At 46.8% G+C, this 144,179-nt stretch overlaps 1 protein-coding gene across 2 annotated transcripts; it reads left to right on the top strand.

Annotated features, from left to right (window-relative positions):
* The first annotated feature begins 34,212 nt into the window (after nucleotides 1-34,212).
* Nucleotides 34,213-125,028, top strand: LOC115075844 (carcinoembryonic antigen-related cell adhesion molecule 1-like). Of its 2 annotated transcripts, XM_029576691.1 has the most exons (9): nucleotides 34,213-34,402; nucleotides 41,341-41,456; nucleotides 61,122-61,475; nucleotides 71,659-71,937; nucleotides 80,426-80,704; nucleotides 97,235-97,366; nucleotides 97,468-97,562; nucleotides 124,401-124,442; nucleotides 124,705-125,028. In XM_029576691.1, the coding sequence occupies exons 2-9, from the start codon at nucleotides 41,402-41,404 to the stop codon at nucleotides 124,750-124,752; spliced, it is 1,284 nt and encodes a 427-aa protein (XP_029432551.1). In that variant the 5' UTR covers nucleotides 34,213-34,402; nucleotides 41,341-41,401; the 3' UTR covers nucleotides 124,753-125,028. The 2 variants fall into 2 exon arrangements, with proteins under 2 accessions (XP_029432551.1, XP_029432552.1); XM_029576692.1 differs by lacking the exon at nucleotides 71,659-71,937.
* Nucleotides 125,029-144,179: the final 19,151 nt, after the last annotated feature.

Below are 144,179 nucleotides of genomic sequence, written 5' to 3'. Positions count from 1 at the left end.
GTCACTCCCTGCAGAAGAGGCAGGGAGGCTCCTGTCAAGGCTCCTCAGTCTGAGGGTTGTGGTTCCAGTGCACACGTCTCAAGAAAATACGGGCCGATATTCCATTTATTTCATTGTGCCCAAAAAGGAGGGCTCTTTTCGTCCCATCCTCGATCTAAAAGGGGTCAATCATCATTTGCAGGTGACTCATTTTTGCATGGAAACCTTGTGCTCTGTGATAATGGCCATTCAGTCGGGGAAGTTTCTGACATCCTTGGATCTGTCCGAGGCATACCTGCATATTCTCAGCCAGCTAGAGAATCAATGTTTTCTGTGATTCGCGATTTAGGGACGTCATCAATTTCAAGCGCTGCCTTTTGGTCTGGCCACTGTGCCCAGAACCTTTTCAAGGTTATGGTGATGGTGGCAGCACAGTTGAGAAAGGATGTGATTCTGGTCCACCTGTACTTGGGCAACTGGCTGATTCAGGCCAAGACTCTGGAAGAGAGCTTTGTGGTGTCGCACAAGGTGATCTCCTTGTTGCAGGCGCTCAGTTGGATGGTAAACTTCGCCAAGAGCAGTCTTTAGCCATTTCAGTCGCTAGAGTACCTCAGTGTTTGGTTTGACATGAAGCAGGGCAGGGTGTTCCTGCCAGAGGGTCGTATTTAGAAGTTGATGGCGCAGGTGTGTCTATTGATGAACACAATACGCCTTACAGTGTGGTCTTATCTACAGGTGCTCGGATTGATGGTGGCGACCCTGGAAGTGATGCCATTGGCGAGGGTGCAAATGCATCCTCTTCAGTGCACCCTGCTGTCTCATTGGAGCCCACAGTGTCAGGACTATTTGATTTGGCTTCACCTGCCAATGGAGGTCTGCACTCACCTGCAGTGGTGGCTAAAGGCGGATCATCTCAGAAAGGGGATTTCCCTAAGCTCACCAGTCTGGTTGGTGTTCACAACAGATATGAGCCTCCAGGGTTTGGGGGGGCTCACTGTCAGAAGCTGACAGCACAAGGATGCTGGAGTCCAGAAGAGTCTTTTTGGAGTATCAATCGACTGGAAGTACATGCGGTCCGGTTGGCATGCTTGCAGTTTGGCGACCAATTGCAGGGTCGAGCAGTCCAAATAATGTCGGACAATGCAATGACAGTGGCTTACATCAATCGGCAGGGAGGAACCAAGAGCCAGTGAGTATCACAGGAAATAGCCCAGCTTATGGAATGGACGGAATTGCATCTTCAGGAGATCTCAGCCTCACACATTTCAGGAAAAGACAATGTAAGAGAAGGCTTTCTCAGCAGAGTTTGGATCCAGGAGAATGGGAATTGTCAAATCAGGCATTTCAGCTGATAGTGGATCGCTGGGGCCTTCCATTTCTGGACCTACTAGCGACTTTTCGCACTGCGAAGGTTCCTTGTTTCTTCAGTCACAAGAGAAATCCAAAGTCCTTGGGAATTGATGCCCTTGTGCAGGAGTGGCCAGAGGGCAAGCTGCTGTATGCCTTCCCCCTGTGGCCCATGTTGGGCAGAGTGATCCGAAAGATTGGGGGTCACAGGGGGATGGTGCTCCTGCTGGCACCAGATTGGACCAGGAGACATGGTATGCAGATCTACGACGGCTCCTGGTAGACTCCATCCTCCGGCTTCCGGCGCACAGGGATCTGGTGCGGCAGGGGCCTGTTCTTCACAAAGATGCAACTCAATTTTGTCTTACAGTATGGCCCTTGAGAAGGCTCCCTTGCTAAAGCTTGGATATTCTACTGTGGTGATTGCCACCTTGCTGTAAGCGAGAAAGTTTTTCACTTCCTTTGCTTATATGCGGGTTTAGTGAATGTTTGAGAGTTGGTATGAGATCAAGAGGTTGTTCCTCATTCGTGTAAGATCCCACTCATTTTGGAATTTTTGCAGGATGGATTGAGTAAAGGTTAGCCTTTAATTCCTTAAAGGTAGAGTTAGCAGCTCTTGCCTGTTTAAAGGGTCAAGTGAATGATGGACCCTTGTCGGCTCATCCAGATGTGGTCCATTTCTTGAAAGGAGTGAAACATCTTCATCCTCCTTTGCAGTTACCAGTGCCCTTGTAGAATCTTAATCTGGTTTTGGATTTTTTGGTGAGCCCCACTTTTTGATCGATGTGTAACATCTCCCTGCAGTTACTGATCTTGAAAACGTTTTTTCTTGTGGCAATTTGTTCGCCACATGGTGTATCGGAACTGTAGGCTTTGTGTTGCTGGGAGCCATTCCTTTGAGTAACTCTGAGGGCAATACAGCTGCATACTGTTCCTTCCTTTTTGCCAAAAGTGGGTTCAGATTTTCACTTGAATCAGTCCATTTTCCTGCTGTCTCAGAACAGGGAAAGAGAAACGGAGGAATATCGTCTGTTGCGGTCCTTGGATGTTAAGAGACATAGCGTGAGGTACCTGGAGGTTTCTAAGCCTCTCAGGAAGACGGATCGCCTGTTTGTTCTCCATAGTGGAAATAAACAGGGTGATCCGGCGTTGCGGGCTTCAATAGCTCGCTGGATTAAGGAGGTAGTCCCGGCTGCGTATGTGAATGCTGAGTAGCCATTGCCTAATCAGGTTAGGGCTCGTTCCACTAGGGCTCAGGCAGTGTCATAGGCGGAGGTTAGATTGTTGTCTCCCATTGACATTTGCCGAGCTGTGATGCGATCCTCCTTACACACCTTTTCCAGGTATTATCGTCTGGATGTGCAGGCTCAGGAGGTCACAGCCTTCGCACATGTGGTTTTGACTGGTCCATGGGCAGCCTCTCTCCCCGTTCGGAAGTAGGTTTTGGACATCCCACTTGTTCTCGATCCACCTGTCTAAATACTAAAAAATGAGAAATTACTTCTTACCTGATAATTTCCTTTTCTTTACTATAGACAGGTTGATCAACCCTCCTGCCCTTGGCTGCCAGCGGATTGTGCTATTGTCCTCCTGTGTTACTGCATGTTCCAGGGATAACTAGTAAGTATTAGAGATGTGAATCGTGTGATCGATCGTCTTAACGATCGATTTCGGCTGGGGGGGGGAGGGAATCGGGTCGTCGTGGTTTTGTTTTTGTAAATATCGTGTAAATCGTAAATCGGGGGAGAGCGGGAAAACCGGCTGTTACAGTTTTGGCTGCAGTGCAACCGCCTCACCACCAGGGGTCCCTCTAGTGCTGGCTTTCCGGACAGGTCCAGTCCATCTCCTCTGTCCACTCTATGTTCTGGGTGTGCCCTTATAACCCTGCCTGACAGTTGCCTCGGGGCTTCGGCATCGAGCTCACCTGGGCTCCCTGCTCTAGCCTTGCGCGGCCTTCGGGCCTTTCCTTTCCTTGCCCTGCGCGGCCTTCGGGCCTTGCGCGGCCTTCGGGCCTCCTTCCTTGCTGTTCTCACCTGGCCTACGGGCCTTCTGACCTGCCTGCTCTGCTTACGGTGTGTGGCCTACGGGCCTTCTGTGTATGTGTGGCCTATGGGCCTTCTGACCTGCTTGCCCTGACTACGGTGTGTGGCCTACGGGCCTTCTGTGTATGTGTGGCCTACGGGCCTTCTGACCTGCCTGCTCTACTTATGGTGTGTGGCCTACGGGCCTTCTGTGTGTGTGTGGCCTACGGGCCTTCTGACCTGCCCTGCTCTGCTTATGGTGTGTGGCCTACGGGCCTTCTGTCTGTGTGTGTGTGGCCTACGGGCCTTCTGATCTGCCTTGCCCCGCTTATGGTGTGTGGCCTACGGGCCTTCTGTATGTGTGTGGCCTACGGGCCTTCTGACCTGCCTTGCCCCGCTTATGGTGTGTGGCCTACGGGCCTTCTGTGTGTGTGTGGCCTACGGGCCTTCTGACCTGCCTTACCCCGCTTATGGTGTGTGGCCTACGGGCCTTCTGTGTGTGTGTGGCCTACGGGCCTTCTGACCTGCCTTGCCCCGCTTATGGTGTGTGGCCTACGGGCCTTCTGTGTGTGTGTGGCCTACGGGCCTTCTGACCTGCCTTGCCCTGCTTACTGTGCCCTGACCCAGCCTGGACCCAGACACTGCTTATTGCCGCCTGCCCTGACCCAGCCTGAACTTAGACTCTGCTCCTTGCCGCCTGCCCTGACCCAGCCTGAACTAGACACTGCTTATTGCTGCCTGCCCTGACCCAGCCTGGAACCAGACACTGTTTCTAAGCTTCCTGTCTCTCTCCACCTGGAGCCACCCTGCTGGGTGGTGTTCACGCCTCCTGACCGGAGCCCAAGCGTAACAGTATGCCGAAGCCATCACATTTTCCAGGGGAAGAGATAGGTCTGTGTCCTGCCGGTGAGTCAACTTTTCACTAATTCAAGATGCCTCCTTCTTTAAAGTTTTATACCTGCAATTCCTGTCAGACTTTGAATTATCCAAGCTATCAGAACTGTCTAGCCTGTGAACTTGTTGGTCAGGAACACTGGTCATGCAATAACTGCAACAAGAAAAATGTCTCTGTCTATCAGGAGTGTTTGAACTGTCTGGCTCCTAAACCAGGGTGGTGGAAATGCTCCTGTCTTCCGTGTTTGTTACCACCAGGCAAACCCTGCCCCCGTTGTTCTGCTCTAGGACCAGCTGTGCAATTAGAAAAAGCTATCAGCTCTCCTAACCAGTATTCTGTTTCTGGCTCAACTAAAACAGACATTTTTGCTGGCAGTTTGTGGATAGAAAAACCCAGGACTTACCTGGCCAAGAAGGCTTCTGTGAGACCAGTGCTAGAGCCTCAGGAACAGGTTTCTCTCCAACGGAGAGAGTTGATGAACTCTAGCAGGGCTCTGCTTCCCACAGCTGCTGTTGAGACACTAACGAGCACATTCCCTAGACGTCCTAGAACTGCCTGTGCCTTCTCTAAACTGCTCCTCCGGAAACAAAGTAAGGAGCCTCAGGGTTCGGCTCGAGGTATCAAGCCCACAGCAGTGCAACCTGTGTCTTCTATGTGCACTGCTTCTAACCTTGCTGCTCTGCCATCTGAGCCTGTTTCATCACCCCAAGAGGGGGCCAAGCCTGCTGCATCACCCCAGGAGGGGGCCAAGCCTGCTGCATCGCCCCAAGAGGGGGCCGAGCCTGCTACATCACCCCAAGAGGGGGCCAAGCCTGCTGCATCGCCCCAAGAGGGGGCCGAGCCTGCTGCATCGTCCCAGGAGGGGGCCGAGCCTGCTGCATCACCCCAGGAGGGGGCCAAGCCTGCTACATCGCCCCAAGAGGGGGCCGAGCCTGCTGCATCGCCCCAAGAGGGGGCCGAGCCTGCTGCATCGCCCCAGGAGGGGGCCGAGCCTGCTGCATCGCCCCAGGAGGGGGCCAAGCCTGCTACATCACCCCAGGAGGGGGCCGAGCCTGCTGCATCACCCCAGGAGGGGGCCAAGCCTGCTGCATCGCCCCAGGAGGGGGCCGAGCCTGCTGCATCGCCCCAGGAGGGGGCCGAGCCTGCTGCATCGCCCCAGGAGGGGGCCGAGCCTGCTGCATCGCCCCAGGAGGGGGCCGAGCCTGCTGCATCGCCCCAAGAGGGGGCCGAGCCTGCTGCATCGCCCCAGGAGGGGGCCAAGCCCGCTGCATCGCCCCAGGAGGGGGCCAAGCCTGCTGCATCGCCCCAGGAGGGGGCCAAGCCCTCTGCATCGCCCCAAGAGGGATCCAAGCCCTCTGCATCGCCCCAAGAGGGGGCCAAGGCCGCTTCATCGCCCCGAGAGGGGTCCGATCCTGCTACAACGCCCGGAGAGGTGTTCCAGCCTGCTGTTTCATCCCGAGAGGGGCCCGAACCTGCTGCACTACCCCGAGAAGAGCCTGCTAAACCGGTCCTGCTGCCACCCCCGGAGGGGCTCAAACCGGTACCACTAACAGACTTTCTAACTCAGCCATCTGAGCCTGTTGAATTGCTCCAGCTGTTGTTGCCCTCGGAGGGGCCAGATTTCATCTTTGAGTACCCCCTGCTAAGATGGGACCCAGGAGGAGGGGGAGGCCTTGAGGAGGGGGTACTGTTACAGTTTTGGCTGCAGTGCAACCGCCTCACCACCAGGGGTCCCTCTAGTGCTGGCTTTCCGGACAGGTCCAGTCCATCTCCTCTGTCCACTCTATGTTCTGGGTGTGCCCTTATAACCCTGCCTGACAGTTGCCTCGGGGCTTCGGCATCGAGCTCACCTGGGCTCCCTGCTCTAGCCTTGCACGGCCTTCGGGCCTTTCCTTGCCTTGCCCTGCGCGGCCTTCGGGCCTTTCCTTGCCTTGCCTTGCGCGGCCTTCGGGCCTCCTTCCTCGCTGTTCTCACCTGGCCTACGGGCCTTCTGACCTGCCTGCTCTGCTTACGGTGTGTGGCCTACGGGCCTTCTGTGTATGTGTGGCCTATGGGCCTTCTGACCTGCTTGCCCTGACTACGGTGTGTGGCCTACGGGCCTTCTGTGTATGTGTGGCCTACGGGCCTTCTGACCTGCCTGCTCTACTTATGGTGTGTGGCCTACGGGCCTTCTGTGTGTGTGTGGCCTACGGGCCTTCTGACCTGCCTTGCCCCGCTTATGGTGTGTGGCCTACGGGCCTTCTGTGTGTGTGTGGCCTACGGGCCTTCTGACCTGCCTTACCCCGCTTATGGTGTGTGGCCTACGGGCCTTCTGTGTGTGTGTGGCCTACGGGCCTTCTGACCTGCCTTGCCCCGCTTATGGTGTGTGGCCTACGGGCCTTCTGTGTGTGTGTGGCCTACGGGCCTTCTGACCTGCCTTGCCCTGCTTACTGTGCCCTGACCCAGCCTGGACCCAGACACTGCTTATTGCCGCCTGCCCTGACCCAGCCTGAACTTAGACTCTGCTCCTTGCCGCCTGCCCTGACCCAGCCTGAACTAGACACTGCTTATTGCTGCCTGCCCTGACCCAGCCTGGAACCAGACACTGTTTCTAAGCTTCCTGTCTCTCTCCACCTGGAGCCACCCTGCTGGGTGGTGTTCACGCCTCCTGACCGGAGCCCAAGCGTAACACCGGCACACTAAAACATCCCTAAAACCCACCCCGACCCTTTAAAATAAATCCCCCACCCTCCCGAACCCCCCCAAAATGCCTTAAATTACCTAGGGGTCCAGAGCGGGGGTCCCGGTGTGATCTTTTACTCTCGGGCCTGCGGTGCGGCCGGCGCCATTTTTGCAAAATGGCGCCGGCCGTACAGCAACACGATTCGACTGCAGGAGGTCGTTCCCGGACCCCCGCTGGACTTTTGGCAAGTCTTGTGGGGGTCAGGAGGCCCTCCCAAGCTGGCCAAAAGTCCCTGGGGGTCCAGCGGGGGTCCGGGAGCGATCTCCTATTCTCCTGACGTCGGGGGACAAAAAACAAAATGGCGCCGGCGCTACCTTTGTCCTGTCATCAGGGCAAAGGTAGCGCCGGCGCCATTTCTACAACGCACCGCAGGCCCGAGAGTAAAAGATCACACCGGGACCCCCGCTCTGGACCCCAGTTAATTTAAGGCATTTTGGGGGGGTTCGGGAGGGTGGGGGATTTATTTTAAAGGGTCGGGGTGGGTTTTAGGGTTGTTTTAGTGTGCCGGTTTTTCCGCCCTCCCCCTTCCCCTCCCCCCTCCCCCTTCCCCCGATTTACGATTTTTGACGATAAATCGGGGGAATTCCTATTGTATCGCGCTTCTAACGATTTTTGACGATTTAAAATATATCGGACGATATTTTAAATCGTCAAAAAACGATTCACATCCCTAGTAAGTATTAATCCAGTCCCTAGACTAGTGTTAACACATTCTTTGTCTGAGCTCCCTGTTTTCCTGTTGGCTGAGTACTGGAATGGTTATCTGTTAATAATCAAGTTTTACTAGTTTGTCCACAGTTGGCTTTTGCAGAGATTACTGGTGGGCTGATGTAACAGCAGGAGTATATAAACTGTGATGTCAGATTTGCTCCAGCTCCATCTGTGCTGATAGAGGTGCATAACCCACTTGTTCTCCATCCACTTGTTTATACTAAAGAAATGGAAATTATCAAGCAAATAGTAGTTTCTCATTAGCTAGCCACAGTTTGACGTGTGATTGGACATGCGTTTTGGACACGCTAAATTAACTCCTGATGCAGTAATGGGATTAGTGCTTCCAAACAAGCTCGTAGCTATTAGCGCTCATCACATGTAAATGCCATGTAGATGAGGCTATTAGCTCTTACCCCCATTGCAGAAAAAACCCCGGCGCCCAACTCACACTCATTAACACGCCAAACTTAACACCAATCCTGGAGCTGGTGTTAAGTCATACCACGAGCCAAGGGCTCAAGAAAAAAACAAAAAAATCTTGCTGTCAGTGGTTCCTCCTACTTACTATCGTTGTGATACTAAGATCCATTGCTTGCAGGCATTGAAATGTACAAAAAAAGGAAGGGCTTGATAAAAAACGTTGTGCATACTATATACACAATATACATGCTGCACGTGAGCATCTGTTTTCCTAACCCGCACACAGCCACATCTCCAGGGCACCCGGTGCTTTTGAGCACTAGGGATGCACAATTTGTCCCTAGTGCGTCCTTTTTAGCGCAACCACTGACTTGCATACTGCATTGGGCACCTAGGGACCCGTTTTACAGCAAGCTTTTATTGCCATGGCCTGTAAGGGAGGGTAGTTTTTCAGATGATCAGTTTACATGGGTACAACATATTTTATCTATGCAAATGGTTTTGAAATTTGTCTTCCAAAAGAGTTGCAGAAAAGCCTGTTGTAATCAACAAGGAGAGTGAAAGCAAAGTTCTGTAAACTGCCTCTAGGTAAAACAGCCAATATAGAGACAAATAAGGTAATATGAAATGAAAAAAATATGATACTGACACCTTGTGGCTACTTGTACAACAGTCTCCATTCAAAAGCTATTTAGATAGATAACGTAATAGTTATTCATCTAAATGGCTTACCAAGCTATATTTAGCCCATATCCGGCTAAATTCTAGCCGAGTAACTAGTTATCTGGCTAGAATTTATCCGAATAAGAAAGGAGCGTTCCGTGGGCGGCAAGAGGCGTTCCAAGGAGGAGCAGAGTTAGCCACATAAATTAAGCCGCTAACTTTAAGACAGCTAACTGGCCAAGCCGCACAGAGGCTGAACATGGACCCCATAGTATACACAAATGTAATATTTCCATATTGAATTCACTATTAATGTGGAAACACATTAATAGCTTCCCTAAGGCTTGATATGTGGGCAATACTTAGAGTGGACCTGTGCATGCAGCTGCTATTGGCCCAGCACAAGGGAATTAAGGATACTATAGAATGAGTGGATGAATAACATAGCATAAGAGATCTGAAAGATTAAGCCTAGGGAACTTGTCCATTCTCTCCATCTGCTAATGGGCATTATCATAGGATGTCTGTATCTCCTACTTATTTCTATGCGTCCTGTGTCTCTCAACATATCCATGCCAGATTTTATATTTGTCCCCTGTCTTTTCTTCTTCCCTCCCTTCTCTTAGTGATGTCATATCAGTGTCAATGTGAAATAGCTGGGGAAAATCACACATAACATAACATATTGATGGCAGAAAAGGACCAGATAGTCCATCCAGTCTAACCAGCAAGATTCTTATGGTAGTATCTGCCACTCCATGCAGGATACCCCTATGTTTCTTTCAAGGGTAGTAACTGCTGCTCCTTGCAGTTACCTCAAGCCTTATGATAAGGGTAGTAATATTTATTTATTTATTTATTTATTTACAAAACCAAACAGCTGTCAAACCCATAACAAATCACTGCTAGCGAGGGGCGACTCAAGGCATCTCATCCCTTGCCCCCTGAGGCAAGGGATGAGATGGCTCCCCCTCCCCCATAGGCTCCCTCTCTCTGGCACCCATACATAAGCACCCTCGAACATGCTCTCCTCAGCCCCCAAAAACCTTCACACATGCACTCTCTCACACCCCTCCAAGCACCCTCACACATGCTCTCTGACACCCCCAGTCTTGCAATCTCTCATACACACACCACACACACACACACTCACTCTCACCGGGGCTTGATCTCCATGTGGCACGCCGGAGTCTTGATCTTCTCCGGGCAGCTTGCCAGAACCTTGATCTTTGCCGTGTGGCACTCTGGGAGATCTTCCATGCCATGCAGCAAGCCGGGGCCTTGATCTTCGCCATGCGGCATGCCAGGGCTTTGATCTTTCTACTCATAAAATGGCAAAAGATGGAGGAGAACCCGGCTGCGCAGTGGGGGGAGGGGGAATTCTGCACCGGTTCTTTGTTTTGGCGGCAGGGTGAAGCAGCTGCTAGAGGAGTTTGGAGGGGCAGGCAGTTTTTGCTACATCCAAAGTTTGCCGCCTGAAGCAGCACCTTACCCTTCCTCATTGTAGAACCACCCCTGCTGCTATCAGCATTTTTACTGGGTGAGGAGTCTTCTTGATAACTCTGACAATGCTGCTTGACATTCTTTGCTTTGGGACTTGGCTGTAGAAGCTGTCCTGTGCTTTTTCCCTTATGTCTGAGTGTCAGTACCTCAGATCCTAAAAGTCAGGGCCCATGTTGGATGTTGTTTGTATCCAGTTTCTTTTTTTTTCCCTGTTGTCGAGGTGGGGAGCGATGTTGCATAGAGTGTCTGTGATACGAAAGGGGCTGTTTGTTGTCAAGCATAGGAGACCTACCCAGCAAGGAGCATCATGCTACTAAGGGGGAAATTTCCAGCTGAAGGTACTTTCGAAAAGCTGTAACAATTAAGAGGTTTTTTTTCTGTTAGATGGTTCCTGTACAATCTCTACATTAGTTTCAGCTTCTGTATATAGGGAAACGGTGTCCTGTATCACCCTTTCCATTTCTACTTGCCACATGCTTCATTCACAGTTTTAAATAATGCAAGGGCTTGGGTAATTACTAGGGGTGTGAATCGTGTGATCGATCGTCTTAATGATCGATTTTGGCTGGGGGGGAGGGAAATCTTATCGTCGTGTTTTGTTTTTTTTAAAAATCGTTAAAAATCGTAAATCGGGGGAGGGCGGGAAAACCGGCACACCAAAAAAACTCTAAAACCCACCCCGAACCTTTAGAACAAATCCCCCACACTCCCGAACCCCCCCAAAATGTTTTAAATTACCTGGGGTCCAGTGGGGGGGTCCCGACGCGATCTCCCTCTCTCTGGCCACGACTGCGTTGAGAGAAATGGCGCCGGTGGCCCTTTGCCCTTATCATGTGACAGGGCAAAGGTAGCATCGGCGCCATTTTGGTTCCTGGGTCCCGACGCCACGCGTGCAGGAGATCGCCCCCGGACCCCCGCTGGACCCCCAGGGACTTTTGGCCAGCTTGGGGGTGTAACCGTCTCTTTTTAGTCAGTAAGGAGGCCCAGACAACTGATCCGTAAAGATAGACTTTTATTGCCAGCAAGATGCAGCTAAGACAACGGCTTAGTACAACTGCATGCCACGCCCCCTTCGGAGCAAACCTTTATGCACTTTACAGTTCTTATCTTTCACACATGCGTTCTGGTTTTCGCTGAACAAACAATTTACAAACTGCTGAACAAGCAATAGCTAGCGTGGTCTCTAGTAGGTGTAGCTTATGATCAGACTATTGTTTCGTCATTTAATTGACGGGTTAGACATTCGCGGCGGCGTTCGTATTAATACAATACAAATTATGAATCCAAAATGGAGTTACGTTTCACTAAATGTTAGTGCGTAAGTACGTCACTACGTATTAGGTTCCGTTTGCGTTGCAAATGTTAGTAAATCAAGATGGCTGTGCGTTTCACGGCAGGCATGAAGAGACGAGAGGCGTCTCAGGAGTGCAGTCTTCAGGGGTTCATGAAATCGAACTCCTTCATTCCCCCCTTTGATACTTCAACTTCGATGTGGAAGTATCACATCACTTGTAGCTGTTAGGTAACTGAAAAGAGAAGAAAAATTAATACATAGAACTTTCATGGTGGACCCTAATATGTTGCCAGGTCGTTGGTTACTTCACGGGTTTGAGACAGATGGGCCCTATTGGTGTCACCCCCCTTTGTAGCCCGGCTTACCATGGCAACAAACGTGGTCCAACGGCGTGAGTTAATGAAGTAGTATTAGAGTTTAGTGTCAAAATAATCGTCATCAGAGTCAGAAGTAATATCAGAGTCAGAGGCATCAGAATCAGGGAATGAGGAAATGGACACATACTTATTGATCATCATAACATGAGCTGCGGCTCTGCGATCAGCAATGGTTTCAATCATAGATCGTAGATTTCTGAAAATAAGAGGTAAACAAAGAGGGAATAAAATGCAAGTTAGAATAAAAAACAGCAGAGGAATGAAAATGTCCTTCAATCCGGGGATTGAAGTAAGCCAATTTGGTAGAGAGGCCGTCCAGTCAAGGACACCGGTCCACGTCTGCACAGGAACATGTGCCAATCGGATCATTCGATCAGTAATTTCTTCGATGACTTTGCTCTTATCGTCAATCTGTAAACAACAATTAGAGAGATTAAATTTTCCACATACACCTCCTTCCTGTGCTAGGAGGTAATCCGAGGCTAAACGATTTTGGTAGACAGCTGTAATTATTTTGGTGTTTTGCTTGGCAAGGATATTGAGAGCCATGACAGAATCGTTAGTCAGAAGTTCCAAGACTGCTTGCAGTCTGATGATACGATTTAACATATAGATTGGAGTTCTATATCCATAAGACCCATCTTCAGCCCAAGTGGCAGGGCCATAATATTGTACAATGCGCTCAGGAGGCCACTCCTGATCCTTCCAATCTCCAATAGAAACTTTAGCAGTTCTGCGACGCTTGTTTGGCCTCATGGGGCTGTAGACAGGTACACCTAATGTTTCTCCCGCTGTGATTGGTAAGAGAAAGAAACTTGGCCGTATGGTGGCCAGAAAACAAGTGCCATACCAGTTGAGTGGTAACAATTCATAAGCCCGTCGGCCACAAACGAAGTAGTATCCATCTGGCGCAGCGAAGAGGGTGGTTGGCACCCCAGCAGCAGTCCACGTTTTGTTTAGGGTTGAGTCAGTCCACAGGGTAGTGGGCATAGTCAAATTTTCAGTCTGCCACCAGGTTAGTTTGGTCAAGTTGGCAGTAAGGACCCCAGTGCATGGTGAATTTCCAACAGAGGTAGTATAGATTCGGGAGTGTTGCCGAGATATGCATTGTCTGCCAATAACATCTGTCTGGAGAGCCCACTCGTAGGGATGTGTCTTCCGGTTGTAAGTTATAGTTGTGTTCAATTGATTGAGGTCGGTTTGGAAGACCTCTTTGGCCTCCCATGGCCATTGCTCTCCGGTGTGTGTGCCTCCGCAGACAAAGCAATTCTTGACTTCGAGAGAGAGAGCTATATTCTCCGCCAGATTTACAAACATATTCTTTGCTTGAAGTGAAAAGGCATGCTTCTTCAATTCTTCTGATACATGGGATATTTCATCAAAAAAAGACTGATAGCCCACCACAGTGGTCTGATGAATGATTGGCCGAGGCTTGTCACGACGCTGGGTGATGGTTATGTAAGTCATGGGGTCTCTTCCGGTTCCATCGATTCCAAAGCCCCAAGTATCTTGCCAGGGGGATCCTTCACCTCGTATGGGCCATTGTATGGAAACGATATTACCGGTTACTGCAGTTAATCTGCCAACCCCGTGGCAGCCGTGGTAACCTCCTCCTGTATAGTCACATACCAGTGCCCATCCCGATAAAATTAAGTCTCCTTGACATGGTATCCAACTGGATGGGTTGGCAACCCGATTGTAAGGACAAAGGTACTTGTGGTTATGAGTATAGGACTTCTTCCAGGATTGAGATCCGCAATGGAGAGCGTTTGGGTGTTTTCCAATAGCTTCACAGGCATCGAAGGTTATCGTGACAGTAGATTCTCCTCCGATAAGGACTTTGGTTGAGTTGATGTAATACAGGATACCTTTTCCTTCTGGGATGATACTTGAGGTGTAGCTCTTTGGCAATCCAGCAGTGAGGGTAATGTTATAGTACTTGGGAGTTGTTGGTGTGTGACAAATGACCTTGTCACCCTGTAGGCATCGGTGAAAAGACTGGTATCCTTGAGTGGTGTTTAATGCGCATGCAGGTTGCGTTGCACATGGAGTGGGTGGCTGGGATTGGTGTATGATGGTAGAGACAACCTGGAATCCATCTGGAGTTGTAGTGCGGATTAACTTGACGCATTCAGTGCAGTTCTTGCTTAGAGGTAGAATGAGAGATGTAGTTGCAGAACATGAGATTAGTAGAATAACTTGTAGCAGTCTATTTCTCATGGCTGGAGGTTTAGAGTAAACACCTTATGTCTTGCTTTGTAAGTAGATCAGCAGATTAATTCTGAAAGGAAGAAAAAATGTATGTGTTAGTAGTCTTTAGCAAAGTACTTGAGTCATTTAACCTGGACTAGTTTGTTGCCTGTTTTGAGTGAACTTTAATTTGTTGTCTCCAATTCTGGGGACTTGCCAACTGGAGGCAGCAGGTTTCAGGCGGGTCCAGTGAATCCATGAAGGGCATCCAGAGACTTTTACAGCAGTAGGAGTGGTGAGTAACACTGTGTATGGACCCTTCCATCGTGGTTTGAGGAAATCTGATTCATCCCAGTCCTTCATCCATACAGAGTTTCCTACTTGGAATGGATGAATAGGGGTCAGCAAGACTAAAGGTTCAACGTCACATGTATAGTTCTGGATTTCAATGACTGTGTTATATTGTCCTTTGAGCTGATTACTGAGGGACAATTCCCCTTGTATCTGCAGTGATTCGGGAAAAGAAGGGAGAGGTGGAGGTCTTGCATACATCATCTCATAAGGTGTTAGACCAGACTGCTTTGGGCTACATCGGATATGTAGCAAAGCTAAGGGTAGGATGTCTGGCCATTTGGTCTTTGTTTCTTGGCATAGTTTAGCTATCTGATTTTTCAGAGTTCTGTTAGCTCGTTCAACAGATCCACTGCTCTGTGGTCGCCATGCGCAGTGCAAATGCCATTTGATACCCAGAATTCGACTTAATTGTTGGATAACCTCACTGGTGAATGCTGGTCCGTTGTCTGAATTGATTTGTCTTGGTAATCCGTAGCGTGGTAAGATTTGGTGAAGGAGCAGAGATGCAACTTCTCTGGAGGTTTCAGTTCGTGTCGGTGTGGCTTCGATCCATCCGGTATAGGTGCAGACAGCCACCAACATTGCTTTATAGCCTTTGGACGGAGTCATATGAGTGAAGTCGATCTGGCAAACTTGAAATGGCGTAGTTCCTCTTAGAATGTGTCCGGGTGTGGGACCAGGTACGCTTTTAGGATTGTTTCTTGCACATGTGACACACTGACTGATTGCGTGCTTTGTTAATTGGATGATTCTATTGATGTAGTACGTTTTTCCCAGCAACTTTATTAATGCATCTCGACCGAGATGGGTTTTGTTATGGGCTTCTTTGACAATAGTCCAAGCTAATGTTTCAGGTATCCATATTCTGTTATCTTGCAGAATCCACCAGCCATCGTGATGGTGGAATTTTTCAGCCTGTGCCCAGTTAGTCTCCTCCGTCGAATAGGTAGGAGTTTCTGTTGGGAATTGCAGAAGTGGACAAGTTGTAGTCGGGATGGGCGATAAATGGGCACGGGCTGCTTCTTTTGCTGCTTTGTCTGCCCATTGGTTTCCTTTTGCAACGGGATCTGATTTTCCTGTGTGGGCTTTACAATGCATGACAGCTACCTTTTGCGGTGCCCATACAGCATTTAGCAATTGATGTATTTCAGACGCATTAGCCAGTTGCTTTCCTTCGGTTGTTAGAAAACCTCGCTCCTTGTATAAGGCTCCATGTACCTGGATAGTGAGGAAAGCATATTTGGAATCTGTGTAGATGTTCACAGTCTGTCCTTCTGCCAATTGTAGAGCTCGAGTGAGAGCGATTAGTTCAGCTTTTTGAGCTGATGTCCCAGGAGGTAGGGGTTCAGCCTCAATGATGTCATCTTCAGAAACCACAGCATAACCAGCAACTCGAATTCCATCAATAACTTGGCTGCTTCCATCAGTAAATAGTGTCCATGCTCCCTGCCATGGTTGATCCCTCAAGTCTGGTCTGCTGGAATGTATTGTAGTCATGACCTCTTCACAGTCATGTGCAACGGGGTCAGGTGCCGGCATAAGAGTGGCTGGGTTCAAGTTTTTACTGTCTTGTATTTGAATTTCAGGTGTTTCACACAGTAAGGCTTGGTATTTTACAAGACGTGAGTTGGTCATCCATTTTGGTCCATGTGTTTCTAGAAGTCCTTGAATAGTGTGGGGAGTTGTTACGTTTAGTATCTGACCAAAAGTCAATTTGACAGCCTCCGGGATTAGTAAGCACGCAGCCGCGATGCTTCGAAGACAACCTGGCCATCCTTTTGCAACATTGTCCATTCCTTTTGACAGATATGCAACAGGTCGTTCCCACGAGCCTAGAGTTTGAGTCAATACCCCAATGGCCATTCCTTTCTTTTCATCGACGAATAGATGGAATGGTTTCGTCACATCTGGCAATCCTAAAGCAGGTGGTTCAATCAAGGCATCTTTCAGTTGTTGTAAACTTGTCAATTCATGAGTTTCCCACTGGAAGGGCTGAGATTCTGCCTCCTTTCCCCGCAACTTGTCGTACAGGGACTGGGCAATAACAGCATAGTTGGCAATCCACAGCCTACAGTATCCTGCAGCTCCAAGGAACGCTCGGAGCTCTTTCTTGCAAGTGGGTACAGGTTGACCTCGTATTGAACTGGTACGGGATATTCCAAGACAACGGGTACCTTCCCGTATTTGGAAGCCCAAGTATTCTACTTCCAATTCACATATTTGCGCCTTCTTTTTACTTGCACGGTATCCTTTTGAGTACAACGTCTTTAGCAGGTGGAGAGTGGCTCCTGCACATTCGTGATACGTTTCACGAAACAACAGAAGGTCATCCACATACTGTATTACTGGCCCATACATGACTTGGTACATCTTCAAGTCTTTTGCCAGTTGCTCCCCGAACATCGTGGGTGAGTGCTTAAACCCTTGCGGTAAGCGAGTCCATGTGTACTGCTGCTTGATTCCAGTTCGTGCATTTTCCCATGTGAAGGCAAAGATCTTCTGGCATTCTTCTGCTACTGGAACGGAGAAGAAAGCATCTTTGAGGTCAATGACACTGTACCACTTGGATGTAGGGGAAACTTGAGCCAAGATTGAGTATGGATTTGGTACGAGGGCTACTAGATCTGCTACTTGATTATTCACTTTTCGTAAATCTTGTACTGGTCGGTAATCAGTAGAACCGGGTTTCTTTACGGGCAGCAGAGGGGTGTTCCAAGCAGATCGGATTCGCCTGAGAATTCCCAAATCATATAGTCTCTGCAGGTGTATCTCAATTCCTTCTCTGGCCATATATGGAATGGGGTATTGAGGTTGATTGATCACCTGTGCATTCTGTTTCATTTCGATCCAGGCAGGGGTAGCATCGATGGCTATTCCCCCTGGATTCTGTTCGGACCATACTTTAGGCACGCTATCCATTAGCTGCCTTCGTTGCTCGTTGAGAGGGGTATCCACTTCGTATCGATGCAGAGTGATTTGTTCAAGGACGGGGAGATGTAGTCTCCATTCCTCTTGGAGTGGACAAATGAGAGAGACTGGGCTATCGGCAAAGAATGCCTTGATTTCACCGGTAGGTTCGAACTGCAGGGTAGCCCTTAATTTACATAGGAGGTCTCTCCCTATGAGTGGTACTGGGCACCCTGGTACGTAGAGGAATTGATGGGACACTAATTGTCCTCCTATTGCAACCTGCCGTTTCTGGAGGAAGGGGGCAGTTAGTGGTTTTCCTGAAGCCCCGACTATAGAGATGTTTTTTGAAGTAGGCGTGGTGATGGCTGTGGTCATCACAGATCTCTGAGCCCCCGTATCCAACAGTCCTTTGAACGTTTCAGCCCCCACTTTTATCTCCACTAGGGGGTCTATGGGAAGGGTTCCCCTACCTAGTCATGCTTCACTATCTTCGCCGGAAGTCTCACCTACGGTCATCTGCCATTCCGTTTCTTTAGATTTGGGCGGAGTATATTCTTCCTGCCTTGCTTGCAGGGACTCCGGACATTCAGACTTCCAATGTCCTTCTTGTTTACAATATGCGCATTGATTGGTTCCCAATGGCATTCTTCCACCTCTAACCGATCCTCCTCTACTAGCTCGTCCTCTTGGCAGTCCTCTTGGCAGCCCTCTAGAGGGCGGTCTGCCTCTTCCTCGGAATCCGGGATACCCGTGATACTGCCTGGATGGGTTCCCGAAATTAGTTTCTTCCAACGCTGCGGCTAACAAACTGACACGTTCTCTTAACTTTCTAGTTTCTTTCTTTTCCTTGCTGTCTCCATCCGGTTCTCGGTTTACATAGACTTTATCAGCCATCGCTTTTAATTGGCTGATATTCATTCCCTCGAACCCTTCCTGCTTTTGCAACTTCCGGCGAATGTCTGGGCAGGACTGCCCAACGAAGCTCATCACTATGATGGGTTGATGTTTGGGATCCTCTGGATCAAATGGGCTGTATTGGCGGTACGCATCCATCAATCGCTCCAAAAAGTTTCCGGGGGACTCGTCTCTCTTCTGCACCACGTCTTGGATTTTTCCCATGTTTACAACTTTCTGCTTTCCTTTCTTTAAAGCCTCAAGAAAGGCGGTCTGATAGGCGGTGATGCGCTCCCGCCCTGCCGCGGTCTGGAAATCCCAGTTGGGATCTGCAGTCGGGGCTAAGCCTCTCACTACGTCTTCAGGACGTCCGTCTGATCCGGCTCCTAATCGAGCTGCCTCTTCCATGTTTAATTGTATCTGTCGGCGTTCTTCAGTGGTAAAAAGAATGGAGGCTAGATGCCGAATGTCAGCCCAGTTAGGATTATGGGCTGCAAAAATGCCCCGTAAAAAGTCTATCATCTGTTCTGGTTTTTCAGCGTATGACGGCCCGAGCTGTTTCCAATTGAAAAGATCGCTGGATGTAAAAGGTATGTAGGTAAATAATTTTATTGTTTGCGTAGTGCGATGTTCGTTTTCATCAGTCGGGACTACAGGAACTACAGTTGATGTTTCCCTGATTGGTAATTGCAAACTTGCTGCGGCTTGGGTTTTACTACAAGTTCCGTCTGCCACGGACGACTCGCTGCCGCTTTCTTCCTTTGCGGTTGCCGCTTCGGGTCGCTCTTCCTGAGCTGGTGCCATCCTTGGATCGGCTTGCGCATTGGAGGGAACTGGGGGGCTTGGTGGCATAGGATATGCCGGGGGATAACTAGGGGCATATGGTGGCGGCAAGATATTTTCAGCGTCGGGCAGTGCTGCGGGCGGCAGGGGTTTAATTTTTTTTTCTGGAGTTCGTGAATTCCCTTGTACTACAAATATGGCCGCCGCAGATGACGCATGCTCTGTAGGTTCCAATATGGCCGCCTTTCCCCTTCTCTTCCGGTTCGGGGATTTCCGGTCTCCCATCTTACATACTTGAGTTACCATTACGAGGGCGGCTCCCTCCACTAGCTTCTTTGCCCACGACGGAGGATTTTCAATAACTGCTATCCATGCGGTTATATACGGTATATCCTCAGGGCAACCCGGATTCCCTTCTCGTATAACTATTTTCTGGACCCTTGTGGCCGTTTGGAAATTGAAAGTTCCTACCGGAGGCCAATTTACACACAAACTGGGCCACCTATGGGTGCATCGTTGAATCATTCCGGGTTTTGTACATTTATGTCTATCGAACACTTCGCTATAGTGTTCCGTCATGACTTTTAATGGAGTCGAACCGCCCCCTCCCATTAGGATAGAATTCACAGACAAAGGAGGGAAGGGAAGACGGATAGGTAAGGGGTCCGTATCCGTCAGACACAAAAGGATCACAATCGCCCCGACTAGGACGCGGTCAGCCCGGCCTAGAACTGCGAGGCCATTCACTCTCTTTCACACAACAAGAAACCTATTCCCACTATCGTATACTTCACTTATTATTTTCTCCTTATTATTCGCGTGGTCTTCGGAACGTAATTCCTACTAACACACTGCGTGGGGTGTGATCAAGGCCCCCTCGGTCCGCCAGGGATAGACCGGGCTATTTTCCTTATCTATTCTTCACTTGTTCCCTTGTTTCCATGATACTTGCCTGCAGGGGTCTTCCGATCGTCACGAAAGCCTTCTTCCCGGATCATCAACCCAGAGATCTCGGCAGGATTTCTGTGGAACGATCCCCTCAGAAACCTGATCGCTGAACTCAGCGGTGGCCACTCACCAGGTGTGTCTGGGGGACTGCTCCGCCACCAAACTACCGGACCTTCTGGAGAGCTAAAATAGCGTCTCCGGTACCTCCTGGCTGGCTCGCCAATGTAACCGTCTCTTTTTAGTCAGTAAGGAGGCCCAGACAACTGATCCGTAAAGATAGACTTTTATTGCCAGCAAGATGCAGCTAAGACAACGGCTTAGTACAACTGCATGCCACGCCCCCTTCGGAGCAAACCTTTATGCACTTTACAGTTCTTATCTTTCACACATGCGTTCTGGTTTTCGCTGAACAAACAATTTACAAACTGCTGAACAAGCAATAGCTAGCGTGGTCTCTAGTAGGTGTAGCTTATGATCAGACTATTGTTTCGTCATTTAATTGACGGGTTAGACATTCGCGGCGGCATTCGTATTAATACAATACAAATTATGAATCCAAAATGGAGTTACGTTTCACTAAATGTTAGTGCGTAAGTAAGTCACTACGTATTAGGTTCCGTTTGCGTTGCAAATGTTAGTAAATCAAGATGGCTGTGCGTTTCACGGCAGGCATGAAGAGACGAGAGGCGTCTCAGGAGTGCAGTCTTCAGGGGTTCATGAAATCGAACTCCTTCAGGGGGGGCCTCCTGACCCCCACAAAACTTGCCAAAAGTCCAGCGGGGGTCCGGGAGCGACGTCCTGCGCGCAGGCCGTATTGCCAATCTTCAAAATGGCGCCGGTGCTACCTTTGCCCTCACTATGTCATACGGGCGTCGGTTCGGGGTGGGTTTTAGGGTTTTTTTGGTTGCCGGTTTTCCCGCGCCCTATTTAACGATACAATACAAATGCCCCTGACGATAAATCGGGGGCATTTGTATTGTATCGTGCACTCTAACGATTTTGGACGATTTTAAAATTATCTGACGATAATTTTAATCGTTCAAAAACGATTCACATCCCTAGTAATTACCTTAGAATGCATCACAAAAATATGAACTTCTCTTACAGTCAGGGAATATTATCTCTCACCATTGTTCTGCTTTCACCCCTGCTACTTTATTGCCAGAAATAAATTGACTTAGAAAACCCCTGTCCATGATTGTGCAATGGTGATGGAATATGAACTGCAGCCCAGGGAAGGCTTAAAGGATGTCCCTCTTTCCAATGCTGATGCAGTTTATTTTGTAGATGGCTCTGCTCTCATGATGATACGGGTTACCTGGAGGTTGGATACGCTGTATGTACCCAGTGAGAAGTGGTGGAAGCTGGACCCCTCACTCATGCTCGAACATCAGAAATAGTAGCCCTTACTTGGACTTGTTCTAAGGAAAGGGACAACATCTCACTGTTTACACAGATTCTCGCTATGCCTTTGGGGTGGAGAATGAGGGGGTTCTTAACTGCTAATGGGGAGATGATTAAAAATGGATCCTTTGTTAACGATTCGCTGGAAGCAATTCAGCTGCCTTCTGAATTGGCAATAGTTAAATGTGCTGAGCACCACAAAGAAGATTCAGATGTGGCCAGGGAAAATAACTTGGCAGATCAGCTCCGACCAGCTATACTGTGGGGGTTGCTCGATGCCACTTAACAAAATGAAAACTTTAATCTTGAAAGATTATTGGAAATTATGGGCTAAAGGAGGGGATATGGTAAAAATTCAGGGACAGAATAAATTGTGATTTGGCCCAAATAGCGAGGTAGTGGCCCCCCGATTTTGTATTGCTCAAACATCAGGCATCTCATGCAGCTCCTTCAGGGTTATTTGTTATGTTTTTTTTAGCATTGGTGGGGAATGATTTTAGTGGTCAAGGCTTTGCCCAGTACAACTGCATTATGTCCTCAATGCAAGCAGTTGCAAAGGTTTGGTTATCACACCTGCATATTTAAAGCGCCCCCTAGGCTCCTTTTTACAAATCCAAATTGATTTAATCAAATTACTTTTATGTCAAAAATAAATATGCATTAACGATGGTTTGTTATTTCTCAGGATGGGGGGAGGCTTTCTCAGATGTGCAATATAGTCTATATGTCTGATAGTGAAGATCCTGCCACAAAGGGGAGTCGAGATTAAAAGAAAATTCTTCTGGTCCTGAATCAACAGACCGAAATGCCTGTCACGTGACTAAATTTGTTTATAAATTTTTATATTTTATCCCTGTTATACGTAATGAAATACTATAGATACTGTTTATTTAGGGAAAGAACCTGTATGGCAGAATGAGCTGAAACATGCAGTTAGTTTCTGAGTACCTTGCTTTTTGAACAAAGCAGATGTTTGTAGCCTTTTATACAGAGATCTGATATAAAAGATGAGATAAGCTTCCTTCTTATCTTATTTCTTTTTGCTTCAAAAAATTATAGAGAGGGATTTCCTGCTATTATATAATTTCCTTATGTTTTCTTGTTTTATTTTTTTTATGAAGCAATATATCTCTATTTGAAATGTAATAACTGACTATCATGATGAAATATTTTTATGATACGCTATTTTGTTGCTCACATACATGATAACATCTGAATTGATGCAGTTTTATTAGTTCTTAGTTGCTATTATCTGTGTTCCTGGTATTAGCTGTCTGTATGTTCTCACAGCATTCAGAGTACTTTTTCTTTGTAAGAAAGAATCAGGATATATTTTTGAAGCAGAGGCTTGCTTTGTTTTTCACCTCTTGTATCACTGGTGGGTGGGGGAATATATCCACACCTGAGTTTAAATGTTCTGGAAATCTAAAAAGAAAAATTAGCAAGCTATATTTCACTGCCAGTGGGAGACCGGAGACCATCGCAGGGTGGAGAAACACTCAAATAACAGCACCTGTGGAGCTTTTGATATGCAGGCTACACTGAGCGCAGTGAGCTTGACATTGAACACACTATGAAAGCTGGCCTATGTACTCTGACAAGCTGGTGGCCCCAAAAGTCAGAATAGGCTAACCATGTGTACAAGTACATGAATGGAGATTACAACGGATGACCGAAGACCAATGTGCGAAAGCTCCTGGCAATTTAAAGGTGCACTTTGCTATTTTAAATTGGCCAGTTTCTAGGTCAATTAAACTCCAGGTATACTTAGATGGAGTTTAGGTAATAATTGATGAAGTCATATGAGCAATTACATAGAGATAGGAATAGACTAATATACTCTGCTTTTCCTCTTTAGTTAAGGTACTTTGTACTTTACAGACAGACATCGTTAGATCTGCTTGCCTGTAATCAGAATGAATTCACAAGCCCTTACCAAGTAGAAACGCAAAAAGACCTTCTACGCTGCATATTCTTGTTCCAGCTCTATTTTTTGGACTACCTTTATGAACATTCCATACAAAAATGCTTCATTTGATTGCTTTAAAATTTTGATATTGCATTTTTACTCCTTTTGCTAGAAGTAGCTTGGTACCTTGCTACCTACACAGGCCACAGTGCAAGGTCACACATACAAAGTGAAAACATGATTTAAGAAAACCACTTATTTGGAGTGTGACAGAGATTGAGAATCTAATGCAAACAGCCCTCTTCTAGTGCTGAGTGCTAGAATGAGTTGACAGCTTTTTAAGCTTAGTAATAAACTGAATACTAAGTTTTATGAATACATTTTAGTTTGGTACACCTGCATTTTTAGACATGATGTATAGAAATTGAAAAATAGGATTGAATCTTTAAAGGTTTGTGTTCATAATTTTAAAATTATTTTTGCACATTACAGTGGAATCACAGAAATTTAACTGATCAGCACTGGATTTGCTGTTAATTCCACCATGTGGCCTTTGCCATAGGGATTGGGGTCAAAGGTTACTAATGATACTTCTAACTGTAGTAGTATTCCTTCTTGTTTTGTGTGTATCAATTCAGTGTATCTTAATGTTATGTAAGAGAAGCATTCCTAAAATCATGCTCTCAGCGACACTTGCAGTACCCCAGAATGTATCTTCAGATGAAGAATTTAATAGATTATGCACTATGAGTGATTGTATATTAGAAATCTCTTAGGCAATGCTACTGGACCTCAAGGAGGGACTGAGATAATAAAATTTAATAGAAGCATCTGTTCAATGGAAAAGTACCAGAGAGAGCTCCAGGAGGCATTGCTAGGTCTCTGAAACTGTCTCACATTTAGATAACGAAAAGACAAATGTATCTCTTTGTAGTTTTAGATATCCCATGAAGAGCTGTAAAAAAATGCATGTCTTCAAGGTTACTTAGGATTCCCAGGCCATTTAGGAGTGCTAATGTTAGCAAATGTCTTCATCTTGTAATCTTAAATCAAAGAAGTGTTTGTAATAACATCCTGTAAGTCGGACTCTGCAATTTTAAGAGCCAACTTCCTTATGCGCATAAGAATAAAAACTTTTAATTCTGAGAAACATACAGTCTCTGTTGTTGTTGTGTCCTTAGGATAACTTTTTACATTGCAAGAAACATAAGGTTAGCCCCACTAGTGACACACTTAGTAGTGCCAGAAGTTATGAGCCTCTTAGCCCCAGTGCTTCTGGCACTACTAGGTGTATCAGCTTCCTGGCCATGTTGCTGCTTAGCATGCTATCTTCTCATACTCCCATCACCACCTCTGGTGACCACATTAGGGTAGGGGGAACATGTGAGAGAATATATGAGGGGATGGTCAGGGAAAACAGGGTGTTCGGGAAGACATTGAACTGTAAGATAGGAATTTCTCTATGCTAGCAGGGGACCCCTGACTAGGAATCTCAGTTTAAGCCTCTGTGAGAGCTGTGGTGTTTCATTTTCCACTGAAATATATTTCCTGAAATCTGCTTTTTGTGATGGGTAAAGAGCCTGAAGGGTTACCAGCTAGGCTAGAAGGTACCTCATGACAGCACTGCCTGTGACCCAGAGAACATTTTCAATGTAAGTATGTGTGAATGAGGATTTTTGGAAGCTGAAAGCAGAGGCAATAGGCCTATAGTGTGTGTGCTGATAGAAAGAGGACCTATACAGACCATGTGAATATAGCCTTGATGGCTAGAGAAAGAACTTCCAGCCCCATCCCACCAAGACCTAAGTTGGTCCATCCACCTTTGCTTGTGCAGTCACAACCACTGGGCCTTCTTCTTTAGGTCCTCAATCTATAGGGAGGAATAGGATGACAAAGGTGAGTGTGCACTATAACTGTTACTGTGACCTCTGTAATGGTATGTCAGCATGTATCCTACTGCTGTCTAATGGAGGAGTAGCCTAGTGGTTCTTATGAACCATTGAAACCAGGGTTCAAATTTCACTGTTACTCCTTGAGACCTTGGGCAAGTCACTTTATCCTCCGTTGCCTCAGGTACAAAATTAAATTGTAAGCTCTGTGGGGATAAGGAAAAAACCTACAGTACCTGAATATAATCCACTTTGAAGTTCTGAAGAGTGGAATTAAAAAAAATAAATAAAGTGGGTAGTATGGTTCTTTGCATTCCATTACTGTCCATAGAATTGATATGATGCCTCCTTGAAGGGCCCTAATACCCCAAGTATTAAGGTAAATATACGGTACAGCCAGCAGAAATATCTGTTTACATAAAGGGGACAGAGCTTAGTGGAGTACCAAGAAGCATGTGACAGCCCCTAACAATGTATGACATTGGCAATATAGATACATTAATGCCATATATTTATTCTACTCTCCAGATGATCCAATATTGGTATATCTGGAACAGTGTATGCATGATTTTTTAGCTCCTATTTGTCAAATCAAACCCAACAGATATACATAAACCACACTACATCTTCTCAATTCCTCCTAACACCGGAGTCCCTCAAGGCTCCTCTCTGTCTGCTGTTCTATTCAATAATTACCTCACTCCCATTTGCCAACTTCTTTCAGGTGGCATATTTGCTGTGTTGCCTTTTCATACAGGATGTTGCTGTCTAAGTTCTGGGAATTAATGGCAGAATGGGAATTTTTGTAGGATTTCGTGCTACTTCACAAAGTGCCTAGTAATGGTGGAACTTTGTATTACTTTTACAGAAGTTAGAACATAATTTTAATGTTTTTCCTATGGTGAGAAGTAAAGGGAAATAACCCAGTTCATCCCAGCCAGATAATTTTGGAGATTATTTTCAACCAACACAGTATGACTTTCTTTTAATTGGATTAGTGTTTGCAATCTGTCTCCAAAAGTCACAGATGATTCATTCATCAAACACCGTGACATGATCTCTGAAACATATATATTATGTATATATGTGTGTATACAGAAGGGCAGTCAAAGTATACTGACGTGTTCAGTACTGCAATGAAGAAGAGAAAAGAGAAATAGAACACTGATTATGGTGTCTGTCAACAAACGATTAGTCAAATGAAATATATAAATGTAAAATAAATATACAAATAATTTTATTAGAAATTTAGACAACCATTTAAAAACCACATTAGAACAAAAGTTGTAAGGAACTGCATATGAGTGAGCCCCTCTTGCCATAATGCAGCCTCGTATGCAGAGTCCTGAGACCCACGCCAGTGGCAGGTGAGCGAGTCTTGGCACGGGTTAGACTATGACTGAGTCCAAAATCTGTACGAAGACCAGGCTGTGGCTGAAGTCAGGTGAACTGGAAAGGCTGGTGGGGAGAGCACTGGAGCAGCAAGATCACAGCGGCAACTGAGCCCGGCGTCATCCCAATGGAAAAGCAGGGCCTCAAAGAGAGAAATCTGCAGCCCTGCATTCCTAAGCAGCAGATAATTCAGCAATAGGGCAGAAGCAGAAGAAATTACCGGGACTTACCTATGAGCAGCACCGGGAAGATTCATTGCAGCAAAGAGGAGACAGCCAACAGGAGTGAGCCTCGGAGCAAGCAGCAGGAGATGATTGCTGAAAGGCAGCCATCCTGCTACAATAGGGAAACATCAGAGCCCTAATGGAGATGTCTGAATTGAGGACCTCTGGCAAACTGCAGCAGGTAGAGAGACAGGGCTGAGATCAGGTTGGGAGACCTTCTTACGGGGCCATGCCCCTTTTAACAAAACTTTACAAAAGGAGCTGGAATTCATGCTGGGTGTTAGCCTGGGGGTGACAGACATGCCCTAAGGTTAAAGATGATGCCTGGGGTAATGTGTACCTGCCTGCCATCCTGGGATGGTCTGTCTTGAGAGGCATAGTGTAAGAAGACCATGAGCTACTGCTGAACTTGTATATCTTTTATTAGAGTTGAACAGTTAAACCCCCCCCCCCCCCCCCAAAAAAAAACCTAAAAAAAAAAAAAGAATCACTTAGAATAGTCTTGTTTGCTCTTATGCCTGTATGTTTATTGTTCTTTCTCTTACAGGTGCTGGGATATTCCTGTGATGCTGTTCTAAGTTGAAGAGACTTGGAGTGAAGTTACAGTTTTGAAAAAAAATGAAAACAGCAAAAAAATACTAAAATTAAAAAAAAAAATCTATAAAATAGTGTTCTCTGGATTATTTTGAAATACCGATGTTTTAACCATCCAATTTTCTTTTAGGTTTGGAATCCATTTAACGGAATCTAAACCTATGCACTAACTTAAATGAAGCCAGTCCTGTGTGTGCTCCTGCATTCTCCCTTGTGAAGAGAATAGTGAGTTTCCTTTCATAGGTCTTGTGCAAGGAGAGATTCCAAGAGAAATGGTTTTGAGATTTGTCCTAAAGCTGGTCTCAGTAGATATGGGTTCAATGTAAATGTATCTGGTTTGGTGATACAGTGTGTATAGTAAACCGGACATATCAGCCAGGATACAAGCACCTTCTGGTTGGCTATGTCCCTGCCATGGGCTGGTATACTAGATTTAGGAATGGGTTCGGACTAGCAGACCCACTGCCAATTAAGGACACCCCTCTGACATTCAGAAGGTATTATGAGGTACTGTGGGTGACAACCCACTGGGTGGTGTACTCCTTCCAAGAGAATGATAGAACTGATGATAGTGGTTATTGTTGCGGTCCGGTCCGCGAAGCTCGCGTCCCGGCCCTTACCTCGAGGGCCTTGTCCAGCTGGGAACGAAGCAGAGTTGGGACCTGGGCGTCCCCGTGGGGGAGACGTCATTGCTGGCCTGTCTCTAGGCGTGCGCGCGCGGCTGCCCCGCACTTTTCTAGGCAGTTTCCCGCCCAAGGGTGGCTCCACCTCTAGCCTGGCATCAGATGCCACGGCCTACTTAGGGTCACCATGGACACCAGATCAGCGCCTTGCAACAGGGTTCCCTTGGTCCCCCGTTGCCTCGAGCCCCGGAGTCCGCCAGCGTCCTGGCTACTCCATTCCTGCCTGCCTGCCTGCCGTGCTGGTACTCGTCTTGCTCTCTTGTACTGGTCCCTACCTGTCTCCAGCCCAAGCTGGGTTCCTGCCTTTCTACAGCCCAAGCCGGGCTCCTGCCTGTCTCCAGCCCAAACTGGGTTCCTGCCTGCCTCGGCCAAGTCTGGTACTCGCCTGCTTCCACTCCATTGGCTGCCGTATCCATCCTAGGGCCAGCCCCGAGCCTCGCCTAAGTCCCAGCGGTCGGGCCCCTACGGGCTCCTCCCAGGGGGGCTCCGACTTCCAGAGTGAATCTCCTAGGTCCCAGCGGCTGGACTCCCAAGGGCTCCTCCCGGGGGAGTACCAGCTTCCAGGGTGAAACGATCTCCACCTGTCCGCCAGAGGTCTGCCTCCCGGCCTGTTCAGTCGAGACCAGTGAAGCCCTTCCCAAGTCTCTTGTAGGCCGGCCCAAGGGTCCACTAGTCCATTGTTCACAACAGATTGCAAGGCCATGGACTCGGCAGAATCCTCAGGAGTCCGTAACCTTTCAGTAGTGGCTCAACATATACATCATCAGATGTATGAGCAACAACAAGACATTGACCTCCTGAATGATTCCATAGGACAATTAGCGGGCCGCCTGAACAGCGGTGCCAAGCACCCTCCGCTAACTATGGACTCAGTACCCGATGGATGGGTTTCCCAACAACTGCAATTGCAACAGCAACACCTAGATGCCCTCGCTGGTTCCGTTGAGCAGCTCGCTGCCAGATTTGAGGCTATGAGTACTCAACCCTTGCCTGAGGTAGCCTCTCTATCCCAGGTATTAGATTCGTCTGCGACGCATCTTCCCGCACCCTCACGCTATGCCGGAGATGTCAGAACCTGTCGCGGGTTCCTCAACCAGTGTCTCAGCAGGTTCGCTTTATTGCCCCAGTAATTTCCTACAGACTCCGTTAAAGTTGCCTATATCCTGTCCCTGCTTGACGGGAGAGCTCTAATATGGGCCTCCTCTCTTTGGGAGAACAACAACCCCTCTCTGAATGACCTCCAGCGGTTCATTGTGTTATTCAAGCAGGCTTTTGATGAACCGGCCCACCGGGCCACTGCCACTTCGGACCTATCGCGATTCCGCCAGGGGGCTCGCCCTCTGGCCTAATACATCATGGAGTTTCAGACTCTGGCCCAAGAAGTAGGGTGGCAGGACGGTGGTGTCAGGGCGATCTTCATGGAGGGACTCTCCGGGCACATAAAGGACGAGATCGCGGCCCGTGAACTTCCAGAAGACCTCAACGCCTTGATAGACTTGACTGCTCAAATCGACTACCGCCTACAGCAGAAGGCGCGCGAATCACGAGCGAGGAGACCTAGTCCTGCACCTGGCCCGCTATGGTCACAGCCTTCATCAGGGGCCTTCCGCCAAGACGCCTCCACGCCTGACCCTATGCAATTGGGACATTCCTCCCTCTCCCCTGAGGAGAGACAACGCCGAAGGTCATTGGGCCTGTGCCTATACTGTGGGAGAGAAGCCATTTTCTGGTACACTGCCGGGAGCGGGCGGAGAACTCTAAAAGCCTAGAAGGTCGGGAGGAGCTCCTCCTGGGTAGCGCTTCCGCTTCTCACTGCACCCTGCCTATCACGCTGGAGTACCCCGGAGGATCCTTGGAGACCTTCGCCTTCCTGGACTCAGGGGCGGAGGGCAATTTCATTCAGCAACAACTGGTTGCCCGACTAGGCATTCCGACGCAGAGCCGAGGAGTTCCACTGCGGATCATGTCCATTCAGGGAACGCTACTACCTGGGCGAATCGTGACGTCCACGGTCCCTGTCACTGTCCGCACTGGGGCGTTCCATACGGAGGAGGTCGTCTTCCTGATTTTAGAGAAGGCCGTCCACCCCGTGGTGCTTGGACTACCGTGGCTCCAGAAACACTCACCGGTGATCCAGTGGGACACTATGCAGATCACAAAATGGAGTCCTTTCTGCATTTCTCACTGCATGAAAGTGCCAAAGTCCCCCGCCTGCTCGCTTCTGCACTCTGCTATCGACCTCCCGGCGCCTTATGAAGAATTCGCCGATGTCTTCTCCAAGTCCAAGGCGGAGATCCTTCCACAGCATCGCCCATACGATTGCGCCATAGACCTCCTGCCGGGTACGACACCCCCTCGAGGTCGTGTGTATCCTTTGTCCCTGCCTGAAACAAAGGCTATGTCGGAGTACATTGCAGAGAACCTTGCTAAAGGCTTTATTCAGCCGTCGAAGTCCCCCGCCGGAGCGGGGTTCTTCTTTGTTGGAAAAAAAGTCGGCACCCTGAGGCCGTGTATTGACTACCGCGGCCTCAATGCCATCACTAAGCGGGATCGCTACCCGCTCCCGCAGATTCCTGAATTACTCGATAGGCTCCAAGGAGCCAAAGTGTTTACCAAGTTGGACCTACGCGGGGCCTACAACCTTGTACGGATTCACCCCGGCGATGAATGGAAGACCGCATTTAACACCAGGGACGGGCATTACGAATACCTCATAATGCCCTTCGGTCTTTGTAATGCCCCAGCGGTCTTCCAGAATTTAATAAATGATGTGTTACGCGACTTGCTGCACAGCTGTGTTGCAGTCTACCTTGATGACGTCTTGATCTTTTCGCGAGACCTGCCCACGCATCGACAACATGTCCGCCAAGTTCTGCAGATTCTGCAGCAGCATCACCTCTACCCAAAATTGGAGAAATGCTCCTTCGAGCAGTCATCCCTGCCCTTTCTGGGGTACATTGTGTCTGTCGATGGATTTCAAATGGATCCCGATAAAGTTTCAGCAATTATAAACTGGCCATGCCCTAAGGGCCTGAAGGCATTACAGCGCTTTTTAGGATTCGCGAACTTCTACCGACACTTCATTCCCAACTATTCACACATTGTGGCCCCACTAACTATCCTTACCCGCAGAGGGGCTAATGCGACAGACTGGCCTGCCTCTGCCTGCCTCTGCCTGCCAAGCCTTCGAGGAGCTTAAACAGGCGTTCCTTCAAGACACTTGCCTCCGCCATCCTGATCCGAACAGGCCATTTATCGTGGAAGTGGACGCCTCCAATATCGCAGCCGGTGCTGTTTTGAGTCAACATACGGATACGGGACAACTCCTTCCCTGTTCGTACTTCTCTCGGAAGTTCACTCCGGCAGAGTGCAATTACAGCATAAGTGATAAGGATCTGCTGGCGGTGAAACTAGCCCTGGAAGAATGGAGACAGTGGTTGGAGGGAGCCAACCACCCTATCACTATTTATATCGACCACAAGAATCTCACCTATCTCAGTCAAGCTCAGCACCTAAATCCCAGGCAGGCCCGTTAGTCCCTTTTTTGGCCGATTTAATTTCACATTACGATATCGCCCCGGTTCCAAAAACGTCCGGGCTGACGCACTGTCCCGAACCGCCGAGGTCGAAGAGATATCTGAGAATCCCCGGTTTATCCTGGACCCACAGAAGGTGTGTCTTGCCTCCTCCGCAGTGGCCCCCGAAGAAAGGCCCGCGGTTCACTGTCATTCTCGCTGGCCAGTCCTGATTAGGGAGCCTGCCCGCAACTGCTTGGACAAGGATCTGATTAAGACCTTTTATCAGGACCACCCAGGTAAACCCGGGCCTGCTAAGAGGGGGCGTAAAGGAGGGGGTACTGTTACGGTCCGGTCCGCGAAGCTCGCATCCCGGCCCTTACCTCGAGGGCCTTGTCCAGCTGGGAACGAAGCAGAGTCGGGACCTGGGCGTCCCCGTGGGGGAGACGTCATTGCTGGCCTGTCTCTAGGTGCGCGCGTGGCTGCCCTGCACTTTTCTAGGCAGTTTCCCGCCCGAGGGTGGCTCCGCCTCTAGCCTGACGTCAGACGCCGCGGCCTACTTAGGGTCACCGTGGACACCAGAACAGCGCCTTGCAACAGGGTTCCCTCGGTCCCCCGTTGCCTCGAGCCCCAGAGTCCGCCAGTGTCCTGGCTACTCCATTCCTGCCTGCCTGCCTGCCGTGCTGGTACTCGCCTTGCTCTCTTGTACTGGTCCCTGCCTGTCTACAGCCCAAGCCGGGTTCCTGCCTGTCTTCAGCCCAAGCCGGGCTCCTGCCTGCCTCGGCCAAGCCTGGTACTCACCTGCTTCCACTCCATTGGCCGCCATATCCATCCTAGGTCCAGCCCTGAGCTATCTTGGCTATACCCTTGGGAAGGGGAAGGTTGACCCACAGACCCGGAAGATCAAGATGATCACTCAGGTACCAGTCCTGCAAACAAGAGCAAAAGTGAGAGTTTTCCTAGGCCTTATGAGTATTACAGGAGGTTTATACCCAATTATTCAGAGAATGTGAAACCATTTGCAAAATTCTTGTTGAAAAAATCCCCAGAGAAGGTTTAATAGTCAGCTGAAGCAGAGGAGGCCTTCTGTGCTCTGAAAGAGGCGTTATACTTCGACCTTGTCCTGATAAGTCCAGACTTTACTGAACCTTTCATGGTGCAGACTGATTCCTCAGATGTAGGCCTGGGAGCAGTCTTAGTTCAAGAGAAGGATGGCCAAGAACATACCATGGAAGCCGATGCCAAGGGAGAGGAGTTACCCAACAATTGAGAAGAAGGCCTTGGCAGTCAAGTGGGCCTTAGATGCCTACCTGCTAGGATGGCAGCTCATGCTAGTGATGGATCATCAACTGCTCATATGAATAAATAGCAACAAGGAATCCAATGTGAAGGTGATGAGGTGGTGCCTGAACCTGCAAGCCTTCAACCTTTAAATTATAAGATCCAACATAGGGCAAGAAGGAAAAACACCAATGCAGATTTCCCGTCTAGAGAGATATCCCTAGTACAGGCAAGCGCTCACCCTGGTAAGTCTGAGTTGGGGGGGGGGGGGGTATGTGAAGGAGTATATTAGAAATACTTTAAGAGACTGGCCACAGCTATCTGGCCCTGTCCTCCTTAAGTCCCAATCCAGCAAGGGATTCTGGGCCAAGGGAGGATCGCTTGAGCCTAACATAAGAAGACAGGACCAGAAAGGTGGAGGAGGCCCCGAGGAGAAAGCAGGAAGCCAGCTTATGCCAGAACTACAAATATTTGATTGTCTGTTACCACAAGGGACTGCTGAAGTAAGTGGCCTTTATGCTGTACTTTTATTTTTAACTGTAAATAAAACATTTTGTTTGCTTGGAGCCAGCCAGAGTTTGGCTTCACTTTGTACTCCTGGTGGTTTCCCAACACATAGCTGCTCTGAGTGACCACACTTTCATTTTCAAGTTCTTTCTCCGCCTTTGTAGTTTCTCACCTTTCCTCCATCTTTCTCCCTTCCTCCCTTCCCCTTTACTTTTCATGTACGCTTGAAACAGTAACCACAGGTCAGCAGGCAGAAACACAGTCACTGTGTGCTCCTGGCGCCCATAGCCAACCGACTGCTCCTCCACCTTCCCCACACGCTTCTTCTTCAAAAGGAAAGTATCAGGCGAAAGGGGGAGGATGAAAAGCAGCACGAGAGCTGCTACTGCAGAGGGTGGGGGAAATGCAGCACTTGAATCATGGTCACAGGGGTAGGGAGAGGAAGAGCAGTCTTGGAGTCATTACCTTACAGGAGAGAAATAAGGAACCTGAGCTATTGCAGCGTGAGAGAGGACAGAGGGGAGGACCTGCAGGGAGCCAAAGCACACATTGCTCAGCAGGTCACCTGCTTCTGCCCTTGCTCTCACTGTCAATGCAGATAAGGAGGAGCAGGAAGAGTAGCCAGCTATTTGTTTTCCTCTTTTCTTGTGCAGAACTGGGGTAGAAAAGTGCTGGTATAACTTACTGACATGTACTGTCCCAGTCCAGGGTGTGACTGTATGTGGGTGTGACTGGCACTGTACAGCCTCTTTGGGTGTGAGTGTGACTGACACTTGCAGTATATTTGTGTTTCTGGATGTGGTTGCTGAGGAAAGCGCTGAATCAGATAAAAGGCTAAAGGCGGAACCTGAGAAATTCTTGTCATTTAATTAGGAAACTTGCATCTCTGTTTTCATCCTGGAAATCACCTCATGAGCTGGATTGTGAAGGAAGTATAAAAGGAGTGAAGGAGACACTCTTAGAAAAGGGAAGGAGACTACAGGAGACTTAGTAAGTATCATTTTATTCCAGTGTATTATAATGCGTGTATCTGATCTATCATAAGTTTCCGTAAAAACAGAAGTTAGGTTTTTTTTTCTTGCATTACAGTTTCTAACTGCTAGGACCCTCTAAATCTAACAAAAAAAGCTGATCATTCTCAACTAAAACCAGCAGCTTTGTATTTTTAAGGCTCAATTTCCTGGGAACACATCCTCTCAGGGCAGTTAAAAGTGTGTACCTTCTACAGTTTTTAGCCACATTGATCCTGTCCCAGGAACACTGTGCAGTCCTTTATCCACATTGAACCTGTCCCAGGAACACCTATTCTCAGTGCAGTTAAAGGTGCGTGCAGTCTGGAACACTGTGCAGTCGTTTAGTCATTTGAACTTGTCCCGGGAACACCTATTCTCAGTGCAGTTAAAGGTGCGTGCAATCTGGAACACTGTGCAGTCGTTTAGCCACATTGAACCTGTCCTGGGAACACCTATTCTTGATGCAGTTAAAAGTGTGTACCTTCTGGAACACTGCAGATTTTTAACCACCATTGATCCTGTCCTGGGAACATCTCCTTTCAGTGCAGTTAAAGTGCATGCGTTCTGGAACACTGTGCAGACTTTTAGCCGCATTGCGGCACAATAGTTTTCAGATGAGTGATTTATGTGAGCAAAACACTTTTTTCCTGCGTAAATTGCTTTGAAATTTATCCTTTTAGAGGGTAATTTATAACTGCGTTGATAGGGACATTTCTACAAGCAGACTTTATCTGATATTTTCAAAGCAAACTGTTGTGTTCCGCGCCCGCGGACGGCCGCGGGCCCTCCCCCCTACCTGAGCTCTGTGGCGGCTGCCGCGGCAGTGTCGGGGCAGATTGCCCTACCTCATATACCCGGTGCCCCCGCGCGTTGGCGCGGGCCTCCGGGATAGCCGCCGGGTCAGGAGCCGTTCCTGCTCCTACCTCGCAGCAGCTAGCAGCTTTCCTCCGCGGCCCGAGATCCAAGATGGCTGCCGCCATCTTAGGCGCTAGGCCGTGCCTCCTCACCAGAATTAAAGGGACCTCATCCCTTTAATTGTCTACAGCTGATTCCAATCCATTGGGCCAGAGGAAGTATAAAAGGAGACTTCCTCTGACCATTCCTTGACTTGGCAACTTCCGTGGGTGGTCAGGTCTACTTGCTTCGGTGAGTTCTTGTGTCTTGAATCCTTGTTCCTGTTCTGTCTTGGTGTTCCTGGTTCCTGACTTCGGATCGGCTAGCGGTGTTCCTGGTTCCTGACTTTGGATTGGCTTGCGGTGATTCCTGGTGTTTGACTTCGGATTGGCAAGTGGTGATTCTCTGGTGTGTGACTTCAGACTGGCAAGTGGTGATCCCTCGGTGTGTGACCTCGGACTGGTAAGCGACGACCCTCTGGCACTTGACCTTGGACTTCCTCTTGACCATCGACTCCAAGGGCCCACCTAAGTCCCAGCAGCCCGGGTCCCTAAGGGCTCCTCCCGGGGGGACCGCGGGCTTCCAGGGGTGAAGCTCCAGTCAGCCCTTGCACCAAACTTCTTGACCTCTCAAAGGTCCACCTAAGTCCCAGTGGTCCGGGTCCCTACGTGCTCCTCCTGGGGGGACCGCGGACTTCCAGTGGCGGACACACATTTACTCTTTAAAATTCTCGTGTAAGAGCCCGGATGCATGAAGAATCTCACCAGCCCAGATTTATGCTTGTTGAAACAAGTGTGTATAAAGGTTTGCGTGAAATTGGGCTACGTGAGCCCTGGGCTATTTTACAACAGTGATTTGCACACATAAAACCGTGTTTCAGTGCGGAAATGGCATTGAAAATCAGGTCCTTAATTCAAATTAATAGTACTCCAGATGCATGTACAAGATGTACATAGTGGGATAAATTTTCAAAGCCATTTACATGCATAAATCACAATTTTATGCTTAGAAATGACTGCTAGAAAGAGCCCAGGGCTCATACCCGATTTCACACACACTTTTATGTGCATGGATTATAAATCAAATAAATCAATAAAATGCGCTGGGAAGAGGCTTTCTAGTGGGGCAAAGTTGGGACTTAATGTGCACACTTCTTTCTTTAAAAAGTATGGAATGAATTTTCAAAGAACATAAGAACATAAGAACATGGCATACTGGGTCAAACCAAGGTTCCATCAAGCCCAGCATCCTGGTTCCAACAGTGGCCAATTCAGGTCATAAGAACCTGGCAAGTACCCAAAAACTAAGTCTATTCCATGTTACCGTTGCTAGTAATAGCAGTGGCTATTTTCTAAGTCAACTTAATTAATACCAGGTAATGGACTTCTCCTGCAAGAGCGTATTCAATCCTTTTTTAAACACAGCTATACTAACTGAACTAACCACGTCTTCTGGCAACAAATTCCAGAGTTTAATTGTGCATTGAGTGAAGAAGAACTTTCTCCGATTAGTTTTAAATGTGCCACATGCTAAGTTCATGGAGTGCCACCTAGTCTTTCTATTATCTGAAAGAGTAAATAACCAATTCCCATCTACCCGTTCTAGACCTATCATGATTTTAAACACCTCTATCATATCCCCCCTCAGCCATCCTCCAAGCTGAAAAGTCCTAACCTCTTTAGTCTTTCCTCATAGGGGAGCTGTTCCATTCCCATTATCATTTTGGTCGCCCTTCTCTGTACCTTCTTCATCGCAATTATATCTTTTTTGAGATGTGGCAACCAGAATTGTACACAGTATTCAAGGTGGGGTCTCACCATGGAGCGATACAGAGGCATTATGACATTTTCCATTTTATTCACCATTCCCTTCCTAATAATTCCCAACATTCTGTTTGCTTTTTTGACTGCTGCAGCACACTGAACCGAGGATTTCAATGTGTTATCCACTATGACGCCTAGATCTCTTTCTTGAGGTGGTAGCACCTAATATGGAACCTAACATTGTGTAACTATAGCATGGGTTATTTTTCCCTATATGCATCATCTTGCACGTATCCACATTAAATTTCATCTGCCATTTCGATGCCCAATTTTCCAGTCTCACAAGGTCTTTTTGCAATTTATCACAATCTGCTTGTGATTTAACTACTCTGAACAATTTTGTATCATCTGCAAATTTGATTACCTCACTCGTCGTATTTCTTTCCAGATCATTTATAAATATATTGAAAAGCACGGGTCCCAATACAGATCCCTGAGACACTCCACTGCCTACTCCCTTCCACTGCTTCCACTGAGTAAATTGTCCATTTAATCCTACTCTCTGTTTCCTGTCTTTTAGCCAGTTTGTAATTCACGAAAGGACATCACCACCTATACCATGACTTTTTACTTTTCCTAGAAGCCTCTCATGAGAAACTTTATCAAATGCCTTCTGAAAATCCAAGTACACTACATCTACCGGTTCACCTTTATCCATATATTTATTAACTCCTTCAAAAAAGTGAAGCAGATTTGTGAGGCAAGACTTGCCTTGGGTAAAGCCATGCTGACTTTGTTTCATTAAACCATGTCTTTCTATATGTTCTGTGATTTTGATGCTTAGAACACTTTCCACTATTTTTCCTGGCACTGACATCAGACTAACCGGTCTGTAGTTTCCCGGATCACCCCTGGAGCCCTTTTTAAATATTGGGGTTACATTAGCTATCCTCCAGTCTTCAGGTAAAATGGATGATTTTAATGATAGGTTACAAATTTTTACTAATAGGTCTGAAATTTCATTTTTTAGTTGCTTTAGAACTCTGGGGTGTATACCATCCGGTCCAGGTGATTTACTACTCTTCAGTTTATCAAATTTTTACTAATAGGTCTGAAATTTCATTTTTTAGTTGCTTTAGAACTCTGGGGTGTATACCATCCGGTCCAGGTGATTTACTACTCTTCAGTTTATCAGTCAGGCCTACCACATCTTCTAGGTTCACCGTGATTTGGTTCAGTCCATCTGAATCATTACCCATGAAAACCTTCTCCGGAATGGGTATCTCTTCAACATACTCTTTAGTAAACACCGAAGCAAAGAAATCATTTAATCTTTCCGTGATGGCCTTATCTTCTTTAAGTGCCCTTTTAACCCCGCGATCATCTAATGGTCCAACTGACTCCCTCACATGCTTTCTGCTTCGGATATATTTAAAAAGGTTTTTATTGTGAGTTTTTCCCTCTACGGCCAACTTCTTTTCAAATTCTCTCTTAGCCTGTCTTATCAGTGTCTTACATTAACTTTCCAACGCTTATGGATTATCCTATTTTCTTCTGTTGGATCCTTCTTCCAATTTTTGAATGAAGATCTTTTGGCTAAAATAGCTTCTTTCACCTCCCCTTTTAACCATGCTGGTAATCGTTTTGCCTTCGTTCCACCTTTTTTAATGTGTGGTATACATCTGGACTGTACTTCTAGGATGGTATTTTTTTAACAATGACCATGCCTCTTGCACACTTTTTACTTTTGTAGCTGCTCCTTTCAGTTTTGTTTTGTTTTTTTTACAATTTTTCTCATTTTATCAAAGTTTCCCTTTTGAAAGTTTAGTACGAGAGCCATGGATTTGCTTACTGTCCCCCTTCCAGTCATTAATTCAAATTTGATCATATTATGATCACTATTGCCAAGCGGCCCCACCACCGTTACCTCTCTCACAAAATCCTGTCCTCCACTGAGAATTAGATCTAAAATTGTTCCCTCTCTTGTCAGTTCCTGGACCAATTGCTCCATAAAAATGTAATTTATTCCATCCAGGAACTTTATATCTCTAGCATGTACCGATGATGCATTTACCCAGTCAATATTGGGGTAATTGAAGTCTCCTATTATTACCGCACTACCAATTTGGGTAGCTTCCCTAATTTCTCTTAGCATTTCACTATCAGTCTCACCATCTTGACCAGGTGGACGGTAGGGGTGTGCATTCGTTTTGAACTTAAATGTAAAACGCTACTTTTTTTTTTTTTTAACTTAAAAAAGTGATGAGGCGAAAACGATCGGATTTCCAACTTATTCAACATAGCTATGTTGAATAAGTTGGAAATCGCGATTGTTGATCCAAAATAAAAATTTAAACCCCTCACCTTCCTTAATCCCCCCCCAAAGACTTACCACAACTCCCTGGTGATCCAGTGGGGAGTCAGGACGCCATTCCTGAACTCCTTTGCGAGGAGCACGTGCCCCCCCCAAGCTGGCCAAAAGTTCCTTTTGGGTCGAATGAGGGTCCCGGAGCGACCCCGCGGGGAATCACGTGACGCCGCGTCACTCTGACGTGGGGCCGACGTCACGTGATTCCCCGCGGGGTCGCTCCGGGACCCTCGTTCGACCCAAAAGGAACTTTTGGCCAGCTTGGGGGTGTCAGGAGGCCCCCCCAAGCTGGCCAAAAGTTCCTTTTGGGTCGAACGAGGGTCCCGGAGCGACCCCGCGGGGAATCACGTGACGCCGCGTCACTCTGACGTGGGGCCGACGTCACGTGATTCCCCGCGGGGTCGCTCCGGGACCCTCGTTCGACCCAAAAGGAACTTTTGGCCAGCTTGGGGGGGGGCACGTGCTCCTCGCAAAGGAGTTCAGGAATGGCGTCCTGACTCCCCACTGGATCACCAGGGAGTTGTGGTAAGTCTTTGGGGGGGGATTAAGGAAGGTGAGGGGTTTAAATTTTTATTTTGGATCAACAATCGCGATTTCCAACGTATTCAACTTTTGGCCAGCTTGGGGGGGCCAGGAGTAGCCGCGCGTATCTTATAAAATCCGGGGTTGGTGCGCGCAAGGGGGTGCACATTTGTGCCACCTGCGCGCGCCGAGCCCGGCGCGCGTTGCCTGTTCCCTCCAAGGCCACTACGAAATCGGAGCGGCCTTGGAGGGAACTTTCCTTTGCCCTCCCCCCACCTTGCCCTCCCTTCCCCTACCTAACCCACCCCCCCGGCCCGATCTAAACCCCCCCCCCTACCTTTGTTGCCAGATTTACGCCTGCTGAAAGCAGGCGTAAATCTGCGCACGCCAGCAGGCTGCTGGCGCACCATCACCTGACCTGGGGGCTGGTCCGGAGGCCTCGACCACGCCCCTGGGCCGGCGCCATGCCCCCCGGTCCCGCCCCGAACCGCCCCCTGACCCCAATCCCGCCCCTGGACATGCCCCCTCCCCGACCCTTTTACGAAGCCCCGGGACTTACTCGCGTCCCAGGGCTGTGCGCGCGCCGGCGGCCTATGCAAAATAGGCGTGCCAGCGCACGAGGGCCCTGCGCGCGTAAATCCGGCCGGATTTACGCGCGCAGGGTATTTAAAATCTGGCCCACTAACTACTGCTTACTAGCTGCCTTACTGACTGACTATTTAAAAATACAGTCTAACTTCTGTTTATTTGCTGCCTTACTGACTATTAAAAGCACAAACACACAAACACACTAAATAATATTACCAAATAGTTAACTTTGCCCCAATACTTTTAAAAAAGACAATGTCCCAAGCAAAACCTTACTGATTCCTTTCAGCCACCAGCAAGGTGATCCTCTCCTCTCAGTGCACCCACTGGATTGAACTCAAGAGTATTTGAGTGTTTCATTTTACAGGGGCAGCCTGGGGTGTGAGGTACATATGGTGGTTGTGATTTTGTAAGGGTTACACATGTATACATTACCAGCCTTGTATGTGCACTTTTCCACCTGCTAATCGACTCTTGCAAGTGATATTGGACTTGTCTTCTGGCTGCACTTTTTGGGCAGGAGGGTGTGGGAGAACTGTCCAGTTGTCTGCCAAATATCAAATATTGACCCTGTCTTTAACTAATTTTGCTCTTTTGAAACCCAGGCCACTTGTGAAGGACAATCATAAATAATCACAAACTATTTTATTTCAGCACATGACAGTCTGGGGTCTCTGAGATTATTGGGCAGGGGCTGAGACTTTACTAGACAGAATCATTACTCCAAACAAGGGTTTAGGGCTGTTGGGATTAGGTGTGAATCTGTCTCTTATTTTGCAGACAGAGATCCTGGTATCCAGCTACAAACTATACCTTCAGAGATCTGCAACACTTCCCGAGGATGGAGTTTGTGTTCTGCAGGTGGTGTCCTGCTGTCTTGAGCTTTTTTCTCACAGGTAATGGGGCTAATGAAGCCATAAACACCAATGGAGCAGGATATTTCTCAGCTGTTAAAGCCTCTGTGAGAGCTGAGTATTAGAAACAAACATGCTTGAACTTTATAGGATGTTTCTTGAATAAAGTAATTTGGCTCCATGTTAGTCCACTTGAATATGTAAAGATAAGCAAATAAGTTGTTGGTGACACCTTTTTCTGGATTAATAGCACATTTGCAACTGGGTTTAAATAATACCAGATGAACTGGGTCTGAGATTGCTTGCATATACAAGGGAGCTTTAGGTTGCATTATAACTGAATAGCGAAGAAACAAAGAAGATCGGTGTATCAAGGGACTTTTATTAGAACTTGCCCGACTCTGGCCGAGTTTCGCTCACTCAGGGGCTGCCTTAGGGGCTATTGAGAATAAAATTTGAGATTAAAAACACACATATGTGAAAGACATATTTATATGAATGTTTGTATATACACAAAAAAACCCCAAATGAAAACATGATTATATATTAAAATGAGAAAAGCTCAATTGTCTGCATATAAGTCAACAAAATGTGAATACTGTATATAAATTAAAAACGTACAAACGTATAGAAATGTGAATAAATAATTATTGTACCAACATGATTACCTAATGTGAATAAATACTGTACCAACATGATTACCTAATGCCAGAGTGATAATAAATAAACTGCAATTATGTTCATATGTGTGTATATTTGTCATAATGGCACAAAGGACTGGGTATAACAGAGGAGTGACGTAAACCAGTAGGAAACTGATATGGTCGCAATGACTAAGGATACCTGTGTAAATGGATTCTTGATTAAGAAAACGTCGATAGAAGATCATCAGTGCATATGTGTGCTGATTCTAAAAGAGACAACTTGATGTAAAAATAAAACACATACATACTTGAACCAAAAAAGAAAAAAAAGATAGTAAAAATAACTAAAAATAAAATGACGACTTAAAACGGATTAAAAGGAAAGATAGCAATTGCATCTTCAAGGTGATTTTAACTGCAAACTGAAAATGTAATCCACCAGTGCCGATTTACAAGTATAAAGAGATTCATTCTTGATCAAAGAATATTGCCGATATGAAAAACACTGTGCAGTGCCGTATGTCAGAACTATTTATAGAACGGATGTCTTTTAACCAATTGGCTTGTAAAAATGGGGGTATTTAAGATGTGAACTCGCAATTTTATTAGGGAAGCCCGCCATAAATTCAACAATACATTGTGGTTACACCGATAGCACTGACTTCATGCTTTGAATGTTTTAGTGCCGAAATTAAGGCATAACGGCCCGGGTAATATGTTGATATATTGAGATAAAAGATATATAGAAATATACCATATATACCAGGATTAGCCTGATGTACTATGTTAGAAAGTCCAATAAAGATAATCGAAAGGTGGTCCCAGGTAGCCAAGGCAAAAAAAAAGGTTTTGCCTTGGCTATGTTAGAAAGTGAAACTAAATAAATTTAAACACCAAATGCAAGGGTATACAAGAAATAAAAAAGGGGGAAAAATTAATAAATATGGAGCAGTAAAAATAATAAAAAATATATGACTAAAAAATGATGCATTTGTATAAAAGGATTAAAAATTAAAATTGTATAAAAATTGTATTAAAATTAAAAGGTGTACTCTTAATGAAGACTGTATGGGGATTGCATCGTCAAAATCGAGTGAATCGCAAAATGACAGTATTGTCTGTAAGTGCCGATTGAAGTGGTTAAAATTAAAAACGACATTACCTTAATGCCATAGATATGACTAAATCACAGTTTCGTAACGGCACCAGGTTTTTTAACAGCATTTGTAAATCGTGCAGTGCCGTGAGTAGGAATGATACTGAAACGGGTAACTCTTCCCGATTACACTCTCATTTTCAACATTAGTGGGAACCTGTAAAACAAATTTGTTAGAATAATTATGAAAATAAAAGAATCCAGGAATATAAAGGATCATTCCAAATAGTAACTCACCAAACTGGTATCGATTCTCACCATGTAGTGAAAAATAAGCGACTGAACTGTGATGGCAGGGGTATTTAAATATACTCTCACGATATTCATTTGAGAAAGTTCTGACATACGGCACTGCACAGTGTTTTTCATATCGGCAATGTTCTTTGATCAAGAATGAATCTCTTTATACTTGTAAATCGGCACGGGTGGATTACATTTTCAGTTTGCTGTTAAAATCACCTTGAAGATGTAATTGCTATCTTTCCTTTTAATCCATTTTGTTTTAAGCCTTGCATTTTATTTTTAGTTATTTGTTTTTAATCTTTTACTATTTTTTATTTCTCCTTTAATTCTTTGGTTCAAGTATGTATGTGTTTTATTTTTACACCAAGTTGTCTCTTTTAGAATCGCTACACATATGCACTGCTGATCTTGTATCAAATTTTTCTTAATCAAGAATCCATTTACACAGGTATCCTTAGTCATTGCGACCATATCAATTTCCTACTGGTTTACGTCACTCCTCTGTTATACCCAGTCCTTTGTGCCATTATTACAAATATACACACATATGAACATAATTGCAGTTTATTTATTATCACTTTGACATTAGGTAATCATGTTGGTACAGTATTTATTTATTCACATTTCTATAAATGTTTGTACATTTTTAAGTTATGTATAGTATTCACATTTGTGACTTATGTGCAGACAATTGAGCTTTTCTCATTTTAATATACAATCATGTTTTCATTTGTTTTTTTGTGTATATACATACATTCATGTAAATATGTCTTTCACATATGTGTGTTTTTAATCTCAAATTTTATTCTCAATAGCCCCTGAGGCAGCTCCTGTGTGAGCGAAACTCGGCCAGAGTCGGGCAAGTTCTAATAAAAGTCCCTTCATACACAGATCTTCTTTGTTTCTTTGCTACTCAGCAATATTGGATCGACTTTCGCTTTGTTTTTTGGTTGCATTATAACTACAGTTTAGTAAAAAATTTATTTTATTTTACATATTTATTGTGATTTGTAGCCTGCTCCATTCATCCACATTGTGCTTGGCGTGGGTTACAGCAGATAAAACAACAATAATAACAACACATATAAGAAACAAACAAAACACTTAAAACAATTAGACATCCCCATCTATCTGCCCACCCATCCTCCATGCAGAACACCTCTTAAAGCCTAATCTAGCTCATCCAGCTGATTCATAATTAACTCAACTTGGCATTCAAGAAAAGCAGAATTAAGTAAAAATATCATCACTGCCTTGTGAAACATTAATAATAGTTTAAAAGCCTAATTTATTTAGGAAGATCATTCCAGCATTTTGGGCCCACACAACTTTAACCCAGTAGTTAAGATAAAGAAGGGGGGAGAGTAACATTTTATTTTTGTTAAATAAAATAAGCTGAGAAAATGGTTTAAAAAGGAAAATTAGTTTCTTACCTGATAATTTTCGTTCCTGTAGTACCAAGGATCAGTCCAGGACACCTGGGTTGTGACTCCGCACCAGTAGATGGAGACAGACTAAAACTTGTGGGCGGAGCCATATATGCCCCTGTGCCAGTCACAGCCCCTCAGTCTTACATAATGTCAAAGTAGAACACAACCAGAGAACCAAACTAGCTAGTAACCACAAACAAAACGGGGAAGAACACCCCTTCTGGAAACAGACTCCCCAACCGAGAGAGCGAACCAGCGGAACAGAATAATTTAGAACAATGAGCGGACTCTCCATTACTTCAGCGCAGCACTGCGGGCGGGATCCTGGACTGATCCTTGGTACTACAGGAACGAAAATTATCAGGTAAGAAACTAATTTTCCTTTCCCTGTACGTACCAGGATCAGTCCAGGACACCTGGGATGTACCAGAGCAAACCTACTGAGGGTGGGAAGCAGAGAGTCCCGCTCGGAGTAACCTCTCTCCAAAACCCCCGGGATCGGTAGCCCTGACATCCAAACGGTAATGCCTGATAAAGGTATGCAACGACTTCCAGGTAGCCGCCCTGCAAATCTCTTGAGGCGACACCTGCGAAGCTTCCGCCCAAGACGTCGCTTGAGATCGAGTCGAGTGAGCCCTCAGGCCAACAGGAAGTGGCTTTCCACGCATCAAGTAGGCCGAACCAATGGCCTCTTTGAGCCAACGGGCTATCGTAGTGCGAGACGCTGCGGCCCCTTTCTTTGGACCAGAGAACAGGACAAACAGATGATCCGTGATCCGAAACGGATTAGTGACCTCCAGATACCGAAGGAGGGACCTCCTCACGTCTAGCTTCCGTAAGTCCCTTGCTTCCGGAACGGAGGACGCCCCACCCGCGAAAGCGGGCAGCTCCACCGATTGATTCACATGAAAAGACGACACAACTTTCGGAAGAAAGGAAGGAACCGTCCGCAGAGAAACACCGGAATCCGAAATACGCAAGAAAGGTTCCCTACAGGACAGGGCCTGTAGCTCGGAGACACGCCGCGCCGAGGCAATCGCCACCAAGAACGCCGTTTTCAAAGTGAGATCCTTAAGCGTTACGCGTTTCAAGGGCTCAAACGGTGCCGCACAGAGAGCGGAGAGAACCCAATTGAGGTTCCAAGCCGGACAAGGGAGCCGTAATGGAGGGCGAAGGTGCTTAGCCCCCCGAAGGAAACGAGAAATATCCGGGTGAAAACGCCAAGGACGCACCCCGGACCTTACCTCGCAAACAACCAAGCGCCGCTACCTGAACCCGTAGGGAACTGCACGCCAGACCCTTGGCCAGACCTGCCTGGAGGAAAGCCAGAATGTCGGAAACGGAAGCCGAAGTGGGGTCCACCCCACGCTGCACGCACCATTCCTCAAAGACCACCCAGACACGGACATAAGCCAGAAAACGTCGACTGTTTCCTGGAACGCAGCAACGTAGCCACCACCGCATCCGAGTAACCTTTACTCTTCAGGCGCCTCCTCTCAAAAGCCATGCCGCGAGACAGAAGTGATCCGCATCCTCCAACCAGACGGGGCCCTGGCAGAGCAGGCCCGCCATTCCTTGGAGCCGAAGGGGCGCCGTTACTGCCAGCTGGACAAGGTCTGCGAACCACAGCCGGCGCGGCCATTCCGGTGCCACCAAGATCACCTTGGCCGGGTGCAACTCTATGCGCCTCTGAATCTTGCCGATCATTGGCCACGGGGGGAAACACGTAGAGCAACACGTCCGTCGGCCAGGGAAGCACCAACGCATCGATGCCCTCTGCCCCCCGTTCTCGACGTCGGCTGTAAAATCGCGGAGCCTTCGCATTGTGCCACGTGGCCATCAGATCCATGTGGGGCACCCCTCCACGTTTCGCAAATGAGAAGGAACGCTTCGTCCCCCAGCTCCCACTCTCCGGGATCTAGACGATGACGGCTGAGAAAATCCGCCTGAACGTTGTCGACTCCCGCAATGTGAGATGCTGCTATGTTGCTGAGATGCAGCTCCGACCAGGCCATCAAGCGTTGAGCCTCCTCCGCCACCTGGGGACTCCTTGTCCCGCCCTGGCGGTTGATGTAAGCCACGGTGGTCGCATTGTCCGACAACACCCGGTCTGCCTTTCCCCGCAGCAACGGCAGGAAGTGTTGTAAGGCCAGACGGACCGCTCTGGCCTCTAGGCGATTGATAGACCATTGGGCTTGCGACACTGACCATTGGCCTTGGACCGAACTCCCTAGGCAGACCGCCCCCCAGCCGGAAAGGCTGGCATCCGTGGTTACCACTGTCCAGTCGGGTACCAGAAGGGAGACTCCAGAAGACAGATGACTGGAATCCAGCCACCAAAGCAGGCTGGACCTCGCGTGTCCCGCTAAAGGAAGCGGTAGTTGGAAGTCCTCCGAGACCGGCTTCCAGCGGGTCAGTAACGAAGACTGTAATGGTCGCAGGTGAGCAAACGCCCAGGGGACCAGCGCCAGCGTGGAAGCCATAGATCCGAGGACCATAAGGTAGTCACAGACCCGCGGTCGACGGAGCGACAGTAAACGCCGTACCTGAGATTGCAGTTTGCATACCCGGTCGTGTGACAGGAACACCTTGCCTTGCTTCGTGTCGAACACCGCTCCTAGATATTCCAAGGTCTGCGTGGGTGCCAGATGACTTCTGCTGAAGTTGACCACCCCTCCTAGGGACTGCAGGAGATGGAGGACCCTGTCCACTGCCAATAGACACTGATTCTCGAACTTCGCCCGAATCAGCCAATCGTCCAGATAAGGATGGACCAGAAGACCTTCCCGGCGCAACTGCGCCGCCACCACCACCATCACCTTCGTGAATGTACGGGGAGCCGTTGCGAGCCCAAATGGGAGCGCCCGAAACTGCCGTCCTAGAATGCAGAACCTGAGGAAGCTTTGGAACGCCGGCTGAATGCCTATGTGAAGATACGCCTCCGTGAGGTCCAGGGAGGCCAGGAACTCACCGGGCCTTACCGCGGCGATGACCGACCGAATCGTCTCCATTTTGAAGTGAGGAACGCGCAGGCATCGGTTTACTCCCTTGAGATCCAGGATTGGTCTGAACGAGCCGTCTTTCTTTGGGACGATGAAGTAAATGGCGTAACGGCCCCTGCCATGCTGGCTGACCGGGACGGGGGAAATGGCTCCCAAAGCTTCTAAGCGTCGGATGGTGCCTAGCACCGCCGCCCCTCTTCTCGGGGGCCTTGCAGGGCGAGACAAGGACCTTGTCCGCTGGAGTGCGAGCAAAATCTAACGCGTAGCCGTGTCTTATCACGCTGAGGACCCACTAGTCCGACGTTACATCGGCCCATCTCCCGAAAAAGGACATCAACCGCGCCCCGAAATTGGGAACGGAGTGCAGGGGCTGCGGCAGGCGATGGGCCGACCACTCTGCATCGTGACGACTTGGGCCCCGTAATCGCCAGGGGACCTCCTTGCCTTCCGAAGCGCTTTCCCCGAAAGGACTGTTGCTGCCACTGCGAAGTACGGGAGGAAGCAGACCTATATGCGTGCCCAGACGACCTTTGAGGACGCGACTTCCTGGGACCCCGAAAGCGGGACCTAGCCGAAAACGAAGACCACGCCCTGGATCTATCCTCGGGCAGCCTAAAAGCCCTGTTTTCCCCCAGGGAAACCCTCAAGTCATCTAACTCCTTTCCAAACAGCAACTTGCCTTTGAACGGTAGCGCCCCGAGGTGAGCCTTGGAGGAGCCGTCTGAGTCTGCGCGCCGAAACCGCAGCCACCATGGATCTCGCCGAAGTACGCAGCAGATCGTGGAGCGCATCTGCGCCATATGCTATGGCTGCTTCCAACCTATCCGCCTGCGCTGCCTCGTCAGCGGAAAGATCCGCATTGGCCTGGAGAACTTGGGCCCAGCGCAAGTTAGCTGTCCTAGCGAAATTCGTACAGATGGCGGCTCGATTACCCAGCGCGGAAACCTCGAAATCTTCTTAAGTTGCACTTCCAGCTTCCTGTCCTGAAGAACTCAGAGGGCTGTCGCACCCGTGACTGGAATAGTGGATCTCTTTGTTACCGCAGAGACCGCCGAATCCACCTTGGGGAGCTTAAGAAGAAAATTGAAACGGAAAAGCCACTGCAGGGCCCGTGAGGCCTAACAGGACCGGATCCATGTTCGCCTCCTGCCGGACCGCTACCGGAGGTGCTTCAATTCCCAGTTCCTGGAGGATGGCCGGAATTAGGGGAGGCAGTTCCTCCCTGCGGAAAAACCGGACCACCTTGGGATCGTCTCCCTCCGCTGCCTGTGGTGCCTTTCCTGCTGCAGATGGAGCGGATCCGTCCCCTGCCACGTCATCGGCCCCATTTTGGGGCTCTTTAGGGGAATCCGTGTCCGCCCCCGTGGAGGAATCCGGGTCCGCCTCCTGTGGGACGCCACGCGGAGGCCGTTTCCCCCTGGAAGCACACGGGGGCACAGCCGTAACCCCCGAGGGCCTGTTGGACTTTTTCGGCGGTGGAGCCCTGCGGGACTCCCTCCGGCCGCGCTTGCTCTTACTTTTCCTACATTTCAGGACTTTGCGCAGCAAAAGCGCAAAGTCCTCCGAAAACAAGCTGGAATCAGAAGCAGCCTCAGCTGGGCTCCCCGGGGACCCTGGGTCCCCCGAGGGACTCCCCCCCGTCGGGCCCCGCTGAAGAGACAGCGCGGGAGGCAAGGCCGCAGGCCCTGCCGCTTCCCGCGCCATTTTGCGGCCCGTGGCTAAAATGGCCGCCACTCCCGCGCCGAGCGGGAACAAATCCTGGGGCCTCTCTATCGCGCCCCCCCCGCTCGGCGGTGGTCACGCGGGCCGCACTCGAGCCCCCCGAGATGCCCCGGACGACCCTTCATCGCCCGGGATGCAGGAGGCGCATAGGCCGTCGTGCGAGAGACGCGCGCGCCGAGCCGAGCCGCAGGCCCGGCAAGCGGAGCCGCGAGGCATGCCGGCGAAAACGGCGCGAAGACGGCCGCAGAGGAAATAAAAAAAAAATAATAAAATTGCGCGAACAGCCTCCCCCCTGTCAGCGGCGCCCCCTCCCCCGAGAGCGGCGACGCAAGGAACAGAGAGCCGGCACAAAACAAAAGACAAAACTCTTTTTTTTTTTTTACAAAAAAACAACGCCTGTCGCTGTCCGCGGTCCTGGAGCCCTAGTCCAGCAGGGGTGAGTGAACCGGGCTCCCCGGTGTCACCCCTGACGCTGCTACTTAGAAAAGCCGGGTCCTCGACCCTAGCAGCGGCCTCAACCGGGGGGGGGGGGTAGTCCCCTCAGGACCTCTCAACCCCCCTGGGAGGCAGGGCAGACGGACGTCAGTGACAACTTGGCAAAAATTCCAATTAAAAGACACTAAAGCCTAACCTGGCCTAAACCAAAAAGAAAACCAACCCTGACGGAGTACCAGAATCAGGGCAGGGAGGAGCTGTGACCGGACCTGCACCATCTACTGGAGACAGAGTAAGACTGAGGGGCTGTGACTGGCACAGGGGCATATATGGCTCCGCCCACAAGTTTTAGTCTGTCTCCATCTACTGGTGCGGAGTCACAACCCAGGTGTCCTGGACTGATCCTGGTACGTACAGGGAATTAAAATTTATGGGAAAGTTGGCTGTCACAGTGTAGGGTTTCAGGGTTCCCATCCCCAGCTCACAGTAAAGGTTGTCAGCTGATTGGGGCTGTCTTAGCTCATGCTGGTACCTAGGAGCTCTGGAAACTGTCAGTGTACCGTATCCATGGTAACCTAAGTGCTTCATGCTAAGCTGTCAGGGCAGTTGTGTCAGTTAGGATCCAGTCAGTGAGACAGTGAGGAGACAGTGCGAGGGCAGGGGTGCTTTCTTCACCTGTTTCTCTTCAGGGACTTCCTGAAGTGTCTGTATTCAGTATAAAAATATAGAGGGAATATTTGAAGGCACATTTCTGAGTGAATGCGTGTGTGAGTGAGAATTTTAGTGCCTGTGGCCTGGATTCTCTGATCGCAGAGTTTAGAGAATCTGGCGGTAACGGGAGTCGGTTCTGCGATAGCGGGAGCGATCGCACCTCCGAGGTTCAATCGCTGCTGGCTTTCGCGCCGAATAACTACAACCATAAAAGTAGTTATTTGGTCCAAACTGGCGGCGATAAGGAATCTTACTTTTCACCCGCAGCGATGTGTCTGCAGCGTCGGTCCCTTTTCGCGTGCGATAACATTAGAGAATGACCCCCTGTATTTGGTATAAGTATCAGCTGTCAAGGTGTCAGGACAGGACAGTGATTGCTGGGCCACAGATTTTAGTTTCCGAGCCAGTTGGCTGTGGTGAATGAGAAATAAAAGTTTGTGAGAGAAAAAAAACCATAATGTTACACTTTGACAGAAAATTTCCACTAAGGAGAAATTAATTTCTGTACAGTTTTTTTTTTCTGTATGAACAAATTAAGGTTAGGATTTAAGATACAATTCTAACAGATACTGTTGTCAGCCTGAGCCTATTTATCTGGGAATTGTGCCTATTTTTTAATTTGCCCTAATTATTTCCCTGTTGAACTGGAGGTGCTTTCTCCCCTTTGACATTCAGAGCCAAAGTAAAAAGGGAGCGTGACAGAAGTAAAAAAGAAAGAAAAATAGATAAGTGCATGCGCCAACATTAACAACTAAAACTAAGTATCCTGGGAATGCTGAAAAAAAAGAATATAACAGTTTATTGCTAAAATTTAGTAAAGTTAAAAAACAGCATATTATATTGTAAGTTGTTATTTAATTTTAAGATACTTATCGGATTTGGGGAGTATCTGTACAGAGCCGGTTCTGAATATAATTTGGGGAGATAACAGAAAAGATTATATTAAATGCTGTTTACTTAATCTGAAAAGGTTATTCTTTTGCCAGCCAGTGAAACATCACAGTGCTTTTAAATAAAGTTGTTTTTTTCACTTTGTCTCTGATCATATTTTGATTTTCATCTAAATTATTGCTGTCAATACTCTGTCTTATCTCTCTACCTCTGGGAGACTGTCTGGGTGACTGAAGTGGGAGAGTCACTACTTCAAAGGGTCCGAATGGTGAGACAACAAAAGTCCAATTCCTAGTGCTCTCTAGTTTAACTGACCTCACTGGGGGAATTTCTAAATAGGCAGATTGCGAGGACCACCTAATTCTGTCAGGCTCGAAGAAGGATAATTTATCCTTCAGATACCCTGGTGCCCAATTTAAAGCATCATCAATTTAAAGCATATCCAGGCAGACACTGGTGAGTAATGCAATGCTTTTATCACTGAAGTAATACGCTCATTCCACTGTACTAGTAATTAGTTGAGTAGCGCTGATCTGAGCAACCTGAAGTCTCTTTTCTTGTAAGTAACCTCATGTATAAGACATCGCAATACTCTAACACAGAGATCACCAGAGCTGGAATAATTGTTTGGAAGTCTTCAATAGAGAGGTTCTGCACATATCTAATTCATTGCAAGACAAAAAATCTGTGTGCGCTCATGGAATAAACAGCCAACTTCCAATTACTTCAACAAGGTCGTACCTGCCTCACTGTGAAACAGGTCAAAAAATCTCTAGAAAAATATCTCCTCTTCCAAAGCCTTTGCCTTGCTGTTTGCTGAGTGCAAGCAAAAACCCTAAATCACATCTAGTTCTGCTAGAGAGGGAGTAACAAGCCCTCCTAGCAGATCCTGGGCAAAGATATCTCCAAAGATGTTCACAAAAAACTCCTTCAAAAAAACTCACACCTATCAAACACCTCATGATCAATCCACCAGGGAGCGGCAAGACCTTTTCAGGAGGAAATGTATATCCCTCAGATCCATCCCAACAATGGGCTGACCAAAAACAGGGGGAGGATGAGTTTCCCAGGGCTACTGCCTAGGAGGTAAGGGTTAGGTCGGCCATCATTGCTGGTTATTCGATTATTAGGAGTGTAGGTAGCTGGGTGGCTGGTGGGCGTGAGGATCACCTGGTACCATGCCTACCTTGTGCAAAGATGGCAGACCTCACGCATCACCTAGACAGGATTTTAGACAGTGACAGGGAGGAGCTGGCTGTTTTGATAAATATGGGCACCAACGACATAGGACGGTGTGGAAGGAAAGTTCTAGAAGCTGTAACCGCTCATAGGGTGGGGTTTTCCTGCTGGAGCTTCCTCCGGTGGTTCTTTGCTGCAGTATCCCAAAGCCTCATGATGTCTGGATGTGATTTTAAGCACAGGTGAGTCCATCCACACTTGGGTGGTAAGCAAAACTGTTCAGCAAAAGCCGTGGGTTTTCCCCAAAATAAAGTCCAGCCAGGTTGTGCCTGCCCTTGCACCCCAGCCTGTACTAGCACTAGCGAACACAGTTCCAAGAGTTCGACCTTATCCGGGACCAACAGGTCCTTCACATTCGTGCTCTCCGACTGTGCCTGTCTCTGCAGTACAGCCCATACCAGAAAAAGTCTTTTAAACTCCAACGCTGTAGTTGGGCTATGTCCTAGCCCAGCGGTTCCTCCATAACAGAGTTCAGTTCCAGCTGTGCCCATCCCAGCCCCACCACTTATAATAGCCAAGTCCTTAAACACAGTTCCCTGAAGCTTGGCCCGCTTTCAGGGGTCTAATTTAGTCACAATCTCAGCATTCCCCTCCCCTTCCCAAGCTCAGGTGTCTCCCCTGAGCTGAGGTGGATTGCCCCTGGGAGACTCATCCTCCCCCCTCAGTAGGAACATCCAAAAGCTGAAGAAAACACATTTCAACAAAACACAGGTAACTCAGCATTTTCCTACTCCACCCCAACAATCCACCAGGGCTTACTGCTGCCCTTAGTTATTAGTTGCTCCATTCTCAGTTGTCCTCCTCCTCCTGCCACTCCCACCAGTCTCCTGTATGTGTCTGCTCTCCTTTAAATAGCCCAGCACTTGATTCCTGGCCTTGCTTGACTTTGTCTCCCTTCAGCCCCTTTGCCCTCTGGGGGTTGTAGTCCTCCCCTCCCCTGGCTGGGCTCTGGTCTAAGTCAGCCCTCTTCTGTGTTCCATTCCTTTTTAGCTGTCGTAATAGGACGTATCTCCCATTACAAAGCCAAATATAAGCTTTTAAATAGAAAGTTATCCAGGACCTCCAGGTAGCATTCTCTCAAATGCTTCCTGTTCCAAGTGCAGGGCCCCAGAGGCAGGCAGAGTCCAGAGTCTCAATGCATGGTTGAGACAATGGTGCAGGGAAGAGGAGTTTGGTTTTGTAAGGAAATGGACAACCTTTTGGGAAAGGGATAGTCTTTTCCAAAATAATGGGCTCAAACTTAACCAGGGTGGAACCAGGCTGCTGGCACTAACCTTTAAAAAGGAAATAGAGCAGCTTTTAAACTAGAAACAAGGGGGAAAGCCAACAATCACTCAGCAGTGCATTGTTCAGAGGGAGGCATCTTTGAAAGTTACTAATGAAACAGGAGAGTAAGAGCATCCCAATAGAGAGGTTCCAATAAGAGCAAAAGTAGTCCATGTGCCTAGAAGTAAAGAAACACCTGAGTTAAAAGATTCAAAATTATCCTTGTCAGCTGACAAGAAGGTTGTTCATACAAACAAGAAACATATTTTGACATGTCTGTATCCCAATGCCAGAAATCTAAGAAGTAAGTTGGGAGAGTTAGAGTGTATAGCACTGAAAGAAGAGGCAGACATAATTGACATTTCAGAGACCTGGTAGAAGGAGGTTAACCAATGAGACAGTGTTACACAAGGGTACAAATTATATCACAATGATGTGGATCAAGCTTGGTTGAGGAGTGGTGATTTATATTAGGGATGGCATAGAGTACAACAAGATAAAAGTTCCTGCAGGAGACTAGAGGCCACGTTTTCAAAGCCACACATTGATTTTATATCATGCGTGCATCGGCACGCGCATGTTATAAAATACGTTTCCTGCGCGTACATGTGCGCAGGATTTTAATGTCCGCGTGCGCATGTACAGGCAGGAGGCCTCCTCCACATGCGGGGGGGGGGGGGGGGGGGGGGGGGGGAGGGGGAATTTTAAAAGGCAATGTGCAGCGACGCAAGTAGGGCTTCTCCAGTTCCCTCCCATTCGGCTCCAATTAAGGAGCAGACTGGGAGGGAACTTCCCTATAGCCCTGCCTAACCTTCCTACCCTTTCTCCTCTCCTCTCCTCCCCGATCCCTAACCCTTTCCTAGCTACTTATGGTTTGGTTTTTTTTTTCGTTACTTACTGCTTCTCCTGAGTAGGGTCCCAACCCCGGGGCCTAGGCCTGGACCCAGGCCTGATGCTGGGGTCTCAGCTAGGATGCCAGGTCCCGACACCTCGGCCTTAGCCCAGGGTCAGAGCCCAGGCTTGGGAGAAGTTCTTTCTTCGGCTGCCTGAAAACCAAATGATGCTGTCTGCTGGGGTCGCACCTGAGTTAATTAACTCCGTCACATTCTCCCTAGAGGACAGCGCTGAGGCCCAGGCCTTGGGAACCAGCCTCTGGGTCGGGTCGTGGCTTCGAGCTCTGGCATTGGGACCCAGCCTCAAGGTCAGGTTGCAGTGTTGGGCCTGGGCCCCAGTGTCGAGACCCATCTCTGGGTTGGATTGCAGCATTGGGCCTGGGTCCGGGCCTGGGTCCAAAGTCAGGAGCAGGCCTTGTGTGGGGTCTTGGCGTCGAGTCTGGGTTCAGGCCCCTGCCTAGACCGAGTCCCCGACGTTGGGTTGAGGTTCGGACTGAGGTTCCGGTGTCAGCATCTTGCCTCTGGGCTGAGCCATGGAATTGGGCCTGGGTCCAGGCACCAACCTAGGCCGAGGCCCATGAATTGGGCCTAGGACTAGGCCAAAGCCTTGACCTTGCGTAGGCCAAAGCTGCAGCTTTCTATGCAATTCTGAGGCTTCGGGTCTAGGACTAAGCCGAAGCCTTGGCCTTGCATAGGCCGAGGCTGCGGCAATCTACTGCAGCCTCGGTCTACACTAGTCTAAACTGTCGGATTCCACCATCGGATCCCTGCAACAGGGTCAAGATCCACCCGGCATTTTTCCAGGAGGGTGGGAGGGAGGCATAGTTTTCATTGTTTGGCCTTTTTTTTTTAATTGCTTGATTTGTTAATGTCCGCGTGGGTCGTCCTTTTCTTCCAGTATAGAGTTACAGGATAATGCATCTGCTCGGACATTTTTAGAAGCTGGACGGTACCTGAGTGTAAAATCAAATCGATTGAAGAACAGAGACCAGCGAGCCTGCCTAGGGTTTAAACGTGGAGCTTGGCATAGGAACTCCAAGTTTTTGTGATCAGTATACACTGTGAAGGGGTGACTGGCTCCCTCCAGCCACTGTCTCCATTCTTCAAATGCCAGCTTGATGGCCAGCAGTTCTTTATCCCCAATACTGTAATTGCATTCTGTGGGTGTAAACCTCTTGGAGAAGTATGAGCAGGGTAGTAGTTGTCCCATGCTAGAGCTTTGGCATAGTACCGCGCCGACTGCTACATTGAACGCGTCCACCTCCACAATGAATGGTCGAAGCGGATCTGGGTGGTGTAAGCAAGTCTCAAGCAGGAAGGCCTCTTTGAGCCTCTTGAAGGCCAGACAAGCCTCGTTGGGCCAGACTCGAGCATCCACCCCCTTCTTGGTCAGGGCAGTCAAAGGCGCCACTAATCGGGAATATTGAGGTAAGAAGTGTCTAAAGAAGTTTGCGAACCCCAAAAAGCATTGTAGGGCCTTCAAGCCCGTGGGATGAGGCCAATTCCTGATGGCTGATACCTTCTCTGGGTCCATGTGGAACCCCGTTGCAGAGATGATATATCCCAAAAATGGCAACGAGTCCTGTTCAAATATGCACTTCTCCAGCTTTGTGTACAGATGGTTGTCTCTGAGGATCTGCAGCACTTGTTTGACGTGCCGACGGTGGGAAGTTAAGTCCCGGGAGTAGATAAGAACATCATCAAAATATACGATCACCGAAGAATACAACAATTCGCGAAGTGCTTCATTCATTAAGTGCTGGAAGACTGTTGGTGCGTTACATAATCCAAAAGGCATTACCAAGTACTCATAGTGCCCGTCCCGCATGTTAAAGGCTGTCTTCCATTCGTCCCCGGGACAGATTCTGACCAGGTTGTATGCCCCTCTTAAGTCCAATTTGGTGAAAATCCTGGCTCCCTGAAGCTTCTCCAAGAGTTCAGGGATTAACGGAAGTGGGTAGTGGTCCTTCTTGGTAATGGCATTTAACCCCCGGTAATCGATAGAAGGTCTCAGGGACCCATCCTTTTTCCCTACGAAAAAGAATCCCACCCCGGTGGGGGACTTGGAGGGACGGATGAACCCCTTGGCAAGGTTCTCGGTGATATACTCTGACATTGCCTGGATCTCAGTTTGAGATAAGGGATACACCCTCCCTCGGGGTGGTGTTGTTCCGGGTAAGAGCTCTATTGTACAGTCGAATGGGCGATGTTGTGGCAGGATCTCGGCTTTTTCCTTTGAAAACACGTCTAAGAATTCTTCATAGGGAGCCAGTAGTAGCACATCAGTCTGTGCCAGTGTTATTCGTTGGACCAGAGGCGTCCTGATACAGTTTTGAAAGCAGTGAGGACTCCACCCAGTGATTTGCAAAGAGTCCCAATGGATTACCGGAGAATGCTGTTGCAACCAGGGTAGTCCGAGGACCACCGGATGTACTGCTTTTTCAAGAATTAGAAAAGAGATCTCCTCCGAGTGCAAAACTCCGGTCTGAGAGTGAGTGGAGCAGTAACAGTCGAAATACTTCCTGGAAGCACCGTGCCATGGATGGATGTGATCCGCAGCGGTGGCCTGCGAGACAGTGTGGGAATCTGGAGCTGTTGCACCAACTCGTGAAGGATAAAATTCCCACCTGCATTAGAATCGATGAAGGCTAGAGTCTCGAAAGAGCCTCCAGGATATTTCAGGGTTATCGGTACAGTACATTGAGGAGCTGCGTTGACACAGCCTAGGAATAGCTCCCCGGTTTCACCTAGGCTCGGGTGTTTTCCGCTCGTTCCTTACACTGGGCCAGGAAGTGGCCCTTCCCGCCACAGTAGAGGCATAATCCTAGATTTCGACAATGCCGCTTCTCGGGGGAGAGAGAGGTCCGCCCCAGTTGCATTGGCTCCTCCGTAGGATGCTCCGGGGGTGCACAGGCGCTCTTGGTTGCAGGTGTCAGCGGCCTGGAAAAGGCTGGAGCCAGAGGAGCCATCCGACGCGGAGGCCGCCCCTCCCTAGCCCTCTGTTGGAGATGCCGATCTATGCGCCCTGCTACCTCAATTAGCGCGTTGAGGTCCTCAGGAAGATCTCGGGCTGCTAACTCATCCTTAATCCTTGCCGCGAGACCTTCTAAAAATACTCTGCGCAGGGCGTCATCGCGCCAACCAACCTCCAGGGCCAAGGTACAAAATTCGAGGGCATACTCCGGCAGGGGGAGAGCCCCCTGCCGTAGCTGAAGCAACTCCGAGGTTGCGGAAGCCACGCATGCAGGTTCGTCGAACGCCAATTTGAAGTTCTCCACAAACAGGGAGAGGTCGTTTAACATGGTGTCATTCCGCTCCCACATGGAGCGATCCCAGTTCAACGCTCGTCCATCCAAAAGGGAGAAGATGTAGGTCACCTTGACCGAGTCCGTGGGGAACTGTACGGGTAGCAAGGAGAACCGCACGAAGCACTGGTTCAAGAAACCCCAACAGGCTTTCGACTCCCCTGAAAAGCGAGACGGGGCTGGTAGCTGGGTGGGAGCGTGAATGGTCACCACCGGGGGCGGTACTTGCTTCCGGGCCGGTTCCGGGGGGTGTGGCATCCAATCGATTAGCCAAGCGCTCCACGGTGGCTGCCAAGGCGTCCAAGCAGTGTTGTTGCTGTTGTATATGCTGCGCTATTCCAGGTATGGCCTGGAGACCCGCAAGGTCCGCCGGATCCATGGCCTTGCAAACTGTTGTGAGTCAGGAAGTGGATCCTTGGTCCGACCGGCGAAGAAGGGAAGAAGTAGTTCTCAGCAGATGGAATAGGTCGGAAGGCGGTGTCGTTGCAGAAGGCCGACGATCTTCACCCTGGAAGTCCGTGACCCCTCCAGGTGGGTCCTGTGGAGGCCCGGACCGCTGGGACTTAGGTGGCTTCGCCCTGGAAGCCCACGGTCCCCCCGGGAGGAGCCCGTAGGGACCCGGGCCGCTGGGACTTAGGAGAGCGGCTAGAGAAGGCAACGAGAGAACAGACCAGGTTCAGGGCAGGTCACTGAAGACGTAGACGAGAGAACAGACCAGGATCAAGACCAGAAGACACTCCGAAGATTGGTTCCACACCACGGACTGGAACGGGAAGGCGGACCAGGCAGGGACAGGCAGGCCGAATCAGGATCAGGATCAGGCTGGATCAGGATCAGGTAGGCAGGATCAAGCAGGCAGGCAGGATCAGGATCAGGCAGGCAGGCAGGCAGGATCAGGATCAGCAACTCTTCACTCCAATGAGTCGACCGCGTTGCAAGGCGAAGAACAGGGGTCAGACGCCGAGTTTAAATCTCCCTCGGCGTCTGACGTCAGTGAGGGGGCTGACTCTGTCTTTTGCGCCAGAGGCTCTTAAAAGGGTTCCTTCTGCGCGCGCGCATGAGCCTAAGGGGCGGGGTTACCACAGCGTTCGGCGGTGTCTCCCTCGTGGGGACACCACGATGTAGGCCCAAGCAGGCCCGGGGGATTCGCGGTCCGGCCAGCGACTCCCTCGTCAGGAGGAAGTAAGGGTCCAGTCGTGACCCTCGCGACCGGAACCGCAACAAGGATTAATCCAAAAAATGAAAAATTATGCATTTGGACAGCAGAAGTTCAAAGGCCAAAAACCACTGTAGAGCGGAATAATTGGCAGTCACCAAACAAGAGAGACCTGGGGGTGTGCATCACTGATAACGTCATGATGGTCGCTCAGTGCCACAGAACATAATAGTATACTTGTATGCATAAAGAGAGGTGTCAGCAGCTGAAAGAGGGAAATAGTATTACTTCTCTGCTGAGTCCCCACCTCAGGTACTGTAAATGATTTTGGAGACCTCATCTCCAGCTGGACATTGACAAAGTAGAGGTAATTCAAAGGAGGGCCATCAAAACGGTGCATGGCCCGCACTATAAACAGAGGCCTTCGTTTTCCGTTTTTATTTTATTATTTTGCTTGGAATTTCAGTGTTATAACAAAAACCAGTGGGAAAATTACTTTTACTCTGATTTGAATCCAGCCTGTTAAAACAAGGTCATTTTTTCACTGATTTTTTTTGTTACAACTTTGAAATTGTCATCAAAAATAAAATAAAAAACTGATAATGAAGGTCCCTACTATAAACCAGCCTAAAGGAGCTAAAGATGTACTTTTTAGGCCAGAGAAAGTAGGGAAAGGGGACAGAGGATATAAACATTCAACTATCTAGCAAGTTAGATAATAAATAAGAAGGAAGCATTTTTCCATAGAATAAAAAACTCAAGAACAAGGAGGATGGACAGGGGAGGGAGTAGCTGGAAGATACAGGGTGGAGGGATGGGGAGAGACAGAAGGCAGCAGGGGAATCAGGAGGGGGAAAAAAGAGTGAGAGATGGGAGGAGATCTAGGGAGAAGAGAGAGAAACTGGGATTTGGAGGCGGATGCTGAGATGGGGAGTGGCAGGAAGCTTAGGGTGAAGGGCGAGACAGGGGAGGGAGATGGAGGGGGAAGCTTGGAGAGAAACTGGCAGATGGACAGAGGATCCTGGATGTTATGATGGGGAGGAGCTGGGAGACAGGAGAGCTTAGATTGGAGATGGAGAGAAGGCATGGGAAATGGAGGGAGGAACGGGGGGGGGGGGGGCTTGGAGGGACTCAGGCAGAGGGAGAGGGGAAAGGGAGATAGAAGGGTGAGAGATGGGGATAAAAGACATGGGAGGAGCTGGAGTTCTGTCAAAAGTGAAGAGTTGGTGATGGAAAGAAAGAGAAAGCTGGAGAAAAGAGTAATTAAAGTGCTGGAAAGAGGAGGAAAGAAGAGAGAGGAGGAAAGAACAGAAACAGAAGGAAAATTAAATTGGAAAAAAGGAGCTGATGAGAGTTGTCCTGACAATTTGTTACTTAAGTATGTGCAGTAACTGACAAGTGGTTGTACATTCTGCCTGGTATTTGTGTTACAGAAATGTTATTCTGGTCATTCATATTCACTTTTATTGGGGGGTAAGGACAGGGATTTGCTGTAATGTTTTCATCTCCCCCAACCTCCCCAGTCTCACTGACGTCAGTGATGTAATCGTAGCCATTGCCTAACGCTGGGAGCAGAATCCCACTTACAGCTTCTCTTCTCCCTTTCTCTTTCAGTGTTTCTGGGTTTCTGGAGTCGGCAGATTTCTGCTCAAATATCTGTAGTCCCGATACCGAAGATCCTAGCAGAGGGAAGCAGCGTCCTGCTGTCCGTCAGTGTCACTGGCAGGATCATTACCATCACCTGGTACAGAGGAGAGACCGTGGGTAATAATCAGATCCTTCTGTATGTCCCAAATGATGATCCTCCTGAGACAGTTTCTCCTCCATACGTGGGTCGGGTAAGGGGATTTCCAAATGGCTCCATGGAGATCTCAGGATTAACTACAAGTGACAGCGGCAGTTACACCGTGCAGATACAAACACAGTCACCACCACCACCAACAGCCACAGTAAATATCACCGTCTCTGGTGAGTAAAATACATTATTTATATCTTCCACCCCATCTCTAATCCCATTTATTTTATTTTTGGCCTGACAGTTTCCTCTTCTTTTTTTGAGCTTCCAGGAACAGCTTCCATTGGCCTACAGTGCCATGAGCCCTCACACCTGCTCTGAGCATTTGTTTTCTGATAGAAGGAGGATATAAGGCTAAATAAATAAATACAATTTGCAAATCCCTGGGGTGGAGGACAGGAACTTGCAAGGTTCCCCTATTTTTATATTCTTCTTCTAACTCAGCCCAGCAGTCACAGCGACCGTCCTCAGCCAGAGGCTCCCACCAGTCCCTGGCTAATGTAATGGTCACGCAGTAGGAGTTGCCAATGCATAACAACAGAGACGCCCCCTCCCCAGGGGCTGTGAATGCTGCCTCTCCAGCCCATCCTATACTGACCTGCTCAGGAAACAAAAGACCGGATCTGGGAATTGAATCAAAGTCTCCTGCTTAGATGCAGGCAGTGCTGCCACTGGGCAGCCCTTATTCATTGTATTTCTATATAGCGCCCTATACCAGAGCGCTGTACAAAACACTACACACAGGTGCAGAGCAGCCCTGCCCCAAAGCCTCCCCTGGAAGTGGATACATAACACAGAGACAGATAAAGAGACATGCAATGATCACAATAGGTCCTAGCCTTGGTTTGATGCTCATTACTTGGACTCATTCACAGAACGTGCTATTGGTGATGATAGAAATAATAATAACACGTTCTGTGAATGAGTCCATGTTTAGTATAATGAGCTCTGATCCAGGAGACTGAAGCTGAAGTCCTGCTCCTGTTGAGAGCACTGCATGTCTCTTTATCTGTCTCTGTGTTATGTATCCACTTCCACGGGAGGCTTTGGGGCAGGGCTGCACTGCACCTGTGTGTAGCGTTTTGTACAGTGCTCTGGTATAGGCGCTATATGGAAATACAATGAATAAGGGCTGCCCAGTGGCAACACTGCCGGTATCTATGCAGGAGACTTTGATTCGATTCCTAGATCAGGTCATTTCCTTCCTGAGCCAGTCAGTATAGGATGGGCTGGAGAGGCAGCATTCACAGCCCTGGGAGAGAGGGCGTCTCTGTCATTGTGCAGTGGCAACTCCTACTGGCCGTCACATTTAGCCAGGGTCTGGAGGGAGCCTCTGGCCGAGGACAGTCGCTGTGACTGCTGGGCTGAGTTAGAAGAATATAAAAATAGGGGAACCTTGCAAGTTCCTGTCCTCCACCCCAGGTATATGCAAATTATATTTACTTATTTAGCTTTATATCCTGCTTCTATCAGAAAACAAATGCTTGGAGTGTATGAGAGATGCTCATAGCACTGGAGGGCAATGGAAGCTGGCCCTAACGGCACTGACACCTGCTCCCTGTTTCATTACTGATCATAGTAACACCCGGCACTGACACCTGCTCCCTGTGTCATTACTGATCATAGTAACACCCGGCACTGACACCTGCTCCCTGTGTCATTACTGATCACAGTAACACCCGGCACTGACACCTGCTCCCTGTGCATTACTGATCATAGTAACACCCGGCACTGATACCTGCTCCCTGTGCCATTACTGATCACAGTAACACCCGGCACTGACACCTGCTCCCTGTTTCATTACTGATCATAGTAACACCTGGCACTGACACCTACTCCCCGTGTCATTACTGATCATAGTAACACCCGGCACTGACACCTGCTCCCTGTTTCATTACTGATCATAGTAACACCCGGCACTGACACCTGCTCCCTGTGTCATTACTGATCATAGTAACACCCAGCACTGACACTCCCTGTGTCATTACTGATCATAGTAACACCCGGCACTGACACCTGCTCCCTGTGTCATTACTGATCATAGTAACACCCAGCACTGACACTCCCTGTGTCATTACTGATCATAGTAACACCCGGCACTGACACCTGCTCCCTGTGTCATTACTGATCATAGTAACACCCAGCACTGACACTCCCTGTGTCATTACTGATCATAGTAACACCCGGCACTGACACCTGCTCCCTGTGCATTACTGATCATAGTAACACCCGGCACTGATACCTGCTCCCTGTGCCATTACTGATCACAGTAACACCCGGCACTGACACCTGCTCCCTGTTTCATTACTGATCATAGTAACACCTGGCACTGACACCTGCTCCCCGTGTCATTACTGATCATAGTAACACCCAGCACTGACACTCCCCGTGTCATTACTGATCATAGTAACACCCGGCACTGACACCCGCTCCCTGTGCCATTACTGATTATAGTAACACCCGGCACTGACACCTGCTCCCTGTGTCATTACTGATCATATAAATATGGCCTGGTGGTGTTAAGGATTAATTTGGCTAAACACACAAGTTCTGTGACTATAGTGATAACACTCTAGTGATCAAATGATGAGGGTCTTTAGTTGCTGCTGTTATATTTCTAGTATTCTGTCTGGTGGATGCTTTTTGCTTGTGGGGCATTGCACTGTTTGTTCTCTTCTTACTAATGCTATGGTCTTTTTGCTGTAATTATTGGTGCTAAACTCTGGCATTTGTTCTGTACTTGCTGATGTTGCTCTTGTAGAGATGGTGCTGATAGTGCTACATCCTCTGGTGTCTTGTGCTGTTCTTGCTGGTGTTGCTATTGTAGATATGGTGCTGATAGTGCTACATCCTCTGGTGCCTTGTGCTGTATTTGCTGGTGTTGCTCCTTTAGAGCTAATAGTGCTATACTCTCTAGTCTTGATGGCCTACGAGCAGTTACTTCTGCTATCAGTAATTTATTTGGTAGGGAGAAGGCAAATAATGCCTTCAGTAACAGATGGTTTTTCAGTTGCCAGGATGATGACAGTGACAGAATAATACAATAACGCAATACATTTATTTTATTTATTTAATGTTTTTTTATACTGGTATTCGTCGTAACATCATATCGGTTTACATGTAAATTGTAACAGAAAGGAAATACATTAAACAGGGCGAATGCTGAATTTGGATGGGTATACAGATGATAGTTATCAAACTTTGGTAGAGTCAAACATTGCAGATAATCAACATAAATAGAACGAGACATTGCAGTTAATATTTACAAGTAGTGTAGGCAGATAAGATTGCTGGGAGGAGAGGAAGCGGAGGGAGGGAGAAAGGGGGAGAGGCAGAATGGAGGGCCGGGAGGGGGATTGGTGGGCAAGGAGTTGTGCAAAAAGGGCTACTCCGGGAAGACTTGTTTGAAAAGCCAAGTTTTAAGCTTTTTAAAAAATGTTTGAGTGTTTGTTTCAAGTCAAAGGTCTGATGGCATAGAGTTCCAGTGTGTGGATCCTGCTATAGAGAAAGCACGCACTTTAGTGGAAGTTAGTCGATACGTCTTGGGAGGTGGGATGTGGAGGAGGGTGCCTTTGTAGACTGATCTAGTGGGGCGATCAGAGGCAGATAGGTGAATGGTTTTGTTAGTCCAGTTAATGTTGCTGTTGTGAATGGTTTTGTGTATAATGGATAAGTTCTTGTAGAGGATGCAGGCGGAAACTGGTAGCCAATGTAGTCCCTTCAGGATTGGAGTGATGTGGTCAGTTCTACCCATGTTAGTTAGTATTCTGGCTGCAGCATTTTGGAGTATTTGTAGGGGTTTAATGTGAGAAGCAGGGAGGCCTAGGAGGACTGAATTGCAGTAGTCAATTTTTGTCAGGATGGTAGCTTGCAGGATAGTGCGAAAGTCATTGAAGTGTAGGAGGGGTTTAAGTATCTTAAGGGTGTGAAGTTTGAAGAATGAGTCTTTTATCATGGCGTTGATGAATTTTTTGAAATTGAGTTGGCTGACGATGGTGACTCCAAGGCTACGTGCGTGTGACTGGAAGGAAATTGTGGGTGCATGATGATTCTTGTCTGTCAAGTGCTTGGTGGTGTTATGCTGCAAGATGAGGATGAGTTCTGTTTTTGCTGTGTTCAGTGCGAGGTGGAGGTTGGTGAGGAGGTGGTTTATTCAGCTGAGGCAATTCTCCCATGTTTTGATGGATTTGGCTAGGGATTCTTGGATGGGAATGAGAATTTGGACATCGTCCGTGTAGAGGAAATGTGGGAGCCCTAGGTCCATGATGAGCTAGCAGAGAGGGAGGAGGTAGATGTTAAACAGTGTGGATGAGAGTGAGGAGCCTTGTGGGACCCCTTGGGTAAGTAGGGATGTTAACAGATAAATGTTAACAGATAAGCATCATTGGTCCATCCATTCTGCCCAGATACCTCTGCACTATTACTCTAGCTCAGGTTAGCTCCTTCCTTGCCTTTAGCAGTGAGAGATCTCCCAGCTGTCAGCCATACAAGCTTGACAACCTGCAGGATGACGCTCCTCATTCTTTTGGCTGTGGGCTGAGGAATGTAGCCAAGTTATCCTTCTGCCCACACTAAGGGATCTGCCACCTCTACCTGGTTATATCTGACAATGTACCAAGCCCCCACTGCCTCTTGATTGACCTTGCTGGTTCTTCTTGGGAGTTTGCTGCAGCTGCAGCAGTTTCTGGGCTCCCTTATAGCTCTCTCCCCTTCTGACTACATAAGCATATGCATTTCCTAAATCAAAATGCAGGATACTCCCCACCTCTCTTCCTCACCCACCCTTACCACAACCCTCTGTACCTGTGCCACGCAGGCCTGAATTCTGCCCTGGGTTTAGATCCCAGAATATTTTGCTTTTTCCCAACTTTTGCTTCCTGCAGCTCTGACCTACTGCACCCACTTGTGCGACTCTGATCCCTCGTTCCCAGTACTGCTGAGGTCACTTTTACTTCATCTCCACTTTCTTTATCCTGTAGTGCTACAAATTCTAGTCTCTTTATCCCAGAACACTATGAATCCAGTCCTTTTATCCCATAGTGCATTAAATCCCCAGTCACTCTAGTTGGTATCACTATAAATTTCCAGTTGCTTTATCCTGTAACACTATAAATCCCCAGTCATTCTATCCCATCATTCTGTATGGGCTTGAGTTTCAAAATGAATTTGTGTACATAAACTCCTGTTTTATACAAGGTCCATATTCAGAAGCATTTAGCCGGATAACTCAGAAATTTCCCGACTGAATGAATATTTGAGCACTTATCTGGCTAAATTCTAGCCAGATAATTTATTATTGGCTGGATAAGTTAGGGGTATTCCGGGGGCGTAACTGGGATGAGCTGAGTTAGCCAGATAACTTATACATATAGGGCCTTAAAAACCCCCCTGCGCGCGCCAAGCCTATTTTGCATAGGCTCGGCACCGCTCGCAAGCCCCGGGACGAGCGTAAGTCCCGGGGCTTGCAGAAAGGGGCGGTCGGGGGCATAGTGTCCGATCGGGGTCTTGTTCGGGGGCGTGTGGGCGGTCCAGGGGCATGGCCGAGTGCCCCGACACAGCGGCCTGTGTCGGGGCCTGCCGCACTGGCACACAGCCGGCGCGTGTAAGTTACTACTGCCCAGAGGTAGTAGTAACTTTTCGGATAAAGGTGGTGGTAGTGGTGGTGGTGGTGGTGGGGGGGGGGGGGGCTAGATAGGGCCGGGGGGGGGGGGGGGGTTAGGTAGGGGAAGAACATAAGAACATGCCATGCTGGGTCAGACCAAGGGTCCATCAAGCCCAGCATCCTGTTTCCAACAGTGGCCAATCCAGGCCATAAGAACCTGGCAAGTACCCAAAAACTAAGTCTATTCCATGTAACCATTGCTAATGGCAGTGGCTATTCTCTAAGTGAACTTAATAGCAGGTAATGGACTTCTCCTCCAAGAACTTATCCAGTCCTTTTTTAAACACAGCTATACTAACTGCATTAACCATATCTTCTGGCAACAAATTCCAGAGTTTAATTGTGCGTTGAGAAAAAAAGAACTTTCTCCGATTAGTTTTAAATGTGCTACATGCTAACTTCATGGAGTGCCCCCTAGTCTTTCTACTATCCGAAAGAGTAAATAACCGATTCACATCTACCCGTTCTAGACCTCTCATGATTTTAAACACCTCTATCATATCCCCCCTCAGCCGTCTCTTCTCCAAGCTGAAAAGTCCTAACCTCTTTAGTCTATCCTCATAGGGGAGCTGTTCCATTCTCCTTATCATTTTGGTAGCCCTTCTCTATACCTTCTCCATCGCAATTACATCTTTTTTGAGATGTGGCGACCAGAATTGTACACAATATTCAAGGTGCGGTCTCACCATGGAGCAATACAGAGGCATTATGATATTTTCCGTTTTATTCACCATTCCCTTTCTAATAATTCCCAACATTCTGTTTGCTTTTTTGACTGCCAAGCACACTGAACCGCCTAGATCTCTTTCTTGGGTTGTAGCACCTAATATGGAACCCAACATTGTGAAATTATAGCATGGGTTATTTTTCCCTATATGCATCACCTTGCACTTATCCACATTAAATTTCATCTGCCATTTGGATGCCCAATTTTCCGGTCTCACAAGGTCTTCCTGCAATTTATCACAATCTGCTTGTGATTTAACTACTCTGAACAATTTTGTGTCATCTGCAAATTTGATTATCTCACTCGTCGTATTTCTTTCCAGATCATTTATAAATATATTGAAAAGTAAGGGTCCCAATACAGATCCCTGAGGCACTCCACTGCCCACTTCCTTCCACTGAGAAAATTGTCCATTTAATCCTACTCTCTGTTTCCTGTCTTTTAGCCAGTTTGCAATCCATGAAAGGACATCGCCACCTATCCCATGACTTTTTACTTTTCCTAGAAGCCTCTCATGAGGAACTTTGTCAAACGCCTTCTGAAAATCCAAGTACACTACATCTACCGGTTCACCTTTATCCTCATGTTTATTAACTCCTTCAAAAAAGTGAAGCAGATTTGTGAGGCAAGACTTGCCTTGGGTAAAGCCATGCTGACTTTGTTCCATTAAACCATGTCTTTCTATATGTTCTGTGATTTTGATATTTAGAACACTTTCCATTATTTTTCCTGGCACTGAAGTCAGGCTAACCGGTTTGTAGTTTCCCAGATCGCCCCTGGAGCCCTTTTTAAATATTGGGGTTACATTTGCTATCCTCCAGTCTTCAGGTACAATGGATGATTTTAATGATAGGTTACAAATTTTTACTAATAGGTCTGAAATTTCATTTTTCAGTTCCTTCAGAACTCTGGAGTGTATACCATCCAGTCCAGGTGATTTACTACTCTTCAGTTTGTCAATCAGGTCTACCACATCTTCCACCATGATTTAATTCAGTCCATCTGAATCATTACCCATGAAAACCTTCTCCATTACGGGTACCTCCCCAACATCCTCTTCAGTTAACACCAAAGCAAAGAAATCATTTAATCTTTTCGCGATGGCCTTATCTTCTCTAAGTGCCCCTTTAACCCCTCAATCATCTAACGGTCCAACTGACTCCCTCACAGGCTTTCTGCTTCTGATATATTTAAAAACGTTTTTACTGTGAGTTTTTGCCTCTACGGCCAACTTCTTTTCAAATTCTCTCTTAGCCTGTCTTAACAATGTCTTGCCAACGTTTATGCTATATCCTATTTTCTTCTGATGGATCCTTCTTCCAATTTTTGAATGAAGATCTTTTGGCTAAAATAGCTTCTTTCACCTCCCCTTTTAACCATGCCAGTAATCGTTTTGCCTTCTTTCCACCTTTCTTAATGTGTGGAATACATCTGGACTGTGCTTCTAGAATGGTATTTTTTAACAATGACCACGCCTCTTGCACATTTTTTACTTTTGTAGCTGCTCCTTTCAATTTTTTTCTAACAATTTTTCTCATTTTATCAAAGATTCCCTTTTGAAAGTTTAGCAAGAGAGCCGTGGATTTGCACACTGTTCCTCTTCCAGCCATTAAATCAAATTTGATCATATTATGATCACTATTGCCAAGCGGCCCCACCACCGTTACCTCTCTCACCAAGTCCTGTGCTCCACTGAGAATTAGATCTAAAATTGCTTCCTCTCTCGTCAGTTCCTGAACCAGTTGCTCCATAAAGCTACTGGTATCATTTATTCCATCCAGGAATGTTATCTCTCTAGCGTGTCCCGATGACACATTTACCCAGTCAATATTGGGGTAATTGAAGTCTCCCATTATTACCGCACTACCAATTTGGTTAGCTTCCCTAATTTCTCTTAGCATTTTACTGTCCTTCTCACCTTCTTGACCAGGTGGACGGTAGTATACTCCTATTACTATAGTCTTCCCCGACACACAAGGGTTTCTACCCATAAAGATTCAATTTTGTATTTAGTCTCATGTAGGAGGATGTTTATCCTGTTGGACTCAATGCCATCCCGGACATAAAGCATCACACCTCCTCCCGGGTGCTCCTCTCTGTCATTGAGATATAATTTGTACCCTGGTATACCGCTGTCCCATTGGTTATCCTCTTTTCACATGTCTCTGAGATGCCAATTAAGTCTATGTCATCATTCACTGCTATACATTCTAATTCTCCCATCTTACTTCTTAGACTTTTGGCATTAGCATGCAAACATTTCAAAGTTTGTTTTTTGTTTGTATTTTTATTCTGCTTTTTAATTGATAGGGATAAGTTAGAATTTTTTAGCTCAGGTGAGTTTTTAGTTACAGGCACTTGGACTACTTTTCTTATTATTGGAACCTCACTGTCGGGATGCCCTAATTCTAATGCATCATTAGTATCCTTTGAAGATACCTCTCTTCGAACCATGCGCTGCTGAGCGACTGTCGGCTTTCCCCTTTTAAAAGCTGCTCTATCTCCTTTTTAAAGGGAGGGGAAGGTGCGGGGGGTGGGGGGGTGGAAGGAAAGTTCCTGCCGAGGCGCTCCGATTTCAGAGCGGCCTTGGAGGGAACGGGCAGCGCGCGCAGGGCTCGGCACGCACAAGTTGCACAAATGTGCACCCCCTTGCGCGCGCCTATCCCGGATTTTATAAGATACGCGCAGCTACGCGTGTATCTTTTAAAATCCGGCATACTTTTGTTCGCACGCACATAGATTTAGAAAATCTACCCCATACTGACTTATACACATAGGGCCAGATTTTAAAAGCCCTGCGCGTGTAAATCTGGCTGTATTTACACGCTCAGGGGGGTTACGCGCACCAAGCCTATTTTGCATAGGCCCAGCGACACGCGCAAGTACTGGGATCCGCGTATGTCCCAGGGCTTTGAAAAAGGGGTGGGAAGGGGGTGGGGTTGGGGTTCCGGCACAGCAGCCATGTCGGGGGATCGCGCACCGGCAGCTGGCAGGTATGCACAAGTTACGCCTGCCAGAGGCAGGCGTAAAAAACAAATAAAGGTAGGGGGGATTTAGGGAGGGGTGGGGCGGGATAGATAGGGGGAAGGGAGGGGAAGGTGGGGGGGAGCAGAAGGAAAATTACCTCCAAAGCCGCTCCAATTTCAGAACGGCATCGGAGGGAACGGGGAAAGCCATCGGGGCTCCCCTAGGGCTCAGCGCGCGCAAGGTGCACAAGTGTGCACCCCTTTGGTGCGCCGACCCCAGATTTTATAACATGTGCGCAGGTGTGCGCACATGTTATAAAATCGGGTGTTGATTTGTGCGCACAGGGTTGCATGCACAAATCTATGCCTGCGCGTAGCTTTTATTATCTGCCCCATACAGTTAGATTTTACAAGGTCTGCACATAAGTTACCTCGCTCAAATTATGCCCTGTGAGCAGTAGGTGTAAGTTTGGGCATGGTAATGCATGTGCAAACCCCGCTAGTTAACATTACGTGCTGTTTGAAAATTTTCCTCTCTATCCTATAAATTCCTATGCTATAAATTCCTAGCAGTTTTTTCTCTAGCACTCTTTTCTTATGTCATAGTGCTGTAAAGCTGCAGTCTCTTTATCCTGTAGCACTGTAACTCTCTTGTTGCTGTGGCTGTATGATGGGACAGTAATGGTAATCATTCCTCCCCAGTCTGCAGCCTGTGGGACGTGTGTCAGGGAATCCTGTCAGGAATCATTGGTAATTATTTGCAGGCTGTAATATTTCCTGAATCTCACTCTCTATAACTGTCAGCTGGGATGTATCCTTGCAGAGTGAATAAGAATTGGGCAGACTGGATGGATCAGTTATGTTCTACAACAGAGCACAGACATTTCACAAACTCTGTCCCTGTGCCTCTTCCTGGACTCTGAAGCCCAGCAGTTGAATTGTTTCTGTTGTCCGGGTTCTGCCTGAGTAACTCTCCATTTCTATCCTCTTATTCTCCGCAGGGAGAGTCACTAAGCCTACGATACAGGCTTTAACACACAGTCCTGTAGAGAACGGGCCGCTGACTCTCAGATGCAACTCCTCAGACCCGCATGTCTCCTACCTCTGGTACAAGGAGGATAAAGTGGTTTTAAACGGAAGACGGATTAATCTTACCGATAATAATCAAACCCTCACCCTGTTCCCCAGCAGCAGGTCTGACTCGGGCTCCAACTACACCTGTGGGGTGACTAATGCTGTCAGTAATGCTTCCAGCAACCCCTATCTTCTACTCATTAGTTGTAAGTCTGGCACTTAACCACCTTTTCTTAGCTGCATTATACACAGTTAGAAGAGGATGACTCCATTTCTCTGTAACAACAAATAGATGAAATGATTTTGTTTGAATATGGAAGGAGAGACAAAGTGTATCCCAAAGAGATTTGTAATTGGAGCTCCATATCCAATTATCTTGTGCCCCAATAGCAGGTCTAAGCCAGATATAAGTTATCCAGCTAAGTGGCGATTTGTACGGGGATATTCAGCAGTATATCCAGTAGGGATGTGAATCGTTTTTCAACGATTAAAATTATCGTCCGATAATGTTTATATCGTCTTAAATCGTTATAGAACACGATACAATAGAAATTCTAACGATTTATCGTTAAAAATCGTTAAATCGTGTTAGTGCGCACTAACTCGAGTTAGTGCGCACTAACTCCCCGTTAGTGCGCACTAACTCGATTTAGTGCGCACTAACTGAAAATGATACAAATAAACACTTTCCAGGTCACTGAAGGTCAGTTAGGAATGAATATGTGTTCCTATTGGCTGGCTGCCCTCTTATCTATTGATATTACCAAGGTTACCACTGAGGTGATGGTTGGGGGGATGGGAAATGGAACTGGAAACTAACGAACACCAACAGAAAATGAAACAAAGTGTTCACACTTCCCAGGTCAGTAAAGGTCACTTAGGAATGAATATGTATGTATGTATTCCTATTGGCTGGCTGTGCTCTTATCTATTGATGTTACCAATATGGTTGGGGGGATGTGAAATGGAAACAGTTGGAAGCTTGACAAAAAAAGTAATGTAATGATCAGCACTCACGTGACTAGAACTTGTTTGTTTATTATTTTTGTTAGCAGGCACCTGAAATGCTAGTGCATGTTGAATTTGCCAATCACTGTGCATTTTAGAAAGGTGGTCCTGGCTGGAACTGTACACAGTTCAAATATATGTAATTGATTGTTGGTAAGTGTATTTTTTAAGTAGCCACACTGGCACCAGTATGTTTACTTTTCCTCCTACTTAACTCACTAGCTCAGCTTTGTAAGAAGGGCTTCTCTGCTTGTGTGTTGTTTTTGTTTGGTGTGAGGAGAGCAGAAACATCAGATCTTTATTCAATCTACTACAGTCATCTCTTACAGTGCCCTATCCCTATTAATACCAGGAGTGTTGTGATCTTCCTGCACACAGTGCCCTAACCCTGATACCAGTCTGAGACAGCTCCCTCCCTGCATTACTAGTGAGAGGCTGGCTTCACAGACAGGGGGGAGCTGCCTGACCCTCACTCCTGACTTCCCCCATGTCCCAGCTAGTGAATGGTGTGTGGGTGAGGGGGGGGGGGGGGAGGATGGTGAAGTCTGAGACAGCTCCCTCCCTGCATTACTAGTGAGAGGCTGGCTTCACAGACAGGGGGGAGCTGCCTGACCCTCACTCCTGACTTCCCCCATGTCCCAGCTAGTGAATGGTGTGTGGGTGAGGGGGGGGGGGGAGGATGGTGAAGTCTGAGACAGCTCCCTCCCTGCATTACTAGTGAGAGGCTGGCTTCACAGACAGGGGGGAGCTGCCTGACCCTCACTCCTGACTTCCCCCATGTCCCAGCTAGTGAATGGTGTGTGGGTGAGGGGGGGGGGGAGGATGGTGAAGTCTGAGACAGCTCCCTCCCTGCATTACTAGTGAGAGGCTGGCTTCACAGACAGGGGGGAGCTGCCTGACCCTCACTCCTGACTTCCCCCATGTCCCAGCTAGTGAATGGTGTGTGGGTGAGGGGGGGGGGGAGGATGGTGAAGTCTGAGACAGCTCCCTCCCTGCATTACTAGTGAGAGGCTGGCTTCACAGACAGGGGGGAGCTGCCTGACCCTCACTCCTGACTTCCCCCATGTCCCAGCTAGTGAATGGTGTGTGGGTGAGGGGGGGGGGGAGGATGGTGAAGTCTGAGACAGCTCCCTCCCTGCATTACTAGTGAGAGGCTGGCTTCACAGAGTGGGGGGAGCTGCCTGACCCTCACTCCTGACTTCCCCCATGTCCCAGCTAGTGAATGGTGTGTGGGTGAGGGGGGGGGAGGATGGTGAAGTCTGAGACAGCTCCCTCCCTGCATTACTAGTGAGAGGCTGGCTTCACAGACAGGGGGGAGCTGCCTGTCCCTCACTCCTGACTTCCCCCATGTCCCAGCTAGTGAATGGTGTGTGGGTTAGGGGGGGGGGGGGTGGATGGTGAAGTCTGAGACAGCTCCCTCCCTGCATTACTAGTGAGAGGCTGGCTTCACAGACAGGGGGGAGCTGCCTGACCCTCACTCCTGACTTCCCCCATGTCCCAGCTAGTGAATGGTGTGTGGGTGGGGGGGGGGGGAGGATGGTGAAGTCTGAGACAGCTCCCTCCCTGCATTACTAGTGAGAGGCTGGCTTCACAGACAGGGGGGAGCTGCCTGACCCTCACTCCTGACTTCCCCCATGTCCCAGCTAGTGAATGGTGTGTGGGTGAGGGGGGGGGAGGATGGTGAAGTCTGAGACAGCTCCCTCCCTGCATTACTAGTGAGAGGCTGGCTTCACAGACAGGGGGGAGCTGCCTGTCCCTCACTCCTGACTTCCCCCATGTCCCAGCTAGTGAATGGTGTGTGGGTGAGGGGGGGGGGGTGGATGGTGAAGTCTGAGACAGCTCCCTCCCTGCATTACTAGTGAGAGGCTGGCTTCACAGACAGGGGGGAGCTGCCTGACCCTCACTCCTGACTTCCCCCATGTCCCAGCTAGTGAATGGTGTGTGGGTAAGGGGGGGGGGGGGAGGATGGTGAAGTCTGAGCCAGCTCCCTCCCTGCATTACTAGTGAGAGGCTGGCTTCACAGACAGGGGGGAGCTGCCTGACCCTCACTCCTCCGGGGTATTGTGATCTTCCTGCACACAGTGCCCTATCCCTGATACCAGGGGTGTTGTGATCTTCCTGCATGCAGTGCCCTATCCCTATTAATACCAGGAGTGTTGTGATCTTCCTGCATGCAGTGCCCTATCCCTATTAATACCAGGAGTGTTGTGATCTTCCTGCATGCAGTGCCCTATCCCTGATATCGGGATGTGTGCAAGAAGATCACAACACCCCCGGTATCAGGAATAGGGCACTGTGTGCAGGAAGATCACAACACCCCCAGTATCAGGAATAGGGCACTGTGTGCAGGAAGATCACAACACCCCTGGTATTAGGGATAGGGCACTGTGTGCAGGAAGATCACAATACCCCTGGTATCAGGGTTAGGGCACAAGTTCTAGTCACATTGACTGATCACATTACTTGTTTTGTCAAGCTACCAACTGTTTCCATTTCCCATCCCCCATATACTGTCAGTAGGAAACTTGGTAACATGAATAAATAAGAGGGCAGCCAATAGGAATACATATTCATTCCTAAACTGACCTTAACTGACCTGAAAAGTGTCAAATTGTATCATTTTCAGTTAGTGCGCACTAACTCCCAGTTAGTGCGCACTAACTCCCGTTAGTGCGCACTAACTCGAGTTAGTGCGCACTAATCGGAAAAAACGATTTTTAACGATTTTTTAACTAAAAAATCGTGCCTAAGACGATTTTCTTGCCCTGCCACACGATTTCTATCGTTAAGACGATATGGAAAACGATTCACATCCCTAATATCCAGGGTACTGAATATTCCTTGTAAGTTAACCGGATAACTCTTATCCAGCTAATACATAGCTGTTCAGATTTGAATATTGAGGCCAGAAAGTACAGGTATCACTGAGAAGGAGGCAGCAATTATCCAGGATCCTGCAAGTGGAAGAGTAAATACATGTTAAGGAAAGTGGTTACAGGCAGGAAGGTTCAGTGACCTCATAATGGGGCGCAGATTTGTTCACGCAACCCGGCGCGAACAAATCTACACCCGATTTTATAATGTGCGAGGGCAGCCACGCGCACATTATAAAATCCAGGGTCGCCGCGCGCAATAGGGTGCACAATTGTGCAACGTGCGCACGCCGAGCCACGCAGTCTGCCTCTGTTCCCTCCGAGGCCGCTCCGAAATCGGATCAGCCTTGGAGGGAAATTTCCTTCCGCCCCCCCCCCCCACACCTTCCCCTCCCTTCCCCTACCTAACCCGCCCCCCAGCCCTACCTAGAACCCCCCCCATTACCTTTGTTGAAGAAGTTACGCCTGCCTCCCGGCAGGTGTAACTTACGCGTGCCGGCCGACAGCCGGCCCGCGATCCCGAGCACAGCGGCAAATGGCCGCTGTGCCTGGCGGCTCAGGCCGTGACCCGCCCCTGGACCGCCCACGCCCTGCCCCTTTTTGCAAGCCCCGGGAAATACGCGCGTCCCAGGGCTTGCGCGTGCCGCCGAGCCTATACAAGATACGCTCGACGCGCGCAGGGGCAGGCAGGGGCAGCTTTTCGGGGGTTATGCGCATATCTTACGCGCGTAACCCTTTGAAAATCTGCCCGATAATCATTTGTCTCTATTTATTTTCATCTAAAAGTGTTTGATGACCTCATCCTACAACATTCTGTTCCAGTGTCAGGAGGGCCAGGATTTAGCTTGTGCAGTTTTATTGTTTTAAAATTAATTTATTTATTTCCAATATAATTTTTATTCATATTGTCAATGATTATTCAGACAAGAGACAGAGTTCTATCAGATTACAATCCAGTTCAGAAGTCATATACCGGACCAAGATTTAATCTTACAGCTGTGTGAGGTGGTAAATAGGCAGAAAAGTAGCTTGAGAAGGAAGGGACAGATAAACTTTGTAACCAGAGGATCAGGGCTCAGGGACACAGCAGTGTTTTACCGCTGGAATCGGAATGAATCTGAGCCTGGTTTGTAGCACAGGATTCTCGTTCCTCATGGGAGAGATAAATACTGCGGTAAATAAGAGCAGATCCTGGAAGCTACACAGTCCATCAGTCAGCATAATACTGAAGAACTGATATAGCAGATGGCATTTACCCACTGTTACCCTGCACATCCGAGCTTGGGAGGCATAAGATCAAAGATCAAGTGACTCCAGCACCAAAAAAGTCTTATACGGTCCAAGCTATGCAGCATCTCAAAGTTTTAATGCTGCTGTAACCAGAGGTCATTAGTACTGATTCTGATAAGTTAAAGATCTGTGATGTCATATCTGAATTATTATTATTAAAACAAATAAAAAAATAAATGGATGGGATATATTTGTGGTTTTGAATAAAAAAAATAGAATGGTGTGGTGGAATGTCAATGATTAGATATACAAAACACAGACCTACATTAACACGATGGATTTGAAGTTGATTGAAAGGGTCGTTGAATGAGACTTCCACTTCCATCTATAAACATTTTTTTCAAAAAAAATAAGAATAGATATTGGTGAAGTAAACAAAATATAAAAAAAAAATAGATAAATAAAAAACTAGTATCCCGTAGAGATAAGATTTAATGACAATATTGAGGGGGGTTGAATGGGTACATTGTCCTTTATCTGGGATTATATCATTCCTAGGACATGACAAAAGCCAGCACCATCAGCCAATCAGAATACAGTGATGGACAATCATTTTGGGTCCAATTTTGTAAAAATTCCTCCAAAAATCTAATAGGGAGAATCTGCATTAAGAAGATCTTAAGTGCAATAGCAGCCTACTGTTGCATGAAAAAGTTTAAAAATGCATTGAGATTGTGCCAATACTGCACAAATAGGGTGACCTTTTACCCCTCAAATGAAAACAGCCACTATCTGAGCAAGAGAATTCAGACAACAAGAACAGTCAAAGAGTAGGAGCCATTCAATAATAAGAATGTGCAACCCAAAAATTTGTGGGTTTTTGGTTTTGGGGGACTTTTTTTTGTTGCTTTTATTCAGTTCATTACATTTTTTTTTATTTAGTTTTTGCCAAACCAAAAAAAAAATTAAACAAAATAACTCCCACAAAACAATACAAAACAATAAATAAAAAGGGCTTCTGGCAGCCTGACTGGGCCTTTGGGGACCAACAAGCTGCCCATGCCCGGGCACCAAGGCCTAAGTCAGCCAGAACCGAGGCCTATGCACAGGCCAGACCCAGCACCAAAGCCTGGGACCGGTGCCAAGATTTAGGTCTGGGCCAGGGGCAGGGCCTCCTGTTGCTTCTCCCAGTCCCTGCAATTTAAAAATGATGCCTTACATCAATATGGCACCATCCATACCGGAGGAAGGAGCCAAAGCGATGTCACTTCAGCGCCATTGTCCAGGCAGACTGTGCCATTTTTGAAGCTGCAGGACCATGAGGTGCAACAGGAGGCTGTGGACTAGGCCTAGTCCTTGGTGCTGGGCCCTGGCCCAGGGCTAAGCCTTGGTGCCTGGAAGGTCCAGCCAGGGCCTCCGAAGACTCTTCATTTTTTTTAAATGCCACAAATACAAAAATACCCAGTAATTTTCTGGAATGAACCAAAAATGGCCTTTTTCATTGCATTGTTTTGGCATTTGTTAAAAATGAATGCACCTTCCTACTGTATGAGAGGGGAACAGATACAGAGCAGGTAGTAGCTGAGAGTTATTATAACTGCATTTTCTGTTAACTTTGAATCAAATTCTGTAACTAGAAAGGCGGTGATTCTGAATCTCTGTTAACCTGTCAGGGAGGACCACTGAGCACTTTCTCCAGAAATCAGCATATAATACATTTCTAAATGGTGCATATGAATCGTTTGGGCTGCAGGAAATGGCAGGGTTTAATAACAGTGGTCGCTGTGTATTTCTGCTTTCCATCCTGATAAGATGTGACTTTGCTTTTTGCTTCAGATGGTCCCGATTCTCCCACACTCACAGTCAGCCCTCAGCAGGTGCTTCACACTGCGGGCTCCCTAGCTTCCCTCTCGTGCTGGGCTGTGTCTCACCCTCCTGCACACTATTCCTGGCTTCTCAATGGCAAACTATTAAACCAGTCGGGACCAGAGCTACTAATTAATCCCTTAGCACTGGGGGACTCTGGGAATTACACCTGTAATGCCTCTAACTCTGTCACGCACCGCTATAACCAGACAGCTCTGGAGCTCCGCGTGCTGGGTGAGTAACTGCACTTTCCTCTGAGGGAGGAGGGGTAATGCGTGCATGGGGAGGGATCTTTGTTATTAGCATATAATACTAATTTCATGTGAATTAACTGTCACTGGTTTTACGCCACCAAATCCTGACCAGGTCTCTGGTCATGTTTAAAAGGATGATGGATGAGTTTCTGAAAGACACAAAGCTTACGGTTAGATTCCAGTCCTGTGTCATCACAACTACTAGTATCAGAACCAGCACCAGTATCAGTAACAGCACTGGATCCTGATGTCAGGGCCAAGGCCTAGGTTCGGGCCCAACGCTGCAGTCTAGATGCACGCTCAGGCCTGAGGTCTAAGGCTAGGCCTGCCTCTGTCATATGATAGGTATAAAGGGCTGGCAGCATTTTAAAGCACGGCTGCCACTGGGTCCGGAAGCAGAGGAGTCACTCTGGGCCCCCACTAGATCACCAGTGTGGGTTTGGTAAGTCGAGGGGTGGTCGGGAGAGTGGGCTAACTTGAGTATTGCATGGGGAGCGACTCCCAAGGGGGAGGGACATTTTTTTTTAACAAAGATTGAGCCTGTGACCATTTTTATTAATAAAGTAAATATTACCTTTTCTAGAGAAGCGACTGCCTCCAGGGGTGGTGGGGGTTGGATGGGGGGATTCCAGAGGTCTGACACTTGAGGTTTTCCTTTTCTTTTTTTTTAACTTGTTTTAGGTTTCAGAAAATTTCATGCACTATTTCCCCCCCCCCCCCCAAAAAAATAAAGGAAATGAAACCTAACATCCCCTCTAAACTTAACTAACTTAGAGCTGGATTTTCTAAGGTCACAGACTTTAGAAAATTCGGCGGTAACGGGGGGCGGGCCTGCGAAAGCCGGCAGTGATCACACCTCCGCGGTGCGATCGCTGCCGGCTTTCGTGCCGAATACTACACCATAAAAGTTGTAGTTATTCGGCGCAAAACTGGCGGCGATAAGGAATCTTACCTTTTGCCGTCAGCGAAGTTGTCGCGGAGTCCGCCCCGAGGCCTCCCCGACTCCGCCCCGATTTAGCTATCGCTTTCGAAAATGACCCCCTAAATGACTTAAAAAACTGAATGAAAATGTTTCCTCTGCACACTCCTGGTCACTGTAAAGGTTTGGGAGTTTGTGGCAGTGGCAGAGAAGCAGGGTACAAAGGTGGATCCTTGATGCTGTGATCTTCCCTTCCTGAGGTTTTTATTCATCATCGGTGCTGTTTGTGGCTGCAGAGTTGTTTTTCAACTCTGGAATCTGAGGTAGAGACTTTGGGTTTGTGTTATGAATCAGTTCATCTGCCCTTAAAGAAATCCCCTTTCCTTTGATAGGATCCCTCCCATCACGGACAACTTTGGAGGTCTCTATCTGAGACAGCTCCTTTTTTTAATATATATATATATTCCCACCACCAGCCTGTGCACATCTCTGGCTGAATTATAAAAGAAAAGATGTAACTATCTTCCTTCTCCTTTGTTTACAGATATTCTGGGTAAGCCCAGTATCATGGCCAGCCTCTCCCAGCCCGTTGAATACAGAGACTCTGTAACATTAATATGTGGCACCTCCAGCACTATCCAAACAATCCTGTGGTACAAAGAGAGACAGAGTCTCCCATCTAATGACAGGATGAGCCTGTCCCCAGATAACAGAACTCTAACCATATCCAATGTTTCCATCGCTGACTCAGGAAGCTATCGGTGTGAGGTCATTAACCCTGTTAGTCGCAGCACGAGTGACCCGTACACCCTGACCGTTTACTGTAAGTAACTCCAGACCCATCTCGGCTTTTATTCTGGCTTCGCGCTCTCTCACTTTGCTTCAGTTCAACTATATATTTTCTTTTCTTATGGATGGACCGAAAAATGTGGAAATTAACCCTAAGGGACCCATAACTGAACCTCTGAAATCACAGCTAACATTAGATTGTGTGACTGAGTCTGACCCAGACCCAAATTATACCTGGACTTTCAGTGGTACCATAAAAGGCCATGAGAGGAAGTTAGTTCTTACTGACATAAGCTTCCGTGACCAGGGCAACTATACGTGTGAGGCTTTTAATCCAGTAACAAATCTGTCTGGCTCAGCCTCTGTCTATGTTACTGGTAAGTTTTGAAACATTTTATGGCCTCTGTTATCTCCTCCCCATCACCCCAGCCCTACTCTGATCTGATTTGTAGCCCCTTAGGGCCTGATGTACTAAAGGGTTTCTCCCAGCTTGGGTCTGCTTTATTATAACTTCTTATTCTGTGTTTATGAGAAACAAAAGCTTAGTGACTCAGGCCCTGTGGGTCTCTGGGGAAAATGCTTAGTATAAGTTGCTTAGCTATAACCTATAGGGAGACAAACCCAGCCAGGAGTGTAGATTATAGGAAGGCCATCAGTCCGAGGCTCAGGAGTTGGTCAGTAACTAATTGTGGAAGTAGTTATTCAACCCAAGTTGAGGGGTAACACTAGAGATCAATAAGTGTAACTTGGACTGCCAGAAGGATAGGGAAGATGCTGTTTTAATCTCTAAAATGACACAGAAACTGCTGGCACCTTATAGATGAACCGATTTATTGAGGCTTGAGTTTTGGAGTCCACTTGGTCAGATGCATGAGAACTCTTGTCCTCGAAAGCTCATGAAGTCATGCCACCAGCCTCTCTGTCATATTTTGCTGCTACAGACTAACATGTCTATTTGTTTATTTGTTTTAAAATATTTCTATTCCACCTATAGTGAATAAACATGCTAGGTGGATTACAATATAAAACAATACATAATAAATACAGTACATAACAAACATCATTAAAACAAATATCAAACATTGCATAATTCATAATACAATAAAATATAATATCAAAAACCAGGAAAAGCTGCTTGAAACAGTAAGGTCTTTAACTGCTTACGAAAAATTCTTAAATCATCAAGAGCCCGAAGAGAATCAAGAATTCCAAATAGAAGGGCCACTAACAAAAGAAGCACGGTTACCTGTCTCACCGACTCGAGCTGACTTATCAGAAGGAATAGCCAGAAGAAATTTTCCTTGGGATAGTAAAGAACAGTTGGTTGATAACGTTTCAAGAGGGTAGAAGGGTAATTTGGGCCATCCTGTTTCATAATTAAAAAAAATCATCCAAGACATTTTAAATTCAATGCGTTGCTTTACTGGAAGCCAACGAAGTTCTCTCAGTATTGGTGTTATATGATCCCAAGGACATCCACCTACATCTACCCTTCTGGAAGTTTTTAACTCAAAGTACAAAGGAAAGAGCAAACAACACCTTCATGCAACAGCAGTGCGTCCTTCCGCTGCAGGACGTGGAGCCTGACTCCCACCTCTCCTCTCTTTTCTTAAAGAGGTTGCCTCTCTTTCACACACTGTTACAGGTGCAAAGTCTGTTTTCTGCTTTAACTGTACCTTTAACACAACCAAAGGGTAATTTTATAACTCGGTCTACCTGCACAACTTTTACGTGCAGACTTTCCCTCATGATTTCAAAGCAAAAATGTGCATACAATCGATTAGAAAATGCTTGAATAATTGTATTTTGGGTGAGAGGGCCACCTTCCCAGCCCTGGAGAGCACTGGACTGCTCATGCAGGGTGGGGAGATCTCGGGTTCTCCTTTCACGGTCCCCAAAAGCAAGAAATATAGTCCAGAAAGTGGCAAAACTTCAGCAAAAACAAAAAAAGAGAAAGTACGGAAGATAGCAACGTCAGGAAAAACACCTTACAGTTCTTTTCCGAGTCTCCAATCATTTAATGCAGACCCAGTTCTCATTCAGCTTAAGTCTCCTTACTGACAGCACTGCACCTTCTCCCTCAGGCTTAGCCCAAAGACAGAGTATGGAGTCCTTGAATGTCCCCACCTGGTTTAATGGTTAGAAATACCTGGGTAACCTTACCACTTTGCAGAAGAGTTCGACTCTTCCACAGACCCAAGACTGGAACCCCAGAATAAGCCACAACTCCTTGCTGCCCCTTCTGGTTCCCAGCAGAACACCACTCTACTTTCTGAACTTCTGCGAAGACTCCTCCCAGCACTTCTACATCTCCTCCCCATCCCCTTTGGGGTCAGGGCCGGATTTAACAACTTGGCGCCCATAGGCAGGGTTGGAGAGTGGAGGATGGAGGGTGGAAGATCCTGGAGATCAGAAAGTGGGGGACGTTCCCCCTCCCCCCAGCTTCTTTCCAGAGTGCCCCAGCAATGCCTCTTTGAAGTGGATGGTGGGAACCGGCTCCTTCTTTGGCACAGTTCACTCCTCTTTAGCCTGGGCATTTGACTCCTTCAAAATTTGGCACCCTAGGAGTTGCCCTGAGCCCTGGGCTATTTTCTAACAATGTTTTATGCATATAAATTGCTTTTGAAATTAGGCCCATAATAATTAAACATCATGAAGCAGCCAGGTCCATCAGCATAAGCACCATGCCCTATTGCTAGGGCCGGTGCTTCCATTAGTCAAACTGGGGGGTCACCTAGAGTGCCAAAATGTCTGGGGCAGCAAAATCCTGCCAGCACGAGGCTCAAAGGAGGGCTGTGCTAGAGCCAGTACCTCCAAGAAGGAGCATTGTGCTGGAGCCTCTACCAGCAGTAGGAGGGAGCAATGTACTGGAGCTGCCATTAATAGGTGAGTTGAGAGAGGAGGGAGCATGACCTAGGGTGCCAAATACTCTTGTACTGGCCCTGCATATTGCTGGAGCAGGACAAGATGGGAGCAAAGCAGGAACACAAAACTAAAGGGGGAATTCCACGGTGCCAGCAGTGATAAGGAATCATTCTATGATGGGGTCAAGGGTGCCAAGTTGGAGTGCAGCCAGAATCATATGACCATTGTGTAAACTCTGATTCCAAAAGTGGAGGCAGCCCAGGCCGGTGCTCATAAACCTTTCAGTATTGAGTTCTCAGATTCTACAGCCACGGCTGCTGTTTGTAGACCTTCCCACATTGCTTTAGGATTTGGTTCTAGTTCTGAAGGCCCATGTGCAGAGCCGTATCTAGCCTATGGCCAATGTGGCCTCGGTAATAGGCGCCATCCATCAGAGGCACCACTGCATGAGAAGCATTAGCCTCCTCCCTCTTCCCTCCTTCTGCACCAGCGATGAGGAGCTCAGCGACCTACACGGCTTTAAAAAGGCTTTGGAGTCCTGCCTTTTCCTGCTCCAGCAGTGAAGATCAGCACAGCCCCTGGGGCAGCAAAAAGCACTGGTCTCCTCCTCCCTCTCCCTGCACTGGCAATAAAGAGCAGACTGGCCTGCAAGGTCACAAAAAGCATCGGCCTCTTTTGCTCACTCCCAGCCCTGGCAGTGAAGATCAGCGCAGCCCATGGTGCCATGAAAAGCATCAGTTTCCTTCTCCCTCTTCCAGCTCCTACAATGAGAAGCAGCTCAGACCGCTGGGCCTCATCGGCCTCCCCTTCTCCCCCCACCCCAGCAGTGAGGAACAGTGTAGCTCGTAATACCATAGGAAGCATCGTCCTTTCCTCTTCACCCCCCACAGCGCAGTCCACGGGGCTCAAGAAGCATTGACGATACCTTCTCATGCTCCGGCCCCCTCCCCACAGTCAGAAGTAAGAGCAGCAAACCTGGAGGCTAAAAGAAAGAGGAAAGCTGGTGGGTCCTAAGGGCCAAAGCAGGAAGCTGCAGCTGCTGCTGCCCCTTTGCTTCTAGAGGTGAAAATTGAGAGAGAGAGAGAGAGAGAGAGAGAGAGAGAGTGAGCACGTATGATTGTGCATGTGAGAGATAGCATAGGAGTGTTGGTATATGATATGTATAAGCCTGTGTGTGTGTATGTATAACTGATGATGTAAGAGAGCATATGAACGTGTGTGTGTATGTGTGTGTGTGTGCATGATTGAACATGTGACAGCATATGAGTGTATGTGTGTATGATTAAGCATTTAAGAGCATATGATTATATGTGTATGATTGTGCATGTGAGAGAGCATATGAGCGTGTATATGATTGCGCATGTGAGCGTGAACAAGCATGTGTGTTTGTGTATGAGCATGTTAGAGAAAGCGAACGAGCAAGTGGTATTATTGAACATCAAAAGAGAGCAAATGAGTGTGTGTTTATAATTGAGCATATTAGAGAGCCTGACTGAGCATATGCGTATGTGTGTATGAATGGGCATGTGAGAGTGAGCAACCTAGCATGTGTGTATGATTGAGCATGTTTGAGAGAGTGAACGAGCGTGTATGTGTGTGTGTGTGTGTGTGTGTATGGTTGATCTTGTACGCAATAACTCTCTTCCCTCTCCCTGTTAAACCATGACCATCTCAGGACATCTGGAAATTTCCCAGGTATGGATAGTAGGAGATTTATTTATTTATTTATTATTAACTTTTATTTACCGACATTCGTGAAGCACATCATGCCGGTTTACAATGAACTCAAAGGAGGAAAATTACAATAAAACAATAGAACAATAAAACAATAGAACAATAAAACAAGGGAGGAAGGTGGGGAAGGAGGAAAACGGGGGGGGGGGGGGGGGGGAGGGAGGGGATAGGGGGATGGGAAAGGCAGAACTGATAGAAGAAGAAGAAAGAAACAAAATAGAGGAAAACTATATACAGTTGACAATATGTACAGATACGATCAGCTTATGTAGAGCTAAGGAGGTATTGAGAGACTGGCTGTATTATCTGAACGATGGTATTCACTTAAATATAAAGTAAATTGGGGTGATTAAAAGGATTTAGAGGCGGTAAGGAGGAAACAGGGGTAACAGGGGTAGCATGAAGGGTAGTAGAGGGGCAGATGGTGAGTTGGGCGGGGAGGGGGTACAGGGGGTAGAAGTTCGAGCCGGGAGGAGCTGAAAAGGGAGGAAATTTAAGCTTGGTTTGTATCGGGGTAGGCCTGTCGGAAAAGCCATGTCTTGATTCCTTTCTTGAATTTGTGAAGTGAAGTCTCTAGGCGTAGGAAGGTGGGGAGGGAGTTCCAGAGGGTGGGACCAGCGACGGAGAAGGCTCTCCCTCTGGTGAGAGATGAGTGTGCTGATTTGAGGGATGGGGTGTGGAGGGTGCCTGTAAGGGCGGTTCTTGTGGGGCGGTCAGAGGAACGGTAATGAGGCATTTCATCGAGCCAGGTGTGATTGTGTTTATGTAGGAAGCTGTGAAGGATGGTGAGAGTCTTGTATTGTGAGCGGAAGGAGATGGGCAGCCAATGTAGCTCCTTTAGGATGGGGGTGATGTGGTCCCTTTTACGAGTACTGGTTATGATTCTGGCCATGGAATTTTGTAGAATCTGAAGGGGTTTGATGGTGGTGGCAGGAAGGCCTAGTAGAAGGGAGTTGCAATAATCTAGTTTCGTGAGCATAGTGGTCTGTATGACTGTGCGGAAATCGTGGGTGTGGAGTAGGGGTTTGAGTTTTTTCAGGATGTTTAGTTTATAGAAACCTCCCTTTAGGAGGGCTTTGATGTGGGGTTTAAAGTTTAGGTGTTGATCTATAAAGACACCTAGGTCTCTTACAAACTGGGGCTGAGAGTGGGCTGTAGTTGTATTATGGGGAGTGTTCTGTTGCGTGGGGAGTGTGAAACGGTCAGGTTGATTAGAGATGACGAGTAGTTCCGTTTTTGATGTATTTAGAGCTAGGTGGAGCTTGGCTAGCAAGGCGCTTATAGTGGCGAGGCAAGATTCCCAGCGTTGCAAAGGTTCGCTTATGGATTTTTGAAACGGGATAAGAATCTGCACGTCATCTGCGTATAGGAAAAATTTCAGGCCTAGGTCGGAGAGAAGGTGGCATAGTGGTAAGAGATAAATATTAAAGAGGGTGGAGGATAGGGATGAACCTTGGGGGACACCTTGAGTGATAGGGATGTGTGAGGATTCGTATTTGTCAATTTTTACTAGGTATTCTCTGTGTGTGAGGTAGGAGGAGAGCCATGAGAGGGCTGTGCCGGCGATACCTATTTCTGCCAAACGGGTCATTAGTATTTGATGACTGACTGTGTCATAGGCAGCTGAAATGTCTAGTAGGGCGAGTAGGTACGAATTTCCATGGTCCATACCTTTAAGTATGGTGTCTGTCATGGCCAATAATAGGGTTTCAGTACTCCGGGCTTTACGGAAACCGAACTGTAGTGGGTGGAGGATGTTGTGGTCTTCTAAGAATTCAGTCAGTTGTTTGTTAATTACCCTCTCTAGGACTTTAGATAAGAATGGTAGATTGGAAATCGGTCGGTAATTGGCAGGGTCTGTGGGGTCGAGAGTGGGCTTTTTTAGGAGGGGCTTGACTATGGCCAGTTTAAGTGGGTCTGGGATGCTGCCTGCCGTGATGGAACAGTTGATTAGGTCCGTAATAGGTTTGGTAATGGCGGAGGTAATAGAGAGGAGGGTTTTTGAGGGAATGGTGTCTGAGGTGTGGGTGGCTGGTTTCATCTTTTTTAGAATTGCCTCTACTTCCATGTTGGTAGTGAGGTCAAAGGTTCCAAGGGTGATCCTTTTGTCATTGGGGAGTGGGGCGAGGGGGGTCGGGTTGGCAGGGAAGCGAAGTAGAATGTTATCGATTTTGTTCTTGAAGTAGAAAGCTAGTTCTTCGCATCTTTTGTTGGAATTTGTTTCGTTGAAAGTAGGAGTACTGGAGCTTGTGAGTTCTGAGACATATGAGAATAAGGCATTCGCATTAAATTGGTAGTCATGGATTTTTGCTGCGTGGAAATCTCGTTTGGTTTGGGTAATCGCATGGCGGTACTTGTGTAAGGTATTGTTGTATGTAGCTTTATTTGTTGCGGATGGTTGTTTGCGCCAAGCGCGTTCTTTGGCTCTTAGGTCTTGTTTAATCATTTTTAAATTAGTGGAGAACCATGGTTTTCTTTTTTCAAGTTGTGCTAGGGGTATTTCCTTGTGGATGATGGGGCATAGTTCGTTGGCTATGGTAGTTGTAAGGTCGTTCCAGGAGTGTAGTGCAGTGTCTGGGTTGGTGAGATCGATGTTATTGGATATTTTGTCGAAAGCTAGGGTAAGCTCTTCCGTGTTGCAGTGTTTACGGAAGGATATGGTTTTACTCTGTTTTTGTGTGGTAGGTGTGGGGAAATTGGTTGTAAGGCTTGTATTAATGAGGAAGTGGTCGGACCATGGTACTGGGGTGACTACAGGGGGGGTAGCAATAGTTAGTTTGGAATTCACAAAGATAAGGTCGAGAGTATGACCCGCTTTGTGTGTGGGTTCGGTGATGATTTGATTGAAGCCCTGGGCTTTGAGGGTGTCCAGTAGAATTTCGCAGGCGGGGGTGACAGGGTGGGCATCTACATGGAGGTTGAAGTCTCCTAGTATAATGGTAGGGAGGTCTGTTTTGATGTTGACTGTAAAATATTCTGTGATGGGTGAGGGATCTTGTTCGATTAGGCCTGGGGGAGCATAGACGAGGCAGATCTGTAGGGATTTGGATGTAAATAGCGCAATTTCTAGTTTGGGCGGGGGTTGAGTGGTTTGGAGTTTGAGGCTGAGGCTTTTTTTGGCTGCCAGGAGTAAGCCCCCACCTCTTTTTTTAGGTCTTGGGATGGAGAGGAGGTCGTACGTCTTTGTCGGGAGCTGATTTAGGAAAACCTGGTCAGAGTTTTTTAACCAGGATTCAGTGATGGCACATAGATCGGGATTATTGTCAGTGAGCAGATCATTTAGAATAGGTCCTTTTTTTTGGATGGATTGGGCATTAAAGAGGATAATGGCTAAGGTGGTAAGGCCCAGGAGTTGTGAGAGGGGTGAAGTCTTGATGGGTATAAGGGATTTGCGAGGGGTGGGCAGGTGAGGGCGTATTGGGGGGGGGCTTGCGTAGCGAAGGGCAGTGCCGTCTTGGAATGGAGAGTAGGCACATGGTTCTGGTATAGAGCAGGGAAGGGCAGCGGGGGGGAAAAAGGGGGGGGGGGCGGCTGAGCAAGATGAATAGTTAGGAGAACAGGGACGCACCTGGTCTTGGAAATAGCTAAAGTTAGTTAACACAGTAAATGATAACACAGTTAACACAGTAGATGCGGGGTACAATCAAATGCAGAGTACATTCAACTGCAGGGTACACTCAAAATGCGGGGTACATTCAGATGCATGGTACAATCAAAATGCAGGGCACAGTTCAGGGTACAATTCAGGGTGGCGCGGCTCACTCACCACGTGGCGTCGGAGGATTATTTGCAGGAGACAGTCCTTTTATTAGTTTCCCTTTCCTTTTGGTATTTTTAAAAGTTTGTTTGCTGTTCCCGCCGGCGCCTCCTCTGCATGGTTCACTGCGGATGGTGAAACGAGCTCTTGCCCCGAGGGGGCAGGGGCAACGCCGACCGCGCGAGTCCCAGCGGAGGAGGGGAGAGAAACTTTTGGAGCTGGGAAAAGTAGGGTGCGGTACAATCCGTTGGACTCCGAGATTTTTACTGTCAGTTACTAGTTATTAAGGCTGTCGTCACATCCGTGGGTATGGGTCGGGGCTCCCTCGGGGCTGCGCCGAAGGGGCGAGACAAAGGGGCTTGCCCCTTTGTCGTGCTCCTTCGGCGTGCGACGCCTAGTCGCTGCGTGAGATTTAAAGGGCTCCTGGCCCTGCTGCTATTGGCGTCGCTGCGGGGCTACGGGCGTCTTGATTGGCTGCCGGCCCGGAAGAGGGCTGAAGGTGGAGCCTCGGGTCGGCTGTGAGCGGTGCCTCGCGGTCGGCGCGGAGGGCAGCCGGGGGAAAGGGTGCGATTTCATTGGTAGGTTCTTACTATTTGATTGCTCCAACAAATGAAATGGCATTCACCCAATCACTTATTTTATCCTTAGTTTTAATTATTGGGTGTTTGATACATCAGCTGTTTTGAAATATTTTATTAGCATTTGAGTTTTTAATTATTGCATGTTCTATTTGTCAGTTTTTTTGAAATATTATAATTTTTATTAGTATGGTTTTACTGTTATGATTTATATTTCTTGATTATATTGTTTGCTGTTTTATGAGGAATGGTGCCGTTTCTGTTTTTTCATAGTTGTACTGCATAAAGAGTCTGGCTTGTTTCAGTTTCCAGTTCAGTGTTTGTCTGCATGTTTCTATTTACACTATATGGTATCTTTATTCGGTATTTGTTGAGGGACTGTCTGTGTTCTGCATGTGGGAACAAGGGGAGGTGTTCTGCTAGCGCATAATTTCTGTGTAGGGATCTATAGCAGCCTGACTTGTTTTGTTTTCCTAATAATAGGTGTATTTGTGTTTTAGGGCCTGGTGTAATATTTATAGTGTCATCTTTTCATTGGTAGGTTCTTACTATTTGATTGCTCCAACAAATGAAATGGCATTCACCCAATCACTTATCCTTATATACAGACCATAGGCATCAGCATAAAAAGACCATAATAACACCCGGCAGTATATACACAGGTCACCAATCTGTTTTTTTCTATTTAATTTTCTCTTTTGCACATAAAATATCAAGAAAAATCACTTCCCTCTATAGTGTTTTTCCTCTTCTTTTTCTTGAGTGTGAAGGTCAGCAATCAGCAGGAACCCAACATAGCGTTATGTTTCAAACTCATTCTGCGTCAGGGGTAAACCTTATGCTCAATGACATTCATTACTCTTTACTCATTAAACTTAAAGCAAGAGAAAAAAAAAAGTGTAAGTCATATGTTTCCATTGATTAGTCTCACCCTCATTGCGCTGTAAGTTCTTACTGGCTTCGCAAGGTTCTCTGCAAATTTGAGCCAGAATTGTGTGCGTTCCACCATTACTACATCAGGGGGCCTTCCCGTGGTCGGTCCATTTTTACATACTTATCCATATTAAATTTCATCTGCCATTTGGATGCCCAGTTCATTCAGTCTTACAAGGTCCTCTTGCAATTTTTCACAATCTGCTTGTGATTTAGGAATTCAGAATAATTTGTGTTGCCTGCAAATTTGATCACATCACTGGTTCCCATTTCCAGATTATTTATAAATATATTAAAAAAACACCGTTCTCAGTACAGATCCCTGAGTCACTCCACTATTTAACCTTCTTTACTGAAAAAAGTGATCATGTAGTCCTACTGTCTGATTCCTATCGTTTAACCAGTTTGCAAACCACAATAGGACATTGCTTCCTATCCCATGACTTTTTCATTTTCTCAGGAGTTTCTCATGGGACACTTTGTCAAATACCTTTTGAAAATCCAAATATGCTATATCCATTGGCTCACCATTATCCATATTATTAACCCCTTCAAAAAAAATGTAGCAGATTGGTGAGCAAGATTTCCCTTGTAAAATTCCATGCTGGCTGTGTCCCATTAAACCATGTCTTTCTATATATTCTATGATTTTGTTCTTTAGAATAGTTTCCATGATTTTACCCAGATCACCCCTGGAGCCCTTTTTAAAGATTAGGGTTACATTGGCCACCCTTTTGATCTTTAGGTACAATGGATGACTTTAATGATAGGTTACAAATTACTAGTAGGAATAGATATGCAGTTTCATTTTTGAGTTCTTTCAGTACTCTGGGGTATATACCATCTGGTCTAGGTGATTTGCTACTTTTTAGTTTGTCAGTCTGCTTTTTATATCTTCCAGTTTCACCATAATTTGTTACAGTTCTTCTGAATCATCACCTTTGAAAACTGTCTCTAGAATGGGTATCTCCCCAACATCCTCATCAGTAAACACCAAAGCAAAGAATTCATTTAGTTATTCTGCAATGGCCTTATCTTGCCTAAGTGCCCTTTTATCTACCTAACAGATCAACTGATTCCTTAGCAGGATTCCTTAAAAAAGTTTTTATTATGAGTTTTGCCTCTATGGCCAACTTCCTTTCAAATTCTCTCTTAACCTGTCTTATCAATGTTTTACATGTAACTTGCCACTGCTTATGCTTGTTTGTATTTTATTCAGATGGATCCTTCTTTCAGTTTTTGAAGGAAGTTTTTGAATATAGTTTCTGGCATGTATATCCCAATAATCCTCTTCAGTATATACCAAAGCAAAGAAATAATTTAGTTTTTCCATAATGGCCTTACCTTCTCTAAGTGCTCCTTTATTGTCTCGATCATTTAACAATCCAACCGACTCCCAAACCTGTTTGGGATTTTTTTTAATGTTCAAAATATTTTATTAAGTGATACATAGAATGAGCATCACAAAATCGTAATCAATACATTGAAACATATAAACAGGTCTTTAAATTCTTTCACTATCTTTATGGGAAAGGATTTTTTGATCAGAATGGCCACCCCAGCCGATTTAGTACTGGCAGATGAAAAATGCACCGACCCTACCCATCTCGGATTTAGCTTTCCATGCTCCAAATCAGATAGATGAGTCTCCTGTAGGAAAGCAATATCTACAGATTTCTTATGTAGAGCCTGCAAAATCTTATATTTTGATCGGTGAATTGATTCCTCTAACGTTCCAAGAGAAAAGATAAGCGTTACAACTACTCAATGGGAACCATAAACCATGATGTTACAAAAACCATGAATAACTTTATGTAAAGGAGTGGGTCTCCCAGCTGGACCCCCTCCCCACTGTGATAAAGCGGGATAACACAGCTGAAACTCTTTGTATGGTCAGGAAACCCAAAATGAGATCTCTACCCCCATCCCCCCTCCCCCAATCAGATGTTTCCCCCCCCCCGGTTGCCTTCCAACCTCCCCCCCCCCCCCGTCCCAATCCCCCCACCTTCCCACTTCTCCACTCCCACTTTAACCACTCCCCATCACTTGCCATCCAGGAATAACAGGTGGAGATCACTACGATACAGGGCCCAGCCCTCCCCCCCCCACACACACACACCTCATTTACACAAGCTGAATTGAACAAAGAAATTTGTTGCGCATTACAAGTGATATCGTAAGTGACAGGAGTGGGTCTAGGGTCCTTGAAAGTTTAACAATGCAAGTTGAGCAGCAGATAACGGAAAAAGAAGGAAGAACAAATTTGGTACCTCATGTAAAAAAATGGTCAGTAAACTAATCTTGTAAGGAAGCATGCCAAGAGGGTCCACCCCCTCCACATAGTTCACAGGCTGAGTAGCCACAAAAATTAACTGCACCAGTACGTCTGTCAGAGGCTGAACAGGCAAACAAGAACAAGGAGCCTCCGCCAACCCCATGCTTCTCATGAAAATGCAAAAACCAGACAACAGGCTCCTTGGCTCCTGCCATCCTCAAAAAGGACCAATATAGTCCAACCAAACCATTATGAAACAGTCACAAAAATTTAAACTAAGGGTCCATGAGATAGTCCAAAAGAGAAATATCCTCCACGGGGATCAATGGGGATTCCCCGAATCATTGAAGGCAGCGCTGGGCAGCAGATCTCATTCAAAATTTTCATCAAGAGTTCTCATGTGCCAGTGTCACTGATGGCCGGAAGAGATTGAATATATTGTTGAGCCACCGTGGCATCAGTAAACCAGCGGACGCCATCCGTGGTTTAGACCTGCATCTTCTCAGGGTAAACCAGAACCGCTCTAATGCCCCTTTCATACAACTGGGTGCAGTAAGGTGCCAGAACTCGGTGCTGCTGTGAGACAGTCGCAGAAAAATCTTGAAATATTAGGACAGGGCAGTTTTCGTATGTAAGTTTAGGGCCTTGCCGGAGGGTGTGCAAAATCGCCGCTTTGTATGCATAATTCAGGATCTTTGCGATGACCACCTGAGGTTTCGCAGTGTCCCCACGCTTGGGGCCGAGATGGGCTCTTTCCACTCTGAGTGGGTCCGATAATCTCGTTAGGGTCAGCGCCGTGGGAAGCCACCCCTCAAGGAAGCCGGGAAGGGTATGCTCTGCTCGGCTCTCAGGCAGCCCCACCAACCTGATATTCGCGTGCAGCGAGCGGTTTTCCAGGTCGTCGATTTTAATTGCTTGTCTGTCCAGTGCAGCCTGGAGCTTCGCGATATCTGTTTGAGCCACCCGGAGGCCATCTTGGTTGTCAGAGACTCTCGCTTCCATTTCAGAAAATCTGTGGTCGATTGCCGTCATGCCGGAGTTCAGCTCTTGAAGCTGTTCTGTAATTTTTTTAACTCCGGTGTGATCGCGGCCAAGACCGCGTTGTCAGGTCCACCAGGGAGCTCTGTGATGATGCACTAGCATCCACCATTCCCTCCACATCTTCCGGGGTGAGGTCAGGCTGTCAGGCCTTGTTCCGCTCCTTCTCCTTGTCTTTCGCTTTTTTGCCTGCCCGGGCCGACATCGAGCGCCGACTTTGCCATACTCTGTCAAAGGAATCACTCTCAGGCCTGGAGATGGAAAAAAAAAAAAGCGCAAGCCGCAGGATGCGGTGAGATGTCGAGGGCTTAGGCTCCGCAATGAGGGATCACATCCTCCCTCGCAATGTATCATGTGATCTCCTCTAGGATATATTTTTTAAACTTTTTATTTTGAGTTTTTGCTTCTACGGCCAGCTTCTTTTCAAATTCTCTTTTAGCTTGCCTTATCAATGTTTTACATTTAACTTGCCAATGCTCATGCTTATTCCTGTTTTCTTCAAATGGATTCATTTTTTCAATTTTTGAAAGAAGTTCTTTTGGCTAAAATAGCTTCTTTCATTTCCCTTTAACCATGCTGGCAGTCATTTGGCTTTCCTTCTACATTTTTAATGTGTGAAATACATTTGATTTGAGCTTCAAAGATGGTATTTTTAAACAAGGACCACGTCTGATGTAAATTCTTAACTTTTTTAGCTGCACCTTACAGTTTTCTATTTTTCCCATTTTATCATTTGAAAGTTTAATATTATAGCTATTGATTTGCTTAATGTCCTCCCTCCTGTCATTAAGTTAATTTGATGACACTTTCATCACTGTTGCCAGGAGCCCCCACCATCATTACCTCTCACACCAAATCCTGAGTTCCACTAAGAATTGGATCTAAAATGGCTCCCCTCTCATCGGTTCGCAGACTAACTGCTCCATGTAACAGTCATTTATTTTAGAGACAGATGGAGAGGAACCGATGGTTGTGATACATGTAGATACCAATAACATAGGAAGGTGCATGAGGGAAGCTCTGGAGGCTAAATTTAGGCTCTTAGGAGAAAAGTGAAATCCTGAAATTCCAGGGTAGCTCTCTCAGAAATGCTTCCCATTCCACGCGCAGGACCCCAGAGATTGGCTGAGCTCCAGAGCCTCAATGTGTGGATGAGATGATGGTGCAGGGAAGAGGGTTTTAGATTTGTTAGGAACTTGGAAATATTCTGGGGATGGGGAGCCTATTCCGACAGTGAAACCAGGCTACTGGCACTAATATTTAAAAAGGAGATAGAGCAGCTTTAATATTAGATCATAGGGGAATGCCCACAAGCACTCAGAAGAACAGTTTCAGAGGGATATATCGTTTCGTGGATTACAAACTGGTTAAAAGACAGGAAACAGAGAGTAGGACTAAATGGTCAATTTTCTCAGTGGAAAAGGGTAAACAGTGGAGTGCCTCAGGGATCTGTACTTGGACCGGTGCTTTTCAATATATATATCAATGATCTGGAAAGGAATACGATGAGCGACGTTATCAAATTTGCAGATGATACAAAATTATTCAGAGTAGTTAAATCACAAGCAGACTGTGATACATTACAGGAGGACCTTGCAAGACTGGAAGATTGGGCATCCAAATGGCAGATGAAATTTAATGTGGACAAGTGCAAGGTGTTGCATATAGGGAAAAATAACCCTAGCTGTAGTTACACGATGTTAGGTTCCATATTAGGAGCTACCACCCAAGAAAGAGATCTAGGCGTCATAGTAGATAATACATTGAAATCGTCAGCTCAGTGTGCTGCAGCAGTCAAAAAAGCAAATAAAATGTTAGGAATTATTAGGAAGGGAATGGTTAATAAAACGGAAAATGTCATAATGCCTCTATATCGCTCCATGGTGAGAACACACCTTGAATACTGTGTACAATTCTGGTCGCCGTATCTCAAAAAAGATATAGTTGCAATGGAGAAGGTACAGAGAAGGGCAACCAAAATGATAAAGGGGATGGAACAGCTCCCCTATGAGGAAAGGCTGAAGAGGTTAGGGCTGTTCAGCTTGGAGAAGAGACGGCTGAGGGGGGATATCATAGAGGTCTTTAAGATCATGAGAGGTCTTGAACGAGTAGATGTGACTCGGTTATTTACACTTTCGAATAATAGAAGGACTAGGGGGCATTCCATGAAGTTAGCAAGTAGCACATTTAAGACTAATCGGAGAAAATTCTTTTTCACTCAACGCACAATAAATCTCTGGAATTTGTTGCCAGAGCATGTGGTTAGTGCAGTTAGTGTAGCTGGGTTCAAAAAAGGTTTGGATAAGTTCTTGGAAGAGAAGTCCATTAACTGCTATTAATCAAGTTTACTTAGGGAATAGTCACTGCTATTAATTGCATCAGTAGCATGGGATCTTCTAGGTGTTTGGGTAATTGCCAGGTTCTTGTGGCCTGGTTTGGCCTCTGTTGGAAACAGGATGCTGGGCTTGATGGACCCTTGGTCTGACCCAGCATGGCAATTTCTTATGTTCTTATGTTCTTATGTTCAAAGATCGTAATGGGGATTTTATCACACAGGATAATGATGAATGGGTGGATTGTTATTGGAGTGGGTGCTGGGCCTGTCAGAGGAATGGTTATGGAGGGTACTTGATAGAGAAGACCTGGGGAGATCTCCTGCAAGGGATCATGATGAGTATTTAGAGATGTGTGTGGCCAGCTGATTGTGGGAGGTGTCCACATATTATTATTCTTTTTGACCGAGCAGTTTATTGCTGCTCATTTGGCTTCCAGCTCAGTCAGAACCACAACTGGGATCCAGAACCATGAGCTTACCCACAACTACCCAGGAATATTTCCCCTATTTTGTATCCCCACCCTAGTCATTGCAACAGGAGACCTTAGTCAGGGGTCACACACCAGAACCCTGTAATCATGGGTCCCAAACGTCAACTTTTGCCATTCTGCAATGACTGGACTCTCCCCCCCCCCCCCCCCCCCCCCCCCAGAAGATGTGAGTGCTGTCTCTGGAGCATCCCCAGCTGCAACCAGCCCGAGGAGCAGAAACCAGGTCCTCTTTATTACAGCGTGCAGCACTGCCACTGAGTCACTGGGCTGGTGCACACATGGATATTTGTGAGAGTGGGGCTATGGGATTGTGTTGGAAGGACCTTTGAACAATACTTGCTGGAGGGGGCCTGGTGATTGCCTACAGGGATTAATGCAGGAGCTGAGTGGGACCTTCTTGGGAGATACCTCCGGATGATATTTGGGGGTAGCGGCTATGAGACTGTCTTGGAAGGGACACATGGGTTAATTGGTTTTTGGCAACTTGTGATGCTGTTCTTCGCTCTGGTGTTACTGTTGGTGCAGGTTTGGTAACTTGATTACCCCCTGTTTTCACAGCAACCTCTACAGAAGGGACTAGCAATGCCGGGCCGATTATAGGAGCTACTGTTGGTGCTGTCCTTGGTGCTGTTTTACTTATTACTACAGCTGTTCTCTTTTATAAGAAATACAGCCAGAGAAGAAAAAATGGTAAGTGCTGCTCCACCTATCGAGCTTTGTTACACATTTCCGTCTCAGAGTGTAAGAATCAGAGATCAAACCTTTTGTTTCCCATTTTCCCCTTCTCCCAGGTGTTGAAGAGAACATGTATGATGTTCCTGACATGAAAGAAGCGCCCTCGTCACTCTATCAGAACATCATACCTCAGAATCCAGGAGGCTCTCCAGTGAGTAATCACCACCATTTCCATACTGCAACTCCTACAGGAAGACCTGTGTTACAGGTGCATGTCACCCCCTTACACAGGGAGATCTATGTCATAGGCATATCAAACCCCTGCTGAAAGAGGTTGCATAAGTACTTTAGGGGTCTGATTGTCTTCTCACAAGATGTTCTGAATTACCTGAGCAAATTGTAATTCAGAGCTTGTTAGAGATATGACCAAGGCAAGGTCAGCCAGAGTGAGGTTTAGTGCAACATTCAAAATCAAGAACAAACACAAGTGGGCAATGCAGCTTTCGACACAAACTACTTAAACTACAGTTTAGTACCTCAGATTATGAGGGACCTCGAAATACAAATAAATAACTAGATTTCTGCATATCTTAGGTGATGCCATGGGGGCTATTTAACTTGCCATAGCTCAGGTCTTCAGCATGTCTTATTCTGGCCCTGCAAGTAAGCATCTACTCTAAGGGGCAGAAAAGGTACAGGAACGTGTAATAGCAAATGAGAATGCCGATGTAAAAAGCTGAGCTGAAATTCAGCATACAGTTCCCTAATACACAAACAATTTTTAAAAAATTCCCAATGTAGTAAGCTAATGGTATGCTTATGCATTGAGAGTTAAAAAATGCACACAAACCAGAATATGTGCGCAAAGAAAAGGCTTAGAGGATAACTTTCAAAACTGCTCATGTCCACCCATTTACATGTATATATGGGTACCTGCAAAGTAGCTACTGTATTTTATAACGTGCGCAGAAATGATATGTGCAGGTTATACAATATAGGCCGGATTTTATAAAATTGCGCGAGCTGAAAGCAGGCGTAAATCTGCGCGTGCCAGCGGGCTGCTGGCGTGCCATCACCCGACCCGGGGGCTGGTCCGGAGGCCTCGACCACGCCCCCGGGCTGGCACCACGCCCCCGGGCACGCTCCCGAAACGCCGCGTCAATCCCGGCACGCCCGACACGCCCCTTTTACGAAGCCCGGGGTCTTACGCGCGTCCCGAGGCTCTGCGCGCGCCGGCGCACGAGTGCCCTGTGCGCGTAAATCCAGCCGGATTTACGTGCACAGGGCATTTAAAATCCGGCCCTATAAGTACATTCTTCTGGCAGGTCAATCCCACCTGTGGGTTATGCACCTCTGTCAGCAGATGGATACGGAGCAAAAGCTGACGTCACGGCTATATAGTTCCGCCCCATCAGCCTGCCAGTATTCTCCATATCCAACAGATGGTGGACAACATGCATTTCCCTATGGGGATTGCCTGTGAGTAAAAAAATAAAGACAAGAAGATAGGAGATTTCACAAAGACAGGACATCTATATAGCACCGCTTGCATCCTGAGGTGATACCATTTGATCCCTCCCTCGGTAGCGTGCCTTCAGTCCGGTAGCCTTGGGTGGTATGGACTTAAAATTCAATAAGCAGTTGCAGGCCGAGAGAGGCTTGGCGGTAAAGGCTTTCACCTTCTTCTCCCATAGCTAGGACTCATTCCTGCTCTCAGTCAGGGAAGGCTGAACTCAGGCAAAAGTTTTTATTTTATAAAAAGAAAAAGCAGGAAAGGGAAGTGAGGAATTTTTCCTACTAGGTCTGTTTCCTCGGCGTTCAGCTTTCCCACTCACGTCTCTGGGGAGTTCAGTGAGATGTGGAGATAGTTCAGGCATGGCAGGTTGAGTAGCCGTTTTGACTAGGGCCCGCTCTCAGGCTTCTCCCTTTTTGGTGCATGGTAGGCCTCGAGGGTGATTTTGCGCACTTTTCACTGTGTGTCGTTGGCCCGTGCCTGTACGTTCCTATTGTGCATCCGTTGCCATCTGTGCATCCAACTTTTGGCATCCTTGTTTCTGGAAACACTTCGTGGACGCCAAACTTGGGCATTCCTTTGAGCTTGTGTGTACCTGGATGCCCCTTTTGGGCATCTATTTGGGCAAGCGTGCTATAAGCGTGTACCTGTTCACACATTTGGGCACAGTTTTTACTTGCGGGTACCTGACTGCATTTTTTGTGTGTCTAGCTGGGCATGTACCTAAAACTGCCTGAACACTTTTCAACTATGACGCCCGCAGCGAAGAAGTCTAGGCACTTATCTATTTGTGCTGCATGCCACATCAGGGCAATACAGACGGAGCTTTCTTTAAGCCTGTGTCAGCACTGCCTGGATGCTTGTGGGTATTTACCTCCTTCTGATTTTGCCAACAATGGTATATCTCTTCCGACTGAGGGGAGTGGGACCGAAGATGACACAACACTGGTGTCTCCTACTTCGGTTGATGCATGGACTGACTCCTCAGGGGAATCTCGTTCTCAGGATGTCAGGCTCAGGGCCGGTGCAAGGGTATTAGGCACCCTAGGCAAACTTTACAGTCTGGCGCCCCCTCCCCATACGCAATTTTAAATTATGCATTTATAACATATTTTACATGAAAAATGACATTCTGAGGTAAAATTAATATACAAGTTGTGATAATTTCATGCGCTGTTGTGATGCCAACAAGAAAACTTTGCATCTCAGAATTCATATGGCATCATACCTATTGTGATATATTTTGGCATGGTCCTCCCGTATCAACACAGTACTATTTGCCAACACTCAAAGAATAACAACCCCACCTATGAAAAAGAATACCACAAATATTACACTAGAAACTAAAATATCAATATACCTCCTATCAGGAAACAGAACAGGCCAAGCTACTACAGATCCCTACAGAGAAACCACATGCTAAAAGAATGCTTCATCTCAGTCTTTGCATGCAGAGCACAAACCCTCACCAAATACAGAATAAAGCCACATAAAGTATAAATAGAAATGTGCAGACAAAAACTGAACTGTAAAATGCATCACGCCAGACTCTATACTGTATAACAATGGAAAAACAAAAATTTCTCCATTCCTCATGAAACAACTCAATAAAATCAAGATATAAAAATAATTAATCATAATTATAAAATCATATAAATAAAATAATTTCAAAACAGCTGATGAATAGAAAATCCAATAATTGAAGACTCATGCAAATTTTGAAAGCTTTACCAAACACAATAAAATATTTCAAACAGCAGACACATCACATACTACCCAATAATTAAAATGGTAGTCAATCAAGAAAAATGAACTTAAAAAGCCACCTTTACTTACCCTCTCCAGCAGTTCTCCTACTCCTTTCCCTTGCAGGCCTAACCAGAAGCAGCAGTAGCTGCTGAAGCTGTCCTTACAATCCTCTTCCTTAGGGACCACAACCAGTCTCTTCTCTCTCACACACACACACCATTCACACCCTCAGGACAAGTTTCTCTCTCTCACACACCAATCATCTCCCCAACCAGTCTCTCTCTCTCTCTCTCACACACACACAAGCACACACATGCCAGTCATCTCCCTGATCAGTCTCTCTTGCACATACACACGTCACCTCTCTGGCTAGTCTCTCTCAATTACACAATGCTCTCGCTCTCTCTTACTTAAACACAGGCTTTCAATCACACACATGCTCTCTCTATTTCACTTACACACAAGCTCTCAATCACACACATGTTCTATCTCACTTACAAACAGGCTCAATGACACACATGCCCTCTCTCACAGCCACAAGCCAGCCAACAACATGCTCCATCTCTCTCGCACACACACATTGACACACACAAGCACCCTCCCTGTCTCACATATACACCACACACATAAAGAAGCACCCTCCCTGTCTCACATATACGAAGCACACTCCCTGTCTCAAATACACATTGCACTCTCACAGAAGCACCTTGCTTTCAGACTTGCAGCATTTTTCACTTTTACTAATGCTCCCAACCGTTAAATAAGAAAACCACATTCATATCAGAAGGCGAAATGACACCCTTCCTTCAGGTTCTGTCCTCCCAAGGGACAGCCAACCCACACCGTACAGCTTCTCTTGTTTTACGCTTTCAGGCAATAAAGCAAGTGTCTTTCTTCAAACTATCAGTCGTATGGTTATTCATGTGGGAGATATGGAACAGAAAGACATCCTTAGTCAGCTTCCCTTTTAAATGGGAAGATTCCAGTCTTAGTCATTTAAAAATATACATTTTCTAAAAGCTTAAAAAAAAAAAAGCAAAACCGTTTCAGATTAGAACTATTCTAGTCCTCTTGCTTAAATTATGCTTAAAAAAAAAAACAAAAAACCAAACACCACCTGGGATCAGTATCTTAAATTTGTGATTTTGCTGAGATGAACATTTTAAATACTTAAAATTTTTTTGCTTTAGTATTTGTCTCTACCCACTTTGTTAAATTTTATTTTCCAGAAGAGAGATGCTTAAAATTCAGTAATTTCATCTTTCATCCAACTTTTCAAAAGTTGCGCTACCAGCACAAACGTTGAGGTATATGTATGATCACATTTCGTTTTTTTAAACTGGCAGATTCTTTTCTCGCATACATATCACATACACACACACAGAAGCACCATTCCTTTCTCACATGCACATCACACACACAGAAAGAAGATCGGCACAGCCGGTCTAGCTGATCACTTGGCCGAAGAAAGGAAGATCGGCGCAGCTGGAGACCAGGCGCTGAGACTTAGGGGGTGCCACGGAAGGCAGCCAGTCCCCGACTCGCCCTGCCTCCCCCCCCAGTGCCACCCACCCGACGCCCCCCTGGTGGACCAGCGGAGGGCCCGGGAGCAATCTGCCGCTTTGCCTCTGCTGCCACTAACCAAAATGGTGCCAGTGGCCTTCAGCCCCTACCATGTGACAGGGGCTACCAGTGCCATTGGTTGGCCCCTGTCACATGGTAGGGGCTAAAGGTAACCGGCACCATTTTGCTTAGTGGCAGCCGAGCTCCCGGGAGCGGCAGATCGCTCCTGGACCCTCCGCTGGACCACCAGTGGGGGCGTCCGGAGGGTGGCACTGGGGGGGGGGGGGGCAGGGCGAGTCGGAGGGTGGCACTGGGGGGGAGGCAGGGTGAGTTGGGCACTGGCAGAATTTTGAAAGGGCACTTTTTGCCCTTTCAAAATTCTGCTGCCTGCCGCAGCGCCCCCTAAGTCTCGGCACCCTAGGCACAGGCCTAGCTCGCCTAGTGGTTCCTCCGGCCCTGGTCAGACTTGGACCTATGGTCCTGTCCTCTTATTCCTGGGTGGAATTCTTCCAGGCATTATAGACATTTCTACAGGAGTGTTCTTCTGAGTCGACTATACCTACTGGTTTAGGTCCATGCGCTTAGAGTTCTTCAAAGGAGGGCGCGCCTTGGTGGGTTTAAACAACTTGGATCCACAGGCCAGAGAGCAGTTGTATTTGCCTAAGATGGATGCCTTGGTATGTTCTGTCACGAAGAAAACCACCATCCTGGTAGAGGGAAGTGCAACTCTTAAGGATGCTCAGGATATGAGAATTGAGGCTATCCTAAAGCAGGCATTTGAGGCAATGGCAATGAGCTTGCAAATTGCATCTTGTTGTGCCCTGGTAGCTTGAGCTACCTTGAATCTTTCTCAAGATTCTGAGAGCTCCGCTTCAGATAGTGGATCTATAGTAGAACTGGGGGCTGTCTTCTTAGCTGATGCAGGCTGTGACTTGGGGTCTACTGGACCCAGACTTGTTGGCACCCTTCAACAACACAAAGGTTCTGTGCTTTTTCTGTCACAGATGAGACCCAAAAGTGCTGGGCATCGATGCTGTCATTCAGGAATGGCCACACGGTGCCCTGCTGTATATGTTTCCATCCTGGCCTCTGATAGGCAGGATTGTCCACAAGATTGAAAGTCAAACCAACACCATCCTTCTAGTGGCTCCTGATTGAGCTTGGAGGCCATGGTATGCCGATCTCCAGAGACTGCTGGTGAGCAGTCCCTTCAGGCTTCCATCTCGGAAGGATCTGTTGCATCAGGGGCCCATTCTACACAAAGATCTGGGTTGATTTTGTTTTACGGTTTGGCCATTGAAAGTGCTCGGTTGTTGAAGCGGGTTATTTGCCTGCCTTAATTTCCACCTTAGTTTGAGCTAGGAAATTTTCTACTTTTCTAGCCTATATTGTTGTGTTTGGCCAGTCGTGGGACAGACCCGCGACCAGTCGCTCTTACCTCCTACCCCAAGTTGGAGGGGGTTCAGCAACGCAATGGCAGGCCCCTGAAGATTTGGTAGGCCGCCACACAGGCCCGACACGCGGCGCTAGGGACGCCGTTCAGCTGAGTGGGGCATACCTAGGCGCATGCTTGTGGCTGAGCTCAATTTAAAGTGCCCGCAGCGGGAAATCCACTGCGGCACCCACAGATGACATCACAGGCTCTCCACTATTTAAAGCCTTTTCAGACCTGCCTCAGATGCCACGGCAATATGTCAAACTCCTCAGAGCAGCTGTTTGCTTCATTGTACTTGGTTCCTGGTCCTGCTTCTGTTCCAGTGCCTTGTTTTCATGTTTCTGGTTCCTTCCTTGTCTTCAGTGTTCCTGCGTTACTATCTTGTGGTCTCTCGTCCGTCTTCAGTGTCTTCCTGTTTGCCTCCTTCCCTCTGGATTGACTTCTCGGCTAGTCCTCGGTTCAGATCCCCAGCTTCTCTTCATTTAGATTCCTGGCTTCTCGACCATGTTGACTTCTGCCTTTCCTTGTGACCTCTCCTTGCTCCTTGTCTTGCTGTATTCTGCCTGCCCTTGACCTTGGTCTGCTCTCAACTCTGCTGTCTGCTGCCTGCCCCGACCTCTGCTTGGACTGACTTCGTTTCTTCCTGCTGGCCACAACCTCTTCATTTACAACATCATGTTTGTTATATTTACAGGCACTGCTATGGTGCCCACCAGAAAACCGTGCAATAAAGGCCCTTGGAATCCATATGGTAATCTGCCTATTGTAAAATTAAAGGCGAGGAGAAAAGCAGTACACACACTGGAGAAACCATAAAGAATCGACTGTAGTGCAATTGCAGATACAGATCCTTGGACTTCAAATGAAACTTCAGTCAGTATAATGCAATTTTTTAATAGGCAGTTGTATAGAAGTGAAACAAATATCAGTTCCCCATGGGCAATTGTGCTACATTTTGTAATAGGCCTAGGTCCTTAGAAAACCATAAGTAAACTGAATAACAACTTAATATAGTAAACTTTCAATACCAAGACAGCACTAACTGCCATCAGTAAAACAGTGTTGAAAAGTCAGCACTGAAAATACTACACCAGATCCTAAAATACCAATATACCTTCTTTTAGGAAAATAGAAAATGCCAAGCTACTTTCGATCCCTGCACAGAAACTTCATGCTAGCAGAATACCTCACTTTGGTGGCACATGCAGAACACAGATAGATGCACCAAATAAAGAGACCATAAAGTATAAATAGAAATGTTCAGATGAAAACTGAACTGGAAACCAAAATAAGTCAGACTCTGTATGTAGTGCAATAATGGAAATACAGAAACATCACCACAAGAATATAAGAACTTCCATAATGGGTCAAATCAAGGGTTCATCAAGCACAGTATCCTATTTACAGCAGTGGCCATTGGTCACAAGTTTCTGGCAGGATCCCAAATAATAGATAGATTCCATGCTGCTTATGCCCAGCGATAAGCAAGGGCTTCCCCAAGTCTACCTGGTTAATAACAGTTTCCGGACATTTCCTCCAATAACTTGTCCAAATATTTTTGTTTCTCACAGGACAAGCAGGATGGTACTCCTCACATATGGGTGACATCACAGGATGGAGCCCAATCACGGAACACTTTTGTCAAAGTTTCTAGAACTTTGACTGGCACCTTCTGGGCATACCGAGCATGGCACTAAACCTGCAGCCAGCAGGGGTCCCTCTTCAGTCTTCTTTTTTCCGCACAGCAGTAGCCACGCGGGTTAAGGAGCTCCACAGAGATTCCGGACAGGAATTTTCCTCACGCAATTACTTAAAACTTTCATACCTCAAATTTTTGACTCCGCAGTACTCAGGTAAGTTTTTACCCATTTTCGGTCGATTCCCATTGAGTTTGGCTCTCACGGCCTAGTGGTCTAGTGGCTGTCGACCATACCGCGGCTACATTTTTCAATGGCCATGGCATCGGGGTTCCGTCGGTGCCCGGACTGTACTCGTACCATGTCCATTACAGACCCGCATAAAGTCTGTGTAATGTGTCTTGGGTGCGAGCATGATGTCCTGACTTGCATCAAATGTGCCTTAATGACACCAAAAGGTCGCAAGGCCAGAATGGAGAAAATGAAACTTCTCTTCCATTCTCAAACTCTGACGCCGTCTATTGCATCGACGTCATCTGAACTGGCACCGTCCACTTCGCGCCAGTATCGGCCACCGGCCGGTGACCATCTGGCATCGACGACTTCTCAGCCTTCAACTACTTCTACCCCCCCTCAGGACCGAGGGGATCGTAGAGAGAAACATCGGCATCGACACCGCAAGTCTCGGACCATCGAGGAAGGAAAATCTTTGACCTCGCCATCGTCCGAGCCGCCATCAAAGAAACCCCGTCCAGAAAAGGCACCGACCCTTTCTGCGACCAGGTCACCGAGGCAACCCTCACCCGGACGGGTATCGGGAGCCGCGACTCCGCCTTTAATGGTGGTCCCTCCGGCTATGCCTCTGCCTTCTTCTTCCCTTCCGGAGCCGGGGCTGCTTGCTCCAGGTCTCCGTGAAGAACTGGACCGGATGGTTCAGGAGGCCATCGATAAGGCAACGCACAGACTTCTAGTTCCTCCGCCACCGAAACTGGTGCCGATTGTGGAACCAACCACCGATCTGATTCCGGCAGCACTGGCACCGCTGCTCTCAAAGATGTAAGCGCTTATAGCTGCTTTTCCACCGAAGGATCCTGGGTCACCGATGGCTCTGGTGCCTTCCCCGCTTTCCCTGACATCGGGAGGGGAAACACCGTTCCGCATTCTTCCATCGGGAGTGCTTCCGATGCCTCAACCATCGATGCCGATGTGCCCATTAGCGCCACCGATCCATCCATTGATGCCCTCGATGCCTTCATCGGTGCCTCCAGCACTTCCCTCGATGCCTTCGGAGCCTAGGCCAGGACCGTCAGGAATACCATCGTCCCGTCCTTCCCAGGCTCCTAGAAGGGCAGGTCCTGATCCCTATGACACCTGGACCGACGATTCTTCTTAAGACACCGATGACTTGCCATCGCCACCGTCTCCTACTGAAAGTAGGAAGTGTTCTCCTCCAGAGGACCTATCCTTCATAAACTTTGTGAAGGAAATGTCTGAATTGGTTCCCTTCCAATTGCAGACTGAACAAGATGACAGACATCAAATGATGGAGCTGTTACAATTCCTGGATGCTCCCAAGGAAATAACCTCCATCCCTATTCACCAGGTTCTTTTAGATCTCCTTAAAAAAAACTGGGAACACCCTGGTTCTGTTGCTCCAGTCAACAGAAAAGCTGATACCACTTATTTGGTCCAGTGAGCCCCAGGTTTCCAGAAACCTCAGCTGGACACCAATCTGGTTGCAGAATCTGCCCAAAAAAGGGCAAAAAGATCAAAACCTCACTCTTTCTTTCCCCAGGTAAGGAACAGAAATTCTTGGATGCCATTGGCCGACATGTCTTCCAGGGATCAATGCTTATCTCTCAGATTGCCTCCTACCAGCTATATATGACCCAGTACAACAGGGTCTTATTCAAGCAGATACAGGACTTTGCAGAGTCCCTGCCTCAACAATTCCAAGACCAACTTCTAACCCTAGTGCACAAGGGTTTTGAGGCAGGGAAGCATGAAATAAGATCTTCTTATGACATCTTTGATACCGCTTCCAGGGTATCTGCAACTTCTATTTCGGCAAGAAGGTGGGCCTGGCTTAAGTCTTCGGACTTGTGCCCTGAAGTACAAGACAGATTATCTGATCTGCTCTGCATAGGAGACAATCTGTTTGGGGAACAGATTCAGCGGATGGTGGCGGAACTCAAAGACCATCATGAGACCCTTTGCCAGCTCTCTCTGATGCCCTCTGAGTATTCCTCCAGTCTTTCAGGAAGGATACTAAAAAGTCATTCTTCCGTCCAAAGAAGTCCTATCCACCACAGTCTAGGACTCGTTCCACAAGACCTTTCCAAAAGGCCCAGTCTCGTCAATCTCGTAAACAAAAGCCACAAGCAGCTCCTCAGCCAGACCCTACTTCTGTTTTTTGACTCCTGCATAGAGAGCAGCAGCCAGTTTCCACTGCCTCACATACCAGTGGGAGGTTGATTATGCCATTTCAACAACAGGTGGCACACAATCACCTCAGACCAATGGGTCCTTACCATAATCTCTCCATTCCACCGGACTCCCCACCGGACTCCCCACCTCTACCGGTGTGGAGAACATCTGACCACTCACTACTCCTGGAGCAGGAGGTCTCCCTCCTCCTCCAGTCCAGAGCAATAGAACCAGTACCTTACTCTCAACAAGGCCTTGGATTCTATTCCCGGTACTTTCTAATCCCCAAAAAATCGGGAGGTGTTTGTCCAATTCTGGACCTATGTGCCTTCAACAAGTACCTCCAACAAGAAAAGTTCAAGATGGTAACTTTGGGTTCCCTCCTTCCTCTTCTGCAAAGAGGAGACTGGCTCTGCTCTCTCGATCTCCAAGATGCGTACACGCACATTGTGATAAATCCATCTCATCGCAGGTTCCTGAGATTTCTAGTAGGCCCCAAGCACCATCAATACCAAGTGCTCCCATTCGGCCTGGCATCTGCACCATGAGTCTTCACCAATTGCCTCGTAGTAGTAGCAGACTTCCTCAGGACTCAAGGTGTTCATGTCTACCCCTATCTAGACAATTGGTTGATCAGGGCTCCCACTCAGCAAACTGCTCTGTCGTCCTTACGTTTTACTTTACACGCTCTGATTTCGCTAGGATTTCTCGTCAACTACGCAAAATCCTGCTTAGTCCCATCTCAAAATTTATCATTCATAGGGGCACACTTGGACACCTTGCAAGCAAAGGCATTTCTGCCTCGACAGCAAGCTCTTACTCTCTTCTCCCTCGCACATCAGCTACAGTCTCAGCAATGCACGACTGCACGCCACTTCCTTATCCTACTGGGACACATGGCGTCCTCAGTACAGGTTACCCCAATGGCCCGCTTGGCCATGAGAGTCATGCAGTGGACTCTAAGGTCACAATGGACTCAGTCCGTCCAACCTCTATCAACCACTGTCCACATCACCGACTCACTCCGTCAATCTCTAGCCTGGTGGAAAAATCACATCAATCTCCTCCAAGGCCTGCCCTTCCAGGCTTCAGACCCTCAAATAATTCTCACCACCGATGCTTCCAACCTCGGCTGGGGAGCCCATGTGGTCGATCTGCAAACACAAGGAACTTGGTCTCCAGAGGAAGCCAAACACCAAATCAATTTCCTGGAGCTTCGAGCAATCAGATATGCTCTCAGGGTATTTCAGGATCGCCTTTCCAAACAGGTCATCCTGATTCAGACGGATAACCAGGTGGCCATGTGGTACATCAACAAACATGGAGGGTCGGGCTCCTTCCTACTTTGTCAGGAAGCTGCGCAGATATGGGCGGAGGCCCTCTCCCACTCGATGTACCTCAGGGCCACCTATTTGCTGGGAGTGGACAATGTGTTGGCAGACAACCTAAGTCACACTTTCAATCCGCACGAGTGGTCCCTCAATCCCTCAGTAGCGGACGCAATATTCCAACGTTGGGGTCATCCTCGCATAGACCTCTTTGCGTCACCTCAAAACCGCAAGATAGAGAACATTTGCTCTCTCACTCGCAGCCACACTCACAGCCAAGAGATGCATTCTCCCTCTCATGGTCAACCGGTCTCCTATATGCATTCCCTTCACTCCCACTTCTCTTGAAGACTCTTGTGAATTTATGACAGGACAACGGTCGCATGATCCTGATAGCACCTCACTGGCCTCGCCAAGTATGGTTTCCAATACTTCAGGATCTCTCCATTCGCAGGCACATTCCCTTGGGAACAGACCCGCTTCTGATCACTCAGAACGACGGGTGCCTGCGCCACCCCAATCTTCAAGCTTTGTCCCTGACGGCCAGGATGTTGAAAGGTTAATTCTTCAGCCACTTAACCTTTCGGAGCCAGTTTCCTGTGTCCTGATTGCTTCGCGGAAGCCTTCCACGAGAAAGTCTTACCTCTACAAATGGAACAGGTTTAAGTCATGGTGTTACATAAGAACATAAGAACATAAGAAATTGCCATGCTGGGTCAGACCAAGGGTCCATCAAGCTCAGCATCTTGTTTCCAACAGAGGCCAAACCAGGCCACAAGAACCTGGCAATTACCCAAACACTAAGAAGATCCCATGCTACTGATGCAATTAATAGCAGTGGCTATTCCCTAAGTAAACTTGATTATTAGCCATTAATGGACTTCTCCTCCAAGAACTTATCCAAACCTTTTTTGAACCCAGCTACACTAACTGCACTAAACACATCCTCTGGCAACAAATTCTAGAGCTTTATTGTGCATTGAGTGAAAAAGAATTTTCTCCGATTAGCCTTAAATATGCTACTTGCTAACTTCATGGAATGCCCCCTAGTCCTTATATTATTCGAAAGTGTAAATAACTGAGTCACATCTACTCGTTCAAGACCTCTCATGATCTTAAAGACCTCTATAATAACCCCCCTCAGCTGTCTCTTCTCCAAGCTGAACAGCCCTAACCTCTTCAGCCTTTCCTCATAGGGGAGCTGTTCCATCCCCTTTATCATTTTGGTTGCCCTTCTCTGTACCTTCTCCATCGCAACTATATCTTTTTTGAGATGCAGCGACCAGAATTGTACAAAGAATTCAAGGTGTGGTCTCACCATGGAGCGATACAGAGGCATTATGACATTTTCTGTTTTATTCACCATTCCCTTTCTAATAATTCCCAACATACTGTTTGCTTTTTTGACTGCTGCAGCACACTGAGCCGACGATTTTAAATTATTATCCACTATGATGCCTAGATCTTTTTCCTGGGTGGTAGCTCCTAATATGGAACCTAACATCGTGTAACTACAGCAAGGGTTATTTTTCCCTATATGCAACACCTTGCACTTGTCCACATTAAATTTCATCTGCCATTTGGATGCCCAATCTTCCAGTTTTGCAAGGTCCTCCTGTAATGTATCATAATCTGCTTGTGATTTAACTACTGTGAATAATTTTGTATCATCCACAAATTTGATACCCTCACTCATCGTATTCCTTTCCAGATCATTTATACATATATTGAACACCAGTCCAAGTACAGATCTCTGAGGCACTCCATTGTTTACCCTTTTCCACTAAGAAAATTGACCATTTAATCCTACTCTTTGTTTCCTGTCTTTTAACCAGTTTGTAATCCACGAAAGGACATCGCCTCCTATCCCATGACTTTTTAGTTTTCGTAGAAGCCTCTCATGAGGGACTTTGTCAAATGCCTTCTGAAAATCCAAATACACTACATCTACTGGTTCACCTTTATCCACATGTTTATTAATCCCTTCAAAAAAGTGAAGCAGATTTGTTAGGCAAGACTTCCCTTGGGTAAATCCGTGTTGACTGTGTTCCATTAAATCATGTCTTTCTATATGCTCTACGATTTTGATCTTGAGAATAGTTTCCACTATTTTTCACGGCACTGAAGTTAGGCTCACTGGTCTATAGTTACCCGGATCGCCCCTGGAGCCTTTTTTAAATAGTGGGGTTACATTGGACACCCTCCAGTCTTCAGGTACAATGGATGATTTTAATAATAGGTTACACATTTTTACTAATAGATCTGAAATTTCATTTTTTAGTTCCTTCAGTACCCTAGAATGCATACCATCCGGTCCAGGTGATTTGCTACTTTTTAGTTTGTCAATCTGGCCTACTACATCTTCCAGGTTCACAATGGTTTCATTCAGTTCGTCTGACTCATCACCCCTGAAAATCATCTCCAGAACTGGTATCTCCCCAACATTCTCATTAGTAAATACGGAAGCAAAGAATTAATTTAGTCTTTCTGCAATGGCCTTATCTTCCCTAAGAGCCCCTTTAACCCCTCGGTCATCTAAATGGTCCAACCAACTCCCTCTCAGGTTTCTTGCTTTGGATATATTTTTAAAAGTTTTTATTATGAGTTTTTGCCTCGATGGTCAACTTCATTTCAAATTCTCTCTTCGCCTGTCTTATCAATGTTTTACACTTAATGCTTATGTTTTATCCTATTTTCTTCAGATGGATCCTTCTTCCAATTTTTGAAGGATTTTTTTTGGCTAAAATAGCCTCTTTCACCTCACCTTTTAACCATGACTGTAATCATTTTGCCTTCCTTCCACCTTTCTTAATGCGTGGAATACATATGGACTGTGCCTCTAAGGTTGTATTTTTAAACAATGTCCAAACAGTTGCACCTTTCAGTTTTTTTCTAACTATTTTCCTCATTTTATTAAAGTTTCCCTTTTGAAAGATTAGTGTTAGAGCTGCAGATTTACTTGGTCCCCCTTCCAGTTATTAGTTTAAATTTGATCATGTTATGATCACTGTTGCCAAGTGGCTCCACCACCGTTACCTCTCTCACCAAATCCTGCGTTCCACTAAGAATTAAATCTAAAATAGCTCCCTCTCATGTTGGTTCCTGAACCAATTGCTCTTGGGAGTTTAGGGATTTTTTAAAAACAGTTTTCTATAAGTTGGCACAGTACATGTCGGGGGAGAAAGGATGAAGGGGGTACAGAGTTGAAGGACTGCCTAGGGAATTTACTACCCTTGCAGCAGCCCTAGCAATGCAGTGCACAGTGGGGTGTATGTTAGAATGTGCATCAGAGTGAGCAGTGCAATGCAAGGCGGGGTATGCATCAGGGTAAGCAGTGTGATAGGATCAGCAGCAGAGTGCACCTCAGTATGAGCAGTGCAATGCAAGGCGGGGTATGCATCAGGGTAAGCAGTGTGATAGGATCAGCAGCAGAGTGCGCCTCAGTGTGAGCAGTGCAATGCAAGGCGGGGTATGCATCAGGGTAAGCAGTGTGATAGGGTCAGCAGCAGAGTGCGCATCAGAGTGAGTGTTCTCCTCAATCCCTTGATCCCTTTACCTGTTCCACCACAAAGTTTCTAGATTATCTCTGGCATTTGTCAGAATCAGGTCTAAAAACTTCCTCCATCAGAATGCATGTCAGTGCGGTGGCCGGGGATGTTCCTATTTCAGTACAACCCCTCGTAACACGTTTTCTGAAAGGCTTGCTTCACCTCAAGTCTCCACTATGCCCTCCGGCCCCTTCTTGGGACCTCAATCTGGTTTTGGGTCGGCTCATGAAACCAACATTCGAGCCTTTCCAATCCTGTGATCTTCGCTATCTCACATGGAAAATGATTTTTCTTTTGGCAATCACCTATGCTCGCAGAGTTAGTGAGTTACAGGCCCTAGTTACCTATCCGCCTTACACTAAACTTCTGCAGGACCGGGCACTACTCCGCACTCACCCTAAGTTCTTACCTAAGGTAGTATTGGAGTTTCACATTAATCAATCCATTATAATACCTACCTTCTTTCCCAGGCCTCACTCCAATCCAGGAGAACAGGCTCTGCATACCCTTGACTGCAAACGGGCTCTAGCCTTCTGTCTAGACCGTACAGCTGCCCACAGGAAAAGCACTCAATTGTTTGTCTCTTTCCATTCCATCAAATTGGGGCAGCCTGTGAGTAAGCAGACTCTCTCCTCCTGGTTAGCGGACTGCATATCCTTTTGCTATCAGCAAGCAGGCATTCCGCTTCAAGACCGTGTTAAAGCACACTCTGTGAGGGCCATGGCGACTTCAGTAGCGCACCTATGCTCGGTGCCACTTCCTGACATTTGCAGGGCTGCTACCTGGAGTTCTCTCCATATCTTTACAGCCCATTATTGCTTAGACAAGGCCGGAAGACAAGATTCCATCTTCAGCCAGTCTGTCTTGCGAAACCTTTTTACAACTGTTATTGTTTGTAAGGGTTTTGGGTGGACCCCTGGACTCTGTGGCTGATGACCACGCCCACTGGGGGAAGTCCCGTGAGGGGCCACAGGTCAGGCGCAGCTTTAGGACCCACACACAGATCTTTTATTAGACAATATTGGTAAGCCACCAGAGGTGGTGATATTGAGTTGGAGTATAGCCCGGCTGGGCTTGTATTCCCTCAGCCTCTGGAACAGCGATCCCACAATGGCTGTGCTGTAGTGGAAAGAAACTGAGATCTTGAGTAAAAGCAATATATGCAGGGTTCAGGAATAGAGCCTCGGTAATGTACTCACGCAGTGGTCTCTCAGTATGGAGCACAGGAGCTGAAGTAAAGGCAGGTCCTCGAGGCGCGAGTACCTGGTTCCAGGGAACAGTTCTGAGAGATATAGATGGTAACTCACAGATGGTATAGCGGGGTCTTCCAGGCAGAAGTGAAGTCCAGGTAGCAAGTCCAGGAACATGGGCCCTCGAGGAGCGAGTACCGGTTCCAGACAGCGACCTGAAAAAGAAGAGAGAGAGAGAGGCCCCCGAGGAGCGGGTACCCCAAATAGAGTAAGTCCAGAATGGAGGCAGAGTAGCTAGGTACGGAGAGCGAATCCCATCCGTTAGGAAACCTTCTCCTTGCTAACTCGTAGGCTAGCAATCGCGTAGGTTATTTGTATCCTGGATGCATGATGTCATCACAGGGGGATGCCCCTGAGGTTCGCGCCACTGAAGGTACTTGAAGCAGGGCCGCGCGGCGCGCACACCCTAAGGCAACTGGACAATATGGCAGGAGGCAGTGCCCAAGCCAGTCCGGGGACACCGGAGAGGACGGCAGGCAGATGCCATGGCAGCCAATCGTCCGTCAACCGCAGGAGGAGTCGCCAGAGAGGTAAGGAGGGCGGAGTGGAGACATCGGGCAGCGACAGTCGCAACAACAACTTGATGTACCAACACCCTTCCGCCTGCCCGTTAGGGTTCAGGATGCCCGCTACCAAATTCCACCCCAGTCCTTGTGCCTATTGCACATCTTGGGTACATTTGGTGCATTTCTTGGAAATCCTCAGCTCGGTACTCACCCATATGTGAGGACTACCGTCCTGCTTGTCCTGTGAGAAAGCAAATGTTGCTTACCTGTAACAGGTGTTCTCACAGGACAGCAGGATGTTAGTCCTCACGAAACCCGCCCGCCGCCTCGCAGTGTTGGGTTCGTTACTTTTTCTTATTTTATTTTTCGGCACTTCCTGTAGCTTTAAACAAGACTGAAGGGGGACCCCTGCTGGATGCAGGGTTGGTGCCATGCTGGGCATGCCCAGTAGGTGCCAGTCAAAGTTCTAGAAACTTTGACAAAAGTGTTCCGTGATTGGGCTCCATCCTGTGATGTCACCCATATGTGAGGACTTACATCCTGCTGTCCTGTGAGAATACCTGTTACAGGTAAGCAACATTTGCTAAACCAGCTATGCTAACTGCCTTTACTATATCCTCTGGCAATGAATTCCTGAGTTTAATTGTATGTTGTGTGAAAAAAATATTTTCTCCAGTTTGTTTTAAATGTGCTACTTAGTAACTTCATGGAGTGTCCCCCTAATCTTTTAGTGTTTTGAAAGAGTAAACAACCAAATTGCATTTACCTGTTTTATTCATTATTTATTTATTTAAAAGTTTTTATATACCGTCATTAAGTTATTTAGCATCATAACGGTTTACAATGGGGCACATATATCAAAGAGAAAATAGATCATATTTTACATAGAGGGTGCCAGTATTATCCGGTAACAAATACACATTAAGTACTATTTGGTTTATGACATGGAATTTACATTAATGAAATTCACATGGGAGAGTATATGTTTTTTTGGTATACAACCTGTCGGTTTATTGACTATGATTATCTGAAGGATAAAAAAATTTCCAGGTAGTGTCTGGAGATTGTGTGCTGGGTGCTCTATATCCGTTTATCCTTATTTATTGGCTTGCGTCGTTCTCTTTATCGAAGGCTTGTTTGAAAAGCCAGGTTTTGAGGTTTAATTTGAAAAGTTTATGATTTCTCTGAAGTCGTAGCTAAAGAGGCATGGTGTTCCATAATATGGGACCGGCCAGAGACAATGCACGATCCCTAACCTGGGTTAGTCTTGCTGTATTCACAGATGGAATGGTTAAGAGAGCTTTATTTGCTGATCTTAAATTCCTATGTGGGACATGTACTCGAAGTGCTGTGTTCAGCCATTCTGCTTTTTCGTCATGAATCAGTTTGTGTATTGTGGAAAGTTCTTTGAACTGAGCTCGTTGTTCTATGGGTAGCCAATGTAGTTCGGCTAGTGTATCTGTGATGTGATCTTTTTTACTTTTTCCAGTGAGAATTCTAGCTGCAGAGTTTTGTAATATTTGCAGTGGTCTTATCTTAGTGTAAGGTAAACCAAGTAGTAAGGCATTACAATAGTCAGTGCTTGCAAAGATCAGTGATTGAAGCACTGTGCAAAAGTTTGGCAGCGATAGTAATGGTTTAAGTTTTCTAAGTACCATGAGTTTAGCATACCCTTCTTTAACCTTTAGTGTTATGTGCTGTTTGAGGTTTAGTTCTGTGTCAATTAATACTCCGAGGTTGCATACCTTCTCAGCTAATTCAATTTTTTTGGTTACTGTTGAGAATTATAGGAGTTTGTGTAATGTTTATGCTCTTTCTTTCTAAGTGTATGAATTCAGTTTTGTTAATGTTAATTATCAGCTCCATTTGGTTTAGAAGTTGTTTTATTATGTCTAGATACATAATGGCTAAACTTATTGGGGTAGATTTTAAAATTTGCGCGATCGCGTACTTTTGTTCGCGCACCAGGCGCGAACAAAAGTACGCTGGATTTTATAAGATACGCGCGTAGCCGCGTGTATCTTATAAAATCTACGCGATTTTTGGCGTAGAAATCTCTACGCGAGATTTCTACGCCAAAAAAATACACGGCTTCTTATATGACCCAAAAACACTATTCTCATATGTAGCTGCCCTTACCACACCTATGCCCCTCACCATCCCAGAAGAAGAAGCCCAGAACAAATCCACAGAGTTGGCTATCTTTTTTGATAACAAAATCAAAAACCTACTTGCCCCCCTGGCATCAACTAACACGTCCCCAAACCCTTCGCAACCATTAAGCCTCGCAACCAATAACCTTCCACCAACTATCTACAGACCATCACTAGAAATTCTTGAACAGACATCCTCCCTGGAAATTGAATCAATAATCAAGAAAATGAAACCTTCCACTCATCCATTGGACCAAATACCAACCAAACTACTTCTCACCATCCCTAACACCATTGCTAAACCGCTGGCAGACATCATAAATTGCTCCTTCAATCAAGGATCGGTCCCGGACTCCTTAAAAATTGCTTCACTTAAACCCTTACTTAAAAAACCCAACCTGGACCCAGCCAACCCTGCAAACTTCCGCCCCATTGCAAACCTACCTTTTATAGCCAAGCTAATGGAAAAGCTTGTCAACATCCGACTCACAGACTACCTTGACTCCCACAATATTCTCTACCCCTCTCAATTCGGATTCAGGAAACGCCTAAACACAGAATCCCGCCTTCTTTCTCTAACGGACAACATCCTGATGGGCCTTGACAAGGGACAATCTTACCTGCTAGCCCTTCTCGACATCTCTGCCGCGTTCGACACGGTAAACCACACTATCCTCTTAAACCGTTTAATGGAAATAGGCATATCCGGCTCTGCACTGCTCTGGTTCACATCCTTTCTGAACAACAGACACTACAAAGTCAAAATAAATGACAAAGAATCTCACTCCATTCCATCAAACCAAGGCGTACCTCAGGGTTCGTCACTTTCCCCTACCCTGTTCAATATATATCTACTCCCTTTATGCCAGCTACTCAATAGTCTCAATCTCACCCACTTTATATACGCGGACGATGTACAAATCATAATCCCCATCTCGGACCCCATCTCTACTCTAAATTTGTGGAACAACTGCTTACACGCCATCAACCTTCTGCTCTCTAGTCTCAACCTGGTCCTAAATACTTCCAAAACGGAACTACTGGTTATCTCCCCTAGTGACAACAACCCCCTCGCAAATAATGCTAGCATCCCATTAGCAAACCAGGTCAGAGATCTTGGGGCCACCCTTGACTCTAGAATGAATTTCAAAAAATTCATTAACGCCACAACCAAAGAATGCTTCTTCAAGCTACAGGTCCTGAAGCAACTTAGACCGCTCTTACACTTCAAGGATTTCCGTTCGGTGCTTCAAGCCATACTGTTTTCAAAGATCGACTATTGTAACGCTCTATTACTTGGTCTCCCCGCTTCGTCCACCAAACCTCTTCAGATGCTGCAAAACGCAGCGGCTAGGATCCTTACAAACACTCGTCGCAAGGACCATATCACACCAATCCTAAAAATCCTACACTGGCTGCCCATCCAATATAGAATACTTTTCAAGGCTCTCACCATCATCCACAAATCCGTCTACCAGCAATCCACTCTCCAACTCACCTTCCCACTCGAATTACATACTTCCGCAAGACTGATCAGAACTGCCTACAAAGGTTCGCTCAAGGCCCCCCCCAACAAATCATCGGTCCACAACTCTATTCACAAGCGAGCTCTTTCAACAGCAGGTCCACTACATTGGAATTCACTTCCCCAAGACTTACGCCAAGAACAATGCCATTCAACATTCAGAAAGAAATTGAAAACCTGGCTGTTCGCAGAAGCCTACCGCTGAAGGATCTCCTCAACCATCACTGACTCTCATTCTCCCACCCCTCCCTAATCCCTACCCCCTTTTTTCCCTCTCCCCTTCCCCCCCACCCTACCTCACCCTTTCCTTCTCCCACTGGTCATACCATGCTAATAACTGCCTAGGATAAATCTATGTTTACGTAACTTATAGTTTTTGTTGATTATATATTTATCTCTCTCTAATTGTTTCTTAGTTTAAATTCTGTACTGTCTTCCATTGCCCAGGTTTTACGCTCCCTGTTTAATGTAACTTTACTTTCTACCTTGATGTTAATTGGTTTCCCCTCAGTTACATTGTAAACCGGTACGATAAGACCTAGTCTTGAGCATCGGTATAGTAAAAGAAATTAAATAAATAAATAAATAAATATCTTATAAAATCCGGGGTCGGCGCGCGCAAGGGGGTGCACATTTGTGCAACCTGCGCGCGCCGAGCCCAGCACACGCTGCCTGTTCCCTCCGCCCTCCCCCCATCTTTCCCTCCCTTCCCCTACCTAACCCACCCCCCAGCCCTATCTAAACCCCCCCTTACCTTTGTTGGCAGATTTACACCTGCTAAAAGCAGATGTAAATCTGCGTGCGCCAGCGGGCTGCTGGCGCGCCATCACCCGACCCGGGGGCTGGTCCGGAGGCCTTGACCACGCCGCCACACCCCCGGGCCCGCCCCCGAAACGCCGCGTCACGCCCCCAAAACCCCGCGTCATTTCGGGAACGCCCCAGACACGCCCCCTCCCCGCCCCTTTTACGAAGCCCCAGGACTTACGAGCGTCCCGGGGCTCTGCGCGTGCCGGCGGCCTATGCAAAATAGGTGCGCCGGCGCGCGCAGGGCATTTAAAATCCGCCCCATTGTTTTTTCAATGGTGTCCTCTATTTGTAGGATTAATTGAATGTCATCGGCGTAAACATAATGGGGTAGATTTAAAAAATTTGCGCGATCGCATACTTTTGTTCGCGCACCAGGTGCGAACAAAAGTACGCTGGATTTTATAAGATACGCGTGTAGCCATGCGTATCTTATAAAATCCGGGGTCGGCGCACGCAAGGGGGTGCACATTTGTGCAACTTGCGCGCGCCGAGCCCAGCGCGCACTGCCTGTGCGGCCTCAGAGGGAACTTTCCTTCGCCCTCCCCCCACCTTCCCCTCCCTTCCCCTACCTAACCCACCCCCCGGCCCTATCTAAACCCCCCCTTACCTTTGTTGGCAGATTTACGCCTGCTAAAAGCAGATGTAAATCTGTGCGCGCCAGCGGGCTGCTGGCGCGCCATCACCCAACCCGGGGGCTTGTCCAGAGGCCTCGACCACGCCCCCAGGCTGGCACCACGCCCCCGGGCCCGCCCCTGAAATGCCACGTCATGCCCCTGAAACGCCGCGTCATTTCGGGAACGCCCCCGACATGCCCCCTCCTCGCCCCTTTTACGAAGCCCCGGGACTTACATGCGTCCCGGGGCTCTGCGCACGCCGGCGGCCTATGCAAAATAGGCGCGCCGGCGCGCGAGGGCACTGCGCGCGTAAATCCGGCCGGATTTACGCGCGCAGGGCATTTAAAATCCGCCCCAATGTATGATTCCTAGTCCTGCGAGGAGATGGCATAGTGGAAGTAGATATATGTTAAATAAAGAGACTAGCTGAAAGTGCTGATCCTTGAGGAACTCCTGTTTTTAGGGTTATTTTATCAGATAGAGCGTTTTCAATTTGAACTTGAAATGTTCAGTTATTTAGATATGACCTGAACCATGTGATTGTTTTACCATGTAGACCTATTTCTTCAAGTCATTTTATTAGTATTTTGTGATTCACTGTGTCAAAGGCTGCTGATAAATCCAGTAATACCAGAATGTAATGTTTTCCGCTGTCAAATCCTCTTAGTGTATTATCTGTTAGCGCGAGTAAAAGAGTTTCAGTGCTTTAGTGCTTACGGAAGCCATGTTGGGTTAGGTAAAGGATATTGTTTTTATCTAAGTTGTTTTTGCACTGTTTTTTCAATTAATTTTGCCAATAGAGGTAGATTGGATACTGGCCTATAGTTTGCTAGTGTTAGGGGGTCCATGTTTTTTTTCTTTAAAATTGGTTTGATGATTGCTCCTTTCAGTATTTCTGGCATGTGACCTTCTTCTAGGGAGGAGTTTATAATTTTTGCAATAGTTGGAGCGGTGATGTCAGGAAACTTTTATTTCTGATATGGGTAATGTATCTATTTTGGTGGGGCGGGGTTAAGTTGTCTAAGCATGTTCTCGACCTCACTGTTAGTTATCTCATCGAATTTGGATCATTGTGTCACGTCTCTTTTACACATTTTAATCTCTTGTTTGGGTGTCTTTGGTATTTTGGTTCGCAGGTTCTCAATTTTATCATTAAAATATCTAGGGATGTGAATCGTGTCCTCGATCGTCTTAACGATCGATTTCGGCTGGGAGGGGGAGGGAATCGTATTGTTGCCGTTTGGGGGGGTAAAATATCGTGAAAAATCGTTAAAAATCGTTAAAAATCGAAAAATCGAAAAACCGGCACATTAAAACCCCCTAAAACCCACCCCCGACCCTTTAAATTAAATCCCCCACCCTCCCGAACCCCCCCCCAAATAACTTAAATAACCTGCGGGTCCAGCGGCGGTCCGGAACAGCAGCGGTCCGGAACGGGCTCCTGCTCTGAATCTTGTCATCTTCAGCCGGCGCCATTTTCCAAAATGGCGCCGAAAAATGGCGGCGGCCATAGACGAAAAAGATTGGACGGCAGGAGGTCCTTCCGGACCCCCGCTGGACTTTTGGCAAGTCTCGTGGGGGTCAGGAGGCCCCCCACAAGCTGGCCAAAAGTTCCTGGAGGTCCAGCGGGGGTCAGGGAGCGATTTCCCGCCGCGAATCATTTTCGTACGGAAAATGGCGCCGGCCATACGCGTATGGCCGGCGCCATTTTCCGTATGGAAAATGGCGCCGGCAGGAGATCGACTGCAGGAGGTCGTTCAGCGAGGCGCCGGAACCCTCGCTGAACGACCTCCTGCAGTCGATCTCCTGCCGGCGCCATTTTCCGTACGAAAACGATTCGCGGCGGGAAATCGCTCCCTGACCCCCGCTGGACCTCCAGGAACTTTTGGCCAGCTTGTGGGGGGCCTCCTGACCCCCACGAGACTTGCCAAAAGTCCAGCGGGGGTCCGGAAGGACCTCCTGCCGTCCAATCTTTTTCGTCTATGGCCGCCGCCATTTTTCGGCGCCATTTTGGAAAATGGCGCCGGCTGAAGACGACAAGATTCAGAGCAGGAGCCCGTTCCGGACCGCTGCCGTTCCGGACCGCCGCTGGACCCGCAGGTTATTTAAGTTATTTGGGGGGGGGTTCGGGAGGGTGGGGGATTTAATTTAAAGGGTCGGGGGTGGGTTTTAGGGGGTTTTAGTGTGCCGGCTCACGATTCTAACGATTTATAACAATAAATCGTTAGAATCTGTATGGTATTGTGTTCCATAACGGTTTAAGACGATATTAAAATTATCGGACGATAATTTTAATCGTCCTAAAACGATTCACATCCCTAAAAATATCTAGCTATTTCATTGCTTCTGTTTTCGGGTAAGTTATCTGGGGAGTTTGTAGTATCTCTGGTGAGATTATCGACTATTTTGAAAACGGTTCTTGAGTTATTCAAGTATTTTTCTATCTTTGTGCTAAAGTACGACTTTTTGGCTTCGAGAATTGATTTTTTGTAGTATGCTAGTTGTTTACGGTATTGAGTCAGGTGATCAGCGGTTGTATTGTTTTTCCAATTTTTTCCTAAGTTTTTGTTTCAATTCCTTATGTGTTCGGTATACCATGGATTTTTTTGTTTTGATTCCTTTGCATGTATGTTTTTTTGGGGGGGATTATGTTATCCACTAATTTATTAGTCATATTGATCCAGGCTGTTGTTGCTGTATTGCTGTCAGGGTAATTAAATGATTTAAGTTCATCTTGTAACTTGTCTTTCAGTGTTTCAGTATTAAATGGGGGGTGGTAAGTGATGACCATTGGTTCCTTTTTTGGTATTTCTGTTGAATTTGCAAGTGATAGTATAGATTGAATAAGTAGGTGATCAGACCATGGGATTTGTGTATAGCTTGTGTTTGTTTGTTTGTTTGTTTGTTTATTTATTTATTTATTTATTTAACCTTTTTATATACCGAGACTTTCATTAGTTACTTCAAGCCGGTTTACATGCTTCTTAAAAACATAGAAAATAAAACAATATTTAAACCATTAAAACAGATAAAATTTGTTTCTTCTCAATTTTATAGACCTTTAATATCTCCCCTCATCCATCTCTTCTCCAAGCTGAAGAGCCCTAACCTCTTTAGCTTTTCCTCTTAGGGAAGCTGTTCTATCTCCTCCATGATTTTGGTCACTTTTTTCTGTCCTGTTTCTCATTCCGCTATATCATTTTTTCTGTTCATTCTTGTGGTTTGTCTCAAAGTAAGTCTCCTTGCCTCTTCTATTTATGCTTGTGGTGCATGTCAGAGTAGGTCTACTTTCTTATTTTGTTCAAGCCTGATAAAGTAGACTTTTGTATTAAAAAATTAAATAGTAACAAAGTAATGATGACAGAAAAAGACCAAATGGTCCATCCAGTCTACTCAGCAAGTAACTGCTGCTCCATGTAGATTACCCCATATTTCTGTTAAGGGTAGTAACTTCCACGCCATGCAGGTTAACCCCATGCCTCATGTTAAAGGTAGTAATACCACTACAACATTTTTGTAGGGTAAGCAGCCTTGATAATTCAGACAATGCTGCTTGAACATGCTTTGCTTTTGGACTTGGCCATAGAAGCAGTCCTGCACTAGAGATGTGAATCGTGTCCTCGATCGTCTTAACGATCGATTTCGGCTGGGAGGGGGAGGGAATCGTATTGTTGCCGTTTGGGTTTTAAAAATATCGTGAAAAATCGTTAAAATCGTGAGCCAACCCCCTAAAACCCACCCCCGACCCTTTAAATTAAATCCCCCACCCTCCCGAACCCCCCCCAAATGCTTTAAATTACCTGGGGATCCAGCGGTGGTCCAGAACGGCGGCGGTCCGGAACGGCCCCCTCAATTGAATCCTTTTGTCTTCAGCTGGCGCCATTTTGCAAAATGGCCGCCGCAAAATGGCGGCGGCCATAGACAAAAACGATTCGACGCAGGAGGTCGTTCCGGACCCCCGCTGGACTTTTGGCAAGTCTTGTGGGGGTCAGGAGGCCCCCCCAAGCTGGCCAAAAGTTTCTGGGAGTCCAGCGGGGTTCAGGAAGCGATTTCTTGCCGCAAATCATTTTCCGTACGGAAAATGGCGCAGCGGGGGTTCCATACGGAAAATGGCGCAGCGGGGGTTCCGGACCGCCGCTGAACGACCTCCTGCAGTCGATCTCCTGCCGGCACCATTTTCCGTACGGAAAACAATTCGCGGCAAGAAATCGCTTCCTGAACCCCGCTGGACTCCCAGAAACTTTTGGCCAGCTTGGGGGGGCCTCCTGACCCCCACAAGACTTGCCAAAAGTCCAGCGGGGGTCTGGAACGACCTCCTGCTGTCGAATCGTTTTTGTCTATGGCCGCCGCCATTTTGCGGCGGCCATTTTGCAAAATGGCGCCGGCTGAAGACAAAAGGATTCAATTGAGGGGGCCAGTTCCGGACCGCCGCCGTTCTGGACCACCGCTGGATCCCCAGGTAATTTAAAGCATTTGGGGGGGGGGGTTCGGGAGGGTGGGGGATTTAATTTAAAGGGTCGGGGGTGGGTTTTAGGGGGTTTTAGTGTGCCGGTTTTCCTGCCCTCCCCCTTCCCCCGATTTACGATTTTTTAACAATAAATCGGGGGAATTGGTATTGTATCGTGGCCCTAACGATTTTTGACGATTTAAAATATATCGGACGATATTTTAAATCGTCAAAAAACGATTCACATCCCTATCCTGCACTTTTTCCCTAATGTCTACAAATCAGTACCCCGAACCTTAAAAGTCAGGGCCCAGTGTGGGTTGCTTCAATAAATCTGTTCATCTATAAGGTGTCACCAAACTCTGTGTCATCCTTGCTTCTACAAACTAACATGGCTACACTGCTGGAAATTCTGTTCCTTCCTGTGGTTAATGAGCATGGACAAAGGAGGGAGGGAGACCTGTGACAGCATAGCAGGTGGCACAAATGGGCAGAGTGGGTGTGTCATCTATGTTTCTATGTAATATTATACATTCCTCCCCTACAGATTAACACCTTGAATTCCACAGCATCAGACTCTGCTTATATGGTAAGAGAACCTGCTTTGAACACTGAAATGGTATTGAGTCTGCTCCTATGTAATTTCTTTTCCTCCATATAAAATATACTGTATCCTGCCATATATCATTTGTCTTCCCTACTTCTGTATAAATTGTAATCCCTTCTTTAGATATTGCACACTCTCTACTTAATATCTCCCCTTATATAATTTCTTTTACCTCCCTATAAATAATACAATACCAATTATGTTTTGTAAAAATAATTTTGGTGTTTCTGTGTTTGATTTTCAGGATTTACAGTTCAGAAGTCAATCTGTTTACAGTGAGTTAAAGAAGTAAGCAGGAGCCTGGAAGTACATATGGGCCACTCCTATGGAATGAGTCAATCAAAAAGCACACTAGTATCAAGAGATCTGGAATATCTTCCACTGATAACTCTGCAGACTGTAACTGATAAGGCCTTTTAAATAACTGGAATATCTCTGTCAACCTTACAGATTAACTGGTAAGAACATAAGAAATTGCCATGCTGGGTCAGACCAAGGGTCCATCAAGCCCAGCATCCTGTTTCCAACAGTGGCCAAATCAGGCCACAAGAACCCAAGAACCCAGACACCAAGACAATCCCATGCTACTGATGCCAATAATAGAAGAGGCTATTCCTTAAGTCAACTTGATTAATAGCAGTCAATGGAACTTATCCAAACCTAATAGCAGTCAATGGAACTTATCCAAACCTTTTTTAAACCCAGCTACACTAACTGCACTAACCACATCCTCTGGCAACAAATTCCAGAGCTTAATTGTGCATTGAGTGAAAAAGAATTTTCTCCGATTAGTCTTAAATGTGCTACTTGCTAACTTCATGGAATTCCCCCTAGTCCTTCTATTATTCGAAAGTGTAAGTAACCGATTCACATCTACTCGTTCAAGACCTCTCATGATCTTAAAGACCTCTATCATATCCCCCCTCAACCTTCTCTTCTCCAAGCTGAACAGCCTAACCTCTTCAGCCTTTCCTCCAACGGGAGCTGTTCCATTCCCTTTATCATTTTGGTCGCCCTTTTCTGTATCTTCTCCATTGCAACTATATCTTTTTTCAGATGCGACGACCAGAATTGTACACAGTATTCAAGGTGCGGTCTCACCATGGAGCGATACAGAGGCATTATGATATTTTCCATTTTATTATCCATTCCCTTCCTAATAATTCCTAACATTCTGTTTGCTTTTTGACTGCTACAGCACACTGAGCCGACAATTTCAAAGTATCCCCTATGATGCCTAGATCATTTTCCTGGGTGGTAGCTCCTAATATGGAACCTAACATCATGTAACTACAGCAAGGGTTATTTTTCCCTATATGCAACACCTTGCACTTGTCCACATTAAATTTCATTTGCCATTTGGATGCCCAATCTTCCAGTCTCGCAAGGTCCTCCTGTAATGTATCACAATCCGCTTGTGATTTAACTACTCTGAATAATTTTGTATCATCCACAAATTTGATAACCTCACTTATTGTATTCCTTTCCAGATCATTTATAAATATATTGAAAAGTACCAGTCCAAGTACAGATCCCTGAGGCACTCCACTGTTTACCCTTTTCCACTGGGAAAATTGACTATGTAATCCTACTCATGTTTCCTGTCTTTTAACCAGTTTGTAATCCACGAAAGGACATTGCCTCCTATCCCATGACTTTTTAGTTTTCTTAGAAGCCTTTCACGAGGGACTTTGTCAAATGCCTTCTGGAAATCCAAATACACTACATCTACCATTTCACCTTTATACACATGTTTATTAACCCCTTCAAAAAAATGAAGCAAATTTGTTAGGCCCATTAAATAACTGTGCTGAGAAGCCACCAAATTTTATCTGACTCAATTTAGGCCACTCACAGTCGTTACTGCTCGACAACATTGTTATGCTGAAAACAAATTATATGTCATAAATAGGCACACATAATGCACATAGTAAAAAAAATGAATATTTAAGAAAAACTCACCATCAATTCAATATAAAAAAACACAACAGGGAGCAAAGACAAATCCATAGTTTATCCAGCTTCTCAACAGGTATTTATGTTTTCCAAAAACCACATCATCACAAACATCAAAATACAAAGGGACTTTAAATACTAGCATCCCCAACCAGTTCATCCAAAAACCTCACAACATTCAGATCAGACATAAGAACATAAGAAATTGCCATGCTGGGTCAGACCAAGGATCCATCAAGCCCAGCATCCTGTTTCCAACAGAGGCCAAAACCAGGCCACAAGAACCTGACAATTACCCAAACATTAAGAAGATCCCATGCTACTGATGCAATTAATAGCAGTGGCTGTTCCCTAAGTAAAATTGATTAATAGCCATTAATGGACTTCTCCTCCAAGAACTTAACCAAACCTTTTTTGAACCCAGCTACACTAACTGCACTAATCACATCCTCTGGCAGCAAATTCCAGAGCTTTATTGTGCGTTGAGTGAAAAAGAATTTTCTCCGATTAGTCTTAAATATGCTACTTGCTAACTTCATGGAATGCCCCCTAGTCCTTCTATTATTTGAAAGTGAAAATAACCGAGTCACATCTACTCGTTCAAGACCTCTCATGATCTTAAAGACCGCTATCATATCCCCCCTCAGCCGTCTCTTCTCCAAGCTGAACAGCCCTAACCTCTTCAGCCTTTCCTCATAGGGAAGCTGTTCCATCCCCTTTATCATTTTGGGTGCCCTTCTCTGTACCTTCTTCATTGCAACTATATCTTTTTTTGAGATGTGGCGACCAGAATTGTACACAGTATTCAAGGTGCGGTCTCACCATGGAGCGATACAGAGGCATTATGACATTTTCCGTTCTATTAACCATTCCCTTCTTAATAATTCCTAACATTCTATTTGCTTTTTTGACTGATGCAGCACACTGAGCCGACGATTTTAAAGTATTATCCACTATGATGCCTAGATCTTTTTCCTGAGTGGTAGCTCCTAATATGGAACCTAACATCGTGTAACTACAGCAAGGGTTATTTTTCCCTATATGCAACACCTTGCACTTGTCCACATTAAATTTCATCTGCCATTTGGATGCCCAATCTTCAAGTCTTGCAAGGTCCTCCTGTAATGTATCACAGTCTGCTTGTGATTTAACTACTCTGAATAATTTTGTATCATCCGCAAATTTGATAACCTCACTCGTCGTATTCCTTTCCAGATCATTTATATATATATTGAAAAGCACCGGTCCAAGTACAGATCCCTGAGGTACTCCATACCTATTTCAGATTGGATTCATTTATATAACTGATGTTAGTAATTGTATTAGACAGGGACCAAATGTGGAGAACCTTACTGTACAGGCAGGGCCAGTTAGGCCCTCGAAAAATTGAACCACTGACTGAGCTGTATAAATTGTGAATATATATATTTAAGATTTGTTAAGTCTTTTGGCCTCTCTTTTCTATTAAACTCTGTCTTCTCTGGAAAATTAAACCACTGAATTTTGTGTGCTAGTGGTGAGTCTCTGAGGCTCTCAGGAAATATGCATTATTAAACTGCCTATAGGTCACATTCCGCTGACCTTTTTGAGCCAATACCTGGCAGGTGCCCTCTGCCCTAGGGCTGGAATTCATGGGAAAGAAAAAAATACACAGCATGATTGAAGGCTGAGTATTGGTGGGAAAGTCAGACAAAGAATGAGATATTCTATATAAACCAAATTATAAAACTAATACTTCAGTACTGACGGTAACGCAAGAAGTTCATGACATGCCAGTACTCCAGCACTGAATTCCTAAGAGTTCCAGACTGCTCCACTGCTGAGATTTATCGGTCGACAACAGGGAGGTGAATAGATGTAGTTTGTATTAGGTTATATCCAATTGAGAAAACATTTCCTAACTAGCTGGAGGATTTATCATTTCACTATAATTATAGCAAAATGATCTGCCGTGGGAAAAAAAGGGGCAAAGGCAATAGTGAGCAGGCAGCTGCATCACAGTGGTGCGTTTTTGCCCACTGCGGTTGCAGGCCCACTGCACACTATTGCCCCTGTATTGCCAATGAAATAGCTGTAACTATTTCTAGTGCTAATGTGGGCGATAATGTGTGATACTTTATCACCCGCAGTGCTACAGGCCCCTAAATTTCCTTAACTCTGCCTAAACCCCGCCCAAACTTCTCCCCTTTCCCTAATTTGCATTTTCAACTCGTGATATGGTATTTATTGTGTGCATTAGGGTGATATCACGTGCGATAACACCCTAAAATATGTAATAATGGCCCATGCTTTTCTGTATACTTTTCCTGGTGCTTTCTAAGTTAATACCTGTCCTTGGGCAAGCGTTAATTTCCGAAAGTAAATTTCTGAGAGTAAAATGTGCGGCATGGCCATACATTTTATTTTCAGTATTCTGGGTGAGCTAAGCTGAGTGCACTGTACTGTATCAGCCTGTGTGTGTTTCACTCTATAGCTACTTGTCCATAATATTTTCAGTATTGCCGATTTCTGCTACCTATATATATATATATATATGTGCGTGTGTGTATATATGTGCGCACCCTGGTTTTGATTTATGTATTCTATGCATATACTTTCTTTTATCTTCTATTACATTTGTATTATTTCTCCTTGTTTATTTTATACCTTAATCTTATGTGCATTGCAATTTTTATTAGTACTAGATTTTTATATATCTTAATTTACTGGGACAAGAAATGTGAAAATCAGCTAAGTGCAGTGTGCAGATATTTTTTGTTTTTCTGTGGGAATTAAGAAAGAGAATAATGCCACATAGCAACCTTAACCACTCCCCAGCCATTACAGTAATATAATGAGGTAAATCAAACACCATGGTGATAAGGGAGCAAACACTTAAAGGAACACTGTCCAATCAGTTTTAATATCCAGTCCATTCAGATGCACTGTATTCAATGGTAGATCCATCACTGTTCCTGGAAAATCAACAATTGCTCACATACGGGCAGATTTTAAAATGGTTACGCATGTAATATACGTGCGTAACCCTTTAAAACCCCTCCTGCATGTGCCGAGCTTATTTTGCATTGGCTCAGCAACGCGCGCAAGCCCCAGGACGCGCATATGTCCCGGGGCTTGAAAAAATGGGCAGGGCGTGGGTGGGTGTGGGCATGGCCAGAGGCCTCGCCTCTGCCGTTGGGTCCAGGGATCTCGTGCCAGCACTCGGCTGGCGCAGGCATAGATAATAAAACAAAGGTAGGGGGGATTTAGATAGGGCTGGGGGACGGGTTAGATAGGGGAAGGGAGGGGAAGGTGGGGCGGAAGGAAAGTTCCCTCTGAACGGGGAAAGCCATCGTGCCCTAGGGCTTGGTGCGCGCAAGGTGCACAAGTGTGCATCCCCTTGCGCGTGCCGACCCCGGATTTTATAACATGCGCGCGACTGCGCACACATGTTATAAAATTGGGTGTAGATTTGTGCGCACCGGGTTCCATGCACAAATCTATGCCCACGCGCAGGTTACAAAATCTGGCCCATATTGCAAAACAGAAAGTATATATCATCCATAGTATGTCTTCTTTCTAACCAAAGAATATTCAAAGGAGCTTCCACCCGACAATTACAAATGCTACTACAATGTTCAGTTATGAGTTTTAATCATCTGTGTTGTTTTACCCACATATAGTAATCAGCATGGAGACTAAATCACATACAAAATCTGGCATGAGTCACAAGTAATGGCTGATTTTAAAGTGAAGCACCTACCTGCCTAGGTATAAACAAAAACAACTAAAATTAAAGAAAAAGGAGATATGGAGCAATGCCCACAACACCAATGTCCTCCTGTTAGGGTGCTTTGAAAAGGTTTTCCTATGAAGCTATCGTTACTACACTGTGACATTACACTAATCAGACTTATAAAACTATCAAAGTTGCCGACATGCAAAAATATGCTGAAATGCTAGAAGCAAGAAGTCAAAAAGTAAGTTGAGTTCAGCCTTAAATTTTGCTCTTGTCTTCTGGGCTCAATTTACAAGAAATCACATGATTTACAAGAATCCTAGCTCATTAACATGCAATATATGTGAGTAAATTATAATGCCAACCAATTAGGAAAATGTTATGCAACCAAACAAACTAGCTCATTGGTGTGTAAATTGGCAGTGAATCTATATATAATTTATTATGTCAACAATGAACTGAGAGACAGCTTCCGAATTTCCTTGCACACTGTTTAGAATATTCCATATTCTAAATAAAAGATCTTTCCAAAGTTGCCAGCATGAAGCATTTATTTTGGGTCATCCACAACACTCCCATGCACAACAGGAGAGATATAATACAAGTGGATAAAAAGATGAAATCAGATTATCATGGAGATTCTGTGCTCGCTTAAAAGTGAATAGAGGTAATTCTTCAAAAAAACATATAATCCTGTAATAATGGCTGGTTTTTTTTTGTTTTTTTTAATTAAATCTCTGTATACTGACTTTAATCAATATTACATCAAAAGAAAAAAACATTTATATTACAATGGATGAGGAAAAAAAGAAAAGAAAAAAATAACGGAAACAAAACATCCCAAACCAAATAACCTCAATATGGGGTAAAAAGAGGAACTATAATAACTGAAACAAGTATGCTGGTCATATTCTAAAATTCATGAACAACAAATCACCAACTAACCAATGGGTTCTATTGGCGAAGAACTGATCAGAAAACCTAAAACATTTTTCAAATTGATTTGGATGGAAGATTATAAATTCAGCATCACCCAAACCAATCTGACATTTACAAGGATAAAATAACATAAAAGAAATGCCTAACACCAGCATGCTCTGTCTCTTCATTAAAAATGATTTCCCCCTTAACTGAATGTCCCTAGAGACATCTGGAAATGAGGCAGTCTTTTGACCAAGAGATATCTTGTCTTTAAGGTGGAAAACCATCTTTAATGTCCACATGTTATCAGGGTCCAACACATAAGATGTTTTAACACTAACAGATGTACTAGTTGATAAACTCCCCCCCCCCCCCCCCCCCACTGTCTTAAGATGAAACACCTTAGAGACTTGGGGAGTTGAATTCAGATGGCACCTTCGATAAATCTGTCGAAAATCTTTTCAACATGTCTAATGCAGCAACCAAAGAATATTTAGGAAAATGTAAGAAACGGATATTTAATCTTCTAGAATAATTTTCAAAATATTCAGTCTTACAATGTAATATCTCTGTGCCCTTAATTAAAGTCAAATCTGTTTTCTGCAACACTTTACATTGTGAATCAAGATCCATTATCTTAATCTTATGCTTGTCAAGTAATTGTTTCTGAGAGTTTATGTGTCTTCAGTTCCCCAAAAGCTGACAAAACATTGCCCACTCTTTCAGATACAGATTTTTCTAACCCCTTAATTGCTGTTCAAAGGGTATCCAAAATAGGAGTTGGTTTTTCGAGCCAAATACAAGAGGTATTCTGAGAGGAACTCCATGAAACAACCATTACATTAGTGTCCTGTGAACTGACTGAATCCACCTATATCATCTGCCCATCACTAGGGTTTTGGCCTCTGATATCCTCAATCACAGACAACTGTCCCACAGACTTCACTATTTGTTCGGCAACCACACAAACACGAATACTGAAGGAACATGAACACTGGGTCTTAGGAAGACAGCAATTCTATTCAAAGCAATGTTAGAAACACTAAGCTTGTCGGACCCAATTGTAAACTAACATTAGATGAGCACATATAAAGTTCAATTGTAGGTTGACCTATGGCGAGAGGTGTCCCAGGCCAGGATGGAAATAGCCTGATGGATCCCTTCCTCTTCTTCCCCATAGGAACCAATTAGGTAGGCTCAGGAAAAAACATGATGAAAAGGAAATGCAACACTCACAAACCAGGATCTCTCTTCTCACAATCAACCCTAAGAGCACGCCCCTTTGGCATGTGGCTTCTGATGTGTGCCACAGAGTGCTTCCAGATAACGTGGGAAATCAGGCACAGATCGCTAGAACTCTCCCTCAGCCCTGTGGTAACACAGCAACATCTGCAGGGAAGAAACAGCAACTGGCAGAGTATTTTCTTCTGCACCACCCCCAATAGGGCTGCAAAGCACTTCCTTTTATCCCTTCAACAGGCACTTCTGGAAGATGTGAGACATCAGGCTCAAGTCACTGTATCTCTCCTGCAGACCCACAATAAGACAGCAGTGTCTGGAGGGAAGGAATACCAACCTTAGATTATCTGCTTGTTGTGATTCTGCCTGGTATGTGGCTTCCCAACTACCAGAGGTCCCCGAGGAGCTGCTCCTACTCTCGTTCCATAGTCTCCATGATCCCTTGACTCAGCAGGTCTCTGCCTATTTAACCCTGCCTCTGGCTTTGCTTACTGCCTTGCATTGAGTCTCCTTGGCTCAGTCCTACCTTGGACTACTATCTGGCCTCTGGGCCTACCCGCCTTGTTTTGCTTTGCTTTGCTTGTGGCCTTCTCAGGCCTTCTGCCTCATCCTGTTGTCTTCTCAGGCCTTCTGGCTTTGCCTTGTTCTGTGGTCTTTCAGGGTATCTGCTATATTCCTCCCTGGTGACCTTCTCAGGCCTTCTGCCTCTGCCTTGCCCTGTGGCCTTCTCAGGCCCTCTGCCTTTGTCTTGTTCTGAGGCCTTCTGCTATAGTCTTGCCTGGTAGCATTCTCAGACCTGCTTTCTAGTCTGTTGCCTTCTGGCTTTTTGTGTTCCTTGTGCTGTTTTCTCCTGGCCTTGTCTTGCCCTGGTCTGTCTGTTCAATCCCAGTGTTCAAGTCTGTTCCAGAATTCTACACTTACTTGCACCCAGTTTCAGACTCTAGTTCCATACCTGCCTGATTTCAGCTTTGCCTTGTCTCTATCTCCAGTCCAGCACCACCTGCACCTCTACATTAGCCAAAGTCTAAGTCCTGCCAGCTGCTAGAACCCAAGGCTCAATCTGTGGGTGAGGTGGCTGGTATAGGCTGAAGATCTTTAGTCCTGTCTGCATCTGTCCTGAAGTCCTGGCTTGTTCCTGTGGGGGTTCACCAGCCCTAGATGGGCCCATAGCTATTAGGGATGTACAGCAGGGACTGATTCGTCCCATTCGGGATTCGGATTCGTAGGGGCCCAAATACATTGCATCTGTTCTCGGGGGCCCCTGATTCATTCATATGTCAAAAATGCATTTGTCCCCCTCCCCCAAAACCCCAACCCTTTAGAATTATTTATCTACAACCCCCCACCCTCCTGACCCCCCCCCCCAAGACTTGCCAAAAGTAGCTAGTGGTCCAGCGGAGTTCCGGGAGCGTTCTCCTGCACTCGGGCTGTGGGGCTGCCGGTATTCAAAATGACGCCGATAGCCTTTGCCCTTACTTTGTCACAGGGGCTATCGGCGCCATTGGTCGGTTGCTCCTACCATGTGACAGGGGCCGACCTGGAAGAACAGGTATTTTAATAGAAATGGATTTAGGCATAAGACATCTAAAACAAGTCTCTAGATACATAGAATTCAGAAATTTGCACCTCTTGCATTCCCATATGGCAGGACTGGAAGATGTACTCATATAACATTCTGTTATAGCTATTAGGGGTGTGCATTCGTTTTCCACGTGTTGTGAATCTGCAAAGTATATGCCATATTTGTTGTATTCGTGGGGGTTCTGAAACGTATGGCGAACCCCCACAAATACAATGGATCACCAACGAATAGGCCCCCACCCTCCTGACCCCCCCAAGACTTGCCAAAAGTACCTGGTGGTCCATCGGAGTTCCGAGAGCGATCTCCTGCACTCGGGCCGTTGGCTGCCGGTATTCAAAATGGCACCGATAGCCTTTGCCCTTACTGTGTCACAGGGGCTATCGGCACCATTTTGAATACCAGCAGCCCCACAGACCGAGTGCAGGAGATCACTCTCGGAACTCCGATGGACCACCAGGTACTTTTGGCAAGTCTTGGGGGGTCAGGAGGGTGGGGGCCTATTCGTTGGTGATCCATTGTATTTGTGGGGGTTCGCCATACGTTTCAGAACCCCCACGAATACAACGAATATGGTATATACGTTGCGGATTCACAACACATCGAAAACGAATGCACACACCTAATAGCTATAACAGAATGTTATATGAGTACATCTTCCAGTCCTGCCATATGGGAATGCAAGAGATGCAAATTTCTGAATTCTATGTATCTAGAGACTTGTTTTAGATGTCTTATGCCTAAATCCATTTCTATTAAAATACCTGCTCTTCCAAAAACTGCATTTCCTAGAGCAGTTCCTTCTGTCCGTTGTTACTGGGAATGCGAGAGGTACAAATGTGTGTATTCCATATCTCTAGATTGCCGTAAATGTGAGGTGCTACATTTATTTCTGACCAAATACCTACTCTATCGAAAGCCTTCCAAAGAAAGCCTGTTGCTGCACTGGCTTCACATGATATCTACTCACAGAGATCGCCAGATCACCCTGTAGATGGGGTGATTGAAGCAAGCAGGTGCAGGTTCTTTATTATTGCCTGATTTGTGGGTTTCCTGAATTTGATTATTGATGCCATCTCCTTGTCCCTCTCTTTTATTGCGGACTTTGGCTCTCAGTGTGCTGTAAGTTTCTCATTTGGTTTCAGATGATTTCTTCATATTAAGGTTTGTATCAGTGGAGAGCTTCATTTATTTATTTATTTATTTATTTTATTTGCTTATGTGTTGCAAATGAAAATAAAAGAAAGAAAAAGGAGTGATGGAGTGATGAACTGATGAAAAGATGAGGGACTGATGAATGGAAATAAGGAGTGACAATGGCTTGGTGGCTGGAGAGACAGAGGAGCGGATTCACTCTTTAAGTGATAGATCAGAAGGAAGCTCTGCTCCATATTCCCTTCCTGGAAAGATCTTCACCTACTGCCAGTGATGGTCCCCGGCCATGCAGCAGGGAGGAGGATTTAATATTCATAGTGGCCCCTTCTGATGCCGGCATGAATAAGAGAGGCTGTTTAATCTGCACCATCTCCAGGTCCTTTGGTTGAGAAGTATTTCTAGCACATTGTGAAATACGCTCCAGGAAATTGTCTCTAACCATAACTCAGTCAACTCCCATCCCCCACATTTACTGCTCAGATTATTTGCAACAGGAGGAGAAAAGAGGAAGTAGAGAAAAGAGAAAAATGTCTGTGCCAGAAAACAAGGAGCTGACGAGAGAAGACTGCAATAAAGGTCACATAGAATACAGACAGTACTTGTATGTGTGACTGCATTGTACAGTGTCAGATCTGCCAGGTCTCCTGTAAGTGGCGGGAGACTTCCACCATCTAAGGCCATTTCCTGCACTTAACTGCTTCTGAAGGAAATATATTTCAGCAAAACACACAAAGAGAGAAAAACTGTGGTAAAGTTAAAAGGGTATATTCTTTATTAGAGGACTGCAGTATTCCTGTTGTCAGTAAAAGCAAGAAGGAAGCCATAGAGCTGAAACCGGGTTCCATCATGCTTTCAATTAACACACATTCACAGAGCCCTATGTTTTGTAAAAAGGTTAATTAATTCACATCATCAAACATTAGAAAAAGAAAAGCAGTTTCACTCTGCCTCTAAAATTTCTGCTCTAACTTTTCCTGAAAGTAATAACTCTGTGTAGAAATTTGTGGAGGAGAAACATGACAAAGAAAAGTATTCAGTCCAGAGATACCTGTATAATAATTGATCCTTGTGGTTTAACTTCTCCTAACACCATTCTGACTCTTGATTTTACCAGGTTAATGGCTACACCTGTCTGTATCTCATCTCCAGCTCAGAATAATTTACCTTTAAAACCAGTTTTGAACCAGATTTGGTGAGACCCAATTCTACTGCCTCTGGGTTTTCTACTCAGTTGGAAAATACCAAAACTGTGCCCTGAAACCTGACATTCTAGCTCAAGTTATTCAGAGGTTTGATAGAGCTCTAGCCCCACAGGAATTATCCTGCATGTTACCTGCCAGTAACCAGGTTCATCTATGTCTAACCATGTGGTGGAAATGTTAAAGATTGCTCCCTTGGTTACCTCCAACACTAATCCTACAGCAGTGTCTCAGCCAGAGTAAATACCTGCCCAGAGCCTAATTTTGAAAGAAACCTTTTTCTAAAACAGAATCCTGTGACATATTCCATTCCAGATCTTTTGTTTCACTCTTCTGCAAAGGAACATTTATCTAGGAAGGATCTGCTGTTCAGCACCCAGAGTCTGCCCTTACTTTCTGAAGAGAACTCTAACCATGTTCCAGTTTCTCATGTTGTCCCAGATCCTGCCTTGAAAAATCCTGTTCAGAAAGTGAGTGCTACTAAAGTGGCTCCAGCCCTGCCACTCCAACAGGAACCCAGTTCAGCCCTGCTGCCCCAGAAGGGGCCCAGTCCAGTCATGCCATCTTAGGAAGGGCCCAGTCAAGCCATGCTGCCCCAAGGGGTCCAGTGAAACTCTGCTGCTCTGGGAAGAGCTACAGTCAGCCATACCAGCCTTGCTTTCAAGAGACTTTAGTCCACTAACTTTGTCTTAAATAATCCAGTTCCAGGTACTCTCTATGAATTTTCAAAGACTCCTGATGTTCAGATTCATCCTGGCTAAACCCCTGATGCTCAAGATCCTCCTTCCCAGTGGGACCCAGGGGAAGGGAGGCTTAAGAGGGGGGGTACCTTTTTTATTCTATCTGTTATGCAACCTCCCAACCACTAGAGGTCACCGAGGAGCTGCTTCTACTGTCGCTCCAGTCATAGTCTTTGTGATCCCATGACTCAGCATGGCTCTATTTAACTCTGCCTCTGGCTTTGCTCACTGCCTTGTCATTGAGTCTCCTCAGCTCTCTGCTTTACCTAGTCCTGCCTTAGACTATTCTCTGGCCCCTGGGCCTTCCAATCTTGTTTTGCTTTGCCTTCTCAGGCCTTCTGCTTTTGCCTTGTTCTGTGGCCTTTTAGGCTTTCTGCTACAGTGCTGCCTGGTAGCCTTCTCAGGCCTGCTTTGTAGTCTGTTAACTTTGGTCTTTTGTGTTCCTTGTGCTGTTTTGTCCTGTCCTTGTCTTGTCCTAGTCTCCAGTCTGTTACAGAGTTCCACACTTACTTGCACCTGGTTCCCGCTCCAGGTCTACACTTGCCTGATTTTAGTGTTGCCTTGTTCTCTGTCTCCACTCCGTCTGCAGCTCTATATCAGCCACAGTCTAAGTCCTGCGGGGGATGTGGTTAGTATACGCTGAAGATCTTTAGTCCTGTTTGCCTCTGTCCTGAAGTCCTGGCTTGCCCTTTTGGGAGATCACCATCCCTAGCCGGGCCCACTCCCCTAACACTACTTCTGCACCATGCCCAATTGGGCTGCACAGCACTTCCTTTTATCCCTTCATCTGGTGCTTCTGCATGATGAGCAACATCAGGCTCAGGTTGTTGGATCTCTCCCATGGCCCATGATAACACAGCAGTATCAGGAGGGAAAGAATAGCAACTGGTAGAGTATCTCCTTCTGCACCGCTTCCCACCAATGTTTTGTCACATTGTCAACAATTCTGCCAGTCAGATGGTTATAAGACAGAACACACCAAATGAACAGGTATAGAAAAACTCTGTTCCTGAAACAGAAGGTTCCTATTGATCTATATAGTCCATGCTTATTGAACCTCCAATATCCTCTATCCAAAAAACGCTTGGTCATATCTACAAATTGGCTCTTGTACTCCTGTGCCCAAAAAAAAAAACTGGCTTACAGGAATGGTCATTATGTAATATTAATGGAAACTATTGAAATGCATCAATCTGTTCTTATCAGTAGTTATTCTGAAAATAGAAACCTGGGCCATTTTTTAGCATAACCCACATATCCATGAAGAATATCTGACAGGACTCTGAGGAATATGTAAATTGTAAATGTGGATCACAAGCATTCAACATCTCAAAAAAGTAGCTGAACTCAAGATAAGACGGGGGTTAACTAATTTTTTTATTTCCATCGTGTTAAGAGGTTCCCCATTGAAGGGTTTTTGAATACAGGGAGGATAACTTTCAACTCAATGCACGTGGTGGCATATATGTGTGTATAAGGCTTCAATGAGATCTACGCACTTATTTTGAAACCCATGTGCATGATATACTGTATGCGTATTTATAAAATACATGTAGCTCTACCCTGCAACATACATGCGGTATGTAGGAAGCGTGAATACATGCAACGCATTGAAACCACATGTATCAATGCATTGTACGTGTTCTGGGAAGCCTTAGGAGGCCTTGCATTCTGTTCTGGGAATGCTAGGAAAGCGGTCCCATCTTGAGGGGATTGTGTGCCCTTGGGCCTCGGCACAACCCCAGAAGACTCCAGAGTAGCACCGAGGTAGGCGAGGCATGTCCAAGCATGGGTGAAGATGGATGGTCTGACCCTCTACCAGATCCGCATGCTTCTGGAAGGCCAACAACGCAATGTTGGTTACTGAATGGTCCTCCGACTGTTCCCAGTCCTTTCGGACCTGCCGTAGGTATTGGCAAGAAGCAGCAGGCCGGACTGAGGACGAGGACAGACAAAGGCCTGACGGAGCACTGGAAGACAGGAACCTCCAGGGACGAAGAACTCCGATGCAAGGCCAGGCAGGAGTGCTGGAGAAGCCCTTTTATAGGGCTAGCAGGAAGATACCCAGGAAGACGTCATCATATGGGGCCTGGGGCATATCCGGCCACGGGCCCTTTAAATCTTGTAGAGAGGCGTGACCATGTGCCTAGAGGCAGGCAGCAGCAGGGCAAGACTGTCAGCGGCATCTGTGCCACGAATGATCGTTCAGGGGCGGCCGCAGGACAGGCCTCAACGAGGTGCTGGCGGCTCCATGCCGCTCGAGACAGAAGGCAGGCTCGCGGCTCTCTGCTGCTAAGAAGGAACAAGTCCGTGGCAGTCTGGGCGGCAGGGGCAGCCTCCAGGCCGCTTAAGAAGAGAATAGGGATGTGAATCGTTTTTTGACGATTTAAAATATCGTCCGATATATTTTAAATCGTTAGGGCCACGATACAATACCAATTCCCCCAATTTATCGTCAAAAAATCGTAAATCGGGGGAAGGGGGAGGGCAGGAAAACCGGCACACTAAAACCCCCTAAAACCCACCCCGACCCTTTAAATTAAATCCCCCACCCTCCCAAACCCCCCCCAAATGCCTTAAATTACCTGGGGGTCCAGCGGCGGTCCGGAACGGCCTCCTGCAATTGAATCGTGTTGTCTTCAGCCGGCGCCATTTTTCAAAATGGCGGCGCAAAATGGCGGCGGCCATAGACCAACACGATTCGACTGCAGGAGGTCGTTCCGGACCCCCGCTGGACTTTTGGCAAGTCTTGTGGGGGTCAGGAGGCCCCCCCAAGCTGGCCAAAAGTCCCTGGGGGTCCAGCGGGGGTCCGGAAAACGATCTCCTGCCACGAATCATTTTCCGTACGGAAATGGCGCCGGCAGGAGATCGACTGCAGGAGGTTGTTCAGCGGGGGTCCGGAAACGACCGCTGAACGACCTCCTGCAGTCGATCTCCTGCCGGCGCCATTTTCCGTATGGAAAACGATTCGCGGCAGGAGATCGTTTTCCGGACCCCCGCTGGACCCCCAGGGACTTTTGGCCAGCTTGGGGGGGCCTCCTGACCCCCACAAGACTTGCCAAAAGTCCAGCGGGGGTCCGGAACGACCTCCTGCAGTCGAATCGTGTTGGTCTATGGCCGCCGCCATTTTGCGCCGCCATTTTGAAAAATGGCGCCGGCTGAAGACAACACGATTCAATTGCAGGAGGCCGTTCCGGAACGCTGCCTTTCCGGACCGCCGCTGGACCCCCAGGTAATTTAAGGCATTTGGGGGGGGTTTGGGAGGGTGGGGGATTTAATTTAAAGGATCGGGGTGGGTTTTAGGGGGTTTTAGTGTGCCGGCTCACGATTTTCACGATTTTCACGATACTTTAAACACCCAAACGGCAACAATACGATTCCCTCCCCCTCCCATCCGAAATCGATCGTTAAGACGATCGAGGACACGATTCACATCTCTAGAAGAGAAACAGTGGCGTTTCAGGCCGTGGAGGAGCGGCGGTCCCAGCGGCTCCCTGCCGCGGAACAAAGCAGAAGTCAGGCAGCGTGGCCTCAGCAGCTTCCCGGCCGCATCGGGGAACAAGCAGTACAGGAAGGTAAGAGGCCTGCTCGCAAGGGAAATGCTGCGGGCAGGAATCGTATGTGCATACTCTTCCTACCTAGTTTACATGCATATTTTACATGCAAAAATAAAGTCCCAATTTACTTGTGTAAGTTGGCCAATTTTAAAATGTCCTTCTCCAGGTCATGAAGCCCTTCCTGGTGCTTCAACCTAATCTCCCTCCAATTAATGCATATCTCCCACCCACTGAGTACTTCACAATGAATGCGTTTAATATCATTTAAGCCAGATAATAAGGAAGTTGGCAAATGTCCACATGTACGTCTCTTTTAGAATAGCAATTTACAGCATGTAAACATTGGCCCTGCTCCAGGGCAGCTGCAGACTGCCCCTTTTTTACACACTTACTGTATATGTGCACATGCAAGTGAAAATACATGCATACTTTTGACTTTTAGAACATACTGATTACGTAAATAGAGGCTACTTTCTCATGTATATCCTAATTTTTATGCGTGCAAGTCTCAGAGTATTCATTGATGCAGGTGCAGGTTCTTTATTATTGCCTGATTTGTGGGTTTCCTGAATTTGATTATTGATGCCATCTCCTTGACCCTCTCTTTTATTGCGGACTTTGGCTCTCAGTGTGCTGTAGGTTTCTCATTTGGTTTCAGATGATTTCTTCATATTAAGGTTTGTATCAGTGGAGAGCTTCATTTATTTATGTATTTTATTTGCTTATGTGTTGGCAAATGAAAATAAAAGAAAGAAAGAAAAAGGAGTGATGAACTGATGAAAGATGAGGGACTGATGAAGGGAAATAAGGAGTGACAATGGATTGGTGACTGGAGAGACAGAGGAGCGGTTTCACTCTTTAAGTGATAGATCAGAAGGAAGCTCTGCTCCATATTCCCTTCCTGGAAAGATCTTCACCTACTGCCAGTGATGGTCCCCGGCCATGCAGCAGGGAGGGGGATTTAATATTCATAGTGGCCCCTTCTGATGCCGGCATGAATAAGAGAGGCTGTTTAATCTGCACCATCTCCAGGTCCTTTGCGGTTGAGAAGTTTTCTTTCTAGCACATTGTGAAATGCGCTTCAGGACATTGTCTCCAATCATAACTCAGTCAACTCCCATCCCCCACATTTAGTTGCAACAGGAGGAGTAAAGAGGAAGTAGAGAAAAGAGAAAAATGTCTGTGTCAGAAAGCAAGGAGCTGACGAGAGAAGACTGCAATAAAGGTCACATAGAATACCGACAGTACTTGTATGTGTGACTGGCATTGTACAGTGTCAGACCTGCCAGGTCTCCTGTAAGTGGTGGGAGACTTCCTCCTTCTCAGGCAGCTTCCTGCACTCCCTCAGAGACGCACAAAATTCCCACCTAATCTTTAGACTGCGATGGTCCTTGATCCCTTATAAAGGCACACTCTATGTTCCTTCAACAATATCCTTACATCAGAAACGTACCATTTCTTTAGCAGGACCTGTCCAATGGAACATGCTCCCACCAGACATCCGCCTTGAGATCTGCTTTGCTTCCTTCAAAAAGAAAATTAAAACCTGGCTCTTTAGCCAAGCTTTTCCAGAACTTTGATTATTTTTTACCTCCAGCTATCAAGATTTTCTCACCATCGCAATCCCTTTTGCAGATCACATTTATCTTAGACAATTACGCCTTATTTTATGATTTGATTTCTCAGAGACTTTGCAAGTTTATCAGTGTTATTATTCGAATCTGTTTTCCATGTTTTCCAAGTTCTATAACCTTGTTATATGAACCGCCTCTTGGCATAATTTTTATGTTTCAATGTAAACCGATGTGATCTGTATTTTAATACAGGAACACCGGTATATAAAAATCTAAAAATAAATAAATAAATCCCCTTTCACACTTGCTTGTCTTCCCCTAATCCCTGGTGTTGCCTTGTCTGTCTTGCCCTCCTGATCCTCTCCTCCACAGAGGCCTGTCAGCAGGAAGTGTGGTTTGTACAGTGACAAGATGGCTTCTCACAGTGAGAACCTGGCTGCTTTAGCTCAGAAGCTGGAGTGTGACAGTTAAAAAAAAATGCAAGGAGACAGAAAGCTTGACCCGGGGCTGCCGCAGACAGTGCAAGGTGCAACTAGCCTGTTCTAAGAGCAGCTGTACTGGAATAGGACTAGGTGAGAGGAGAGGAAAGGGACAAGTTTGCCTGTCATGAGAACATAAGAAATTGCCAAGTGGGTCAAGCCCAGCATCCTGTATCCAACAGAGGCCAAACCAGGTCACAAGAACCTGGCAAGTACCCAAACATGAAGAAGATCCCATGCTACTGATGAAATTAATAGCAGTGGTAGCTAAGTAAACTTGATTAATAGCAGTTAGTGGACTTCTCCTGCAAGAACGTATCCAAACCTTTTTTGAACCCAGCTTTACTAACTGCACTAACCACGTCCTCTGGGAACAAATTCCAGAGCTTACTTGTGCGTTGAGTGAAAAATAATTTTCTCCAATTAGTCTTAAATGTGCTACTTGCTAACTTCATGGAATGCCCCCAGTCCTATTATCCGAAAGTCAGGCCGATACAGAATGGTGCGCGCAAGCCGAGTACGTTAGCCCCCATTTTGACGCGTGTTTTGGACACGCTATTGTAATAGGGTACAAACAGAAGACTTCAGGCACTTGGTCCGAGAAGAAAAAGTTTTATTTTGCCAGCAAATAGATGCAGCTGAATCGTTCAGTAAAAAACTGCACACCCTCCCAAGCAGGGAGAAACTTTTTATACATTTCACATTTCTTGTCTTACACGCATGCATTCTACACACTGCTGAGCAAGCATATCCCGGCTGAGGGGCTAACTGACCCCCTCCTTAGACACCCTGGATCTTTCCTGAAACTTCTCCTGTGTTCTGCAGGAGAGGCTGTCGGGACTTGCAGTTCTGGAAAGGAATTTGTGAGTCTGCAGCAATACTGCCCTATACATAATGGGGTAGATTTTCAGAGCCCTGCTCGCCTAAATCCGCCCAAAACCGGGCGGATTTAGGCGAGCAGGGCCCTGCGCGCCGGGAAGCCTATTTTACATAGGCCTCCCGGCGCGCGCAGAGCCCCGGGACTCGCGTAAGTCCCGGGGTTCTCGGAGGGGGGCGTGTCGGGGGGCGTGTCGGGGGGCGGGGCCCGGTCGCCGCGGCGTTCCGGGGGCGTGTCGGCAGCGTTTTTGGGGGCGGGTACGGGGCGTGGCTACGGCCCGGGGGCGTGGCCGCGCCCTCCGTACCCGCCCCCAGGTCGCGGCCCGGCGCGCAGCAGGCCCGCTGGCGCGCGGGGATTTACGTCTCCCTCCGGGAGGCGTAAATCCCCCGACAAAGGTAAGGGGGGGTTGTAGACAGGGCCGGGCGGGTGGGTTAGGTAGGGGAAGGGAGGGGAAGGTGAGGGGAGGGCAAAGGAAAGTTCCCTCCAAGGCCGCTCCGATTTCGGAGCGGCCTTGGAGGGAACGGGGGGAGGCCAGCGCGGCTCGGCGCGCGCAGGCTATACAAAATCGATAGCCTTGCGCGCGCCGATCCAGGATTTTAGTAGATACGCGCGACTACGCGCGTATCTACTAAAATCCAGCGTACTTTTGTTTGCGCCTGGAGCGCAAACAAAAGTAGGCTGTTCGCGCTCGTCTGAAAATCTACCCCAATACATCCATTGTTCTA

Source organism: Rhinatrema bivittatum, chromosome 14, assembly GCF_901001135.1.
Source record: "Rhinatrema bivittatum chromosome 14, aRhiBiv1.1, whole genome shotgun sequence".
Classification (NCBI taxonomy): domain Eukaryota; kingdom Metazoa; phylum Chordata; class Amphibia; order Gymnophiona; family Rhinatrematidae; genus Rhinatrema; species Rhinatrema bivittatum.
Note: the sequence above shows the minus strand (reverse complement) of the source record. Positions and strands in the feature narration are given on the sequence as shown.

Bases quoted from the DNA above. Each gene is read 5' to 3' on its own strand.
- LOC115075844 (XM_029576691.1), top strand. From the start codon at position 41,402: ATGGAGTTTGTGTTCTGCAGGTGGTGTCCTGCTGTCTTGAGCTTTTTT. The intron at 71,938-80,425 runs GTAAGTCTGGCA...CTTTGTTTACAG, and splicing joins CTATCTTCTACTCATTAGTT to ATATTCTGGGTAAGCCCAGT. The intron at 97,563-124,400 runs GTGAGTAATCAC...CCTCCCCTACAG, and splicing joins AGAATCCAGGAGGCTCTCCA to ATTAACACCTTGAATTCCAC.